Genomic DNA, 144,179 nt, shown 5'->3' on the forward strand with positions numbered 1-144,179 from the left:
GGGGCAGAGTAATTGTGCTTAGAAGCAAAGCCGCAAAATGCAAAATATCTAAGAGTACCGCCCAGCCAGCTGCCCTTCCTACGCATACCTTGCACGCCATAGCTTTGATCACAATGTCTTGTGCTTAGCTTGCTCACGGGAATTTTTTTTAAATAGCGTTGTCTGATCCATATTAAAGTGACGTAAGGGTTTTTCACACGACGATGGTAGTAGCGCCTACTACATGGTGACGAAGGGTGCACCGAGGCCACAATGTCTGTATCTCCCTTTCAATGCAGGCGAGGCTGTTTTGACTGGTGCACCCGATTATGCGCTGTTTTTTTTTTTTTTCATTATATTTCTTGGCCCTGACAGAAAAAAAATTGCCTCTTCAGGTTTCATTGTTGAGAGGCTTTGCGCTGCTTTGACTGAGTGTTATATAAGCCAGAAAGAGAAAATTTCCGGAAAATTTCATCGCTTCATCAAAAAAATAAAATAAAACGAATTAACTCTATGTTTTATATTAGTTCTATAATACCTACAATGTGTTTGCACAGCTGCTGCGTTAGTGATCTTGGTCGGCAATATACAATGAAGCTTTTTTTTTATTGGGCACGCTCAGCGTGAGGGCTTTACCAGTATTTAGATGACTTGCGACATGGGACATGGTAATGTCTCATATTACACCTTACTCAAACGTATTGACTTGGGAACGGTTATATTGCAACGCATTCAATGACATCAGTTTGGATCCATAGTGCTTGAGACCACGTTTCTTTAGAAGTTTAGCGTCACAAACATAAACACTTCATCGATAAATAAATGAAACACAGACGACCGTGATCATGAGTCAGTGCTTTGGGCTCCCAATTTTGTGACCAGCCGACAGCAGTAAATCCCTGAAATCTGAAAGTATTCGCTTCTTTAAAGTTGTCCAGTGTCCGTAGACGCCCAAAGATCACCGATGTTCCCTCAGAAACAGAAGGTAACTCTACAGGGTACAAATGATTATCTCTAAGTTCGAGAGAGTACCGCACTGACCTGAATTTGCATAACTGAAGCATGTCTTTTAACATCGATGAAACTGTCAATAGTATATCGCTTTCAATTTACAGGTGTCCCGGGTCAAACAGAGAGAAAGGGGTTGCACAGAGGAAAGAAATAGTGCCTCCTTCGTGTATGCAACATATCGCGTATTCCATTCCCTCTCTATCTCGGCTTGGACTACTCATAAGTGAAAACGATATAGCATTGATACATTCGTCGTCCAGGGTGTCTGGTGCGCTCTAACCGCTACATGTACGCTATATTCCCCTATCTTTGTACATAATGTATAAAGCTCTTCATTTCCACTTCGTCTGCTCCAAGAGTCCTTCTCTCGTCCTCCATGCCGATGTCACAACAGTGTGTGGGTGAATGTGTGTTTAACACCACGGCGAGAATTTGCTTGGAGGTTGTATTAGCAGCTATCGTATTAATTTCCCAGAGACGCTAAAGATTGTTTATGTGTTAGAATGCGAAAACATTATACCATTCGAAGACCACGCAACGGCATTAAAGCGCTCATGTTAAACACTCATGACGTGGCACCACATCCTCCCTATTGGCTGCTTCGTCACGCGCCCGATGAGACACACACTAGGCCACGATTTTGTGAGCCAGATGGCTGCGATGTAACGTGTGCGACGTGCCTACAACGTGATGTATTAGGCACACCCTTCGGTAGCCTGAAATGTGGAGCCATCATGGCGTCATGGAAGCGTGCTCATCTCGCAAAGCCGGAGCCCCGGGTTCGATTCTTTCCCAGACCGAATTTTACAGCGATTTCTTTTGAAAGCCATTAATTTACTTTCTTTACAAGAACCTCCCTGAGAAATTTGACGTCAAGGCGAGTATTTTTACGTGTTCTTACTCTTCTCGACGTCGCCGGTTTAAGCGACATCATTCGGTCACGCTGACGACGCCGACGGATTTTTGCTAATGGAGGCATATAATGCTTTCTCAATAATAAAAAGAAACGAAGGTGCTGCGTGTGACGGAAACAAGACGCATATGCCAACTGCGCTGTCGGAGAAGGCTTGGAAGGAATTTCGCCTGCGGATGCTGAGCAAGGCTAAAGAAGACAGTATCTATGTTGGCAGTGAAGCTTCATGGCTGCAAGAGGGAAAGCGATATTTTAATTTCGACGAATTTCTCTAATAATGAACCACTTCAAAAAGTATTCCAGTAAAACGTTTCTTTGACAGTGAGGCTAAATAGAGCGAAGAAAGAGCTCGCACATATAGAAACAGAAATGAATCGCGGTGGGCGAGAACGTATGGCATAGGTGATCTTCGGCTCCTTTCTGCAGGAAAGGGTAGAAGACGTTCTGCTCTGGGCTCTTCGCCTCGCCCATCGTTCCACGATAATGACCTTAGAGGCGCTTAACGAACTCCATTTTCAACGAAAATTTCCGATTGGCCCTAGTCAGGTACCCTTTAACACTTTGCTGATCCCTATAAGCATAATAATAATAATATTTGGGGTTTTACGTGCCAAAACCACTTTCTGATTATGAGGCACGCCGTAGTGGAGAACTCCGGAAATTTTGACCTCCTGGGGTTCTTTAACGTGCACCTAAATCTAAGCACACGGGTGTTTTCGCATTTCGCCCCCATCGAAATGCGGCCGCCGTGGCCGGGATTTGATCCCGCGACCTCGTGCTCAGCAGTCCAACACCATAGCCACTGAGCAACCACGGCGGGTGATCCCTATAGCAGGCGCGTCGTAATTGTGACCCATGCGCTATCGTGACGATTGTATTAGTTAACCACAGCGTACAAAACAAACCGCGTTTTCACTCACACATTATACGTCTATATTGCTTGTTTCTTTTTTAAAATATACTGCATGCGTTACTGCCTTTCGTCCTACATACCACTGTCCGCCATTCTGCTGTACATCCCTCTCAGCAAGGCTAGCCTTTTTGACATGGTTAGTTTTCGCTTTCCTAGCTATAGCTCTCTTCAATTAAGTCGCATATCCACTGAGTTCCTTAGATAATATGAAACTATAACTGGAGGAGGATATTCCTTACTGTTCAATTCCTATCCTATTTGTTTCTGCTCTTCGCATTCTACGAAGCACGTCGCCTTTATTTCTATTATCTTGTGAACAATTTAATCATTTTCTTCCTGTAGGATTCGCTGTTAAAGTGTGAGCCACAAGGCATATCCGAGACACGCTAAACATGTCATTTTTAGTTCTTTCATCTTGCCCACCAGTTTACTATTTTTTTCCTTTCCTATAGGATTTCGCTCTTAAAAGATGTCGCCGTTAAAGTGCGAATCACGACCTATATTTAGACTCGCTCAGCAATGGATGTGGTCTTTAGCACGTTTGTATGAAAATTGTCAAAATGAACGAAATCATCCAAGGTAACGTATTTTTGCAACAAATTTCTTCGACAATGGGCTCCAACCTCTCATCACCGGCTAAAATCGACCTTGCCAATACCTGCATAAAACTTATTGCCATATGCACATGTCAGTCTACAACGTTGTCCGTACTCAGGGCATCCTAGGGCTTGTCAATCCATCCTGAGGTCATGTCAGAAGAATGTAGAAGCTCTTCAAACAAGAAAAACGGCACCGAATTCAAATCTGCAATAACTGGCTGAAGCTGTTAGTGCAAGACGGCAACGACCCAAACAAAGACATGAGAAAGCTGAGCTACTACAAGGAGTTAGCAGGACAAACTGCCGAATTCATATGGCAACGTAAGAGGTTCCAGTTACCCAAGCAGCCGGCAAAATGTTGTGCAGCGAACATGGTCACCATTTTGGCATACTCTAGTCTTCCTGGCAGCGAAAATAAGAACCTCGACAAAGGCCCGAAATAAAGTTTCGAGCAGCATCTCAGCGGACAGCAGCTATTGGCTCTAGCAATAACTATAGAAAATAGAGCAGAACGACATCAGCGTGAACATGTCATCAGTGAAGTTGTGGTCTGCGTCTTGAAAAAAGTCGATCGTGGAACGGCGTTCCGACCTCCGCTCAAGAAGATTGTGGCATGCCTAAAGGACAACAATCTGAACATCATACAAGCAGATAAAGAAGGAGGATTTCTGGTGCTGCCAGAAAACCTGATGGAAGGGAAGACTAGTGAAACCATGAATAAGAGCTTCAAGGAGACCAATTTTAACCTGGAGCAACAAAAGAAAGTAGCACTAAAATTGTTGAACGGCGTACAGCTGGGCTCTAAAAAAGCGGCCCAAATCTGGTGAAAATGATCAGCTGAAAATCTTTACATGCAAGATACATAGGCCTGATTATCCTTTGCACGTGATCGTCTCAGAGAATGCGTCGTGGCAGCTCCAAGTAGCACTGTTCCTCCAAGGGCACCTGATGTGGCTAGCAGTTGAAGATCTCTTCATCGTGAGCAGCTCTGATGACGTTATCTTAACGCTAGAGGATGGTCTGGGCGCTGTAGCCACAGCCTTCTCACTAGACGTTAAAGATTTATGTTATTCTGTGACGCGGGAAAGTTTTCGAGTGCTGTTCATGAAAAAATTAATGAAATGAGCGAACAAAATTCAAGACATAGTATTCACGAACTGCGAATTTTTGAACTTCATTAAAGTGTTACTTGCATTCGACTGCCATTAGCAACAATGGATGTTATTATATTCACAGCACAGGAAACTGTATTGCTTCGTCAATAGCCCCCATATATATATGTGACATTTTTGTCGTGCTTTCAAACCGTGTTAAAGCGGAACTGACAGGAAAACCAATCGTTCGTATATTTAGGTATCTCGACGGCTATCTAATACCCCTCAGCAATTCATCAGATATGTGTATTCACGATGCCGGATCATGTTGTCTAAAAATATTCACTAAGCTTTCTAAGGGGCTAAAGTTTACTTTTGAACTACCCAATGGTAACCATATTCATTTTGTTGATCGTAAGATTTTCTTTTCGTCAGATGGACCAGGCGTACTCGAGATAGAACCCAAGGTCCAAAGAAGTATTCTAAATAACAATAGCGCACATTCGAACTTAACAAAGAGGGCCATAGCCACCCCATGATTTCATGGCGCTTTGCGAAAGTCATATGTTTATCACATTGAGCACAATGTCTCTTGCCATGTAGACTTCTTGAAACATGCAGAATTCAGAGTGGTTTTTATTTTCTCTGTCTGTGAGACATTACTTCAAAAATTAAAACGGTGAAGGAAATGCCCAACCAAAGAGTGTGACAAAATACCTGCGCATGCAATTCCGTACCTCCATAAAGTTTCGCATAATTTGAAAACGTCGCGAACCGACATATTGTCAATATAGTTCTGTCATCTCCTTGTAAATTGTCAGCAATGTGTACTATTCCATACAAAAAGCCCCAGAAAGCTATGCGGTGCTACACTAATCACCGAACCAATTACGCCATTTGTACTTGTTGTGTTTCAGATACCGTTAGATTCTGAACGCACTTATATAGGACAAACTGGCGAGTTCTTGAACGACAGTGCTAGACAGCACGATAATAACGTTAGAAAAGGATATGGTAGCCACTTGGCTGAACACTGCAAAAAGTGATCATGCACACCCACATCTGGCGACACAAATTTATCGAACAAAGAAAGCACAAAAAACAGAAGGCGAAATAGGTGAAGCGTATTTCATGAGGAAGGCAGGTCACACGTGTGACTGTCCGTCTTAGGCGTTGGAGGAAAAGGAAGTGATAGACATCTTCAGGTATCTTGGCACGTGAACTGATTGACCATATATTTTTTTCTATAGGCTGATTGACTTATACAATCTTTTGCATATTAATGCGTGCGCGATGTTCCTGATGTGCATTGGATAAAATATATTATTCTGTCAAATAAACGCTAGTTCGAAGTTAAGCGCCCATCCTGTTTGCATTCCATTCGCCTTCGTCTGTAGCACGTTTTTATGAAAACTGTCGTCTATTAATTTTTTTCTTCCTATATGATCGCCTTAGTGTAATGCGAACCACGAGACATATTCTAAACGCGCTAAACACGTAGTTTCTTTTCCTTTCATCTTGCCAACTAGTGGATTAAATTTCTTGCTTCCTATGGGATCTCGCTGCTAAAGTGCGAGCCATGAGGCATATTCGAGACAAGCTAAACACGTCGTTTTTTATTTATTTCATCTTGCTAACTACCTTTCTTTTTCTTCCTATAGGATTTCGCTGTTAAAGTGGGAGCCGGGACACACCTTCGAGACACGCTGAGCAATGGATGTATTCTGTCGTATGTATCCGCTCCCCTCAGTAATCCTATTTTACCCTGCCGCACTCCCCGCATAGTTCGTGTGGTCTACGATGCACTCAGCTTTGTTCGCCGCTGAGTCCACTCCTAAGAAGTTGAACCCACTTTCTCAGCACCTGCACTTTCGCTTATACTCCTTTGCTGGGCTGTATACAACATGTATCCATTTTCTGTCAGCGTGGTTGTGTGATGCAGATTCTTATATGCAAATCTTCAGCGTGTGCGGAAGCTATGTCGCATGTTCGGACAGACAGAGGAAGGCTTTCGATTGTCGCTTGTCTGTACTTGCTCACAGGAAGCTTTTCTATTGCGGGCTGTTTGTGCGTATGTGTGTGCTCATTCTTTTTTCTGGACACCCAACATGACTGTTCATGTCTTGACATTTGTTTTTTATTTCATGGTATTGCTCTAGCCACGAGATGAGAATACTAGTTCCTTCAATTTACTATTATAGTTATAGTGGGAACATAAATGTTTCTCGAGAATGTTTTCTTTCAGTATGTTGTTACAGAGTCAGTATGGTATGGTATGGAGAACTTTATTGGGTCCTGAAGGTCAACCATACGTTGACGCGGGCCGCTCCCACGTTGGGACTGTCAGGCCGAGCCCTTCAGCCACATCGCGGGCCTTCTGGACTGCCCGTAATTGGTCAGAGAGTGATTCACTGTGTAGCATTTGCCGCCACCATTCTTGTTCCTTGTCACGGTCTGTGAAGACCGCGGGGCACTGCCAAAGCATGTGGTCAAGAGTAATGATGCCATTGCACTTATTACAGTTGGTTTGAATTTCCCTCTTCGGATAGATCCTGTTAATAAAATATGGACTTGGGTATGTTCTTGTCTGTAGCAAACGTAATGTGACCGCTTGGGCTCTGCAAAGCTTACCGTGTGGCAATGGGTATTCCCTTCTGCTTAAATAATAATGCTTCGTGATTTCGTTATATGTTAATAATCGATCCCTGTGTTCCCCGGGTGAAGTGTAAGTTGCTCGGTCTTGAAGAGCACGGCTAGAAAGTCCTCGTGCTGCTTCATTTGCCACCTCATTGAGGTTTCTCCGAGCTCCGCCCACCACCCCCAGATGTGCAGGAAACCAGCGGATTTCGATCCTCTCACTCTTGACCTTCTCTAATAATTTTGTTGCTATCCGTGTCACATATCCGTTGGTAAAGTAGCGTATGGCTGTTCTAGAGTCGCTGTAAATATGTGTCCACCGATTAGCCCGGATGGCTAAGGCGATTGCTACTTGTTCTGCTACTGTGGGGTCCTTGGTATAGACGGTGATGGCATCCTGTATGTTACCTTGAGTGTCTACGACAACGGAGGTATACGAATCCTTATTTTTAACCCAGGCAGCGTCAACGAACACCGCCTGCTGCTAATGTTGATCTATGTCTTGAAGGAGTGCCTTCGCCCTTGCCTTCCGTCTCTCGAGGTTATGTGTCGGGTGCATGTTCCTAGGGAACGGGGTCGTCTTTATTGTTTCTCGTAGTCCCGCTTGCAATTGTGTTAATAATTCTCCTTCGTTGGTGTGGTTGTTAATTTCTACGCCAATTTCTTCAAGTAGCGCCCTCCCAGGGCGTGTCCCCATTAGTCTCTCCAGGTGGGCCACCTGTTGAGCCTCAGCTATCTCCTCTAGTGTGTTATGCAGCCCTAGGCGCTATAAGCTATCATTGGCCGTGCTGATGGGAAGTCCTAGTGCAGTCTTTATAAGTCGTCTGATTAAAGCGTTTAGCTTGTTCTTATCAGCCTGTGTCCATTGTAGCATGCCAGCCACGTACGAGAAGTGGCAAAAGGCGAATCCATGTACCAATCTTATGGCACTGTCTTCTCCTAGCCCCTTATGCTTGTTGGTAACTCTACGCAGAAGCCTAATGACTTCTTCTGACTTGTTAGAGATGTATTCTATCATCCTGCAATTAGATCCGTTCGCTTGCAGGAGAAGTCCTAAGACTCTAATAGTCTCCACCTGCCTGATTGGTTCTCCATTCTTGGCGCATATGTCAATGCGGGGTTCTTCCTCTGGGATATATCCGTTCGGCCTGCGCCCACGCTTACTGCTCCGTAATACCAATAGTTCTGATTTTTCAGCAGAGCAGTTCAGTCCCATACCCTCAAGTGTTGTTTCTACCACATAAATGCTTTCCTGTAGTTTTATCTCTGTTTGTCCCATATTACCTTCGGCACTCCAGATTGTTACATCATCTGCATATATAGCAAAGTGGATACCCTCAATCTGCGCGAGTCCTCGAGCCACTTTTGACATCGCCAAATTAAATAACATGGGAGATAGGACAGACCCTTGTGGTGTCCCACGATTCCCAAGTTCCAGGGTTGTCGATTGGAGTTCGCCTAACCTGAGACAAGCAGAACGGCCACCGAGGAAGGCTTTGACTATATTGTGCAATCGATTACCCAATCCCATCTCCGAGAGGATATCCAATATGGCCCTGTGCTTGATGCGATCAAAGGCCTTTCCTACATCTAGGCCTAGAAGAGCTCTCGTATGTAGCGGGCTAGCAAGAATAAGGTGATGCTTGATTAAAAGCATTGCATCTTGAGTCGAAAGTCCAGGACGGAAACCGATCAGGTTATGCGGAAGAACATTTCTGTTTTCTACATACTTAGTCAGTCTATTGAGTATGACATGCTCCATGGTTTTGCCCAGACATGATGTTAGTGATATGGGTCTTAGGTTATCTAGATTGAGTTGCTTGCCTGGTTTGGGAATAAGAATTGTGTTAGCAATTCTCCATTCCTTCGGATAATCACCGTTTTTCCAGAGTTCGTTGAAATACTCTGTTAAATATTTTACGGAATGATCGTCCAAATTTTTCAACAGCCTATTGGAAATGCCATCTGGACCGGCAGCAGATCTACTGTTGAGGTCGTACAGGGCTGCACGAACTTCGCTTTCTGTGAAGTCTTGATCCATAGGCTCACAGTCTTCCCCTGTATATTCAGGCAGGTCTGTACTCTCATCGCTATCCTTAAGTGGTAAATACTTAGCTGCGAGCCGATCCAGAATGGCCTCCTCCGTTGTGTCCTGACTCTCACGATGGACGAGTCGTGCTACTGCTGTTCTCCTATTAGATTTCGTGTCGTTCTCATGAAGCAAATGTCTAAGTAAGTTCCAATTCCCACCACGTCTGATTCGACCATCTATGGAATTACAAAGCTCATCCCATTGTTGTTTCTGTAAATTTCTGGAGTGTTCTTCAATCTCCCTATTCAACAATGCTATGCGCTTCCTGAGTCTCCTGTTAAGCCGTTGCGTTTTCCATCTATTTAACATAGATTGTTTCGCTTCAATCAAGTGCGCCAGCCTACTGTCCATGATTTCGATATCCTCCTCTGTGGTAATATCCTTCGTTGCCGCCTTTACATCTTCCCTGAGCGGAGTGGTCCAAGTTTGGAGTGTTTTCTTTTGTCCTTCCTCTGCCTCAGCTCTGCTTTTCCTTGCTTTCCGAAAAAAGATCCCAATCAATGTAGTTAAAGTGCTTTATCTCATTACTTGGTGTTTCCAATAGTATTTGTAATATGTAATGATCGCTACCCAGGTCAATATTGGAGTTATTCCAGCCAGCGTTCGCTAAGTTTGATACAAAAGTAAGGTCTGGGGTGGAGTCCCTGCATGTAGATGTACCACACCTAGTGGGATAAGCTGGGTCTGTGATGAGGGAGAGATTAGGACCTGTAGCTAGGTGCCAGAGTCCATCCCCTTTCTTAGTATTCCAGCGATATCCCCAGGTTTGATGTGGGGCGTTGAAATCCCCTCCAATAATGAGTGGAGCGTGCTTAGTAACAGCCATAGTCTTATTAAGAAGTGCCCTGAAACTCTGCTTCATGTCGCTAGGGCTGCTATAAACATTAAGACAAAAGAGGCTTTGCGGTTTGCTTCTATTCCTTTTCAAAATTATTTCCACTAGTAAGTATTCTAATTTGCTTAGTCCAAGGCGCAAATCATGTTCTATGTAAGGTATTTTCTTATCTACGAGCGTGGCTAGCCCCCTACCCGGCTCTTTGCCCCTGCATGTCGCTTTGTATCCGGATAGGCTGATCTCATCCGCCAAGGTTTCCTGCAGCATAATTATTTTCGGTTTGTCTGGAGAGGTTTTTATTAACTGCATAAGAGGTGCTTTTTTGTGATAAAATCCTCGGCAATTCCATTGCCACACAGTAAAGCTCCCCCTGCTAGCCATTGCTTATAGAACCCGCCTTACTGCTACCCGCTAGAGTACGCTTCGTAGAACCCCCCGACACGCCAGGGAGCGATCTGACGCTTTCTGCTTCTGAGGGTAGGTATTCGTCGTCATCGCCCTGTGCTTCTACTTTGGTGAGCCTCTTTTCAGCCGTCAGTCTCCATTTCCACAACTTATCAACTTTGAAGGTAGTTTTATCTATGGCATCTCTAAGTTGTTTAAGCGCCTCCTTGATCTCTTCCAAAGCAGAGCACACTGTCGTTTCTACTGGGCTTATTGCCCGCTTCTTTGGAGCTGGTGTGTTTTCTTCATCCTGGCTATTGTCATTATTCACCGGTTTGGCTATTGCTACTTTTGTGGAGTTAGTCTGCGAGTTCTTGCGAAGTTCTACAACCTGCTTAGTAAGTTCTTCATTTGCCTTTCTCAGATACGTTACTTCTTTAATTAGCTGTTCTACCCTGGCATCATTATCTCCGACCAGCCGCTCCGCACCGCTCTCCGCAGCCCTCACAGTACCTTTCACTTTGTCGGCCCAGGTTGTTCCAGATGTCGTCTTGTCGCCAGGCGTCTGCCCTCCTCCTTCGAAGCGCACCTGCACTTCGCGTGATCTGGAGCGGCTTCTGCCCTTCGACGGCGAGCGGCGTCTTGACCGTGTGGGGCTCCTTGAGCACGTGCGCCCCCTGGTGCCCGTTTGGGCATCCCATTGCAGCTGTGCTGATGTCGCCTCCGATGCAGATCTGTTGCGTTCTCGTCGTCGAACTCGTACCACGTATGGAATTTGGTACCGCTGTCGGCAAGTCTTGTCCCCAGTTGGGTGGTCCCCTCCACAGAATTTGCACTTAGGCACACACATGTGATTGTCCTCCGGGTTTTGAGTTCCACATCCTCTGCACTGTACCACGTCCGGTGTTGCACATACATCTGATCGATGTCCAATCTTTCCGCAGGCATAGCAGACATCAAACTGCTTCCTATACAGGTTGCACTTGACAAGGGTCGACCCGTATCTTACATAATTGGGTACCTTGAGCCCATCAAACAGAACAATAACCGAACCCGTGGATTTAATACGTTTGGCTGCCAATGCCAGTGGGTTAATGTCATGCGTTATTTTGTATTCTCTCTACTACCGGCAATCGCAGACTGCGTGGTAGCGACATATTCCAATGCACATATTCTAAACGACCATATCCGAATACGATACGAAAATTATTAAACCCACCGTAAGAGGCTTTCCGCGAAGATACATGGTCTGAATAAGATTTCATTATCAGTAACACAAAATCTGGAATACATGTCCATCAGGAGAACTGACGCACGTGTGTACTAGCACATTCTTGAACTATCAGGAATCTCTAAAATAATAAACGTCACTACTCTACCTTGATCACATCATAATGATTAGTTGTAAAGTAATTAATACATGTTGCCCACTTTATTCATATTTGTCTTTGCGTAATTTTTGGTTACCGTATTGTTACGGTGAGTGCTGGCTGTGTTTGGATTACGCAACACTGAGGAGCGTCATTTTTACTTCGACAAAAGTATCTATATTTTGCCAAACGCTCAGGAACACTAGGACTTCTGTGCTTATGTTTTTTGTGTCTCCGTGATTTTTACAATTGTTGCCATAATAGTATTTTTCTAGCCTTTGTTTCAAACACATAAATAATAATAAGACTACTAGCCTCTGTTGTCTAGGAGCACTCACTTCTTCACTAAAGATAATACACGCACACGCGGAAATAACAATCTAGACGATATCCTCCTTGCTGTTTTCTTTTATTTCTTCCTAAGTGATCTCCCCTAATCAAAATGTCTGCCGCACATATGCCGATGAGCTTATAGAGAACGATTCCGTGTGGGCATACCCTTAGATTATGAAAAATTTCATAAGTGAGTCCGCTGACTGTATTTCTGTGCTTTATTCAGTGGCCCCATTATAAATGCTTTTCTGCCATTTTTTACCACTAAGGTAAAGCGCTTTGATTACCCAAATATATCTTATACTGCAATTCTATAACTACAATTTTCTAGCGAATGTGTCCGTATGGTGATCTTGATGTTATCTCGTTCCGCTAAATTTGATTGTTGAGAGACTGACGTAGTTACGCCCTTGGCCACTTCATTTATTTTTCACAGAAGAAACAATGTGTATAGGTGATACAAGTACATAAATACGCAAGTGAAAACATGTTCCATATGTCAAGTCCTTCTAGTATACAGTGATCATCTTCGTAATTTTTGTGGTGGTGGGGTGATGACAATAAATTAGTATACTCATGAGGGTGCCTGGCTAATGAGAACGTCAAACATAACACGCTCATCCATAACCAAGTAACACACACAAGCAAGCAAACAAACAACCAAAATATATTGGGTTGCCCTTTCACAGTATCATGACGTATTATAGTAGAATAACTGAAAGTGTTTCACTGGGATAATAACACAGGGCCTCTAGAGTCTAACCTTATTAACGCGAATATGAATCCTTTCAGCACAAATAATAAAACCATGGCTTACAGAGAAGTGCTGGGTAGACTTAAATGAATAAAGTTTTGAAAAAGTCAGAGGTGATTTAGTGATTAATGCGAGAGAAATGCGTTAGAATTGTGCCATACTTCTTTGAGTTCCCGAATCGTTGATTTTAACCGCGTATACTACGCTGCAAAGTGTTGTTCGAGAGCTCACTTGACACACGTCCTGCGTCGCCGACTAGCGAAGTGCAACTTACGGTAGTCCGGAGCAGGTCACAATGGAAAATCCGTCAGAAAGATTGCTTTCCATCTTCCCTAGCCTCTTCTTGTTTGCATCCACAGAGTTCGTGTTCTCATTCTGTTGAGCTTTATTTTCGCCATACGTTTTCTGAGTACTTATTGGAAATTTATTTTTCTTTCAGGCTGCATCGATTCTTTCTTCCATCTGGGTCAATTGAGTCCTTAGAAGGGAAATGGGGAAGACGAATCACTCGCGGTGTATAGGAAACCGGAAACGAAGCAATTTTTTTTTTGTGACGTCAGCAATGCTGTTCAGTGGACTTCCGTTGTTAGATAGCATCGAAGGTGAGTAAGGTCGTAGGGGCAGAAAGGTTATCAGTGCTAGCCTCGAAGATCAGTGACAAAGTAGTTGTGTGATTTGCATTTACTACAGTTTCATCTTCGGTTTTCTTTGTAGAACAGTCAATGACGGTTCGCTTCTGGCTCGCGTTTGCGCAGTGACCAATGACACAAAGACAAATAAACTTTGCTTCTGTACGTGTCTTCGTGTAAGTTGTTGCTGTCGCATTTGAGATCTTTCTCCGCTCATACGTGAGCTTTCACCCTGCTGACGTCATGCAAAGGCCAATGTGGGCGCAACGGCGTGCGAAGAAAAGGCATGAAAAGCCAGGACAGACGTACGGCATTGCTTTCAAATCGAAGCTTCATTTGACTACTTTCTCATCTGCGGGGTGGTTACCCAGTTGCGGCAACTGGAGCCTATTTAGGTGAATATATTTGTGGATATATATTGCAGCGGTATCCCGCACGCCAAAAGCAAGAACCAACGAAAGGGCTTATAAATAACCCGTGCATGCAGGCCAAGTATGCGAACCCCTGTTCTGCGTAACCAAAAAATCTGTACAAAAGATGTACGCTCAAAGATACCTCAAGAGCCCTCCAATCTGTCAATAAAATTGTGAATTATATTTCGCCAATTCATCGATTTAGTTCATTTTCTTCTATTTAGCTATATGGTACGTTTACCGGCGGTGGTTGCAGAGGGGCTATTGCGTTGGGCTGATAAGCACGAAGTTGCGGGGTCGAATCTCGGCCACGCGGTCGTTTTTCCATGGCGGCGAAATGCGAAATCACCCGTGGACATATATTTAGGTGCACATTAAAGGACCCCAGGTGGTCCAAAATATGCTGGAGTCCTCCACTACGGCATGCCTCCTGATGAGAGCGTCGTGTTGGCAGGTAAAACCCAACAATTGTTATTTTATGTTTGTTATTTGCAACTCGGACTGTGCCCGCTCTGGACCATTTCTCCAGAACGGTTATATTCAAGTGTGAGACGAGAAGTGCAGGATACCTAAATGCTGCTTGATAAGTGTCGTACTTTTCTGTGCATTTACCTGTCATCACCGCTCTTCCTTCGACAAGTACTATACATAGCGTCGATACTTTAGAAATTGCTGTGTATAGTGTCACGCTACATGCGCCTCAATCTAAGTTTGCATTTCAACACAGTTTCTTAAAGATGCACTGCGTAATGCATAAGCATAAGAATGTCCAGAGAATAAGGAAGTCACCTTTGTGGCAATAAGCGCGTACACATTTATTGAAGTCCGCATTTTGCATGTTACCAGTGCGCATACGCTGCAGCCTAGCGGCGAGCGCCGAAAACGCTTTATACGGCACTGGTGGTTGCCTGTAGCAGACGACACGCGCCTACGCTGTAGCGTGGGTAGCCTGTTGTATAGTCAGTGCGCACGCGAACTCGTATGGTCAATCCAGTGCCGACGACGCGGTATTTGCGTGTGTTTCGGTATAAACTCCTTCTGTTCAAAACGATACCCGGTTAAAGTTCGGTACGTCACACTATACAACGACATGACACTGATGCAGACAAGAAGGTGACATAACGCCGATGCGGACATTCGGCCATTGGTTGGCGGACTCTGTCAATGGGAGACATAGAGGGTGTCTTCTGTATAGCTGCACCAAATTTTCTAAAGATGGCCTATGGCATACATCACACTTCTGACCCTTGATCGAAATTACTGAATGGGGCAGTCGTTACTTCTAAGGAAAATCTAAATGTTCAATTGAGAAATTATAGGAATTACGCGAATTAAAATTTCAATTATTACTTTACACCACATATTTCAATCTGAGAATTATAGCCGCTGAGTTCGCACGGCGTACCCACTCCGAACGAATTCTCTGGAAAGCACTACTTCCGAGATAATTTTCAATGTGTCTGCCGAAATGCATTGATGCTCCAGTTTTAAGCTTGAATGCGTAAAGCAGCGGTCTCTGAAAAAAGTAACTTGAACACCTATGCATTTCGTGGGGTACATTTAAAATTATTATTTGGGAAGTGATCCTGTCCAGAGAACTCGTTCCAAGTGGGCACGCCATGAGAACAAAGCGTACATAATTCGTCGACTAAAATATGCGGCTTAAAGTAAATAATTATGAAGTTATTTCATACAAATATGTTATTTATTCAATTGAAATGATTCCTTGTAGAAATATGGCTGCCTCATCAAGTAATTTAGTGCAAGGGTTAGAATTGTGCTATCGGCCATAGGCAATCTTTAAAAATTTTGGCGCAGCCAAACAAAAAAAAACACCCTGTATATTGTCACACTAGTGTGACGATGACGCCACTGAAGGCATAATGTGACAGTAAGTCGTCGTAATATGAGAGGCTTCCATGCCGACGACGCCAACAGAATGAGTCTGTTGATGGCCGTGCGATCGAGCGCCATGTGAGAACATCGCGCGGACAACTCTAATGTCATAGCAACTGCGAATGTGTATGTATTTATTGACGCCCAAATTGAGTCGAAACCTACTTTCTAAGTTGAAATGCATGATTTCCAGTCCTTGCCAGCCAACCACATAGAGGTTGAGGCGGTGTCGACCTTGTTCAGCACAACTTTGTTAGACCAATAGCACAGCCTGCGAGTTCGTCCCCTACGAACGGACCTCAATTGTAGGATAAGCAAGTAGGACGAAGGAAGCTGCTTTTATATTCAGTGCTGGCCATACCAACTTGAAGTTAAGACCACTTTTAGCATAGCACGATGCACGCACGAGAAGTGGGAAGCAGCGACACGGTGCGGTGTCACTGCTTCCCGGTACATCACCATTCTTAATTGAAGGGTTATGGAAGGGTTGTGGGCAGCCTTCCTTCACATGGAAGGCTGTCGGTCACACTCGCCAGCTCTTTCACGGACGAAGTGCGACTATACAGAGTGGTAGATATGTGTGTATCGTTATGCTGACAAAGTTATGAGTTATCGAAAAATAGTTTGCCAGTTATGCCAAACAGGCAACAAGTGACGGCCCTTTCAATACTTCTCTGTAAAGAACAACGTCCCTCAGTTACCACGCCAGTACGGCAGGCGTCCGTGTTTTCGAATCATAGCTACGCGCTCTCTAAGTGAGCGTTCATATGCACAGAGTTGACTCTAGCAGCACGCTATCGAAAACACAGAATATACGAGTGATTAGGACCACGAGAACTGAGGACCACCTATCAAAATCAGCAGTCACCAGTCTCTCCATAATATAATCGACCACCTACAGTCACCGTTTTTGAAGTGCCCAGGACGCTCATGCCTTCCCGTGTCAATGTGATGCAACGCTTCGCAAGCGAAGCGTTCATATGTTTTGTACATTTAGTCCTCATTTCGTGTCAGTGGTGCACTATTTCCGCTGTACTTAAAGCGAACAGCAAGCAGTGGTCATACACTTGCCGATGTAAACAAATGCGCTGTTCAAGTTTTGTGTAAATACGCTGCACGCAATAAGACCATTGAAGCCACAGAGAGAGGGATCTAAGGAAAGCAGGGACAGTAACCAGTGAAGAGTAGCTGGCTGCCCTACGCTTGGTGAAGGTAGAAGGCGAAGAGAGAGAAGGGAGAGAGAGGGTATAGGGATGTGCACAGACAGTCATTGAGTCAAAGTTGCTCCTGCAAACCAGACGTTCTTAGAAAGCACGAAAGTGCCTTCGCTGCTTTCTGAGCCGATGATCGGTGGGGACGGTGCTCTAGTACTGCCTCTTCACTCAGATGACGATCATATAGTTTCCTGAATGTGTTGGACAAACATTGTGTTTGTCCAACACATGTTTCAAGCCCAAACTTTGCGCTTGAAATTCAGGACAATGGCACAATAAATGGTCAATGTTCTCCTCGCATCGGCAAACATCACACGCAGGACTATCAGCTATTCCAATTAGTGCTGAGTAAGCTTTCGCGAAGGCAACTCCCAGCCACAACCGACACAGAAGACCCGATTCACGTCGGTGCAGTGTAGTCGGTGGTCTGAGTAGCAGTGAAGGGTTCGGTCTGTGCAGCCGTGTGCCTCTTGTGTGTGCTAAGCAGAGTGTGTGTGCTAGAACGCGAAGTTGTCTCGCAGCGTCGGTCCTTGAGAAAGGAATGGGGACGCAGTGGTCTACTTTGTTTGACGTCCGAGCTGCCTTATCTGAGTCATCATTTCCAATGATACCGCAATTACCCAGTATTCATTGAAATAAGACATCATGGCCTTTTTTTCTCGAGTAGTGGACAACTTCCACGATTTCACACCTGAGCTGATTGTCAGTTCCATGTCGGAGAAACGACCGCACACTTTGCAAGGCCGGCCTTGAATCGCAGAAGACTGCCCGTTTTCGAGGATTTTCAGCACTTATAACATGAAACGTGTTGCAGAAAGCCGCGGGCTCAAGCCGTAGCCGTAGTGATATGGGAAGTCTTGAACCGCTGGGTTATTTACATTGTTGGTATAACTACAGCGCCACCGGAACTGGTTGATGTAGCAGAAGCATCAGTATAGACCTGTATGCAGTCGCTGTATTTCTGTTACAAGAGGAGGAAAGCAAGTTGCTTCAGTGTTGATGCTGGCAAGTCCGACTTTCTCTGAAGTCCTGGGATTGTCAGGTTTGCTTGAGTACGGCTCGCACACCATCGAAGAATCGGCGGTCTTGCCACATGTGAGTAACCTGATCTGAGAGAGGTACGGTGCGCGAACATGGTTGCACCGAATATAGTGCGAGACCTTTCTACTCAGAGACGTGCGAGGTAGTGGGTAGGTGTCAGGGCGAAGTTTCTTATGTGCACACGCATTCTATTAATAGTAATGTGCGTTGTAATGGTGTAATCTTGAGTGACTGCAATAACTTCAGTCATTGACGCACTCCGCGGTACACCAAGGCATATATCTTCAGAGCTTTGTCTGGTATGCTTTGGATTGTATCCAGGTTAGTTCTGCAGGTGTTGCAGATGACCGGTATGGCAGGAATCCAATAGAGATGACCGCGTAAGTTGCAGCATAGATTGTAATGACACTCCCCAGGTCTTTCCTGCTGAAAACTTAGAGATGTGGCAAAATCACGTCAAGCGTTTCCGCACATAATTCACATTAGGGGTTCAGGAGAGATTTCTGTCAATGACCACCCCCAATATCTCGGACTTGTGCCCTACGAGATCAGCTGCCTGGCGACAAATATAACATATGGAGACATTGGATTTTTGGTAAGTGCCACCACTGCACACTTTTCACATGATAATTGAAGGTCTGGTTCTCGAAGGTATGATGATTAAGTGGCTACCTTCTGATGCCGCGCGCGAAGCTGCAATTGCGCTGCACCCGACGTCCAAATACAAATGTAAATTGGCATAGACGGAGACCTTAGCCTAAGGGTACACGGCAGGGTGTCGGCGTGTCCAATGAGTCTAAGGTTGAAGAGCGTTGGGCTCTGTAGTCCACGCTGAGGCGCCTCACGTTTACTGCAATGCTGGCAGGTTGGCCAATCATCGGTAAGTACGAAAAAGGATCTCTTATGTAGATAGTTACTAATCCGGAAATAGATCTTGCCTCCAAGTCCCACTGCCTCTAACGCATTGGAAATCGCTTCGTGCGTTACGTTATCATATGCTCCTGTAACATCCAGAAACAGGGCAGCAGATAATCTTTTGCAGAACATCTGATGCCAAGTCGACAACGTTATCCACGAGAACACGAACAGTTCTCCACATGTGAGACAAAGGTTTTCGTAGATCTAAATACTCGTAGAATGACATCCATCTTTTCGATGCAAGTTTGTCCATGCGATGCTGAATTTTCTTTTGAGTTCGTCTGGCCAACTTCAAGTCATGTACAGACGTTGTACGCCTGTATCTTCGCTCTGCACGTCGACGAATTGCACGAAACTCAATGTTGTATTCAGCGCGTGTTAACATTCTTTGAAGCGAATGCGTGGCACCCTCTAGGGCACCCATTGTGGAGTCCTCTAGGCTAGAGGACAAGCCATCACGACATTCGTCTTCGACAATTGATTTAAACATAGGCCAGTCGATACATTGAGTGACGCCGGCTAGCTTGGAGCCCGTATACCCTTCAATCCTAAGCAGTAGGAGGTCACTTCGCCGCGTTTCAATATCTGGAAACCACTTGACCTTTCTAGTGAAGGAGCATAAAACAAAGGTGAGGTCCAGGCAGCTACAATAGAAAGTTCCACGCAGAAAGGTGGGGCTTCCATTATTTAGCAAGCACAGTACTTGTACGGAGGCAAATGACACTAATCTTCTGCCGCTGGAGTTTATCTTAGAACTTCCCCAGAGATTGTGGTGCGCATTAAAATCTCTAGTCATCACGAAAGGCAGCGTAGTCGCTCTCATGATTCGCCGTAACCGCTCTCAGTCATGCCTACTTGAGGGCGATATGTGAGCTCTAACTAGATACTGTGAAAGTGAGCTTGGCTTTCTTCACTGTCAGACATACGCACTGGTTTTCTTGGTCAGGTGTCACTGGATGGACATACGTAAGACGACGTCGTTCGAAAACCATGATCTTGCTGCATTCTTCGTGGGTGGTGGACATGAAACACTCATACCCGTACAGTCTAATGTTAGCTTATAGGGGCTCGCAGATGACGATGAACGGGAACTGAATTATGAGCACAAACTGTCAGAAGTCTGACGTGCAATGTAAGTCCTCTGGCGTTCCACTGAAACGTCCACGCGTTCCGGACCTCGTCACGAAGCAACGGCTTCTGGAGAACCATGATTTCAACCAAGAGCTGCAAGTACTGGACCCAAATCGTCCAGCACAAGTAGCGCGCATTGCGCCGACGAAGATTTCATGTTGGTAATTATGACGCGAATGCCATTCATGAGCGACCGCAGAATGTTGACGACCTGGAGGTCATCAGCCAGCGTCGCTTCAGCAGTTGCCGAAGCCATCGAGGTCTATACGTTTGAGGTAACCTAGCACGGTGTTGTGCCCTCGGTAGCTCAGGCCATTCTTCAGGACGGGTGAGCCTTTCCGCTTTGTTTGCTTTCCTTGCATCTCTCTTGGTGGTGCTATGCGTTGATGTGGCAGTCCTTCTGACGGAAGATTGCGTGTCACTATCTGCAGCAGCAGTATTTCGTGTACATCTTTGGTGTCGATGCCGACGTCGCCAAAGAGCGGCAGCAGCCTCTCGATGCTTTGAATTGTCCCGCACCTTTCGTTTGAGGACCACGAATTCCTTCCGCATCCGCGGGCGATCCTTTGATGACGCTGTGTGAGCACCACTGCAGTTAAACATCTGTGCTGCAGGCATCTTTTGAATGGGAGTCAGATCACTGCCGATACACGACGTTGTTCACACCGACACCATTTAGGCGGCCAATCTTGCAACACTTGAAACACTGGAGGGACCTCGGTGCGAGTGGTCGTACTGGATGGCGGACATGTTATACGTAGACGTGGCAAGGAAGGATGCCTTCTTCAAACAAAATCTTCACACAGCGCGTGTTTCCCAGGCTGAAAATCCTCGTAATGAAAGTGCCTTCTGACGTTTGCTTGATCAGTACTGGCAAGTCGTCGTTGGGGATGGCAACGTAGACATCATAAATGACGCCTGCAGTACCATCGCCGCCTGTACCAATCCTTGATCACACCTTCACGTTGTCAATATCAGTTATATTACCTAGGCCTTGTAGGGTACTGCGATGTAACACTTCAACTGCCAGGACATTTTTGCGCGAGTTTATTCTCCCTTCTTTAATCTCATTTGGTGCGATTTTCTCCAGCAACAAAGAACGGACAAGCCTCCTTAGGAGCCGCAAATTAGTCGTCGGGTCCACGCGCATAAAGAGCATAGCATGCGGCCAGCGCTGAGGTACACTTTTTACGGTAGAAGCACTCGGGAACGAAGATGCCTGCAGCAGTCTCCTTTTTGCTGATCTACTCATCACGACTTTGGAGTTATCGCGCGATGAGTCGTAGCTGTCCGAGCATAACTCGATGGCCTCGCTGTCTATATCGCTTGACGTAATTCCACGTTTCCTGGACCGTATCCGTACTGGCCGCTGCGCATCAGGAAGGTGCTCGGAGATCTCTTCATCCATTGCAGCAAGGAGGGAGCACCATCTCCCAAAAATGCAGGGAAACAATGTGCAAGAGCATAGACAAAGTACAAGCTTTCTTTCAAAAATGGCTGCGTCTTCGTCCACATCGTAAGACCATTGAAGGACCTAAGGTTACTATATATGGTCAAAACTGAACTATAAAAGCAGGAGTATTTATGCTCCTATTGGGCATGTTCTGTAGAGGTCTGGCAGTGTTAAATGCATGAACTAGGTTGCTACGATAATCAAACGTGGCTGAGCGGAATGGACCGTGGCTCAAGTTTGATATGGACGGCTGACGAGCGCTCAAGTTCGTGCATTTCAAGCTGTGAAGCATGTTTGGATTCACATTTATGGCGACTAAGCAGGAATGATAGGAAAACAAGCGTAGCTGTGGCAATCATCTTAGTTGCTGCGTTCGTTCAGCGGCCCATCGCCCGGTGACTGTTTTTTTTTGCGTTAGCTACGCGGAAGCCCGCCATCACATTTCGATGATTTGCGGTTGTCAGTCACATCATAGTACTCGGCATCGGCGTCTGCCCAGAAAGTGTCCAGTCACACAACACGAAAGTTACGACTAAAGAACGCACGAAAACGTTTCAGGTCGCTTCATGCATCCTGCCTCTCAGTGTCCCGCGATACCCGGACGCCGTACATTTTGTTCCTGGTGGAGCCCGCTAAGGTGGCGCGACAGCGCTATGAAAAAGAGAAATTACAGGTTGCATAAGATGAAAGTAGACAAAATTGTGCGCATAACCATTAGTTGTCAGAAACGTAGGCCACTAACTGCTCTACTATAGCAGCAGAAGCTTTATGTGGGCGAGTTGGTTGAGCATACTTAATGAAAAAAGAGAGCGCTACGAAGACAAGGACGAAAGAACAACGAGTACGACAGACAAGGCGCTACTTTTAACTAAATGTTTTTTGGAGAAACAGGACTTTAAATAGATGCAACCAAGAATGGCCCATCGTGACATCACGACCTCCCTATCTCTTCAGAAAAGCTATCTCCTTTTCGGTAAGCGTCACTGAAGGGCAACTAATGCACGTGCCCTCGGCCTTTGCAATGTAAAAAGCTTCCAATATCTCCCGTTCTAGTCTATCTGTAGACCATGCCAGAAACCTGGTGTCACGAAGATACGGACGGCAATTGTGACGTTTACAGTGTTCTGCCAGATGGCCCCTCGCATTGTTATTTACGGCCCAATTGTGCTCACGCGCCCTTTCATTAAAACACCGTCCGGTTTGACCGATATAAACCTGTTGGCAACTTAGGGGTATCTCGTATACGACATTACTTTTGCAAGCAGTGTACTGCGCTGCGTGTTTCTTAGAGCATGGTTCGCGTTTTGCTTTTGTCATCATAGGGCATATCTTGGCCAGCTTACATGGTGCACTGAACAGAAGATTGATACTGTGCCTTTGTGCCACCTTCTTGAGGTTGTGGGATACCCTGTGCCAATAAGGAATCACATGTAATATCTTCCTATCAAATGGCTTTTTTGTGTTAGTGCCTTCTCTTGCCTGTTTGATCTTTTGAAGAAGCTTGTCGCAAACGCTAGAGATCAATAGTGAAGGTAAACCGGCTAGACGTAGCCTTGAAACTTGGTTATTGAAACTGATTTCTATTTTGTGGCTGCAAGATTTGTTTAGCGCTTCTTTTAGACAAGTCATTGCAACTCCTCGTTTTACTAGCTTGGAGTGCGCAGTGTCGTATGAGATTAGCTGCTTGTTCAACCTCGGCTGGTATTCGAAACAGACATGCGTGTTCATCAAAGTGAGATTGAGGTCCAGAAAGCGAATGCTGTTATTACAAGGCCTTTCGCACGTGAAGTTTAGAGCCTCCGATGCATTTCTAAATGTGTTAATTATCGATTCTACAGTGTCATCTAGCCTAGACCCTGGAACTTCGTTAAGAACCACGAGGTAGTCATCGACATACCTCATTATAGAAGGAGCACATGACTGATTCAGACTGATGTTTACACACTTGTCAAAGGCGCTGAGAAAGATGTCTGAAAGAATGGGAGCGAGCGACGATCCAATGCAAATGCCCTTGCGTTGTACATAGTGTTGGTTTTTGAAACTAACGACAGTGGAATGAAGATAAAAGCTTAACAGTTCTAAAAACTGGCCGCTATTCACTCCAGTTGCGCAACTGAACCTAACTTCACCAAAATCTTCGATTTTGTCCCTAATGGCACTGAGCACTCCGTCATGAGGGATCGCATAATACAGGTCTTCAACGTCCAGTGAAAACGCGTACACATTGCTCCAAGTTCCTTGTTCTAAAGTCAGCACGACTTCTCTAGAGCTCCGCACAAGGAAAGGGTCATCTAGGGGTAACTGGCATAAATGGCGCTTCAGGTAGTGCCCTACTTGCATCTGCCACGTCTTCTTCTCAGAAACAATAGCCCTAAAGGGGCAGTCAGGTTTGTGGGTCTTGCCGGAGAAAAATACTTCCAAGACGCCTACCTCAGCCCGGTTCGTCGCCTTCCGAAGAGCTTCCAGGTTGAAGTTATCAAGCAGCTTGACCGCTTTGGCTTGTTGCTTTTTGTGGTTGAATTCCACGGCCTTGAAATTCTTCTCGATCGCGCTGATGGCCCTTTCTCCGTAGGCGCCCTTGGAAAGGATGACGAAGCCATCCTCCTTGTCCGCCTGTACAGCGACGAGGTCATTTTGCCGTAAGAAGCCCGTTAACTTCTTGAAGGGTGGGTTAGGGGTGGTTTTCGAACGCACGGTCCGAAGAAGGGTATCCACTGCATCACTGGTGGCTCGATCCCGCTCTGCCTCGCCAGCGCAGTTTCCTATTCGCCGGGCCGTAGCGAGCAGCTGGTGCTTCTTGGACGGTGGCTCAAAGCTGTATTTCGTTCCTTTTTGAAGTAGGCTCCTAACGTCGTCTGGGAGCACAACATCACCGAGTAGTGTCACTTTAGTTGGCTGAATGTTTCGCCGACTTCGCTTAGTAAGGCCTATTCTTGACCTTTGCCAAAGGAATTCAGTCACTTGTTTGGCAATCCTTTTGGACTGGGCGAATTCCCGGCCGCCTACAACCTGATCCTTGCTTTCGTTGCACAGGACCCAAAGCCAGTCGTTGTACCTGCGTACCTGCCGCCCTTTCTCAGACTTCATTATCCTGTACATCCTTTTGACGTGTCCCCAAGAAGGTTCCAGGCCACCCAGGAAGACTTGAACTTCGGGAGCAACAATTCCCTGTTTGAGGTAGTGTGTCACTATCCGAGACTGACAGGAGTTGATTGCGATGAGGTTGATGCACGTGGCGATGGGACATGGTTGAACTTGTGAAGACAGGAAAGAGCCCAATGTAGAAGAAATCTGAAGCAGCAGAAGCTTTATGTGGGCGAGTTGGTTGAGCATACTTAATGAAAAAAGAGAGCGCTACGAAGACAAGGACGAAAGAACAACGAGTACGACAGACAAGGCGCTACTTCCAACTAAATGTTTTTTGAAGAAACAGAACTTTAAATAGATGCAACCAAGGACGGCCCATCGTGACATCACGACCTCCCTATCTCTTCAGAAAAGCTATCTCCTTTTCGGTAAGCGTCACTGAAGGGCAACTAATGCACGTGCCCTCGGCCTTTGCAATGTAAAAAGCTTCCAATATCTCCCGTTCTAGTCTATCTGTAGACCATGCCAGAAACCTGGTGTCACGAAGATACGGACGGCAATTGTGACGTTTACAGTGTTCTGCCAGATGGCCCCCCGCATTGTTATTTACGGCCCAATTGTGCTCACGCGCCCTTTCATTAAAACACCGTCCGGTTTGACCGATATAAACCTGTTGGCAACTTAGGGGTATCTCGTATACGACATTACTTTTGCAAGCAGTGTACTGCGCTGCGTGTTTCTTAGAGCATGGTTCGCGTTTTGCTTTTGTCATCATAGGGCATATCTTGGCCAGCTTACATGGTGCACTGAACAGAAGATTGATACTGTGCCTTTGTGCCACCTTCTTGAGGTTGTGGGATACCCTGTGCCAATAAGGAATCACATGTAATATCTTCCTATCAAATGGCTTTTTTGTGTTAGTGCCTTCTCTTGCCTGTTTGATCTTTTGAAGAAGCTTGTCGCAAACGCTAGAGATCAATAGTGAAGGGAAACCGGCTAGACGTAGCCTTGAAACTTGGTTATTGAAACTGATTTCTATTTTGTGGCTGCAAGATTTGTTTAGCGCTTCTTTTAGACAAGTCATTGCAACTCCTCGTTTTACTAGCTTGGAGTGCGCAGTGTCGTATGAGATTAGCTGCTTATTCAACCTCGGCTGGTATTCGAAACAGACATGCGTGTTCATCAAAGTGAGATTGAGGTCCAGAAAGCGAATGCTGTTATTACAAGGCCTTTCGCACGTGAAGTTTAGAGCCTCCGATGCATTTCTAAATGTGTTAATTATCGATTCTACAGTGTCATCTAGCCTAGACCCTGGAACTTCGTTAAGAACCACGAGGTAGTCATCGACATACCTCATTATAGAAGGAGCACATGACTGATTCAGACTGATGTTTACACACTTGTCAAAGGCGCTGAGAAAGATGTCTGAAAGAATGGGAGCGAGCGACGATCCAATGCAAATGCCCTTGCGTTGTACATAGTGTTGGTTTTTGAAACTAACGACAGTGGAATGAAGATAAAAGCTTAACAGTTCTAAAAACTGGCCGCTATTCACTCCAGTTGCGCAACTGAACCTAACTTCACCAAAACTTCGATTTTGTCCCTAATGGCACTGAGCACTCCGTCATGAGGGATCGCATAATACAGGTCTTCAACGTCCAGTGAAAACGCGTACACATTGCTCCAAGTTCCTTGTTCTAAAGTCAGCACGACTTCTCTAGAGCTCCGCACAAGGAAAGGGTCATCTAGGGGTAACTGGCATAAATGGCGCTTCAGGTAGTGCCCTACTTGCATCTGCCACGTCTTCTTCTCAGAAACAATAGCCCTAAAGGGGCAGTCAGGTTTGTGGGTCTTGCCGGAGAAAAATACTTCCAAGACGCCTACCTCAGCCCGGTTCGTCGCCTTCCGAAGAGCTTCCAGGTTGAAGTTATCAAGCAGCTTGACCGCTTTGGCTTGTTGCTTTTTGTGGTTGAATTCCACGGCCTTGAAATTCTTCTCGATCGCGCTGATGGCCCTTTCTCCGTAGGCGCCCTTGGAAAGGATGACGAAGCCATCCTCCTTGTCCGCCTGTACAGCGACGAGTATTTTTCTCCGGCAAGACCCACAAACCTGACTGCCCCTTTAGGGCTATTGTTTCTGAGAAGAAGACGTGGCAGATGCAAGTAGGGCACTACCTGAAGCGCCATTTATGCCAGTTACCCCTAGATGACCCTTTCCTTGTGCGGAGCTCTAGAGAAGTCGTGCTGACTTTAGAACAAGGAACTTGGAGCAATGTGTACGCGTTTTCACTGGACGTTGAAGACCTGTATTATGCGATCCCTCATGATGGAGTGCTCAGTGCCATTAGGGACAAAATCGAAGTTTTGGTGAAGTTAGGTTCAGTTGCGCAACTGGAGTGAATAGCGGCCAGTTTTTAGAACTGTTAAGCTTTTATCTTCATTCCACTGTCGTTAGTTTCAAAAACCAACACTATGTACAACGCAAGGGCATTTGCATTGGATCGTCGCTCGCTCCCATTCTTTCAGACATCTTTCTCAGCGCCTTTGACAAGTGTGTAAACATCAGTCTGAATCAGTCATGTGCTCCTTCTATAATGAGGTATGTTGATGACTACCTCGTGGTTCTTAACGAAGTTCCAGGGTCTAGGCTAGATGACACTGTAGAATCGATAATTAACACATTTAGAAATGCATCGGAGGCTCTAAACTTCACGTGCGAAAGACCTTGTAATAACAGCATTCGCTTTCTGGACCTCAATCTCACTTTGATGAACACGCATGTCTGTTTCGAATACCAGCCGAGGTTGAACAAGCAGCTAATCTCATACGACACTGCGCACTCCAAGCTAGTAAAACGAGGAGTTGCAATGACTTGTCTAAAAGAAGCGCTAAACAAATCTTGCAGCCACAAAATAGAAATCAGTTTCAATAACCAAGTTTCAAGGCTACGTCTAGCCGGTTTCCCTTCACTATTGATCTCTAGCGTTTGCGACAAGCTTCTTCAAAAGATCAAACAGGCAAGAGAAGGCACTAACACAAAAAAGCCATTTGATAGGAAGATATTACATGTGATTCCTTATTGGCACAGGGTATCCCACAACCTCAAGAAGGTGGCACAAAGGCACAGTATCAATCTTCTGTTCAGTGCACCATGTAAGCTGGCCAAGATATGCCCTATGATGACAAAAGCAAAACGCGAACCATGCTCTAAGAAACACGCAGCGCAGTACACTGCTTGCAAAAGTAATGTCGTATACGAGATACCCCTAAGTTGCCAACAGGTTTATATCGGTCAAACCGGACGGTGTTTTAATGAAAGGGCGCGTGAGCACAATTGGGCCGTAAATAACAATGCGGGGGGCCATCTGGCAGAACACTGTAAACGTCACAATTGCCGTCCGTATCTTCGTGACACCAGGTTTCTGGCATGGTCTACAGATAGACTAGAACGGGAGATATTGGAAGCTTTTTACATTGCAAAGGCCGAGGGCACGTGCATTAGTTGCCCTTCAGTGACGCTTACCGAAAAGGAGATAGCTTTTCTGAAGAGATAGGGAGGTCGTGATGTCACGATGGGCCGTCCTTGGTTGCATCTATTTAAAGTTCTGTTTCTTCAAAAAACATTTAGTTGGAAGTAGCGCCTTGTCTGTCGTACTCGTTGTTCTTTCGTCCTTGTCTTCGTAGCGCTCTCTTTTTTCATTAAGTATGCTCTACTATAGCTTTGCTTCAGAAAAATTTCAACATGGGTGTTATATTTCATATTTGATTCGCCAAAGATGGTCGCAGCAATATTCTATGCAACAAGCGCGTTCATTTTGAAAAAAAAAAGGTGCTGAAAGTGGGGAGGGGGGTCACAGGTTGTTTAGCGGTCCTTGAATAGTAGCTCTGTCGTATTTTCGGGAATGCAGCTGATGTAGGGCATCTGGCTTCCGGCCTGCGTTATTATGACGGCGCAAATTGCTTGATAGAGCTCAAGATGTGCTGAAACGCTTCGCTTTGGTTGCTGGGGCATTATTGTTCAGTGATGCTTAATGCGCAATAATTTTGAATATGTTTGTCGCCATCTGGACAGCGGTTATTGTTTAGGGCAGCTTTCCAGATGTTCCCCTGAGTGGCCACTGCATATTTCCTACCCCGTTCGCAGGACGTTGCGACGAAGCAATTCTAACTTTCTGCTTCTAAGAATGACACGATATCGTTCCGCGTAATTTCAACTGTGTAAGTGAAACAGATATGGAAAGTTGTTTCACTTCTAAGTGGAACCTACATAGAACGAATATCCTTGAGAGCCAACTCTTCCTATCGTCGAGATTCTGGCCACTCTATCTCTAGGTAATTCTTATTATCGTTCGGCACAAGTCTCAACACATTAGTGTAACATCGTAACGTATTTCGCAAAAGTGTTCGACTTATCTAGTGGAACTTATGAGGAACAAAATTAAGAGCGCCGATGTGCGTGCAGCAATTTCGACTCTCGATAACACTGTGGTGACTCGCTCTAAATTACATGATGCAGTAATTTCAAGCAAGCCCCATATTCAGGCTCTGGCATTTGACTCTTGTGATCCTGAGGCTCTAAGAGTAAAAAATGCTACGGGATAGACAAAAGAAGCTATATAAAAAAAGAAACAGAAAAAGAGAGAGAGAGCGCCGTGTGCTCGTTCTGGGTTGGTCTTGCTTTTCGCCCGGCTCTCCTTAACCTAATATGGTTCTTTAAGGCCTCACATAACTGTTCGATCAGAGACGCGTTCACGAGGAAAAGTGCCTGTCGAGGCAGCCCTTTTACTCACAGCGTATGCCACCCTACCCGTCGTGGTCGCTCAGTGGCTATGGTGTTGGGATGCTTAACACGAGGTCGCGGGATCTAATCCCGGCCATGGCGGCCGCCTTTCGATGGAGGCGAAATGCGAAAACACCCGTGTACTGAGATTTAGGTGCACGTTAAAGAACCCCACGTGATAGAAATTTCCGGAGTCCACCACTACGGCGTGCCTCATAATCAGAAAGTGGTTTTGGCACGTGAAACCTCACCATTTAATTTAATTTACTATGCCACCCTAAAGAACAAAGGTACATTTTTCTATCGCCAATAAAAAAGAAAGGAGTCATCGTAAACTCAAATAAAGCAGCGTTAATGAAGCGTAGTTACACGTAGAGATACGTACATTAACAGCGCTTGGCTTGCAGGGAAAGACGTATTACTTAAACTGCAGAAAACAACTGTTCGCGTCAGGGAGTTTCTCTTCGAGCGTTCTCAAGCAGCAGAACTGATCATCAGGGAACGCAACCAGTCCTTGAAGCTGCGCCATGTAGCTAAAGGTGCACTAACGAGAAGGTGTCCTTAAAGTCTCTTAGCAATTCACGCTCCCAAAATAAAACAAATAAAGCTTGCCTTGGCGAACGCCTAGGTAAACCAGAAAACGGAATAGTGAAAGACGTATGCTGGCACCGCGTTGAAGTTCTCGCCCGAGCGCGCTTGACATAACGGATTCTGAGATCCTCTGATCGAGCCTAGTTAGTCTTTCATTGGTAAATATGAACAACACTGCATCCTCAGATCCCATAGAATTACCTAAGCAATATGTGGGAAATTTTATTGCACCATGATGCCCAAAATGCCAGAAGATACGTTGTAATCAGTAACGTCGCCTTCACTTAGCTACGCTTGCGTTTTAGCCTGAAATACGAAATAAAAAGAAAACGAAGCTTTCACCTCCACTTTTATTCCAAATACTGTACCTATTATTCCGAAATAAACAAAAAAACACAGTGCTGATAGATTGTTTTATCGGTTTAAGCGAATATATTATTCCTCCCGTGCATTCCTGTAACTCCTCGACCTAGACGTTAGCAAGCAATCGTAAAATGTCTAAAAACGCGCCGCAGGCAATAACCTGTTCAACAAAAGCACAAAGTAAACCGATATAATGACGCGGCACCAGCTGGGCACTTAACGCAGCATGCATCCCAGTTTACTCTAAGCACCTCGATCAGAGCTATACAGTGCACTACTAGGCGGCGGAAGAACGCTTTTCTGCACGCAAATTGCGTGGGCCCTCATAAGGGCTATAACATAATTTGCGTGGCGTGGCCAACATAGCGCTCCGCTAGCCCGCACAAAAATCGCTTCCACGTGCCAGCGCGAGAGCGCTATACATCGCAGGTTCGTCGTTGCCATTCGGCATAAACACCCCGCATGGTACACATGGCCTTCAGACTGCCGCAGATTGTGCTCTGGCACGTAAAGTGCGTTTGGCCTCTACTGGGTTAAATTTATGGCTACTGCAACCCAGCAGGCGCTGTTATCAAGAAGCGATTGAGACTAAACTAATGTACCGAGACAATATATACATATATATTTACATATATGCTAGGAAGCAATTATTCTGAAAAACAAATACATATGTAGAAACTTCCCAACAGTTTGCCCATGTGTTTGCCATCATGCGTGCGATTTATATTTAGGCTTAGCAGTTCTGAAGAAAGCGGGGCCATTTGGGGTAGAACGTTGAAGTGGGTAACGTTCACAGAATTCAGCACTGTTTATTTGCCACATAAAGCAAATACTCCCAGATTAACGTCTTACATTAGTGCCGCAACGTGCTGTCTTTGGCGAAGAACTCATTTTACGAGGCTATCATACTTCTTTTGCCTCTAAACTAAGCGTTCACTACATAGTACTTTACATTTGCCAAGCTCAGCACGAACGTCGACGCCATGACGTTGTGGTTAGCGCGAGAGTGCTCGTTTGCGCTGAAAGAACGGAATGTCCTGATTTTGTTACTATTAGTCTACCCTAGTTTCGCTAACTTACCCGTAAAAAAAGTGCAATCATACAGTTGGTAACAGTTTCTTTATGCACCTTGTTCTCTCTGAGTGTATATTAATAGGTTCCCTCGAAAATGATGGTAGATATAATTAAAATACGTTGTATTCTTAGAAGCCGGCTCACAAGAAAAGCAATAATTTTGAACCTACGTAAATAATGTTTAGCAATTATCCACCATAACAGCCAGAAGCCCTCGTTATAGATTAGGCACACTCACTGAGGTTCTGAGCGGTGGTGGGGAGGGGGGATTTAAGGCGATGTCGTTATTCGTTTCACCGTGAGTGCTCTACGACAGTCGTTTATAGTGAGCGTATATGGCCGTCGTTATCGAACCACGAGCAGCTTGCTTGAATGCACGAATACAGTGCGGACCAAATGACGCTGAGTGGCTTGCTTCATTTCCCTCCAATAGGCTGCCCAGGGAGAAGGCTTTGAAGTGAATGGTGTTACTCTGTTACCTTTATGGCGATTCTCTCACGACGGGACTGTTTATTGAGAACGCGTTAAAAATATCTGACTGGAAATTGAAGCAGCAGGGATTAAGTTTATATACAACAAATTGAAGCTCTCTGTGTCGAAACAACGGACCGCACAGCTAAGGGCACAGCTGAAGATGGCGCCCTCTTCAGGAATAATTCTTCACGGTCATAGAAAAGAAAGAGACCGATCTTCGCTCGTTGGTGTTGGAGTTAATATATCGCAGCCCTCGAAAAAAAAAGCACACACCTCACTTTCTAGAACTGCTCGTGACAGCAAATACTTCGCAATATTGTAATTTCCATTAGTGAAAATAGTACAAAGACATCAACCACAAGGGAAAGCATTGCTTTGTGCGCTTATTTAATTCGATTCTTATTTGCAGCATTCAGCAATAATATTTGATGTCACGTTCAATTTGACTCACCGAATTATATTCTGCTGCACGCGAGTGGCATTATACGTTTTTTTTTTTTTTCACTCGCCCAACGCGATGATGTGGATACTCGCCTATACTTGATGTTGTGGATACCGGGTTTTGGTGCCGCCTGAACATTTCTTACCCAGCGGAAAAGTTCTCGTAAAGATAGGTAAACACTGAAGATTTTTGCTCGCGCCCAACATATAAGCTTAACAAGCATAAGCGCAGTTGTGGGCGTCTGTGGCGTCTCTTTCAGTTTAGACGCGTCGCCTACTCCCTGTTTCACTGTTTTAAATACGAAGCTTTTATTTGCGAAACTCGCCGGGTTTCGTTGCCCTGCTGCGGCCTAATTGTTCCCTTGGTGAATGGGCGAACCAATCACAGCGAGGCAGGCGAGCGACGCGCGCCAATGACCTCCTTTCAGCACCACCAGATGGCGCTCGTCTCCGCGCAGCTTGCCGCTATTTCCAGGCCCAGGCGCACCCCGAGTATAACCTGAGCGTCAAAGTGTCGTGCAATGTCCCACCCGTTCCCGGCCCGGTAAATTCAATCTTATACCCCTGTCACACGGGAAGATGTAAATTATTCGAATCGAATGGCATTCGCATATAATCCCACTAATCGGAATTTACACGGGAAAATTTAATGTAATTTTAATGGAAGGAAATGTGCCATCGAATGAGTTACGGGAACTCATTCGCATTCGATGTCGGACCGAACGTATACTCTTGACCCCAGATAGACAACAGCGACACGCAACACGAAAAAATAATGCGTGCATCAGCAAATTCAGAAGATATTTTTTTTAGACTTATTTTTGCCGCGATGATATTTTCACCATGGCCTATGCTCAAGCGCCATTACTCTTTGCATCAGGAGTCTGTCGCGGCGGTCGGCCATATTGGATGTGTTTGTTTAGAAACGGCAGATGTGTTGTTTTGAGGGTACACAACACCACTCCTGGCATCCGTCGAATGGCATTCGGTACATCGAATGCCATTCGATTCGAATGACATTAAATCTTCCCCTGTGACAGGGGTACTAACTTGCATCGCGAGTTCTCGGTTACTGTGCAGATGTTGGCATGTGATGACTGGGCGCTGGGTGGTCTTCAAGCTGCATCAAGCATTCTTTTGCCCTGAGTCGCCTCTGCTGGGTTACTCTGTATCTGTGAAAGAAATAAATGATTTATTTAATTTCATTACAGCCGAACACTGAGAGTATTGGTCTATATGAAAACACACATATACTGTGGGCTCAGAGGAGAATTGGCACGAATCAGTCTGGCAGCCGCCATTGAGAGTGGCACGACGTATGCGCACTTTTTAGGAAGGAGGCTACAGAAAAAAAGAATCGAATATTATGTGAAAGATGCATGTTTCCGTGTGTCAGGTTCTCTGCTAAGCGACGGATAAAGAAAGAACTGGAGCGTCAAAATTTGATAGGAAAAACAATACCAATAGTTGTGTGGTATTATATAGTGAAGATATAGACGAAAGCTCCATTACACACCACTAGCCATTTCATCTCACTTTAGATTCTCAAATAATCATGGCGGAGTACAGCAAGGAAACTCAAGCCACTAAACTTGTCACGAATGTAAATTTAACTAGGCATGTGTATTGATTTTCAGGAATACCATTTTATGCGGACTCTTGAAGTATTACCTTATAAAATAGTAATTGGCCACCCGCAAGGGTAAGGCTCATGTGCAATAGCATTTTCGCACGGAACATGCTTTCTTTTTATTGATGTATTCGACTTGATTATATTGGTGTCAATATTGAACTCGACAATCTAGGCATCATTTTTCTCGCAATATCGCCAAACTTACACTCTGCCTACTGTTGTTTCATCATCAAGAGTGTTAAGCACAGTGCAGGTACAGCGTTGCCAACATCGGTTTTGCCACAGTAACATCGGGATGTGATAAGCTTGTTTGTTCACGTGAATTCGCGGAGAACCCGCCATGTGCTAGAAAAAGATATACAATGAAGTGAGCACGATGGTTCAGCAACTTAGCGTGTAAAAAGAAGTGTCAACAGAGAAAATCCAATGACAAAATAAAATTTTCTGCCTGCTGTTTTTTTTTCACCCCTGTTGCAATGTTTCGCAGCCGCCGCGTAGGCTTAAAGCATATATCTGAGAAGAATGGACACTTAAAAATATAAATTGAATCAGTTGCACTAATGGTGCGACAAACTACGGCAGAAAATTCAACTCAAACAAATAGTGAAGAACAATACCAGAAAATATTAGGGGGTATTACTTTGCCTTAACACAGATAATGTTTGTGGATTAGGTTTCCCGATTTTATTTGCAACCTTATTAATTCAATACTCTAAGCACTTGCTTAAAATTTATGTGATTTTTGTATTTTGGTTAGAACGATCACGCAAAAGGCAGCGCAAAGAAGGCACATCAATGGGTCCTGCCGAAAATCAACATGTTTTGTGTAGCAACAAAACGTTGTAAATGGCTCTGGCTTTAGGCATATTTTCTGCTCTTGAAACATGCAAGAAGCCGTACTGAAGCTCATTGTATTGGTTCCACTTGTGGTTAATTAACGAAGGATACTTTGATACTTTGTGCAACTGAAGACAGTCTAGGAATTTTTTTTTTTTGCATTGAGTCTCCAACCATTCTTGCAGTTTACCATATCTTTAACGCCAGTGTAATGCATATATCTTTCTAACTCGTCCTTTTGATCCGGCTCCACGAAGCCGCGCCACTCTTGAAATTCATCCTTCGTCGCGACTCCCAACCCCGGTAATGTGCTCTAGGAATACGAGGTCATACTAACAGGGGCATACTAACAGCGGTTAGTATGCCCCTACCCAGGAATATAAATTTCTAGGTAGGGGCACGTGTCCGGTGTGCTCCCACCCTGGCTACGCCACCGTAAACTAAATGCTTCACAGGCACGCTCATCTAAAGGGAACAGGCGTCGCAATAACGAATATAACTTCGGTATCCATAGTCAATACCTTCGCTTTGTTGATGAAGTCAGTCATGTCGCAGACGTAAGTCTATACCTTTCCAGCCAGTGTAGGGGTTACCCTTTGTAGCTTATGCGACACTAAGAGAAACGGTCACTAGTGAAGTAGACAATAGGTTGCAGGAGCGGTTCGCTCTAGTGAATCTTGTGTAAGTCATAGATGATCGGCGCAGAAACGTTACTCCTAAGGAGTTCATAATAAAGACTCTTGACGAATTTGGAGAGCAACTTTTGTAGGACCGTCTGTATTTTTGAATGTTCTATTTGCTCAGCTTTTGGCATGCAGCATCACTTATAAGTAAGACGTCATGCTGCCTTTATAAGCGTTCTGGTCAAGGACGTAATTTATTAGAATAACTAAGTTCTACTGCTGGAATAGGCACGCCTCCTTACTGATTAGGAAACAGAAATACCATTTCCATGGCCGGTATCGAAATAAAGCTTTACATCTCTTTTCCCCACTTACATAGTACTGCTACAATGTCCTGAAACAACCGCCCGAATATGCCATATATCTGTTCTCCGCCCGGTATAACTCCAACTTGACCCCATAGCGTCCGTGTGGTTGTATGATAAATAAATAGGCAAATGAATGCAAGAGTGCAGCGTTGAGAAAAATAAATAGAAACTACATTCCTCACTGGCGAGCCAAACGCTTTTCTCAACAGCATCTATGAACGGCCGAAAAGTTAAGACCTGTGCTCGGAGAAAGGCGAGCCGGGGCCTGGTCGAATTTCGGCAGCCTTGTTCGCTGGATGAGACAATCCCATCAGCGAGGCCACATGAGTGCATTTGTTGTTGGAGATTAATGGCGCTTGTTTGGGAAAAAGTTCGGCAGAATGTCACACTCCTGAAACAAGTGAAAACGAAAGCTTGTGGCACACTTGGTTATGCGGCGTCTCACACCGTCGTGCTGCTAATTTCGCACTTCCGATTCTTCGGCACGTTTTAGACGCTTAGCTGCACCTTTGCGCGCTCGTATAATGAGGTCAGACTCGCGTCAACGGCGTTTCTCTTCGACTTTAGTTGCATCCTCTCAGCAGGGGACTGGCAGGTATGCTATTCTGTCTGTTATATGGATGATTTCAATGAATCTATGCAATGTTCGCTTCGCTTTGTTGAGCGTATGTAGCCTCAGGCTTACGAGGGTATGAGTCATTGCATTTTTTTCTTGCTTACGGGGGTATGAGCCAATGAGAAGGTCGCAATTCTTCTTATTTTTTTGTAAACTCGACTAGACGCCACGTGTCTGTACGCTGTAGGCCTGATTCCATGAACGTATGCAATGTACGCTTCACTTTGCAGAGTGCTTGGAGCCTCTTGATTACGAGAAGTATGAGCTATCGCGTTTTCTGCTTGCTTAATGAGATATGAGCCATGATAGTTTTTGTACCAGCAGACCAGACGACGCGTTTCTTCTTCATTGCCATCAGGGGTATGAGCCATTCATTTCGCCTTAAAATGGGGCCTTGACAAGTTCGTGACCTGAAGTGGTCTAGGTTAAGGTGCAGAACATGCTTCCACCGTGGGAACGTTAGCGGCACAACACAGACGCGCAAGGAGAAATAAAAAGTGCGGTAAGGTCGACGCATGATAGATGAGGACTTTTCCTTAATGAATATTTATTTATTTATTTGTAGAGGAACTAGAGCTCACGGAACGGTATCAAGATGAGTGAGGACCCAAAGAATTAGTTCCGTAAATACATGAAATAAATAATCATGAGCAAGCAGTAGAACATAAACAAGCAAGAAATGCTACTCCCCTGCGTGGCCTAATTGTGGCAAAACTAAATTCTTATGCTTTCTGAAGCTCACTTATGGGATTTTGAGCGAATAGCGAATTTTACAGAGAAATTACGTTGGCTATTTCAATGCACATATCATCAAATGAAGTAAGAGGTCAACCGCTATGGCTTGGTGCCGAAACTACTTCCGGTAACTGACTTGTATCTCTCTTCTCTCATTACAGCAGACGAAACGCTAGCTCCTGTAGCATGCGGTAAGCATTTATCGGCTTAGTCATTCGGTGCTGCCGATCTTGTTCTACGAGTCGTGACCTCCGCTGGCTTCGTTGAGACAATATTGCTCTATTCGTTCAGTGTTCACTCCTTCACATTGAAAGGTTCATTAACACAGAAAATAAATGTATATTACGCAAAGTAATACTGACTTCCCCTTCTTTATTTGCAATGACTCAAACTTGACATCGCATGGTTCGTGATTTCTGGTAGTGCACTTGCTGAACATATTGCTCGAGGAAGCACATTTGTTGGAATGCGTTTATTATTAAGGGCTCGCAGCCCGTAGCCTGCACTTAAGAAAAATTCTTCGTCAGCACTCACCAAAATAATAAAGAAAGCTCACCAAAACGTATTGCTGCTGAAACTTGTAATCAGCTTATTGACTGCTATTACAACGTAGTAGCTGTAGACGTACGCCGAACACGCACGTATTTATACTGATGGATCGGCAACTCTCCAGTGTTCCTCTGGAGCCGTGGTCTTCCCAGCGAAAGCCACCACCATCAGTTTCAAGACATGTCACCCAACAACACCGATGGCCGCGGAACTTGCAGCCTTTCGCGATGCACTTCGTCTCGTCGGCCAAGAACAACCTCGAAGATGGTCAATATTCAGTGACTCGAAGGCTGCACTGCAATCTTTGCTATCGGCCCTGCGGTGTGGACCACACGAACAACTGGTATTTGAGATTAGAGAACTCATTCATACCTTAACTGAGAAAGGACACCACGTGACATTTCGGTGGCTTCCAAGTCACTGCGGAGTCATAGGGAACGAACACGCTGACAACGCTGCTCGGTCGGCTCTTCAAGGGGACGAAGATAAGCCGATACCGTTATGAAGGACAGATGCCGCTCGAAAACTTCGAATGATCAGCCGTGACATCACGTTCTCCTTGTGGAACGCTGGAAGTTTTCACGACTACCGACTCCACAATCTTGACTACCCTCTACGCCTTTGTATTCCAGCTGGACTCTGCCGTCGCGAAGCTACCCTGCTTTGTCGACTATGGCTAGGGGTGGCTTTCACCAAGTCTTTCGCTTACCGAATTGGATGGGCCGACGACGCCACGTGTGAGGACTGTGGTAACGAGGAGACTTTTCAACACCTTCTTTGTGACTGTTCTCGATATAATTTACACAGACAATCACCCGCAACCTCGATAGCACGCTTTGACCAAAGACCTCTCACAGAGGAACTTATTTTAAAATACCGCCATCACAAGCCATCGCAGCAGAGGGCGACGAGAGCACTGTTGCGGTTTTTGAGGGCGACAGAATCGGACAGGCGGCTGTAGCCTGAACAGATGTTGATAGTGCGGCAAGTGTCACTGTGCTATGCGATGACAGTATTCGGTGCCAGTGACCGATTGTGATCGTGTGTCTACGCTCCTTCCTTTCCTTATCTCTACTTTGTTACCACTTTACCTCCCCCTCCCCTCTCTCCCCAGTGTAGGGTAGCCAACCGGATCTTTTTCTCTAGTTAACCTCCCTGCCTTTCCCCTTTCCTCTCTCACTCTCTCTCTAGTAGCTGTATTACTTGTAAAAAATACAAAAATCTCTTCTAGGAGCATGTGTCACATTGCCACTTGCTTTCATCCCATCAGACATCATATGATAAAAAGAAACAAGAACTGAAACGCGCACTATATGCATTGTGTAAAAAATATTGCAGGCATAGCACAAATATTTGTGATGTTTCTTGGAGAAACCTTCCTTGTCACTGGTGATATGGCATGTTGCAGAGTGAAAAATTGATTGATATATTTTCCCGTTTCGCGCTGCCACCTCAGCAAAATACATTGGTTAGATACCTAGCTGTCTCTTGAGTCGTTCACCGCTTGCGTCTTTTTTTCTTCTTTTTATATCATTCAAATGTATAAAATATTCCTATGTATTGCCTGTTGATTTTGTTATCATTAGACTTGATGCTTTACAACATTCTCATGCCATCAACCCACTCTCCATTTCCCAATAAACTCTGACAACAAGGAACATTTATCCGTGCGGCGCCCCCACGTCTTTGATGGAGTGTTCATTCATTCAATATCTTTCAAAAATTTTGATATCTCGTGTTTTACTTCTTAGTTCAACAAAACGCCGTTGACTACCTCACTTGGAGGTGTCCAAGACTTAAGTGCGGATCGCTGTTTTTCGCTTGTTTTGGACGGATTTCGCAGCCAAACATATTTTGCCTGTGTTTGGATGCATTAAGAATCCACGCTGGCTGGTAGGCGTTTCAAGACTTACGTCTCAAGAACATGATCTCGGGACTTCATTCAGTGAGTTAGTTTCTGAACTTCTTGCAAATAACCGCTATAACACGTAGAGAAAATTTGAAACCTGTTCCACGTAACGTATCCAGAGACCATGAAAATGTGTTATAATATATATAAATTTAAATAAATGAAATATTAAATAATATATTAATTTTACTCGTCACTGCCCCTTATAGCGGTTCCTACAAATGTGAGCACGCTTTTGATAGTGATCCCCTAAAAAGCCATTCAGTGAAATTTTGTCATCAGCATACTAAAATATAAAGAACACTGGACCTTACAAATGTTCCCTGTACTAGCAGATGCCCTCTCTACTCGCTTACAACAATCTATAGAGTCAGTGGGGGCCGGCTTAAACAAAGTGTCGAAATCTTGCAGCCAGATAGGCACTTGTTTCATGTTATAGCAATAACTACCTTTATACCACGACTGCAGAATACTCCTAAAAGAATATTCAGTGCTATTGCTGAATCTGCTTAGCAATAATCAGTTATTTTGCCTTTTTTGTTTCTTCTTGACGGCAATGTGGCGGCAAAGGCAGGGAGGGTGGGAGATAACCAGTCACACACTGCTGTTGGCGGTAGAATTCCGTATTAGAACACTGATGCGTTGCGTACAGATGCATTCTCAAATTCCTGTGCTCCCGGTAAATTCTTATTTTCCAAACTTCATGTACACGCATTCACATTCGCATCAGAATTAAAGTCAATAATCCGGTTAATAACATAAAACAAAATCTGTCACTAATACCACACAGATTTATTAGGAAAATTCACCAGCACCATAAATAACCTCAATTTTAATAGAACATGTATTTCAAGTACTCATGGCGAGCGACTGTTGCAGTTTTCTTGAGCGAATAGCTTGAAGTCTGCATCACTCAAAGACGGCCACAAATCTGTTCAATGATGTTAGTTCTCCAAACAGTAGAGAAGTTACACTTTCTCATGTTACTGAGAGACCAGTTTCTATAATGTGTACTTGATAACATTTTCCTCTATGCTCTCTTGAAATTGCATCTGTGTACCTGTATTCTATATATGCGAGAATGTTGGTAAACAGGTTGGTTAAATCTGTTTTAAGGTTTAAAAATTAAAATTACATACATAGATCATGGGGTTTTACGTACCAAAACCGCTTTCTGATTATGAGGCATGCTGTAGTGGAGGACTCCGGAAATTTCGACCACCTGAGGTTCTTTAACATGCACCTATATCTAAGTACACAGGTATTTCCGCATTTCGTCCCCATCGAAGTGTGGCCGCCGTAGCCAGGATGCATGCCCGTGACCTAGGGCTCAGGAGCCCAGCATTATATTCAATGATCATCCAGGAGGTGGAAAGTTTCTACATGTGCTATTTTGTTCCCTTACTACCAATATATTTTATGTGACTCCGCACCTTCTCCTCTTGAACCAGCAATGGTCGTACAACAACGTGTTCTGTTACATAGAAATAATAAAACGTACTGCTCGTTATCTTTGTTGGTAACATTTCCGTAGTGCCTTCCGGATTCCCAACAGAAAGTGTGAAAAGCCCAGCCCACATATCTCTCTAAAGCGCGTAGTACATTACAAAAAAAGAAATGTTCAACTCGCCAAGGTAAGCATGAAGAGCTTCACCGGTGCTTCAAACGGCATCTTTAGAAACAATGTTCAGTTTGCTCGCATATACTTGCGGCGTTTACCAGACCCTTTTATTTCTTCTCTGGAAACATTGTGTCGTTGTTTCATTTGCAATATTCGACTATGATAACACTGACGCCTACATTTATAAAAACCTTTTCAATCCATACTTATCATGCGTGTATCAGCCAGCGCAGTAGTAAAGGAAATACGCGTAGGAGGTAGTTATAACGTTCTGATGTGCTGTCAGTTAACTTTCAGTGTAAAAATCCCCTCAGGAACATGCATTCTCTTTTATTACGGCGGAACGTTTCTGGCTCTTTTCCGATTTTGGCGTTCTTTGTTATTTCCTCGCCGGATGTATTAGTGGACATGTATCGACAAGTTGGGCTACCGGGTGTGTACTGGCTGCACTCTTTACGAGTGGACAACTTAGGTTGCTGGCTATGTGCCCGGATTGACAACTTGCTGCTTGCTGTCTGGCAGGGCGCTAGGGACACTTGGTATTGTTGTGACACTAGGGCACTGCTGACTATCGAGGGTATTCACACAGCACCTGAATTGTTTCGGTGCTGTTTTCTGCACCTATAATTCACTGTTTAAGATGACGTACGGTTTACTGACAGGAAGCGAGGTGCAGAGCATCATGCATTATTTTTATTCTTTGCCGTTCAGGTAGCCCTGGCTGCACGTGCTCGTGCACAGGGGCTGCCTCCAGGCAGGAGGCGCTTCTTCTTCTTCGATTCGATACTGTACCGAGAATAATTGAACACCACTAATGACTAACATGTTTACTTTAATGTTGTCATTTGAACCGTTTTGTGTATTGCGCATATGATTGACGACGGAACGGGCATCAGAATGGACTAATAAAATGATATACAACTTATTTCGTGCTGACTTTATGCTCCGAAATGTGGTCGATTCTCAACGAAACAGTTCTATAAGCAATGGCACAAGTTATATTTAGTTTTCGTCAAACTGAAATTTGGTCGATCTCTTTCAGACTGGAATTGCTAAATAAATGTTGTTTTTCCCTGCACTACACAAAACACTGTTTGCGGATGCTTGCATCATCGTACAACAACGGGAGAAGGCGAAGCTGAAGCTAAGAAACTGAAAGATTGCTCCAACACAAAATCAAGGAGCATTCCGTCGCTCACGCGCTTTAGGCCAGAAAGAGAGGAAGAAAGAGTGCAGACAGTGAGATAGAGAGAGAGAGCGTGCAGAAAAAAAAAACAAGAACAAAGAAAACGGCATACTAGCAAGTTTCAGGAGGTACTCCAGGCTCGCCGTAAAACACGCCTTATCAAATCGCATGGAGGCAGGGCGTTTTATTGGTACTTCGCGGCTAGCCACATAAAATTATGGGAGTTGTTCTGAAAGACCAGTTTATGTCGGTAGAGTCGTAAGAGATACCATGGCTGGTCAATGCAGAAGTGTGTCTTGTAAAGCCGAAGCAGGACACATTTAGGAAGGCACAAACACCATCGTAGTCAGTGTTCTAGGGGCTCTGCTTCTCTTCAGTAACGTTTATCGCCTTTTATTCTTATTCCTAACTTTATGGTATTTCTATAATTATTTGTTATCAATTTATTTTTCCAGATGAACCGCAAGGGTTGACGACGAGAACAACACAACCTTGGTGTCTGCGCCCAAAACTAACAACAGACGAAGAGCGCCTCCAACCCCATTGCTTAAGATTGCTTATCTTGATCGGCAAGAAACGTTAGGTATGCTTGCAATTACTGTTATTATACAAGCGTAACGCCAGAAATATAAAGAAAAAACAGACATGAACCTAGTGCTAAAACTACCGTCTTTCAGTGCCTTTCAGTGTGAAACCAGTACCTTATTCGACACTGGATCGCACAGGGGACGCTGCCGCTCGCTGGGAGTCACTGGAACACGAACTGAGCCACACTTGCCGAGACGGCGGTTTCACTGCTATGAAGCTGGGGCGCACTGGCTTGTGCTAGTTCCCGCTGCAGTTTGCTGGCTCATAGTGAAAACTGCGCTGGTTGCGATGGTTCCGCACTAGTTTCAGCAAGCAAATAGTATGGACGCTATTGAATACTTAATGCCCTATACGATTTCGGCACTAGATACTAGTCTTTTTTCCTAAATCACACCACATCTTGGGGTCATCAAAGCCTATTTCGTATCGCAGCTTGGAAAAAAGGTGGGTGAGCTGCCCTTATTATGCACGCATACGTTACACTGGCGATCACGTTTGTTTTTTACATTTTCCTTTTGACTTGGCGGATAACTATATTCTTGAACGAAATCATGCAAACGCAGATGACGCCTCGTTTTTTAGTAGTTTGTACGCAACAAATAACTGTGAGTTATCGCCGTTGTTGCAGTGTTGTGAAGTGGACACGAAACCCAGAAGTTGTGCAGACGCGTTCAACTGTACTCCCAGGAAGCCTGCCGCTGATTAATATTGTCGCACTGATAACAATGCTGTGGCGAATCCTGTGCTTCCACTTTCCCTATTGTACTACAAATAATATATAAATAGTTTTGAGGCTCAAATACACACATTTTAGCATTCATCCTGCACCCGTGCCAAGATTGTTCCCTTCCAGAAAGGCTTAAGCTTAGCGTACTCGCCGAGTCCGTCAATTCTCTATCGACCCGTCCGCGCTCAGGAATCAACCAGTCCAACAAGGATAAATCACTCTATATTTCAGGTTTCACATAGGTGTTCTTAACTGAACAAAAGGAGTAATTATTCGCGTACAGTGTGAGCACAAGAAGCGATGAGCACGGATGTGACACGTCATAAGCATGTGTACATGTGCTGTCGCCGAAGGCTGCCAGCACCAGTCGACGCTTCTCTGACGAAGATATGTGACTACACAGACCTATCGATTGAAACGGATCGTTGAACTATGAAAATATTGCATATCCCATGCGCAAAGAACAAGAAATCGCCATAAAAATCGGCAATAGCGGCTCATACAGCGTCCGGGGTCGGCGGTTCATTTAAGACTTTCTTGGAAGTTAAAATACCAGTCTCCAAAGCAAATCAAAGTTGTGGTGCTTCCACGCATACTAATGAATACTCACAACTTTTTCTTTCGGATACGGGCGTAAGCTTTAGTTGTGGAGTGACAGCGCATCTACCATGTCTGTGCGAAACAAACTGCCACTAAACCTTGATGTAGCAAATTTTTCACACTGCGCCGAGTACTGGCGTGGCGTAGTGGCAAACTTCCGTACTTGGGATCTACAGGTCAGACGACAGAATCCTTGGGGTTGCATTTCAATTTTTACTTTCTTTCTTAGCTTTTTTTTGCACTAAAACGCGCTCTGTTGCTTTCTGTATTCAAAAAATATATATATACGTGTTGTCCAGGCACGGCTTATTTCTCGCTCTAGAGCAGCTTTTCGCGCCGTTACCCAAAGCCTGCCAGTATGTCGCGCCTGCCCAGCGCCCCAGTCTCCAGCGCGCGATACTGGGCCCATACCCCGCCATGGCAATGGACACTGGGTTTTGTAATAGGGGAAATATCCCAATTACGCAGTATTAGCTCTCAAAGGCATGTCGTATAGGCTTGCTTCACTTTGGGATAAAATAAGCTTCAAAAGTCCCAATTTTGTTGTTTTTCAATCTTCGAGAGAAATACAGGCAACCGAGAAGCTCTAATTCGACCTACTTCGAGAACACAATCGACCTACTTGCCCTTCCACGATAAAAAATAGACTATTTGCGACGTTTTGAGATACCTATACGCAGCTATAACTAGCTATACTTAGGTGGTCACGTGACAACGGCAGGAATAATGCAGCTGATCGCAAAACTTTACTTTACCTTACTGGGCATATTCTAGCTGTTCATCTGTTTTTCAACAGTTGCTACCCAGTGTCACAACCAAGTCGGAATCAACGTCACTCTGGCATGGAATCTGCTGACGAGGGATTACGCGCTTCGCTGACGTCGACAGCAGTCACCCATATAGAAAAGGCACGTGGCGAGATTTCGCTCCTTTCTGGTTTGTGCGATCCTGCGCCTCGGCGCTAGAATGTTTTGCTGTCGTGTGCTGCGAATTTTTTGGGTATATTTAAGGTCGCTCTTTGTGACATTTCGGTAATGTCAGTTCATGAATCACCGAAGGGGAATCGCTGCGTAGCCGCTCGGTACAGCAGAAGCTACAATATTCAGCACTTTTTCTTGAATGCGCAAACAAGCAACGTGCATCATCACCAGCGTTGCGTGCATGTGTTATGGACTATTTTTGCTGTAACGGTTTTTACTCGAGAAAGAGAACCGGTGCCTGTGAATCGCCAGCGTGAATTCGAATATGTTCTCACAATCTGATCGCTTGGTGTGGGAACTGAAGCATAAAAGACACAATCGTGTGCGGGCAACCCCATGCAACCCTTCAACATCAAAGCACTAGTTAAAAAATCTTTACGTCAGCCACCGGCATCATTCTCACGAATCTAAGATTCTGGAAGACTTGAAATCACTGTTCTGCGTGTATGGTATCCTCCTGTACGAGGCAGATGGCGTTACTCAACACATGGGCCATAGTAGTAGGTAAACTAACATGACCCGCCGTGGTTGCTCAGTGGCTATGGTGTTGGGCTGCTGAGCACGAGGTCGCGGGATCGAATCCCGGCCACGGCGGCCGCATTTCGCTGGGGGCGAAATGCGAAAACACCCGTGTGCTTAGATTTAGGTGCACATTAAAGAACCCCAGGTGGTCAAAATTTCCGGAGTCCTCCACTACGGCGTGCCTCATAATCAGAAAGTGGTTTTGGCACGTAAAACCCCAAATATTATTATTATTAAACTAACATGAAACATATAAGCTTCTTGCTTAAGTGTTCCCTTTTTCCCCTGTAAAGCAGTAATGTCCTAAAGGGATCGCCTAACAACTATCCGGCTGCTATTTGTGAGGAAAAAAAAATCCTTAAGACGGGTGAGTGCGTCGTGCATGACGAGAGACACAAGACCGTCAAGAAAATAGGTTCTTTTCCTCTTACTTGGCGAGAAAGAGAAAGAATACGTGCTAACGCCGCAATAGGAATTCAAATCGTCATGGCATATGTGAAAGAGAAATGTTTAATGATGCGAAATGCAGAGAGGTCAGCCTGAGGTACATTCATTTAGCCGGCTACACTGCGTCGGGGGAAGGGGAAGAAGGTAAGAAAGAGTGAAGAAAAAGGTGCATGATGGGTGTCGACGATGTGAACAGGAAGATGTAAAGCGTATAGTTAGCAATTCGGTCTACTCAAAGCCTACAGTGCAGGCTCGCACTTCTTTAAACAAAATAAAGTAAGGCCTGGAAGACCTTAACACCAGACTTAACATCTGGCCAAGGGCCTAACATAACGTCCTCCACCAGTGGGTAGCTTCCGAGGAGCGTAAAGTCAGTGGTCAAATTCTCGCGCCCTTCCACGTACTGAGGGAAGTCACACAGCACATGACCTATAGTTTCATTCACATTGCACAGCTCACAATATAGAGACTCGGTGCCTCACATGAGGCGCACGTACCCGCTAGTAAGCGCCATCCCCAGCCTAAGTACGAGCACAAGACTGGCACTGCATGCAGCGTTGAATTTTGGGTGGCAGCCATAATTTCATTGTTGCGTGCAATCTTTGGAGTCGTCTGTGGCGACTACCCGGATTGTCCCAGTGCTTTTCTGCCACTTTTGGGATGACACATGAGAGAAGGCACTCACACGAGGTCGCGGGATCGAATATCGGCCACGGCGGCCGCATTTGAATAGAGACGAAAGGCGAAAACACCCGTGTACTTAGACTTAGGTGCACGATAAAGAACCCTAGTTGGTACAAATTTCCGAAGCACCCCACTACGGCGTGCCTCATAATCAGAAAGTTGTTTTGGCAAGTACATCCCCGTATTTTTTTTTATTTTTAAAAGAGGACAGGTAGTGTGCACTCTTACAAAAAATCGCAAGCAGTGACTCCGGTTCTTCCAGCGCCTTCTTCGCTTCGGCATCGGCCATTTCGTTGCCGTGTACACCACCATGACTAGGAACCCACTGAAATGTAATCTATTCCGCTAGAGTGTATAGCTCGGCAGTATTAAGAAAGCTCTGTGAGAGCTTTCTTTCATTACGACTCTAAGTAGCCGCACAGCTGATTTTGCGTGACCAAAGATTTTTCATACTTCAGGAGGCTGCCCCAATTATAGTGAATTGCCTCTCTGATTGCCACTAGTTCCATGGATGTTGGTGTTTTGTTTCGCAGGCGAAACCGTCGAATGACTTAATGCGTAGGCAAGAAAAAAGCCGCACCTGACGCGTACGGCGAGGCCAAGCCGTCTGTATATATATTCACCGTTGAACCATATTCTTTTTACACACACTCAAGTTTTTGATGTCTGAGGCCCCCGGTAGGTATGCACGATTTTTTTACAAATTCCGGGAATTGAGAGACGTACCCATATTTTGGACATTACCAATGGTCGCATACGTGTAAGGTCAGCAGAGGCAAAGTTTCATGGTATGGCGGATTGTTGACATTTAATGGCCCTCGAAAAGGTGTAGTCCGGTCATATGTCGGCAACTATTGATAAGGGTAGACATCGGTGGCGGCAGAGCAGCCGCAGGAATAGTCGATGAGATTGGCATCGTTGAAAGACAGGTACAGAAGTGATGCGAGCTTCCTCAATTGTACCATAAGTTGGAGTGCAACGTGGAACCCCAAGACGTCTTCTCAGCATCTGTGCCTGAGGAATTGACGTGCTCAAAGGTAACGGGCTCATACTTGATCTACAAATGTAGCCGACATAGAGAGCCTGATAGAGCTGGAGTAGCGAATGCTCAGATGGGCGCCACTTCATACCAGCCAGAAAGCAAAAACTTGACCAAGTGCATGAGAACCATTTTGAAATACAGCGCAACGCGCCGGCCTAACAGAAATGAAGACGAGCACAGGCGCAAGTGCAGTTAACTTATTCTGTAACATTGCCACATGCTTCGACTATGAAACACCGCTGTCAATGACAACGCCCTGGTAACTATGGTGGGTCACATATGGAATGATTTTGCCGTTGATAATAATAGCCTACCGGCACATGAGTTTTCGTGTAAATGCTATCGCAGCCCACTTAACTGTGGCCAGTTGCAGTCGTTCGCACTGCAGGTACCGAGACGCTAAGAGCTCGCCGCAATCTTGCACGAATATTCAGTCGCGTGAAGCCGGACATCCATATGCATAGGTCGTCGGCTTAAGTATTGATGCGTGCTGTATCAGGAATTACTTCTGCAAGGCCAATAAGGGTAACATTGAAAATGATTCGGCAGAGCACTCCTCCTTGGCGCACTCCACGGATGTCAACGTGCCTTCTCGTTTCGCCATCATTCGTGCACATGAAGACTGTGTGACCACCTAGGTAATTTACAATCCACACCTAAAGACGGCTGTCAATGCCTGAATTGATGAAGAAATCAAGCTTGGCTTCACGTAGCACATTGTCATAGGCACCTTTTGTGTCTAGGAAAACTGCTCCTGCAAGTCGGCGCCTCCTTCTTTTCGTGTTCGATCGTGGACACGAGATCCATCTCCCCATCTATAGCAGACCGTCCACGTCTGAATCCATTCATCATTTCAGGATAAAGCTCATTCTTTTCCATGAACCACTCTAGACTAGCTAGCACCATCCGTGCCTTCACCTTACCAACACAGCCAGCTAAAGCCACTGGCGACATTTCGTAAGGCAATTTTCCGGGCTTTAGGAAGGCCACCAAACGGCTGGTTTGCCGCTGCTTCGGAACTGTATGCCACAACAACGTTGCGCTATAGTACGACAGCAGGACTTTCTGTCCTTCTACGACAAGGTAGCACGAAGCAGAATATGAAATACCGTCAAGTCCAGGTGCGGAGAATCGTCTCGAAGCACCAAGTGCAGCGTTCAACTCTGGCATCGGGAAAGTCAAGACAAGTATATTTAGTAGGTTGTGCGGGTTGATCCCATTTCAGACATGTTAAAGTATCTCTACTGGGAACTCTCTTACAGAAGTTCTCGGCGACCTGCACTTCCGTTAGAGTGGAGGGAAATGCTAGAGCACGGAAAGTATTTTTTTTTGCCGAGGAGGGGCACGAAGAGTTCTTACTATCTGCCAGATCCTATACAGTCGCTTTCGAGGATTCGAGAACAAACAGAAGGTCCTCCATTGTTGCTTTCCCATTTTTTGAAGATGACGCCGTATTTTTCGTTGAGCTCGTCGATATAAGACAAGGTGTAAAGAAGATGTAGTTCCTCTGTTCCTCTACACATCCTTTCCGCTTGACGACTTGTTGCGCAGATCCGTTAATACTCGATATTAATTGTAATTCATGTAAGTGCACTGATAAAGGTTCTACACCAACGATACAATGTCTCCTGTATAAAATGGTGAAATGATGTCTCCACAATACTCTTCGACACATGTAGAGAACACGGATCAATCAGTGCAGGGTACAGCAGGCACAGTTGATTGCAAAAAGCACTTCAACAGCACATATGTTGGTATATGATCGCTCCCATGCGTTTCTATGTCGGAGCACCAAGTGACAGATGGCAGGAGACTCTGAAATAATAGTGAGGTCTCAGCAGCTGCCGAAGGAAGTGCCGCGGATGTAGGTGTGGGACCCATCGTCGATGACAGTCACATCTTCAGTGTCGATGAGATGGCTCCTGAGTGCTGGGCTTGGCTTGGCATATCGACTGGTTTTAAACATGATACACTACCTGAGCATCCTGCGACCAGGGTGCATTATTAATCACTGCGTTCTTTGTTAACGACATGAGCGTGTTCGCCACCTCTGCATCACGTACGAACTACTCCCAATGATAGCCGCACAGTCTTAACGAGATGCGTAGCTACTTTTAGTACGTGGTAGAACAAGATCCTCAATTCCAGCTATTTCTTTTCTGAATCTGGGGCGTGTGGGGCTGAACCGACAATAGCGCCGAATCAATGTATCTGTAATTATTCAATCTGGCACTTTTCAGGACTAACTCTCAGTCCAATATTTTCTGCGACCGGAAGAATACAGTCAAATGGCATATTCCTGAGTCGGCAATAGGAATTTGTTCACCATTCTCTAAAAGGTTGTGGCTGAATTCTATAGCCCAAATGACATCACTCTCCAAGCGTCCTGACCCTCATGCCTCACAAACGGAGGGAAATCGCGACTCTTCTCTTCAACTGGCGCATGTTATCACTCACGCTAAGGTGTCTTTCCATAATGAACGTTGCTATTCCCACTATAAAAATCAATTTTTGAGGCTTCATTATGTTGAACGCATCTGCTCTTTTAATGGTATTTGACCCTTTGTAATCTGCAAACACGCGGACCGTCGCACCCTTCTTTCTGACACGTACTACAAGGTGTGCAAACACGCCCTCAGTGTGAAAAAATTATTAGAAAGCGTAAAGTTCGCCAACCTTCCAGCTGACATCTTTCTTTCATAGCTCAGGTACCCAATAAGAACCATCGCCAATGATGGGGGGTGACGACTTGGCGCGTGCCCTTTATTTTATCGTAGGAGCTATCACTATCGCATTCGTGAGCTGGGGTCAACAGGGTATAATGCCTGTAATTGAACGCTTTGCGCGCGGCTTGCAGAGAGGGAGAGGGAGGCCAGAAGGTTCTTTTATATGTTGGTGCCCCACACCACTTATTCGGCATGCTTGAGAGATTAGCGCCTTAGCAGGGTCTGTCAACTATCACTCGGCCACAACGGCTCACAAGTTTGCTCTGTCTCTTGACAATGGGGCACAGACCAAGGCAATAGGTTTAGATTACAGTAAGGCGTTACACTTCGTTTTTCATACTGAACAATCTGTAAGCTCCAAAATATTGGCATTCCTAAAAATTATATCACGATGAAGGGAACGAAGAAGTCCAATTGGACTAGACGAAGGCGAAGTCTGGCAGTTGCCTGAACACCATATACGCCAGTTGTAAATATACGTTATATTACACTCGTGGGCCTACTTTCTTCCTGCAACATTTTGGTGGAGGTGCTGGGTAGTCAACGCAGAAGCGCCACGAGTTGTCTTTTTTCTTTACTAATGCAACCGGTGATTCCCAGGGGCTACTTACTGGAAGGTTCAATGATGTCCCTATCCATCATCCTGTCTACATCTTTCTGTATGATGGCCGTTTCTGTTGCGGAGACACGATATGGCCGCCTATGAATGGGGCTGGCGTAACCGGTGTTGATGCGGTGCGTGACAACAGATGTCTGGCCAAGTGGACGGTCGTCCAAATCAAAGATGTCCCGAAAAGATGACAGGAGGTGACGAAGAGCTGTTGTTTGCTCGGAAGGAAGGTCAGGGGCGATCATCTTAGAAACATCGTCCGCAGGCGTCGAGTACGGAGGAGTGGCTGAGAAAGGTCCGTTGGTACTGACGTAGGATTCAGAGGTCAAAGAAGAAATCTCAAATTCTTCCAAAGGAGTGATATGGGCTATGGCGGTACCGTGTGGCAGCACATGCGACGAAATTCCAAAATTGAGGATGGGCACGCGAGCGCAGTTCTCGCGCATCCTGATTAAGGTGCTCGGTAGGGCAATATCGCGCGACAAAACCACGTCAGTAAGCGGCGACACGACGTACTTGCCATCAGGTACGGGATGACAGGGCGTCAGGAGGACATTTGTAGCCGCCTGTGGAGACAATCTTGCAAACTCAGCTTTGCGTCGGCAGGAGGCGGCAGATCCAACTGTACAGCACCTGCGGAGCAGTCAATTTGGGCAGAGTTTTTAGAAAGGAAGACGAGGCCGAGAATTAGGTCATGTGGACAGTGTTCAAGGACGATAAATAGTACAACGGTTTAATGGCCCCCAACGGCCACACGTGCTGTGCACATTCCAAGGACAGGTGAAGTACTCCCATCGGAGACTCGCACAGTGCCCGGTACGGCTGTTGTCAGTACCTGTTTGAGCCTTCGGCGGAGAGCAGCACTCATAACTGAAAACTGCGCTCCTGTATCAACGAGGGATCTAACAGGAACGCCATCAACTTCAATGCAAAGTAGGTTTCCACATGTAGGCAGGGTCAACAGAGGATTTGTGGGCCGGGTTGGAGTTGCAGCTTCACTTCCGGGAGCTGCACCGCCTAGTTTCCCGAAGCGAAGCCGTCGGTTCCCGAAGGGGACTAAGAGTGGTGAACGAGAGGCGAACGGGACCTACGACCTTGCGGAGACGGGGAGCGGCTGGATCTTGGTGGAGCACTGTCGGCGTTGATGTTCCTTACGATTGTCTGGTACTTGGCGGTAGTGACTCGGAGACGACCACCGAGGAGGCGACGACCAATGGTTGCGGCAATGACGGGCGATGTGTCCAATACCGGAACAATTAAAACAGATAGGTTTATCGTCCGCTGTGCGCCAGTCAGCTGGGTTGCGACGAGGGGGCGGAAAGCTTTGCATCTGGGAGCGAGCGCCCGGAGAAATCTGGTAGGTGTTTGTATGGCGGACCGAGCAGAGAGATGGAATGCCCAAACTTGCTATTTCCTCTCGAACGACCGCTTGTATAAGGTAGACAGCGGGCACGCTTTCCCGACAGTCAGAATGAACTAAAGCCGAAACCATGGCCTCAAGATCAATTTAACTCGTTTTTACCTTTGCGATCAAAAGCAATTTGTTTAAATTAAAAACCACTTCTGTGAGGTACTACTTCCTGTTAATTCCGGAGAAGCTGAAGGAAGCGTCCTTGGTCCCATCTTGTTTCTAATCTCCACTAACTACAGTATCAATGGCGATAAACACTTCTTTTCTTTCCTTAAGGTTATTCGCTGATGATGGCAATATTTTAAACACTTTTGCTAAGTTTAATGATCCGAAATGTGTACCGGCTAATCTTTTTTTATATTAGCGATAATTTTGGCTATTTGTCTAACAGCCTAAAGACCGATAAATCCGTGTTATTGCAGATAACTGATTGAAACACCCTCTTGACATCACTTTTACATTTCCAGAACTCAAATACCTAGGTGGAACAATTGTTAACCGTGTAAAGTAGTGAAACAATCTCAGCAAAATTTGTTCTGCTGCATCCTGCAAGCTTGGGTCTCTCCGCTAGAAGGTAAATGAGGAGTTACGTCACGTAAAACTACTGGTCTATAATTGAGTTGTAAGATTTCAACTTGAGCAAGTGCACGTTCTTTGGGACCCCTTTTTTAAGGAAAGACTTGCAAAATGTTGAAGCTAAACAAAGAAACGCTGTGCGTGTCCTTTATGAAACGTACCTCTAATAGCTACGTTTCTGTTTCGGAAGTCATTGCACCAAATAGCATATCAGTCTTAGAAAATGTAGAACACTTGCGCTGCTAAAATTATTGCATTGACTTCACTCGCACATACTTAACATGGCTCCTAAGCCGTAAGTACAACCGATATTGTCTTGTTCAAGAAGAAACCACTACGCTTTTAATCGGGTTTCCTTCTAAACCTGAACGAATCTTCTCGGTTACAGGTATATTGGGCACAACGTTACACAGTGGAATGCTCTACATCTGCTTATTTATTTAATGAATCTGATGATTCTGATATTGAGTAATTTATGTTAGCTCATGTTGGACTGCAGCTGTTATATGCCATGTGTGCCATATTTCTTGGCCGCCTCACCTGAAGCTTGACTGCTGTCTTGACTTCTTCACTAACTCTGCATTTTTTTTACTGCTGGAACTTTGTCTTCTCTTTGCTGGTCGCCTTTTTTATGCTTGTATTTGTATCACTTTCCTGCCTGCTTCGGCGTCAGCCATGAACTGCAGAATGTTAAATTCTGGAGTTTTATGCGCGAAAACCAAGATATGATTACGAGGCACGCCATATTGGGGACACCAGATTAATTTTGACCACCTGCGATTCGTTAAGTCGCTGTATACCCTGGACCCTCGCTTGAGCCCCTGCACATGTTTGCAGGGGCGAAAGACATCATATTGTTTCCTAGAAGGTGCCCCCAAACGTGATGAATCGCCGTCAGAAGGGTGGTCTGGTTGCCTTCAGACGTTTGCGGGGCGAAAAGTTTCCTTATTTTCTTGAAATCGGCCGAAACGCGACCAGTCTTCCTTGAGATGGTCGTCGCTGGTTGTTGGGCACAATGCCCACGCCTTCTTTTGCTACTGCATTGACCCTCTCTGCAGCTTGCTTAAGCGGTGAACCGCGTGGTGCTTCGCTGTGTCTGTCTGTGGTGCTTCGCTGTGGCTGTGTGTCAGCTCACAGCCGAGTCTGTGAACTGACGTAACACAGACTCGGCTCCTTCACAAACTTACCCGCCGTGGTTGCTCAGTTGCTATGGTGTTAGGCTGCTGAGCACGAGGTAGCGGGATCAAATCCCGGCCACGGCGGCCGCATTTCGATCGGGGCGAAATGCCAAAACACCCATGTACTTAGATTTAGGTGCACGTTAAAGAACCCCAGGTGGTCGAAATTTCCGGATTCCTCCACTACGGCGTGCCTCATAATCAGAAAGTGGTTCTGGCACGTAAAATCCCATAATTTATTTTAATTTCTTCCTTCACAAACTTGGATTTCTTCACTCAACCTAGGCGTGCGTTTTCCTCGCCTACTATGTGCGCACATTCCAAAATCCCCGTAGCGGACGCAAGCAAAGCGAGCCAACTAAAGCTACCGCTTGCCTATCACTTGAGGGCCTATTTCCCATCATTACATTCCCCTAACATTTTTATAACTAGGCTTCAAGATTGTCACGTGACGCTCCCTCCTAGTATTTTCCTTCCTGCATGCCTAGAACACATTCCGTACCGCTATTCTGCAGCGACAGCCGATGCTCGCCTTTTTATCAATAGAGTTTAGTTTTCAGCCGGTAGATCAGCGGCCTTAATAGCCTCAGTCAAGCACCCGCGGTGAACAGCCATGCTGCGGCACTCTGTTGCCATTCCCTTAATAAAAGGATAATGGTCAGATTAGTGTCATGACTGAGCTTACTGAAAATAGCACTGCAGCGCCCCTGGCGACTCCTCAGCGTGTGAACTACCTCGTGCGTGCCATCGTGTAGAATGTATCCGCTTGTAAGCTTTCGCCTCACTATCACGACTCGTGGGAAAAAGTGCAAAATTTAATAATTCACTCAGTCTCCGTCTGTGATAAGAAATTTATAGCATTCAAAAGAAAAATCAGATGCCTTAAAAATGCTTTTTATATTAATCCATTAGATTGAGGGACAGTGTATGTGCCCTGTTCGCATTCGACGGTGGATAGAATGATAATGCTCGAAAGATGAGGCACGCCCTTGACGCGCCCGAGAAACGCCTGTCAAGCGGCTCACGTCAATTGTGCAGGTAGACAGCCGGACATTCACGGTATTGCTAAGTTGCGACAATACCTTGATAACAATACGTGGCGATGTCGCGCTTCGTTGCCCAGCCGTCTGTGTTTGAAACGCCGAAGCAGTGTGCCGCGCACGGTGCGTTCATGTTGTCAAACGCGCCTTTTGCTTGACATTTTATTTTTCGGCCTGCTGCTTTTCCGTGTTCCATGCTATCTCCGTTCCGTGACCGCCACCGAGCAAACACGGGTAAAACTCGTGCGAACGAGAAACTACGCGCATCCTGCATAGCACCACTGTTCGCGATAACTGTCGCTTCTCTCTGTACCTTGGCTCACGGAACACCCACCCTCTTAGTAATACCCCAAATCATTCGTTAGCATTCAAATTTTGTGTAAGTGTCATTTGCGATATTCGCTTTTTTTCAGGCCATGTTTTCACACAAAGTAGCCCAGCTAGCACTCTTGACGAAAACAAGCATGTCTTGTTCACCCATGATGGAACTTCTCCGGCATGATTAGGTGGCTGAACTCATTGTTCCTGTGAAGAAATAAGCAGTTCAAGGCGGCACACGTATAGCAGATTGGTTTGTCATTCAAATTTTCGTGAAGTCGCATTCTAGAAATGCATCATAGACACAGTATTTTTGTGAAAGCTGGAACAAAAAATAAGGTAAGCGAACGTTGCAAAAACAACTGTGTGCACAATTATATTCATTCGGGTAAACTTGCTGAACAAACAATATGTTATTCGTCACTCACTATATTGGTTTAAACATTCGTGAGCTTGAACGCCATGAATACGTCACGTCCAAGACATATTTTTAACGTAGTGGGGAAAAGTGAAATCCCAATAATAGGCAGTTCTACAAAATTTCGACATTTGCTGGTACAGTCCAGGTGGGGTTCTGGCCGTGGCACCAATTTCACTGGAACGCACGTGAAGGTTTTCTCGTTTTGCACGATTGAACAATTAACAAATGATATTACATGAATGATATATCGATAATGAGAGTAGAATTGAGCTCATAATGTCTGTTTTAACGAAGCTCAAAAATGCAAACTAGTAAGTAGGATAAGTAATATTCTCCTTGCTTCTTATATTATAAATAATCTGCGATAAAAGTTATTGTGAAACATAAATATGTAGAGTGACCAGCTGAAAAACAACTCTCTAAACTATCCTGCATGCTGTCGTAGCACACATCGACATCAATAGTCATGCGACCTATGCTCTATTTCTTTCAAGTATGAATGTTATTTTTTAATGCCTAGTCATTTGTAGTATTAACTTAGAACAATGCGTTTGATAAATGGACATTCAAGAAGTTCACGTAGGAGCAAAGAGCTAGCTTACCACCGGAAACAGTGACTTGATGTACTAGTATTAGCAAGCGCGTGATATGAAATGATAGACTTCGCTGCTTATTGCACATTCTGCTATACCTGATTTGACCCATTATCCATTCCAAGTACCTAAATGATCCGCTACGATATGTTACCGGTGGCAGCTCTTTCCTTTACTGTAGGTGCCTCTCTTGATTACCAGAGGTTCAACAAGACCCATATGCAGGTACACACACAATGGCAAATAACTCCACTCCATCGTCTCCCTCTTCACTCTCTTCGTTAGCCAAAAGCACCGACCGAATAAGTGTCATCGTCGTCCTAGTGAGTTCTTTGCCGCAGAAGAACGGCCTAACAAGCACGGTTGTCAGAAGCACGTCGGGAAGCTCACTTCCACGCCCCCTCGTGAAAGGTAAACCTAATTATGGCACGAGAGGCCATGGACGGGCCGGGCCATAAGGACATCGGACCAATGGTCTCAAAGCGCTATGTATTGCAGCCCCCTAGTTGTAACACTCTCCCTGTTCCCAGCCTTGAATGAGACTCTCTTTCCTCCCACTGGACCATCGGTGTCTATAACCGCATTATCTCTAGACACTACTGCGGTGTGCCACGGAAGCACGGAGAAAAACAGCAAGTTTTGCTCTATTTAGTTTAATTATGCAAAATCACCTGACTTCTCTTAATCCCGGAGGCGCCTATCGTGCTCTTTCATCAGGAAGCTAATTTGCTGTAGTTAAAGTAGCCCGATGTACCTACAAATTTAGATCACAATTCCTATTTTTCCCCCGACGAACGTCTCCAAATTGAGTTGAAGTCTGCCATACGCGGGCTACATATTTGATGTTTCATAACCGCTACGAAGCGATAGCGGTTATATGAAGACGGCGGGAATAAATGCCTGCCGAAAGAAAATACGCCTTAATATAATTTTCAAGTTTCTGCTGTTTGTCTCTGCTACATCACGTGCTTCTCTTGAGCAATCAATGAGTCAAATCTGCTCAGACAGAGACACTTATAAAAGCAATTGAGAAAAGCACTGGTATCTTCGTAACCGATTCCTGAGTTTTTGCTTAGATACACTCATGTTATAAGCTACAATATTTCCTTACTAATTAAAATTTAGTTAATGAGCACGTCATCTGGATGACATTCTGAGGACAGATGTCTTTCCATGAAATGAGCATGTATTCTCAAACTACCTTTTCACCTCAGGGATGGTGAAAAACTCTTTAAATCCGACGTTCACATGCATAAATACGTTTGCTAAAATAAGCTAGACTACAATGTTTTAGTGTAAAACTAACATCAAGGTTGTGATTTACGACGATGAATTTCAGATTTTGTGAGAGTGCTGTAAGAGATCCACCATTCTAACTCGAACTAAAATGCCTCTTATTCGAACACTCTATTGTCTTCCCCACTTTTCTCGAAACAGTGAAATTGTTCAATTCTAGGGTACATAAGCCAAGATCATGCTTTGTGAAAAGTCGAAAAAAGAAAGTCAGATCGCTGTTCCATGAATCAGAGCTTCCTTATTCGTACTTTGCGAAAGCATCGAAAATATGTGCGGCGCACAGGGTTGAAGCAATGCAGCTACTCTAATTAGATTCAAATTGTCAATTTAGAGGACCTTCTTAAAACCAGTGCAACGAGGCAGCTACTGCTTTTCATCTACATGGATTACACAAATCTTTGTTGTATCACAGCCTCCACAAATAACGTTAAACCATGGAGTGTGTTACCATGTAACAAGAACACGAATGTTGAAGCTAGCTTGAGTCTTATGAAAGCAAATCATGAATCAGAGACCCCGACGACGGACGAGAATCAGCGTGGTGTGGATCTAGACATTAAATGCGTACAAAGTTAATTTAGTGATTATTTTTTCACAATTACTGTCGCTTATAGAAGTAGTTGCAACTTGCTGCTTTTTTTTGTGGAAGCCCCGTAATTTGAAGGAACAGGATCTAAGAAATAAGAAGATGTATGTTCCTTTTTACGAAAGACGGACGAACAAATAGGGATTTCTTTAGCCTTGGTGTCCCACAAAGCGGAGCGTTATGTAGGATGCTTTTCAATCTTGTTTCAAAGAGGCTCACGTAAACGATACCGCAGACGGCTACTGCCTCATTGTACACCAATTATATCTGTTGCTGAGCCTGCGGCGTTACACAGCTAGAAGAGCACGCAAGAATACAAAAATACAAAAGAATACAGACATCTGCATACCTAGGCCGACAATATATGACAACATCTATAGAAAAAGCCGCAGTACTGGCACTAATACGTAAACCAATGTATTTCTACTTGGAATGTATTGTGGGTAAGTGATTTGCGTTTAAGAGGACTCATACATCTTTAGGCGTCACTTTGGATGGACATTTCACCTAGAGTCCACATGTTTCCTACCTGAAGAAAAAAAACTCATTTGTACTGGGAATAAGTTTTAATTCATACTTGAAAATCATGGGCAATATATGTGCGCTCCAAGTTACACTATACACGGCTCTTTTAGTATACCTGTGAAACGGTCGTCTTGTCATGTCCAGCGCATGCAAGACCAATACACTACAGCCCGCGTAAGCAGAAATACTTCAGGGATATAAAGGCCGCCCGAGGGGTTTTTCAACATCTGCCACAATGTTCAATGCCAAGTAGCTCCCGGTTACCACTCATATCGATCTTTAGAAGCAAAAAGTGCACATTCAGCACGTTTAACGGCTACGAACAGGTTTCGTTCTGTGGTATTGTGACGAGGCAACGTGGCTCTATACGCTCAAAATCAAAGCCTACGAAACGCCCAGCATTTACATTATATTGTCTCCGGGAACCTGGCGTGTGCCTCTAACCTCCTAGTATAGCTGAGAAGGCAGACTTGTCATCGCTAGCACTGAGGCAGGTGCCTCCGCTTCTCTTATACGAGTCCTAGTTTGACCACATACGTGATTGAACGGACAGTTCCAGCAATTAAAACACCCATATAAGAACAATGGTTGTTCGCCGAGATGGCAGCTTTTTTATGTTTAGCTTATCGCACATTAAGATACCGACAGTAGCGGAAGTTGCAGCTTCTCTAGGTGCAATCAGTTACATGTTTCAGCAGCCCCCTAAAGTGTGAACCATTTTGTACGACACGGAAGCCGTCCGGCAAACACCGCAGCTTTTCATACAACATGGTTTACAGGAGCAGTTAGCGTACAAAATAAGGTATGCTCACCACTAAGTAGTCGAGAAGAGACCCATTATTTCCTTTTGATGGTTGTCAAGCCAGTGCAGCGTTTTCGGCGACGAGAGCGCAGATGAAGCTGCACGTTCGGCTCTTCAGGATCTGCGGGAGCCTATATCGCTCGCATAAACGGATGCTGGCGGCAAATTGCAATCCATCCGCCACATAACACTTCTATAATGGCATTCATCGAGTTTCACCCAATAAGATTGTATTCTTACGATCTATGCTTGCAAATTTGCATGCCCCCCAGAGTATCACATCCCGAAATAACCTTATGATGCAGCATGCGAATGGGCGTCGCGCCTACGAATGCCTAACCTTTCTTAATAGCAATGAGCAACAGTGTGGCGTGCAATTTTGTAGCGTTTGACGATACAATAAAGCAACATCTGTGCCACTGCCAATCCTTCGACGCTAAACGATATGCTTTTCAGGGTAGAGTGAGCCACTTAGATGACAGACTGCTCTTGGAGAAAAGGATCCGTGCACTTTGGTCCAGCCAATCTTGGATGCACAAGGCCTCAACAGCCTTAAGGTATTTCTCAAAGGCGATTGGTCTGCGCGAACTGTTGTGACTGTTAGCGAATATCCCTCTGGCAGGGTGTTCATCAGGACCAATCTTTTATTGTTTTTATTTTTATCCAATATACTCCGTCCCTCCCCAAGTGCAGATCAGCCTACCGCAACGCCTTCTTGGTAAACGTCCCGGCCTACCCTTTTTTATTTCTTTTCACTCTCGACGTAAACTTTCAGGACTCCAGTATTTATCGTGCGCACACTTGTGCGACTCAGATTGTTGATATGTCTAACATGGAGAGTTGACAGAACATCATACGGATTACATTTTAGAGCAAAACAGTTCACGCGGCTAAAAGCGTCGAGAAAACTTTATATGCTGGCTCTAACGGTGTTCTTCTTTTATAACCCGCACCGTATCTTGAATCGGATCGGCAGGGGGCTCATTGTTCGCGTTGTGCTCACTCCTTTCTTGCACTGAAGCAATAGACGGCACGAAGGCCACTTCGCTCACTTCTGCTGGCGCACTTGTTCACACCAGCGCTTTGAAAGCGAATATCCGCGCTCAACGAGTGTGATGTGTTCATGTTAGCTTGTGCGCGCTGACCCCATGCTTGTTATTTCAGTTAGTAAGCTAATCTTTCCAAGTTTACACGGCCGACAGAGCCACTATCCTTTCTTCATAAAGCTGTCCACTAATTTGCTATCTCAACTGGTGCTTCGCCTTTCGCGCTGAACTGCGACTCCTTTCCGTAGCCGTAGCAGGAATTGCAGGAGAAATATAACAATAAATGCGCGAAAATACGTAGACGAGAAAGAGAGAAACTGCAAATATGGACGCCCGTGTGTGTCGTTCGTCTCTTTCTTTCTCGTTTCTTCTCGTCCTCTCCTGCGCACATTTTCGTTAAGATGGCACCACACCAACTGGCCCAGATCTCAGTTTTGATGCATACAAGGAGAACCTCAGCCCGTTCTCTTCGGACCATGGTTGCGAACGTCTTCAGGAAGTTACTGCGAAATAGGTCTCACGTTAATAGAGTGGACTCCAAAATCCATGTTCTCGCGAATTATTCCAATGAAAATTACACATGGCGAAGCTTGTTTTTATAGTTACGGTTGTTGTATACGTTCAAATTTATTCGAAAGTCTGCAGCCAAATTTGGGCGTCATCCGACAAACCTCCACGGAAGGCAGGTGGCTGCCTGATTTGTCGAAATACGATGGGTGCCGACAATGCTGAGTTCGTCACCGTGCTTTCTGACTTTGTCATAGCCTTCTCGGTCGCCTGGGAATGAAGCCCAGGCTCCGGGGCCGGTTATGTGAGCTTTTGTATAGCTCGATGTTTCGCGGCCACGTTGGCGTTCTCTTCAGGGTTTGAACTTGACGGGGGCGTCGGATACATGAAGGCAAAAGCATCTCCAGGAGAGGTCACGTATTAGTGATGGTGAACAACCAGAGCAGGACAACGCAAGTCACAGCACTAACTGTTAACTGAGTGATCCTGTAAACAGGAAAACAAGTAACACTTAGAACAAAGATAGCAGTCAGCACATTCGTCGATCGTCGAAATATGATCTACTAATCTTAAGCATCGACTATTAGCACCATGGCTCATTGGCATTTCCAGCAAAATCTCTGGAGCTCTGGAAAGTTCTAAAGTGCGCACTGGTATTCGTGTCTCGCAAGCAATCTGATGGCGAAGGATCTGGGAAAAAACATAGCGAACAGATAGAACCCACAGTAAGATTCGAGACGCTTCCGAAACAGGAATGCCGTCTTGCTCTGAACGATAACCTGCAACATTTGTTAGCGGCAAAAATACCGTCACTGAAAAAAACAAAAAATACGCTCGCAAATAACCTATTTTCCCCTGTAAAGAATTGAACGCACACTGTGATAGGAGCATATGACTAAGCCACGATTCCTAACTACCTTGGTTTTAAAGGAAAGCGTCAATGGCAAACCGTTATCCTAGCTATCATTTTCAAATGGCTTTTTGACCTGAAGAGACTCGGCGCTCACCATCTGTCGTTTTCGCAAGTACCCACATTTTCACTCTACCCGTTATTACCCCCACCAACGCCACCGGGATCTATATTCTCGCCACCACATCTTCTCTTTTACCAAGTGTCATGCTTCTGGTGTCCCTGATTATGTAAAAACACGAGAAAACTGCAGGTCTCAGCGCAACTACCAATATTACAGCGAAGCTGTTTATGCATTGTGCCGTCGTTGTCGGACTTCGCTATAAAGGGTCCACGTGACCTAGCGCGACAGGCAAAGAAGAGCCCAACAGGGGTAAAGGGGTTCGAGTGACCCCTTTTCCCCTGTGGGAATGCTATGTTATACGCGAATCTTATACGGTTGTCACACGGTACATTTTCGGCGATCAAGCCAGATCGGCACCGAATTTATAGACGACTGATTCCACCCTCCCGCGAAAAAGACAAATGTTGTGCTGGTGGGTTGCGGCGAGAGAACAGCGTCCAGGGATTGATGCGCGGTACTAGGAGCGCGTGGGTTGCCAGCACTTCTTGGTGGCTAAAGAAGTGCCAGCAGCCGTGACAATCGTCAAACCAATCCAACCAATTGTTAAAGCGTTGGCAGCGCCCCCATCTCCACTGGTGGGCCTTTCGCCCAATATCCGGAGCTTTAGATTAGTGCTTCCAGACATTCCGCCCCAGCTACAACTATGGAAAGACCACGGGTACTGCGTATTCCTTACGAAGGAGCTGCCTACCGCAAAATCAAAAATGAGGTGAAAGAATAGGGAAGCAAAATATTTGGTTTCCAAACAGTAGGTGGTTGTTATGGTGCGCCCGTGTTATCAGCTGTGGTTCCCTAGCTAGTTCGTGCTCCGTGGCTGTGAGCTGAAACACGGGAATCCCGATGTCGAGTGCGCAACAGGTCCGGTCTGTTATGTACCGCTGTCATGGGTCAGGCGCTTGAACAAGCGTTTGGCCGAGCATGCATCTACAGGAAAAAACAAGAGCGATTTAGCTTCTTTGGCCACGCAAATCCCTACTGTACAGTACTTCCCAAAGTCAGAGGAAACATTAGAGTTAGAAGCGATTAAGCGTGCGCTCACTAGATTGTTTATTGAGGCCTACAATATTATCAAAGGTGGTGATTCGGGTGCAAGCCAGGCTTCTATCCTGTTGTTGCTGAAGGAAGTGGCTATGCTGGATGATACATAACTTAGTGCTTTTCTTTTTGCTGTTATTTTTGTGCTGGCTATTGCATGTTGTTTCTGGAGCTTCTTTTCGGATTTCCGCAATATCCTGCATATGTATTACGTCACGCAAATCAAATTTCAATCTAATGGCAGCGCATTGCCCTGTTTCTTTCTTTTTCGTTCCCCGTGCGTTTCTCTTGTCCTGTTGAGCATTCACGAATGGCAGCATAGTTGCACTGATGGGGGTCATGCAAAGTATTCACAAACTCTCCTGCTGTATCTCATTAAACGGAGGGCAGCGCAAACTCACTACTGTGTGAAGGATATTCAGTATGCTTCACTAGAATTTCTCAGGTGAAAATAAATATGACAGCCGCTTAGCAAGTATCCATTGCAGCTACCCCACTACAAGACCAACGACCGTATTCTAGAATATTGGTCGTCTGTACACTCCAATTCGATTGAGGAAACCGGATGGTAGCATTGCAGGTACGGAAATGGGCACTTTTCTTCAATGAGGTTCCCCGGCAATTACCGAAAGAAGAATTTGTGACACTTCCTTTTGACCGCTTTCTCGAGTGCACTGGTACAATGGCTTGTTTCTCAAAGCAATCTTCATGCAAGAAATCAAACTAGGGCGTTTTAAAAATTAGGTGTGCACTTCTGTCGGGAGGCGGCGCTTATTTTACACATTAAACTACATGAAGAGCTTGATAAGGCCTTTTGTTCAGCCGTTTAGGTATGGCATACTAACAAGCATAGAGTGTTTGACAAGCTTGAGAGGAGGTGCGCTTGTGACTAAGGGGGAACTTTGAGCGATCACAGCAGGGATATTACTTGAGTACAGCGACTAGCTCAATGAAACGACAACGCTGCTTTCTCTTGTTACTGCGCATACAAGGCAGTGGTATCAGGTTGTGGCGAACGCTTTTGTGCTTTCTCGCCTTAAAATTCCCATCACGACTATACACTCTCGATGTGTGTCGCGCAAACGTTACGTAAGGAAAGAAGATAGGGGCAAAAAGACCTCCATTCTGGAATGTACAGGCTACCACATGAGCAAAAGTATTCAGATGTACGCAATTTGCGACTCCATCTTATACGAAAAAATACTGTTAGCTGGCTATGCTTCATTTTTTCGGTGTTCACCAAAGTGTTACCAGGCAAATCAACGTGCTTGAGCAAGCCAATAAGGGGGCATACGTGTGTCTGTAACTCGAGCGTATATGTGATGACAGAAATGGAGAAAGGTGGGTAGTGCGAAGCGGTACAAGGGCGACAAAAAGCATATGAACGCTAACTTTCAACTGAAAATCAGGTTAGAAGAATGGGGACGTGGAGCAGACCCCAAGAGGCAAAAAAATTGGATGGCACTACCGAGGCCTTAAGAAGCGCCGCGCACTTGCTTTGTGGGGACGACAGTGCACCAGTATGAGAATGCTATCATGATTTGCATATGTAAACCATTTTGTTATATCCGATAGAGATATATGGCATACAAGATTTATCCATTGATCAACAACACATAATAACAAACGAGGCAGGAGTTTACTTGACTGAACAGACGTTCAAATAATGCTAGAAATATAATAAATGGGTGGATGAAGGAGATAGAAGGGTGCGGGGATAGTTACGACGAATTTTATCCAAATTGACGAGTGAACAAAAAATAAGATCGACAGCTTTTGTGTAGCCTGCGTCCGTTACACAAAAGGCGGCGTCGAAAAAGCAAGACACAAAAGGCGCAAGTTGCCGAACCCGCACCGAGCGACAGCTGAGAAAAGTCCGCGGTACACTGCCGACATTGCGCTGAATGTGGGCAGCGAAAGTGGGTCAGGAGATGGACTCTGCCGAGCTTTGCTTTGTTCGCTAAACAATGCGCCAGCCGTCCCAGAGCGCTGTTATCTCTTCTGGCAGGAGGAGCTCGGTTACTGGGCGAGCAGTGACGCAAGTGCAGTGAAACGAGGCTGATTGAAAGTACAGGGACGGTGAAGCGGGCTAGTTGAAAGTTGTCCATTGTGATCGGCGTGCGAGGCAAGGAGGACAACAAGGCGTGCGCTGTCTATAAAGTAAAGAAAATATATTCGGCGAAAAAGAAATATCCTAGACGCACGCGCAAGCCTAGCTTTATAAGTTTGTTTACAGATTGTCATTTTTGTAGTGGTGCTGTTTCAGAATTCACTTGGTAGACAATACACTCTTGTGCTGCGCTTCCTATGTTGTATTGTTTCGTTTGGGCGCTGACAGCAACATAGGAGTAGCAGCAGAGCATGAGAACGGAGGAGAAACCGCGCCTGCAGTGCTTTCCTCCATTCATCCTGTTAATTACTGCTCCTGCACGGATTTTGGGAAAGACCGAGTGAATGGAGTAATAACATTAAAGCAACGCACTGCACACACACACACACCACTTGGTCTCTTTCCTCACACATGCCACTAATTAAAAGGGGTCTTCTCGCAAAAGTTGGTCGAACCTAGGAGGAATAACATTAGGATGTCCTACTTATTTGGTGAAACCTAAGTTGAACTTTGTTAAGCGTGACACCCCTTACCATTAGCAAGAATTTTGACCGAAGTGAATGCTGACACTCAAAAACATTAGTTCCACGTAGTTTCTACATAGTAAGTAGAACCTACTTAGAAATCATCATCAAAATCAGCCTATTTTATAACCACTGCAGGACGTCTATCCAGAGGTAATGACGGGTTTTCGACGTGGCCGCTCGTCAATAGAAAGCGTTATCGACCTGGTAACATACGTACAACACCAGAAACATCTGAAACGAATCACTGCGGCCCTATTCCTTGACGTTAAAGGTGCGTACGACAATGTAGATCACCATGCAATTCTGGAAGCCTTAGAAGGTGTAGGGATTGGTGGACGCACCTTTCGCTGGATATGCAAGTATTTGAATGAGAGATCTTTTTTTATTTTGACTGAAGACGGACCAACGCCATCTAGCTATACCAGTCGTGGTGTACCGCAAGGCGGAGTACTCAGCCCGACCCTTTTCAACCTGGTGCTCGTTGGTCTCGCTGATTCGTTACCGCAAACCGTACAGCTCTCCGTATATGCAGACGACATTTGCATATGGGCTTCAGGCGTGACACGTGTACAAGTCCGCGCACGACTTCAGAAAGCCTCAACGGCTGTGTCAAGATACCTAAGAAGACAAGGCTTGGAGCTTTCCGCTGAGAAATGTGCACTCGTTGCTTTCACTCGCAAATCGATGGCCCCGTACGCTTTGCGGATTAATGACCAAATTACACGATATCGACGAACGCACCGATTTCTTGGCGTCATCATTGATTGAGACTTGTCTTGGAGCCCTCACATCTCGTACATGACAAAGCGTTTGACTGCCATTGTGGACCTTCTTGCGTTTCTCGGCGGGAAGTCCTGGGGCACAACAGTACCGTCAATGTTGCAGCTATATAAAGCACTGTTTTTGGGCTTCCTGCGGTACAGCTTACCTGTAATAGGAAATACTTGCACTACGAATATTCGCAAACTCCAGAGCGTGCAAGCCCAAGCACTCAGGACTTGTCTCGGTCTTCTGAAAACAACGTCATCGATTGCGACAGTGGCCATAGCCAGAGACGCTCCTTTGACAGTATACATTGATACAGATGTCCTGAGAGCGCACATCCGACAACTGACTCGGATTCCCTCACACCATCTTGCTTTCTTGCCAGCACAAAGACCACTTTCAACTTTTGCTAAAACTATTGTAAGACATCAGTCGTACTTGCCATCAGAATTTACGCCCGCTACACGATTGTCAGATCCATTGTGGTGTCTGCACCAGCCGCAAGTTCAACTGACAATTCCAGGAATCAGAAAGAAAGCTGGAGCGCCATTGCAAGCTTTGAAACAAGCAACTTTGGAGCGCATTCACAACGTGCACAGATTCCGGCAACATGTATACACAGATGGTTCAGTAAAACTCTACAGCTCTGCTGCTGCAGTTATCATCCCGGCACAATCTGAGGAAATCAAAATAAGAACTTCATGTGTGACCACATCGACGGGTGCAGAACTCGCGGCGCTCCGTGCTGCACTTGATTTCATTAAGGAGAAGCCACCGCAACAATGGACAGTCTTTAGTGACTCCAAGGCAGCCCTTCAGGGCATACGAAGCCCAATGCGCCACGGACCGAATGAACAACTGGCCTCAGAAATTCGGTACATATATCATCAAAGCTATGACAAGGGACACGGCATAATCTTTCAGTGGCTTCCAGGACATTGTAACATCAGTGGGAATGACCACGCCGACGAAGCCGCCCGATCTGCACATGAAAGCGGTCAACGAGTCTTCATTCCGCTTTCGCGAACAGACGCTGCGGCTGAGCTGCGATTGATGCCCCGTGAGTGTACTTTGCCCCTGTGGGACTCAAATGTTTTCATCATGTGTCGGTTGCGTTCATTGTCTCCGGACATACGGATGCACCTCCCGCCTGGATTACCACGACGTGAACAGACCGTGCTCTACCGTCTGTGGCTAGGCGTTGCCTTTACAAACGCCTATGCTTTCCTCATAGGAATGGCCAACAGCCCCACGTGCGACACATGTAACATCGACGAGACGCTCGCACACATTATCTGTGTCTGCCCGCGATACAGTGCTGAGAGACAAGTGATGTGCAGAGTACTGGACCAGTTGGGCAATCGTCCACTTTCAGAACTAAAAGCTTTAGGCCAATGCTCCGAAAGAACATCCGCGTTGAAGGCCTTACTCGCGCTGTTAAGGTTCTTGCGGTCTACGGGGCTTCACGGCAGACTCTATGAATGCCGCCCCCTACCGCTCTGTAGTGTACGCGCTTTGTTCGTGCTTGTCTCCCTTTCTTTCTATCTCCCCCTTCTACTCTGTTTCTCTTTTTATCCCTCTTAACCCTTCCCCCTGCGCAGGGTAGCCAACCGGAACTACCTCTGGTTAACCTCCCTGACTTTCTCTGCATTATTTTCTCTCTCTGTCCCTGCCATGTCAAATTACCCCTGCCCTGTGCGAACTGTTTCCAGCTTGCGCCTGCGAATTTTTTAATTTCATCACCCCACCTAGTCTTCTGCCGCCCTCTGCTGCGCTGCCCTTCTCTGGGCAGCCATTCTGTAACTTCTGTCCACCGGTTATCTATCCTATGCATTACATGGCCTGCCCAGCTCCATTTTTTCTCTCTTAGTGTCAAATATAATATCGGCTTTCCCCACCTGCTCGCTGATCCGCCAGGGCCCTCTACCTGTCTCTTAACGTTACCTCTAACATTTTTAGTTACATCGCCCTGGTTGAATACAAAGCACGTGTGGTTGAGTTCTGGAGGATAAACACATTCTGTACCACTGCACCCCTTTGAAATTGTTTTCTGTCATCTGGGAAACACTATTGCACCTAACTGGTTGCCGCGAGTGAGGGAAGGTGCATGATAGATATCTGATTTCGCAACATCATTCTGATGAGTTCAAGCAGCATCACTGTAACATCATCGCATTCCACCAAAGTGACAGGATCTACAGCATTCCCGAACAAGGGCGAATAATAAAATTCGCTTTACCTACAGATGGCAGCGATATAAGCTAGGCTAGTACATGTGTAATTTTGTAAGTGCTTTTTTGACCACGCTGCGAAGTTTTGCCTAGCAGGGGAACATTCCTGCTGAATCTCCTACGAGAACGTAATGCGTGAAGTTGCACTGCTCCTGCGGAAGAAAGACAACGCATAAGAGCCATGTTCGCCCGCATGTTAGGCCGTAGCACGTGACAGACGACTTCTGAGCCTGCCCAGTCGAGAACGTTATAATGTAAAACACGCCTAACAAGCTCCCATTGCTTTGAATATCCCGTCATGCGCTCAGAAGCTTGAACTTGTGATACTCTGTTAAGGAGCTTGGTTGTCTGATGTAGGTTACCAAATCTGCGTTACCACTGCATAAGATACTGCTCGCTGATATTTTACGATCCACTGCGCTCCCTAAGATGAAGCCTAATTAATTCAAGAAAAAAAGAAACGCCCGTGTATCGTGTATTGGGTGCACGTTAAAGAACACCAGCTGGTCAAAATTAATCCTTCGCTTCCCACTACTACGTGCTTCATCAAGATATCTCGGTATTGCAGGTAAAACCCCAGAATTTATTTTATTTAACATGGAACTTATTATTCCACAAGATTTAAAGATTGCTCCTGACTAAACAGTACGCTCTGTGGGCTTTCTAAACGTGCTGCAATAAAATTATACAAAATGTAGAAGAAATGGGGTTTATTTTTAAGGGAATAGGTACGAGTTTCATCAACATGATTGCAGCAGAAACAACTGCTTCATATTCTTACTATCTTCAATTCATCGTCTTATAACAAGACGGAGAACATCACACTCACAGAAGCTGGTGGAGTTTCATTCCATGCTGCCTCACCACTACGTGATACATTAAATTTGCAGAAGCACCCGAAATCCGAACAACCACACGTATATTTTTCATCCCCTAAAGGAAAGCTTATTCTCTTGAAGCACAAAAAAAAATGACTAGCTAGTTTCGGCGCGTATATCGTTCTATGCATATATAACGCTTCCGTGTTATCTAGGAAGCCTTTGTATAGAGATGCAAGAGTGTCGGTGGTGTGTTCCACTCGCTTTCCTAAAGCTTGTCTAGAGCACGCAGCCAGCCATACGCCAAACTGCGGAGATTCTAAAAGCTGAGCTGTTGACATTCATTACAAAAAGTTCTCGCCCGAATGACGCCTGCGCTACTGTGGTGAAGAAAAGCGAAAAAAATGTAAACAACACTCTCCAGCTCGCCGCTTGCACTTGGCCTACTTCCTAGGCCGTAAAATATTCACATTAATGAGCTAGCTCAAAGAAACTAGCACATGCGAATACCATGAGCTCTCTTCCTGTTCAATCGACTGAAAGCAGTTCTCCACGTTATTATCCGTCTTGCATGTTTCAATGCACTTTAGTACTCACGTCGAGCGACTGCCGGCAGTTACAGCTTTCGCGTTTCTTTCGGGCTAGATACGGACATGTTAGGTCTATCACGGTGCATAAATCAACAAACCTTACCTACTCCCTCATATTTTCCTGATGGTGCCTGGTGGAAAAGGCAATTTTACATCACTCCGCATAAATTTTGACGGCAGTGCGAACGGAAGACTTTACTGGGAATGAAGATGAAGGACGTATTCGCTTTCTAACCACCTTGGTACGCAGTAACGTCATTATAACGGCCTTAACTGGTACTGTAACAACTACTCAGAATTAGTTAAACTGAATGGTAAAAATTTGGGTCTGAGTTTTCTTCGTGCTGCGATACACTGACGGTCATCAGACGAAAGCATGCGAAAAATTCGTCAGAATCGCACCCGATGCGCTCATAGACGACGTACTGCGGTAAATAGAACTTTCGTAACTTTGCATCACAGTTTATTGTGAACAGGGTGTACGCATTTCGCATCGCACACAAATGACGCTCAGTTTTTTTTTTCTATAGCTTAGCACGTATGTCTCAATCCCATTGCGCCATCAGGGATGTATTGGTCTCAACGTGGTCGTGCGACACGGAAGCAGTGCACAATGAACCCTCGCAACTGTATTGCATCTACGGCTGCAGTCATTGGTATTAGCCCTGAAAACTGTGGATCGATGAAAGCCCTAGAATGACGCTATTATTGCTTTTGTGGCAGTAACAAATATTGCCTGTAAAAAGTGATTTTTAACGCGATGACGTGAGAATTTGACCGCGCTTGTCGATCACGTTCTATATGAAAATTTGGGAGTGACTAGAGACGATTACACAACGGTCCATTGTTCTTCGCGCCTATTTTTATTAGCGTTGGTTATATATAATTTCAATTTAATTTCAAGCGTACGCTGCTTTAGATACGCGTGCGCATCGTGAAACCTCGGACCTGAAAATTGGGTGCGTTTAATATCCAACATGCTACAAAGTTCTTGCAGAAACACAATGAAAACGAAATTCATGTAGAAAACGCTGAAAAGGGTCAAGACCCCGAAGACTGAACACCGCAACCCCTGGCGAGTATCGAAAAAGGACGCACACCTTGCCGATTTCTTACAACTGCCTCATTACAAAATGACAGGCATATGTATAAGGCCGTTTGAAGTCGACAAGGTGTGCGTCCGTTTTCGCTCCTTGCCAGGGGTTGCGATGTTCAGTGTGCGAGATAATAACCATTTCTAGCTTTTTTGCAGACTGGTTTGGTTTGAACTTTATTTCTGGAAAAACTGTGTATTATTTTTCACAATAAACGTTTCGCTGAACTTTCAAGTCCGAGCTCTCACGATGTGCCCACAGATGTAAGGTAGGGTACATATGAAACTATAATAGAAATCATTGCGCGTTCAATGGGCTGGGTACTTTCAACTCCGAAAAGAAAACGCAGTAAACCTCTGGGCCTTAATTACTCGGGTAACCAATTTCTTGAATAACATTAAATGCACCAGCGTTACGGTGTCTACCCCAAATATTCGTGCATGTGCATTAAAAAAATAGCCTTTCAGAAGTTTTTAGGTAGACAAATGTGTTCACAGTACTCATTACTCCCCATTCGGCAAAACACACTACTCCCTACTCCTTGCATTGCTCTGATAACCTTTGGAGGTCTTCTTCTGCTACGCACGACAGCTGTGTTGTCATTTGCCTTTCAGCTGCTGTCAAAACTCCAAAATGTCGTTCTGGGGCACTGGTTTGCATTTGGGGAACAAAAAGTCATGCGGACCTCACGCACTGTGAAAAATGATGTAAGAGAAGCTCTCTGTGTTGTTTGCTTTGGTTCTCGATAATCAGCGGTGATATTGACAGTGAATGTTTTATTTACTCAGCGTTTAGCGCAATACTAGAGTGGTGAATTGATCGTAAACATTACCCTGTGTCCACCGATGTTGTTTGCCTGCGTTGTACACAGAGAACTAGGCGAGGCCTTCCTGCTAGAAACGTTGTGCGATACTCCGACAAGGTTAGCATTGCCATTGCCTCACATGGCACGTCGCATTGTTGAAGAAGAGTTAAAGTTTAAATAAATTATGGGGCTGCACGTGTCAGCGCCAAATCCGGGTCATGACGCATGCTGTACTTGGGGACTCAGGTTAATTTTGACCTGCTGTGACTCTTAACCATGCGCCCAAATCTAAAAGAAAAACGAGAGCTTTTGCATTTCCAGGGATAAAATCACTCAAGAAAGTCTTTGAGCAGCTCTGGAAGCAGCAATACTGTCACACTGAAGCAGGTTTGGAGCTTGAGGGGTCCGTTTTGGAGCAGTAAATACACGTTTTGGAGCAGCTTGGTAAAGGTGAAATACAGGCATACTAAGAAAAGGTGTTCCTTCTATGAATTTGCAGAACACCGTTAGATTATGGCTGATGAGTTCTCCGGAAGCCTGCAAAGCGACTCAAATTCACAACAGCGAAAAAATTGTCATCCACCCGATTTAGCATGAAGCTAAAAAGGACACCAGTAGAGGTTTCTCAGAAATACCCATTAAATTACATAGCGTCTATGCCAACTAACTGTGAGCAAGAAAAAAATGAGCTAGGGCTCTGCGTGAACAGCGCAAACTCAAATGTTTATAGGCTTATGTTAATGTTAGTCAAGTTTAAATTTTTCATTATGAACGAGCAACTAACATTCAATTTTAAGGGACTAAAATTTATTATCTGACACATTCAATGAGGCTACAATGCAAGGGTTGTGGAGTGCGTCGATAAATGACCGATAACAGCGCATATAGCGACCTTGGTTATGCGTGGTCTTTTTTCCCGTTAAAAGGACAAGAGAATAAAGCCAGCAATTTTTGTTTTTCAAAATCCATGCGAGAGCGCATCCACGCCGCAGTAATATAAGTGGTCTCAGACATAAGCGCCGTAATGAGTGCACTGTGTGTATCACAAACGTGCAAACCAAGGGCACTTTCTTGTCACGGTTCGGAAAGCGAACCGTTGGAAGAGCACGGAACCTTATGTTTGGTATAGGGACCGAAGATGCGCTCCAAAAACTGCTGACATGTCGATAAAAAAAAAAAAAGCTGCCACTCATTCTCAGTGCCCCTATTTGACGGTGTTTGCGTAAAGATTGGTGCAATATTTGCTGCACAGAAGCGTCGTCATGGTCAGGGCGGTTTTTTTTTCTTTCTATTTATTTCACGAAACTTTTTTCTCGTTAAAAAAAGAGGTTTTCACATGTCCTAGGTTGTTTTCAACGCTGTTATTGGTCATCTGGAACTGTCACAGAAATCTTTTTTCACTAACACCTCATGGATTAGGTAAACTTATAAATTTAGCTAATAAAACATATTCGTTCACAATGGACGAGAAATATTCACAGTGGCCACCATGAACAACACCCTTCAAGGTAAAGTGAATGCCGTTCGAGCAGTGGCCTCTGGTAATTTTTAATTCTTGGCAACTTGAAGTCAAGATAGCATGACCGAGTGCAAAGTCGAATGCTAAAATGCAGCACCAAACGTATGAGCTACACGCTGAACAGACTGTACGACCATATTAATTCGGCGCGGCTTTCCCTACCAACTGCCCCCATGATTTGAGCGCCAGTTCAAATAATATTTAGCTGTGGTCCGCATATGCGCAAAATCGTTGCACTTTTGTAAAGCTATCGTAATACATTCTACAGTAAAATACGGTTTTTATTTTCTTGTGACCCCGTTACGATTATGCCACCAAACACACCCACACACCCACACTCCAAAAAACACCCACGCTTAAAACGGATCACTTAGGCTTGGATTGCAGGGCTAAACAGAAATCAACGCATGTCTATGGCTGTGTGGTTGCCACTGAACAAGTACATGTATCCTATTAAATATTAAACTTCATTCGAAATTAGTGTTCTAGCGCAGATTGGCGCGACTTAGAGGTTTGGCGCAAGCTGGCGCAATTGGCGTAGCACATCCATCCCTGTATTAAGCGCCCATCGAAATGCAGCCACAGCGGTCGACATCGAACCTGCGACCTCAGCAACGCTAGAGCCGAATACTACGGCTATGGCATAACCGCTGCTGCTATGCACTGTCTGCACGCCCTGCGTCAGTTGCACGCTTGACAAATTTGCGCAGTACTTATTTTTCAGAAGTAGAAAAACGTACCGTACTCCTCTTGACCTTAAATTTATTCAATTTGTCCGCAACCCATGCCGTGGATAGTAGTAACCTTCCCTTGTTTTCTTGCGTCACCTTTTTCCTTTGCAGCGCTACCTCTGTGTATGGGAGCTGCGAGAAAAGAGTGGTAAGGTTGTTACGCTCAGTTTTTGTGACTGCATCGGTTCTGCCTATTATCTACATCCTCTGCCTACCTGCCTTCTACCATTCTGTCTACCTCCCCTCCGGACTTTTGCACGTTAGTACAAAGGTAAGTGCTGCAGTTACTGCAGGGTTGTTCCTGAGTGTCGCGGATAATATAGCGGTCGAGAGGGTTTTGAGGCGACCCCCAGAGAGCTCCAGAGGGCATTATGCACATGCGGTGCAACGGAAAGGCCCAAACGTGTTTCGCATATCGCCTTTCCTCTCTGCCATGCTCCTGTCATCTACGTGCATGCTTTGAAGCTCCTCCCAACGCGGGGTGCCATACATCAGCAGAAGCAGTGGCAGCAGTGAAAAACTGGAAGGAATGGGAAAAATAAGCGGCGCTTTTAAAGGAGACAGTCGTAGGTAGGGAGCTAAATACGACAAGTAGGAACGGTGTCCTAGTACACGGATGTAACTGTGGGCCAAAAAACGCGAGCATAACAATGCAGAGTGCGAAGGCACCCTGTAGTGCTGATGAATCCGGCGCCCCTCGTTCGGGAAGTTATGTCTCACGAGGCGCACAGGATCTCCCAGACGCTTCACGACATCCGGGTGGAAAGCTGCCTTGACAATTTCATTGTGAGGTACGCATTTACGGTGCTCAATTCTAGGGCAGTCAAAAAACACGATCGACATGACTGAAATATTTCTTTCGTTCTTCCGCGAGTTCTTCTTTTCAGCCTTGGCTCATCTAGATTTACCCGCTCCTTGCTGAATGACTTCTGCTAAATGTAGCATTTGTACAATTAGGCTTCGGCACCAGTAATGACTGCAAGATTATACCGGTGTCATCTTAGTTTTCTAATCAATTCAACATTCTTTACGTTCCATCTATTTCTCAAGAATCAAGAGTTCAAGCAACATATATGTGGGCACACTATTTTTTACCAGTTTACCAAAATACGTTAAACAAACGACTTTTCCACACTAAGTGTTTCGACATCATTCATACAGTCGTGCAATCGTCACTGAATCTAAGAGAGAACACACGATCGATGTTTTCATGTTCGCACGAAGTGGAGGAGCATCCTATTATGGGGCATTGTCCTTGGAGTCTTTACAGGCTTCCCGGAAACATTGGCCCCACTTGAATGCAGTTTTTTTTTACTTTAGAGCGTCCCTTCCATTGGAATCTTGCAACATTTAATAATTTTCTGAACCAGTTCTACCCAGTTTCTCACAAAATTTTATATTAATTTTTTCTTTTTTCTCTTCGCATATCGTTCTTTCATACAAAGGCTTGATTGCACAAAGTGCACGCGTGCAATTCTGCCTGTTCGTACAGCCGTCTGGCCCATGCTAGAGGTCAACAGGGTTTTTCCGCAAGGTGTGAGACAGGGCTATTTGGCAACCCATGATGTGCGCGTCGCGACACGAGACAAAGGACGGAAAATAACGACAGATACAGGCGCTGACTTCCAACTAAGCTTTATCTTCGTGAAACGCATATGTACATAGGCTCCCGTGATCCTTATCACAGCTGCCGAAATATGCTCGGCGAAAAAAACGAACATCTCTAATCAATACATAGATTAACACAGCATGGCTCACTTGCACGTTACGCGTATCCAAGTACCTTTTCAGATAAGATGGCAGAAGGGTTGCAGACATACTTGCCTTTAGCAATAACTGCAAGCTCAGCTATCAACCTGATGCAATCACCTGCGTGCTTAGCAATTACTGACACTTTTTTTTCCAACGGCGCCGCGCAGTCATATTCGCTACGACGTAACGTGAGTAATCTCGCTTTCCCTTTCGGCACTTTTATATGTTACTTCTCCAAGCTTGCTTTAAACCATCTGCCCGTCGGTTCCGCGTGCGTATCTTAGGCCAATGGTATGGATGATGTGCCATACGACATACCCAATTGGGCAATCAGGAAGTTTCTTTCTGCGCTCAGCATTACATGAGGGCGATTCATTACTAGCAGGGCATATCCTAACACAACTGAGAGAGTCTATGTGGACTAGAAAAAAAAAACTACAGAGAAGCCTGCTCGCTGTATAACATTTAACTTACGCAATGTGCCATGTTCGTACGGAATAATTGCCAACTTTTTTCGCGCTAGGTCTTGTGCTGCAGGAGCACTATCACTGTTATTTGACTTCTTAAGCAGCGCTTCTGGCACAGACACGACCAGATGACTCGGACAGCCTGCCGCCTTTCAGCGAGCAATCTGACTCTATATCACGAAAGTAGCGCTCCGACCAAAACTGGACGCAAATGCACTGCATCAACGAACGTGGGGGCATAAATCGAAGTGATGGCTCTAGCAGCGAACCGCAATAGACCCCAGTACTCTTTAGTGTGCAACTATCGAAAGCAAACAACGAAGTCGTAGGTTTTCGCTTTCACTTATTTCATGTAAGAGACGACGGTCAAGCGAGAGACCATTTTTATTTTTCAGATCAGTAGCCGAACTTGAGGCCGTTAGGCGTAATATAAACGCATCTCGTTGTTAGGTCGGCAGAGATTGATTTCAGGGCAATACATGACACTTTTTGTTATGAACACTGTGTGATAACATAGCGACTTGACTGAGCTGGCTATCTTGTGCGCATGTCTTCCGTGTTAAACCCATCGCACGTGTGACGATAAGCGATGCAACGTGCCTACATAAACCCTTGTTTTTGTGCAATAAAGCAATCTTGCAAAAGCTGCTGCTGCGTCCACATCGGTTATTACACTGACGACGAGGCACGGTTGTGCCCATGTGGGGAGGGCGTTCCCGGCAAGATGGCTTTCGGCGTTCGTATCGGCGAATTTTACCTAAATGGTAACTCTTAATGGGAGGACTACGTCGAGCGTATAGAGCTATGCTACACTGCAAACAAGCTCAAGGAAGACGCCGACAAGAGGGCAGTATTGCTGAGCTGCTGTGGGGAGCACACATACTCCCTGATAGCTACCCTCGTGAAGCTTCTCCGACCACCGAACGCTGACTACCAGTCCATCGTAAAAGCCGTGAAGAACCACATTAACCCGAAGCCATCCGAGCTATATTCAAGGTACGTGGTCTCGAAGCGAGATCAGCACGACGCCGAATCTGTCGCAGACTACGTTACAGCTTTACGTAAGCTAGCCGAGAACTGCGGTTTCAACGAAATTCAGCTTCCTCTTGACGTAATGCTAAGGGATCGGTTGGTTTTTGGAATCTCTGACAGCATTGTGCAGCAAAGTTGTCAGGCCGAGAAAGACCTAACTTTCAAGACTGCCTACGATCTAGCAGTGACGGCAGAGGCTGCTGCAAAACATCAAAGGGTTATGGGCGGCCTACGTCAGGACGTCCCAAATTTGACAGCTAAAGTGGACAGGCAACCCACGAAGCAGCATAAGAATGGGCAAGATGTAAAAATTTCAAGCGAACAGTTGAAACGGCAGTGTTTCCGGTGTTTGGGCAACCACGCTGCATACCGTTACAGGTTTAAAACCGCAGTATGCTTCAACTGTTCCGTGAAAGGGCGCATGGCCAAAGTGTGTCGGAAGAAACAAAGATACCAGGTCAACCACCAGCAGGAAAATAGGCCAAACTCGGTGCAAACTGAGTATGATGACATGCTAAATATTAGTGAAGTGACTAGCGGTTGTTCCAAGTTTATGGTGGCCGTAAGCATTGGCGGGGAAATAGTACCCATGGAAGTCGACTCAGCAGCAGCTAGATCGATCATCAGTCAAAATACGTTGAGCAAACTGTAAGTGGCAAGGCACATAAAGCTTGAAGAATAGGACACCAAGCTTGAACCTTGGACTAAGGAAGGATTGGACGTCGTCGGAAAAGCCACACTTCCGGTCAAATTCAAAGAACAGGACTTCGAGCTGCTGATACTCGTTGTAAGAAACGAAGGTAGCACGCTTTTTGGCTCGTGATTGGTTCAAGGTCTTGAACATTAATGTCAATGGGCTTCACAGCATCGAACAAAACGAAGAAGCCCTTATCAAAAAGTTTCCGGACGTTTTTGACGAAACATTTGCAGGCGCTGCTCTGCCACCACTACGCATCGAGCTGAAGGAAGACGCCCGGCCCAAGTTTCTAAAATGCCGCAGCATTCCTTTCGCGCTCAAGGATGAAGTCATCACAGAACTGGAAAAATTTGAACGTCAAGGTGTTCTGCAACAGACGCAGTACTCCGAGTGGGCCACCCCTGTGGTCATCGTCCGTAAAAAGGATGGGTCTTTAAGAATATGCCGCGACTATTGAAGTACAGTAAATCAAGCGGTAAGGAACAACGTTTATCCTTTACCTACTAGCGAGGAACTTTTCGCAAACTTGGGGAAAGTCCGTATTTTTTCTAAAGTTGACTTGACGCAAGCGTAACAGCAACTTGCAGTTGATGACGCTTGAACAGAAGTGCTCACGATAAATACAGTAAAGGGCCTGTACAAAGTATGACGTTTGCCGTTTGGTGTGTCGGTAGCACCCGGATTATTTCAAAGAGCAATTGATACAGTGCTTGCAGGTCTATGCCAGGTAGCGGCATACCTCGACGACATCCTTGTGGCCAGCGAAACTGCATAGGAGCACCACGAAGTCCTCATGGAGGTTCTCAACCGACTGTCGAAAGCGGGACTGCGTATACAAGGCGCCAAGTGTCAGTTCTTCAAAGAGAGCCAGGAGTATTTGGGACACTGTATAGACGCAACTGGTAACTACCCGTCAAAGGCTAAAGTCGAGGTGATTCGCAAAGCACCTGTACCAAAGAACAAGGAGCTCCAAGCTTTTCTAGGTATGGTGAATTTCTACAATAGTTTCCTAAAGGGTCGGTCTGAAGTTGCAAAAGTGCTCTACCGCCTACTGGACAGCGACAGTACGTGGAAATGGGGTGATGAGAAGCAACCAGCTTTCGAAAGACTAAAGACGTTGCTGACATCCGAGTCACTTTTAGTGCATTTCAACCCTGATGCACACGTAATATTGTGTTTTGATGCATCACCCGTCGGTGTGAGAGCTGTATTAGCTCACCGCAATGCTCAAGGGCTTTTCCCCGTTTTATCTCTTGTATGGCCGCGAACCGACGCTACCACTGGGCACTGTGCTTCCGTCCGCCATAGCTTCAACTAGCGCTTATGCCCGTGATGCTATCGCCCATGCTGACCATGCCTGCCAGCTTGAGCGTGCTTTGGTCACCATCGCGTAAAGTCGGCCTTTGTGAAAAACTGCTTTCCTGTTACACAGGCCCACATCGCGTGATACGCAAAGTGACCGATGTCACCTATGCAAACGTTCTAGCCACGCCCACTACCCCCTCCGTTGTGACAACCAGTGACATTGTCCACGTTGCCCGACTCAAGCCCTACCACTCGCCATGCACCTTGGATATTTAACAGCACCGTGACGGTGCTTTTGCCGCCGGGGGGTAATATTACGATATCATCGAGCGATGCTCAAGAGACGAGCCGAGTGTGTGTGTGTGTGTGTGTGTGTGTGTGTGTGTGTGTGTGTGTGTGTGTGTGTGTGTGTGTGTGTGTGTGTGTGTGTGTGTGTGTGTGTGTGTGTGTGTGTGTGTGTGTGTGTGTGTGTGTGTGTGTGTGTGTGTGTGTGTGTGTGTGTGTGTGTGTGTTTGTGTGTGTGTGTGTGTGTTTGTGTGTGTGTGTGTGTGTGTGTGTGTGTGTGTGTGTGTGTGTGTGTGTGTGTGTGTGTGTGTGTGTGTGTGTGTGTGTGTGTGTGTGTGTGTGTGTGTGTGTGTGTGTGTGTGTGTGTGTGTGTGTGTGTGTGTGTGTGTGTGTGTGTGTGTGTGTGTGTGTGTGTGTGTGTGTGTGTGTGTGTGTGTGTGTGTGTGTGTCCATACAACTGGCTGCGGCATGGCGGTTCACTTCAGTTTCGCTACACTGTCGGACCGCACCTCTATTTCTTTTTTTTTATTCCAGCAGCTATGATTGCACAAAGGAAGAAAATAAAGCTTTCATTTTACTTGTCTCCATTTCAAGAGAACCATAAGTTGACTTAGAGAAGACAGTAACAAGACCGAGCGTTCATTCAGTGCAGGAAATTCCACGGTATTTATTATGCACCCACACGATGGCAGCACGGAGTATAAGTAGACGAAAAGTTAGTTGCACAAGTAAGCCAGCAGTCTGATTCTTCCAAAGGAGTGGTTTAAATTTAAGACGCAAGTGCTTCTCGGTGATTCCGATCAGGTCTCCGGCACTGAGAAATATAGTTTGAGAGCAACTTCGAAAGCCCAACAAGATCACGTAAAAGCCTTGCGCACTCTGAAGCAGTTCCAGCCCCAGAAGATGAGGCAAGAGCAGCCATGAAAAGTAGAAATAATCATGACTCCGGTTACATTAAGATTTCACTGAGGTAGAAGCAAGCCAAGCCTTCATTTTGCAGAAAAGGCCGGAAGTTCCGCAAGAATGCACGTGTGGAGGTAAGAAAACCAAGCAGCAACAACGGAAGGCTATTTAACATAAACAAGCATGTCGTTTGTAAGGTCCAGAAGGATTTAACAAAACTTGTTGCTGAACTGGTTGGTTCATGACTTAAAAAAAAAACGTAAACGCCCGCATATGTCGTTTGTGTCTCCCTTTTTCCTCGTCTGCTTAGCGCCATAACATTTGTTTTTTAAGTCCCGAAGTATGTTTGGTTTGGTTGTCGCACGTTTAGAAGCTTGTGAAATCGAATTTCTGCAGCAGTGGCAGTTGACCAAGAAAAGGGTGCGAAGTATGAAAAAAAAAAGCTATGCTTCAATATGTGATTTTAAACTGCAGTAAATCCGCACGGGCTGGAAACTGTTTTGATTCCGCTCCATAAGCTGCCCTTCAAGGCCACAGACAGCTATTTGTTGTGTTTTGCGTAAATGTCTGGCCAATTCCACATCCCTAAGAGAGTAGTGACGTAATATTCACGACGTTTAAAATGAAGTCACCACAATTACTGGAGAGGTTTGGGCTAGTTACTGAGAATCCATCATTCAGACATACTTACCTAGTACTTAAAATCGCAGGGGAAAAAAAGACAAACCGTTGCTTCTTTGCATCTGCGTTCTGCACATACAATGAATTCTATTTCTCAGTGTATTATATATTCAGTTCTAGCCTTGTCTTGCATCCTGTGTGCTTATCGCTCTACGCCAAGGTCTTTTTAGCTGTAATTAAATATGCTTGACTTTTGATTAGAGCAAAATATTATTTGCCTTCGCTACCAGGCTCAACCTGGCTGTTGCTGCCTGAAACTTGGTTGGCGTAATATCTCAGCGAATATATTTGTGGATATGAATACATAATGTGTTTGTGTACACCGAATGCTAGTAATAGCAAAGGGGCCTATATAAACCCTGTATTATGCTGATCCATAACGCAGTGTCGAAAAGCACACCACACTTTTGTGTAATACAAGGAAAAAATTCCTACATAGATCCATAACAATATCGCTGGACCACAGGTATCTCTAAATTACGCCGACCGCTTAATGGAGTAGTGGATTGTATTCAATAAATTCTTTGATTTACCTAATTTTGTTTGATTTAGGCGTTTAGTATGTGGCACTGGTGGTGTGCCTACTATTGGCCAATCCTCCATAAGAGGTTTGTTCCGCCGTGACACAAGCGGCAAATTCTTAAATGCAACTACATATGTCACCTACTCCTCTGTACCTACACCTGCTATCAGCATTATTCCCACGACAAGCATCACACACAGCCTTCCGCCCCGTTATACGGCTGCGCAGACGCCTGATTTCGTCTTTGTACTTGGACACAGTTTGCGAGTCGTGTAGTGTACTAACTTCAAAATTGCCTGACAATAAAGCTGTGCCCTTTGCGGTGGACAAACATAAACGTTACGTGAGGTTGCAAGCAGAGTAGGATGAAATTTGCACGTGTGTGCATAGCCGGTAGATGCCTAAGGCTTGTTACACAACCACTGACTGTGTAACACAATGATTACAACCACAGCCACTGACTGGTTTGCAGCATGCGTTAAATGTTGATGTATTTTTAATAATAAGATTATTATTATTATTAATATTATTAAACATCTCACTTTCACAAACCTCCCAAGATTGGCTGCTGCTGCTGTCTCCTGGTTGCTGCTGCTCGGCAGAATATTTAAGAATATTCCGGTTACCGAATATTTCATTTGCTGACAACGGAAAACGAATTAATTGGCAGATCCAAACGAGCTAGCGTCGATGATACCATCAAAAGAAATTTCCCAAATGAGAACAATCAGATGATGTGCAATAAATTTAATTAAACTTTTATTGCTGCAGCAGAAAAGCTGAACAAAAAACAGAGAGGGACCAACATTTAGAATACGAGGTCTTCTGTCGGCGTATGTTTTGCTTCGAGGCTTCATTGGGATGGCGGCCCGTCGTTCCTACGTCGTCGAGATATATATTGAGGCGTCGTCGGCGGAGGGCCTTCGGCATTCCGACGCAGAGCAACCGTTCCTCCATCGGTTGCTGCTTTTAGTTTTCCAGATATGGGATTACGAACCGCCCACGGGCTAGTCCGGTGCACGGTCGGCACTGCGGTGACAATTATGCACTGGTGACGGTGAATACGAAGAATGTCGGCGTTTCCACTGTGATGTAGTCGGCCATATCACAAGGCCGTTCGTCAAGCTGTGGACGCGGCGCATTGACGGCGAAGCCTCGCAGTACGAAGTCGTGATACGGTTGCCGGTGCTAGACGCGGCCCGCTTCTCCGCCGTGGTAGCAGACCGGGCAGTGGCCTGGAGCGTGCCATACATTTGCCTTTTTTGCGTAGAAGCGTTAGGTCACGGGAGGGCGAGCTGGCGGCTGCGGCAGCGCAGGAACTGCGGCCTTACCGGGCTCTGGGGTGGCCTGGAGGGGAAGTGTTATGGCAGGATAGGGCGGCTGAGGCACCGGCGATTCGGGGACTTCAAGTGGATGCGGAATTTTGTCTCGGACGATGTCAGCAATGTATGCTATTTGAGGCTGCGTGGAAGGGAACACCCTGCGCAGTTCTTCGCGTACGATGGTTCTAATTGTCTGTCGGAACATGTAGGCGCCTGGTGCTTGAATTTCGCTCTTCGAAAGAACTTGGCGGTTGCATACGCGGGTGCGCATTTCGAGCCTCTTCTCAATCTTCGTTGCCTCTGTCAAAAACTCATGTAAAGTCTTCGGGTGGTTTCGGATCATTCGGGCGAAACGTCTTTGCTTTACGCCACGCATCAGGAAGTGGACATTTTTCTCCTCGGACATTTCCAGGCCGGCATGTGAGAAAAGACAGGTCATCTCTTCCGTGAAAAAGGCGATCGTCTCACTCGGCAGTTGCCCTCGGGTTTGCAGCAGAGCTTGCGCTCGCTCTTTGCACACGATGCTTGTGAGCGTCTGTAGGAATTCGTGGCGAAATAGGTCGCACGCTATATAAGGTGGTTTATCGATTCTCAAATCACGTCCTGGCGGCTTCTTCCAATGAGAAGAAGTCATCGCACAGCTTGTTGTCGCTATTTTATTTTTCAATGTAGCGACCCTTTCATACATTTCCAGCCAGTTTTCCGGATCTTCAAACAGAAATCCGTGGAAGGTCGCTGGCTCCCTGGGCTGTTGCAGCACGATAGGGGACGCTGGGGCTGACACTGTGGTTGTTGAGTGGGCCACAATCTTTCCGGTCATCTAAGGCAGAAGTCCGTATTCTGGGGGCAGGTTTTTCAGCCTGCGGCTTGCTAAATGGTTCGGGGCGATGCTGGTGTTGTCTTCGATGTGTGCAGTTGACGGGAGCGTCTCGTAAATGAACACAAAGGCATCTTCATCGGATGTCACACAATAGTCACGCGGAAGAAAACAGCAGCAAAACTGTAAATACCCTTTATTGGGTGAACCTATGCCCTCAAAAACAATTTACACTCATAGCACAACTACAGTGGAGAACACAGCCGGCGATCGTCATAAAACTCAAACGCGGCGCACGCGCATTGCCTTTTATACATGAGTCATCAAAGGCTCCAGAATAATCGCTGGTGCCTGCGTTTCTTTGAACATGTAATGCACAATTTGCGTTGCACATACAATCACATTAAACAAAGTCGGATGACAGACACAAACAACGCATAGAACCATCGATAAAATCCGAGAAACTTCCCATATAATCAGGCGCGTCCTGCGCTGCGCAATAAAATTTAACATTTGTTAGCCGGCGAGAAAGCGGTCACCCGAGAAATATAAACAATTACACGTGCGTGTGCGAGTGCGTGCGCGTGCAAATACAACTGCGTGCGTGCGTGCGTGCGTGTGCGTGTGCGTGCGTGCGTGCGTGCGTGCGTGCGTGCGTGTGTGTGTGTGTGTGTGTGTGTGTGTGTGTGTGTGTGTGTGTGTGTGTGTGTGTGTGTGTGCGCGCGCGCGTGCGTGTTTGTGTGCGCGCGCTTAGCGTTACATATTAGGTAGATATGCCTTCACTAATCGTTGAACTAATAATTCAAATGGCCTTGTATGACCTTGGCTCACTTGAAATGCTTATAATTATTCCATCATGTTGCTTTAAGTAGTCGGAGGGACGTTCATTCATTCAAATAAATTTATTCAGTGCCCGGCGATTTGGTGGGGTGGGCCTCCATCCCGCCTAGGTTTCAGTCAAGGGTTGTTGGCCCTTGGCAGCTTCGTCGGCTCGCTGGACGGCCCAGAGTTGGTGCTGCAGGTCCGAGCTGAGCACGGACGAACGTTGATATTTTTAAAATATTACTTAGCACTTTTACAGAGCGCGTGTACAAGACAGAAAGGGGATGCCAAGCAACATCACCTCAGGCTAACCAAATTATAAAGAAAGCGATCGGTTTTTATGTCGCTCGGCAAAATATTTGCAGAAAGTCTACATAAAGTTTATAGACACTTGCATACGAAGTCAATAGGCTTTCTATTGATTTTTCTTTAGACTAGTCTATAGAAAGTATAAAGACTAAAGGCTTAAACTTTTTGTACAGCAGCCTACGAAATGTTTGAGTCTTTAGATGCACTCTAGGTGTTCTATAGATTAACAAAAATTTCGTTTGTAGACAGACGCGCCGAGAATGTCTATAGGCAAAAGCTTATATAGTTCTATTTTCGTAAGCGGAATTTTAATATATGTCTATAGGAAAACGTCTGTAGATGATCTATAGACTATTGCTATATTCCAGTCTATAACGTGTAAATCAACTTATGGCCTTACACGTTGTGTAGGTTGTGGTCTACAGACTGCCTATAGGCAGTTCCTGCAGGCCAATGTATAGCTGATCTACCGACTTTAATCTTACAATTTTGTCGACTATTGCCAATACAACATGCCCCAGCTAACTTATATTCAGCGAAGCTGTTCAACGACAAGCTTTGGTAAAAGAGATGGTGAAATAAGATCAAATTTTAAGGCCTACGGTGTTCGGCCAACCGAGGTCTGACCTGTAGGTTTTTCTTTATTTGTGTACTTGCACCGTGTCTTTTCCATTTTTTTTTCATTGACCACCTTGGCTAATATTGCTGGGACACCGTATAGAATAGCTACATAGATCACATTTTTCCAAATATGTTTGGGCAAAGAATTTATTCTGCTTAGATATATACACTCGCTGCTGGGCGTTCTTAATAAACAGTCTATTGGAAATGTCTATAAAAATTATATGCATGCAGTATGCATATGGAAACATGCATAGAAAAGCATGCATGGAGATGGACGCAGTAAAAAAATTTGAAATGCATGTAGCCGGGAATTTTTGTGTAAGGCTTCATGACCATTTGTGCACATGTATGCTAAAGAAATATTAGAGTTGCATGCAATGTATCCGTTTGAATGAAATCTGCTAGTGATCTGCTACCGACAAGTTAGTTAACATTCTCATTAAATGTGGCAGCAAAAAATTTGAATGCATATTATGCGTCTGCACCTCTAGCTTCTCATCTGCACTTATGCATTAATGTTAACAAAAGTTGGTTGAGGTTTCCCTCTTGTGAACCTAGTAATCAGAAGAGAAAGGTATGTTTTGCTTGGTTTTGCGAAAAGTATGCGCGCAACGTTTCATTAAAGTTAGACCACATTCTTTGACACACGCTGCACACGCTGCCGTAGGGGTTGTCCGTGAGGTCACGAGGAAACTTGGCCGTTCCAGTCGAGCTTGCCGCCAGCCGAAGGGTTTGGTCAGTCAAACGTTCGTTCTGGGTGCCGTTGCTTGTATCCTCGTCTTGGCATGCTTCTCCTCGTTGTTATTTGTGCTGCTGAACGAGGGCGGCGGTTGCAGTAGCTTCGATCTTGGCACGCTTCCGTTCTTGGTAAGCATCTCTATAAAGCGATATTCTGGCCTCCCTTTGCTCAGGTGTTTCAGCAGGCAACTTTGCCTTTGCATGAGATGTCGCAGCCTACCGTGTAGCTGTATCTATTGGATGATTGGATTCAGCCTGTCGCTTGCGCTGGAGCGCACGCACAGAGGACCCAGCCGGGGCGCCATTCATGGCGAGAGTGAACGACCAAGCGTCAGTGAAGCAGCCTATAAAAGCCGCGTTTTTAGTGCGACATTATGGATGCCGGGCGAGCGCTGCTCGACGCGGGCCGCGTTGGCCTCGTCCGGTTACCCTGGTTGCGCCAGTGCGTAGAGCCATCGGTCCAACTACAGACGCTGTTGTTCTCGCCAACGTGACGTAACGTGCGCGCACGCTCACGGTACGTCGGACTATGTTAGCTAAAACCCGTTAAACTTCGTAGAGTAGCGACACTCTCCTCCTCCGCCATCCCTCCTCCTCATTTCTCCTCTCTTTCGCGCTCCCTCCTCGTCCTTGGCGTCGCCTACAGCGCTCGAGCGTAGCAGACGACCTTTCGCAGAGTGAATACACGCAAAACAAGGCGGTGCGCTTTAAGCGTTCGCTTTCTGGCTCCGAGTAAATTCGTGTACAGCGCAGAATTCTTACGCGGAGGATTTTACAAATTCAGTTACGGCAGCTTTTCTTTACTGTTTTATTAGTATATATTAAAGAAGTAAATAAACGAGCGCTAACGCCGTATTATGACGATTCCGAATGTAACGCTGGCGCTACAATTAGGTACGCGAATGATTGCATATACCACGTTTACGATCGAGTGCCAACATCCTGGCCTCCAACAAGCCCCCAGGAACCCAAATAATCCATGCCGTCGTTAACATGTGAATTTGCGGCGCGTATCTGCCATGACGCACACTGACCGGCAGAGGGCACGATCGCTGCTCTGAAGGTTCGATAGAGTATTACAAGCTATCGTACCGCGAACGTGAGTGCTTGCCAATGTTCTAAGCACATGCAAAGGCCCATGCATGGTGGGCGCCGGCGCTATTATGTTTCCCGCGTCACCAAATCTACCCAAATAAGCGCGGCCGATCAGCGAGTCGTGCACAGAAAATGGAATGTTTTTTTTTAGTATACGTTCACGAAGTGCGAGCGCGGTAACAGCGCTTCATTCAGGCCCAAACAAGAGCATAGTGAACTTACGTTGAGTAAATTATTTTTTCAGGTGACTGTCATCACGAATAACATTTCATCGTGCGTCCGCTCACAAAGTGCCGCACTTAAGACGTTCAAAGATACATGCATTGAGGACGCTTGGGCTAGCTCTGAAATAACATTTGCGAAATATAAATTTAGTGATGGTCATTCAAATAATTTCCGCGCGATGATGCGGTAAGTGTAATGGCATCAAAATGCTTAGGCACCATTTGTTGCCTCATTACGTAATCAAACGCACCAGCCGAAGTGCCCTACAACAACTGCGTCTCAAAGACATAATGGCCGTACGAACTAATGGTTCAACGAACGAGCCAGCGAACGACTGAACCACAGATCAAACACTGGCTAAACCAGCCAGTGAACAAGCGGGCGACCGCACCTTTTGTTTGCAAGTGCTGCCCTACTGCACCTCAACCCTCACGCACTTTAAAGCTCATGTGAATTAGCTTGTACGTCTCAAAGATCCATGATGCTGCCATTCGGCGACGAACGCGCTTTGTAACTCGCTTTCAGGATAGCACGCAAAGTTTTTCTTCGCATCGCAAATCCACAGGGCGACCGCCAACAACGCATACTAACAAAAAAGGCAAATAGATCTATAGGCTCTAAATAAGGCTAGTGAGTAACCACAAAAGGCAAGATAGTTGCTTTCCTAAGATGAGTTCTTACGCTCGAGCCTCATATTTTATGAAAAGGACAAGTCTGAACCTTAAAAGTTTCGTAATCACGTTTTCGACCGCAGCTTTGCGTGCCCTTGAATTCAAGCCTGTCCGCGTACAAAACGTCTAAGCGCACCAAGTACTACCACGTACTGCTTATATAAACAAGTAGATGTCGAGTAGGAATCGTGTCAAAGCGTGCATAAGCTTCCACCCAATTCGGTGAATGCATGCCTTTTTTAACACGTGCCGCTGAGAGACGGTATCGAGAAAAGCTTCTTGCTTTTGCCGAAACTATTTTGGCATATGCAGGCGCAGCAGATGGTGGTGATGGAAATGCCCTGAAGCGACGGCGCACTTGCGACAAAACTTAGTTCGAGGCCTTCGCAAACAAAAACAACAAGAAAGCGCAACGGCTCCGACACGTGATCCTCGCGTGTCGATATATGCTTCTCAAGCGAATATGGCAGTGGTGCGCGACTGTAAACCAACGAAGTTGGCGCGAGAGCCCACGTGATGCCTTTAGGCCAACGGCGACGTGGCGTCGACCTCAGCCAGGGCGCTCGAGGCGGAGGCGGCATTCTTCAAATCGTGTCGCTACTTTAGGAAGTTGGAAGGGCTTTTCACTTAACTCTTAAACCCTCACTTAGTCACGTGGTGCCACAGCGGCGAGGCTCCAAGCGAACGCAGCTGCGACGCCTCTCCGCAGCGGATCGCGTGGCAGCACGTCACACCTGCCACACTTGCGCTCCGGCGGCTCAAGGTCATTGCGACGAGGTGAATGACCTTGAGTGGCACGGCTTAGTAGAGCTTCCGCCCTAACAATAATGCTCCTGAACCAGCTGCACTCTGATATGCTGCATAAAATGAAACGCTCGAAGCTATTCCACTAGTGCTGAATAATGCATTGCGAAAAAGAAAAAAAGTACACCAATATTGAATTAACTGTTCTTATTGAACAATATATTAATTTATGAAAATACATGTCTGATGCTATCATCGAAATAGACTATTTACATATTTACCACTTCCCCTTTGCGACCATGCTCGTCAGGCTGACCTTGACATTCGTGCCGTTTGTTTGAAACATGCTGCAATTTGTTACCTCTCAGCACGGAAGAGCGCATTCCATAGCTGTTTCCCCGAGGCAACCCCCCCTCCATTCATCAGCGCTTATCCAGAAGACGACGCAGCGTTGACATCGACTGCTGACGGGTCAACAAAAGACAGTTCACAGTCCTTGCCCAATTCACCTGAACCTGAAACGGACCCTGAAAAGCTGAACTAATTGGTGAAAGGGGGCAACTTCGAATGCTGCCTTGGGTTCCGCTTCGACCTCGGATTCCCACAAAGCTACGGGCTTGCGCCATATGCGGGGGCGAAAGTTCAATATATGAGGCGGAGAACGGTAGTACAGCGCGTTATCATGGCAGCGATTTTGCGACTGATTCGACGATTGTGATTGGTCACGATACAGTTATCATATTCCCTTGTATACTCTCCTAGGGAAGAAAATGGTGTTAAAGGCGAAGACCTTAGGTGTAGTGAAGGAGATGACTTGACGTGGTCCTGATGTGAACTCGGACGTTTAATTTGCTCCTACATGGAGTGAGGTTCAGTATGTGGAGCTAATGATAATAATGTAAACTAAACCATTTTTTCTTCATTCCTACTACCGGACGATCTCTTTAATGGGTCTGGTGGATTCCTGGTCGAAACGCCACTTCGAGGCGCTGAAAGCAGGTTGGAAGTGGCGACATGAAGAAGGCAGTCTTAACACGATCTGTGATCGGCAGACCTGGCAACTTTTGCAAGCTCCAGGGAAGCTGCAGACTGAATAGCGACTTTTGTAGATTTGGGATCGGCAGAGCTCCTCTTCGTGGCTCAGCAAGACACAACCAACCATGGCAGTAAATGCGTGGAGCCTTGACGACTGCAGGAAACTTGAAGGAAGAGCAGCAGAAGGCAGTTCCAGGATCTCGGATCCCCGCACCTAGGAAAGTGACTCCGGGAGACTGACCTTCGCAAGCTCGAGGTTGGGTGAGTGCTCCAGCGACTACGTTTTGCCAGACTACGGACAGGGTTTTACTGGGCAATTAGCCGTGATTCATCGCCACTGGGTGTGCGGTCAATACAGGGGAAGTCAGGTTGGTTGGCTCTCGGGAAAGCATGACTATCACAGTGTTAAATAAAGGAAAGCTGCTGCTGTTGGCGGCAGAGCTCGGTATAGAGTTTAAGCATAAGTTGAGGAAGCCCAAAATTTGTACTGCGATTGACGAAGTGGGTTCCAATGAAGGCGAGCTCACGGACGCCTGGGAAAAGACAAGTCGGGAGAGGAAATCAAGGGAGGTAGAGAAGGAGCGTGAGAGGAAAGAAAGATCGGAAGAGAAGGAGCACGAGAAGGAAGAAATGGAGGGAACAAAACAGGCAGAATTGAGCTCAAGAAACGAAACTAGAGCGAGCGAGATTAGACCACGTTGCGGAAGCGGCGTCGCGGCAAACGGTAAGCGTGAAAATGACATGTTTGCTACAGCCTGACAAAACAGGTGATAACACCGGTCTCTACCTGATTAATCTTGAAAGGATTTCTGAGAAGCAATCATTTTACGAAGACACGTGGTTCTGCTTTACCAAGACACAGATCTGCTTGCGTTTCTGGCGGGTAAGTGTCGCAAGTAGTGGCCCTACTGAGCGCAGCCGAGGTAAGCGCGTTCAGTTCAGTGAACTAAAGTTTGCTCGAAAAATGCAAGCTTTCGACAGAAAAATTTCGGAGATGTCTACAGGAAAAAAGAACCCTAATGCAGGTTTTGTTGAGTTTGCACGTAGCCTGAAGGATAATTTTTATAAATGGGTGAAAGGAGGAGAGGCGGGGAACGTCAGCAAACTCCCAGAGGTAATCTGATTAGAGCAGTTTTACAAGACCTTGACGGATAGCGTTCGCCTTTGGTTGATGGATACGCAGAAAGGTGTGTGTGTAAAGAGCGCAGCTAAGCTAGCCGATGAGTATGTGGCAGCCCATGGCGTCAGGTCAGGAAGCAGTCGCCCACAGTACTATCGAAAGCTTTCCCCATGGCCAAAGCTTACCCTCGAGGGCAGTAAACCAGAAAAAAGACAAGACTTCAAAGTAGTCGCACGTTGGCGCGCATCTAAGGCACATCGATATGGCCTGAAACAAGTAGAAAGGAACCCAGACATCACTCTGAAGAGGTCGAATAGGTAGTTAATGTTAGGCATCTTATAGGCATGTTGCCACTTTAAGGAAACGGTTCACTTCGCACGAGACTGACCAAAATACTCGTCGAGCATCGAGCATCTGAACCATACATCACGGATCTAGAGGTAAATGGCAAAGAGTGCAGGGCACTCTGGGACTGCGCGGTCTCCATGGACGCCGTCCTTCCCAAATATGTGAAGAGTGAAGGCTACAAGGCAAGCCGTCAGTGAAAACTCAGTGGGCCTATCGGTGGCAAACGTACAGATTAAGGGACCTTTCGGAGATATCAATACAGTGGCAGCAGTCTCCCATGGGTTACAGGAATGCTACCCTTACCTTTTCTCGAACGGCTCAGAATCGCAGTAGAATAAAAGTCGGTGAACATTTCCTGAAGCGCAGGTCATGACTTTGACGAGGTCCAAAGAATGTGCACTTGCCAGCAGCTTGCCAGCAGCTGAGCTACGACGATGACAAAGGACCTAAAAAATAACATGAAACAGCTAAATCTGAAGACGTAGTTTTTTTATTTACTTATAAATACTGCGATCTTAAACAAGATCTTAGCAGCGTGGTACACGAATAAGTTCAGAAAACAAAATAAATACAAAAATGGGGAATTACACTAAAAAAATTCTTCACACAAACGCAAAACACACAGGCGCAAAAACAAGCTTTTCAACGTTACTTCAGCGATCTTTCCCAATCATACAGCCAAACAGTGCTATCACTAACAATCTCAGCAAGTGCAAAAAAAAGCTAAAGATATGTTTCAAAAAGTGATAATGAGTCCTGTGTTAGTTTTATCGGCCAGCTTTTTCCAATCTACTATAGTTCTCGGAAAAAAGGAATACTTGAAGCAGTTGACACGTGTTGTGAATGGAGTTACAGCTAGTGAGTGTCGCTGTCTGGTAGCGTAACCTATTGCATATGTGATAATGTGAGACGTGTCGATGTTATAGTGACCATTTATCATTTGGAAAAATAATTTTAGACGACATGCATGATTTCTGTCACTTATAGAAGACAAGCCGCTCCGAGATAAAAGGTTAGTATTAGAACTACGCCCATATGTATCGTAGATGAATCGAACTGCTTTTTTCTGTAAGCTTTCTAGCTTTCCAATATCGCTTATAGTGAGCGGGTCCCATATAACTATAGCATATTCTAAAACATGGCGGACTAGTGTTTTGTGTGCCAATAGACGTGCTGTTGGTGTGGAGGATTTTAATAGGCAGATTAGAAAAAAACAACTTGCGGCGACAATTTCATATTACTGTGTCAAGGTGCTTTGACCAGGAAAGATCCTTTGTTATGTAGAAGCCAAGGTACTTATATTGCGCTACCTCTGACAGAACAGCGTTTCCTGTGCCATAGCGATACACCAGTGGCCCCTTTTTTAAAGTTATCCGCATATATACTGTGTTTTCGAAATTAATGCACATTTGCCCTTGTCTACACCACTCAACTACCTTATAAAGTCCCTGTTTAACCTAAGTTGGTCTTCTTCCGTTGTTATTTCATCGCACAGAACGCAGTCTTCAGCGTAAAGCCTGATTTTAACAGAGAGGTTAGTGACGATATTGTTTATATATAACAAAACGAAAAGGGGGCCAAGAACGGATCCCTGTGGGACACCAGAATTGACAGCAGCTATATCAGAAGTTATTTTATTTACAGTAGCAAACTGATGGCGGTTTGTAAGGTAGGCTTTAATCCATGCTAATATTTTATCATTTTTAAGCACAACTCCTAGCTTATGAAGCAATTTAACATGAGAGACCCTATAAAATGCCTTGCTGAAATCCATGAATATCGCGTCTGTTTGTTTCCCTTTGTTTACAGTGTCAGCAAAGTCATGTATGATTTCAACTAGTTGAGTAGTCGTCGAAAGGCCACTTCTAAAACCATACTGCATGTTTGTGAAAACGTTATGTTCGTCTAGAAAACCAGTTATATGTTTATGAATTATTTGTTCTAAGAGCTTACAAGATGTTGATGTTAATGAAACCGGTCCGTAACTTTTGATGCGAGATGCATCCTCCGATTTATATTCGATCGATCTGATATTCAAGTTTCGGCCTTTGTTTAGACTGTACATTTGAGAAGCTCACTGACATTCTGAAAGAGATGACATGCGCGCGCATAAGTTTTGGAAACATTGTTTTCTCCATTGGTCGTTCTTTCTTTTTAAGCAGATAGTCTTCACTTCTTTGTCAGATACGCTTTCGAATCCAAGGCCAGGTAGCAGATAAGCTTTTTTTAGATAAGCTTGCAACGCCAAACTATTTTTAGAAGCCTGTAGTGGCGCGCTTCACTATCGGTTGACTTTTCGGAAGTGGTCGCGAGATTTTTCTTTCCAGCTAATCAGTTCATTTCCTAGTGTAACGCCAGCAATCGTGCTCTAGGCGTCGTCATTGCCCAACTTATCGAAATGAGTGACCTCCCTATTCTGTATCTCAGTTGAAAACTGATACCGAGGCATGAGACGTTCAGCAACTCTAAGAAATAGTGTTTGTACACAGTATGGGCCATTCAAGGCCCGAAATTTAAGGTGGAGAGCGACGACTGGCCTCTTGCATGGCTGAAGCAAATGTCGGGGAAAAAAAACGGGAGACTGCTTACACTCCAAAATCAAAGAGAGTTCCCGTCACTCTCATCGAGTGAGTATCTGTTTGTGGAATATTTCACTCTCTATTCGAGAGTAGATTGACCCGCTTTGAGAAAGAGTAGGTCAACCGACCCGCCATGGTTGCTCAGAGGCTATGGTGTTGGGCTACTGAGCACGAGGTCGCGGGATCGAATCCCGGCCACGGCGGCCGCATTTCGATGGGGGCGAAATGCGAAAGCACCCGTGTGCTTAGATTTAGGTGCACGTTAAAGAACCCCAGGTGGTCAAAATTTCCGGAGTCCTCCACTACGGCGTGTCTCATAATCAGAAAGTGGTTTTGGCACGTAAAACCCCAAATATTATTAGTAGGTCAACTCCTCCTGACACAGTTTTGTTACTCTGATGCAAGGGAGTACTAGAAATCTTTCGCAGAGTGCCAATAATCTCACCACAGGGGTAATAGTACTCCCCAGACCGAGTACTTGTACTCCTCCAAGCCGAGTGTTGCTACTCCCCCAAACAGAGTGCTTATGCTCCTTCAGAACAGAGTGCTAGTACTCTTCCCAATAGCGTGAAAGCACACTGCAGATCCATGGTCACGTTAGAAGGGATTCGCAATACTTACATCTGGCAATATTTGATTCCTTCATAAGCAGCTCCTGCACTTATGTTTGGTGAATGGGATGTAATCTGTTGTCGCCGAGTTACTCAAATGAAACATTTTCTCTCTTAAAAGGTCAAAATCTTTATTCATCAGTCACAAAACAAATTAAACAATAATTTGAGAAACACATTGACGAACACATAAAATCCGATTACAATGATGCCCATGAAATTTAGAGCACATCTTCTAATAAAACGTAAGTATATTCTCTAAAGTATCATCAGTATTACAGTGTAGAAATATCATTTAATTTCAATTAACTCCTTTTCAAAAATAAGGTATACATTAGAAAGTTAAACCTAGAACTAACGTGTGCAAATTCGCAAAGTATTGACACTATGATCGCAGAGAAATATGCGCCACATTACTGGCGAGCAAACGCATTTCTGGAACAAAACGTGTGAACTTATATGGCAGAGGTTAACCGATGAGCTGCTAAGCATAGGGCTGGTAATGTAGATAAATTCTGCAAGAACTTTTTTTTTGTTTGCAATATTCTAAGACAGCAGCTCATTTGATGACGTCCTGCACACCTTATGGATGTTCCTGACTCAGAGTACATTGCATTTAGAAATGTGTTGTATATTCTCAAGTGAGGCCGCAGGTCTCGCTAGCTTTGCTTATATTTCACATGGGTGTATGGGCTGCACCCCATTGTTTCTAAGTGTGTCTTGTCGTGGTTCTGCAGCAATATCCTGCCCGGTCTCAAAGATTGACAGAGGCGTATTGTCCTATTCCGTTGGCCTCACGAAAGTAGTTTCCTGGTGCTGCCGGGATTATTCCGTTGCACATTCTCACAAATAAATAAAATGAAATTTACAATGTTATCTCGTGTTGAGCAAATGATTATAGAAATACAAGAAGAATTGGCATTAAAATGTTGGGCATCAAATTTCTTGTCATATATCCTAGCGTTTCATTCCCATTAAGGCAAGAATGCTATACTTCTGAGGAGCAGCTTGCATAATTACATGATTAATTATCATGACTCGTTGAATATCCAATCTAACAAAGTATAGCGTGGCTTCAAATGTGAACCAAAAATCCGATGTGATGAATGTGATGCATCAAAGGCGACATAAGCATAAGTACAGGCAGGGAAGTTTATGACAAAGACAAAACAAAGAAGCAAAACATAAATTGAGAATGGCACGATCCTGTTTCACTTATCCCTTCCGTGTACGGCGGTCTTGCTTGCGACTATGCATATTCTGGCACATTGAACCAACTGTCTGACACCAAAGCTTTTTTCCTACTGAAGTGGTTAAGATGCACTAAAGTAACAAAAATTATGACATTTTACAGAATCTTCGTATCAAAGCAAGTACATCTGTGTCTGGGAAGATTAATACATCGCCTCACTGTGCACTCTATCTTAAGTCCAAAAATTTACCATGTGCAAAAGTGCTTTGATTTTATTTTGCCTTATAAAGATTATGTCTACAGAACCCATGAAACTAAGAGATTTTCGCTTAACACTATATGTTCACATCCGCCAATAGATGAAGGAGTGTTCTACTCAGATGCTCTCAGTTCTTTGCATTGAAGGCATTTCTACCTCCACTAGCATACTTGGTTGGTAAGTAGATAGAGTCACCCTAATCAAAATATCAGATACCTGCCAGAAGCTGTCATATGAATATATTAGAGGAGAAACCACAATTTTACATTTTTAATATAATTTTCAATTCCAAGTGGCTCTCCGGCTTCTAAGACGTAAGGCGTGCACCAGGGTGTACACAATTAAAGGCCTCAATTGCTCCTTGCTTTCGCTTCGGGAGGCACGAGTGGTTCCAGTGATCTAGTTTCGTGAGCATGCAGGTAAACGATAATGGCTTCTTAAACATGGAATTCTCTTCCCTCAATACTTCCCCTTTCTGGAACCTATAGGGAAGCCATACTTCTAAAATTAGGTGTAAAAAATAGGTAAAAGGAAAGACATGAAAAACTGCCTGCTTCATGTCAGCCTTTAATACACAGAATCACAGTGGTTTATATTTGTACCCTTGCATTCACATGCGGTTAAATGTAAGCTATTAAAGGTGTTAAATGATAAATGTATGTAAGCACCTAACTAGGAATCAGCTGTTGCTTTTTATAGTGAACACAGACATCATGCTTATTGCAAGTATGTATCATGTCACTAAGCAAATATGCAATTTCATTGTACCACCATTTTTTACCACATGGATATATCTGTTGAGAGGCAATACAGAAAGAAGTCACTTCTCACAAAACAAATCAGCTTTTTTTAAACACATTTCTAACTTTTCAATTATACTTGCTCCTGTGTGTTTGTCTCCAGAGGGCATACTTGACTTTGACTTTCCGATCAAAGACATTACATAAATATACCTTGTTAAAGTCACTGCCTAGAGCACGTGCGAATTTTCATTTTGGTGTGACCAATGGTATTTTGATTTCGTTCACATTTAGTCGAACGATACACCCAATATACCTACATTCTTATTATCTTGCACAAATTGCGTGGTAAAGTATCTTGATTCTTTGGTGTGCGCTAATCTGCACTACGTGAAGTCGCGCTTCACTGACTCTTTGACATCCTTGTGTCCTTTCAGCTGCCTTTTTGCGTTATATAAAGCGGGTGCCTGAAAAATATCGTGTGCAAAAGGGAACACGAGGAGATTGTGTAAGACAACATCAAGACAGTCAAGTTCATGGCACTAGAAGAAAGTCTTTGCTCTTAGTCTAACTACTGAAATACATGCAAAACATCTAAATGACTGCAACAGTCAACTGCTAAAATAACTTCTATTTTTAGATTTAAAGAAAAAAGAAATAACTGACAGTTCATCCTCGTACAGCACCATTGTTAAATACTCCTGCTAATAAATACAATGTTGTTCATTGTCATATGTCGTAAGTCTGTCATTGGTCGTTTGCGTCCGAAAAACCAATTATGACACATGCAAAGCACGTGCCCAGTGTGCCCCCCGCACCATCTACAGTTGTGCCACTGCTCAAGCCATAATTTGAGCATCACATTTGCAAACATGATGCTCAGTAGGGATAAAAATATGATTCTTCAGCTCAATGGATATGACTGGATATACCTATAAGAAATGGCAACAAGCCTGGTTATGGCAAGCTTACCCACATTTCAATAATAAGAAGAAGAAAGATCACTGCGGCCTGCATCTAACATTACTAAAAGGCATGAACTTATTTTCATTTATGAGGTGCGCAATGGAGTTCATTTTTACAGACTCGACTACTGCTGCAGTTTGAAATCTAGCATTTTACATTCATCGAGGCATGTAAAAGTTGCACTTTGACAGCAGTTATTAGTTTATTAAACCAACACTTTGTAACATGAATTGGGGCAAGGTTTTATTTTGATACTTTATTTTTCCACTAAAAGTATTAAAGCGATAAACACATTTTGATCTGCCATGCAATCGCAAGATGCACAGAACACGCTTGAAACCCCCAGAGGACGGGTGGTTTAGCTGTTCATATGACATAACTCTGAAACGCTAGCTCATATTAGCAAAATGCACAGGCATGTCCAAAACAATAAACGTATGCAAAGCGCTCTTGCAATTGTAATTGCACACAGCAACCTATATATTCGATGCCTATTCATAACTTTCTGCTTGTGAATTCACCGAGTTCGTAGATATACGCACCCTTTCAGAGTTGTGCCGTGCTCGAAAACCGCAACAGGAGACATAACATCAGACATACAATCACACCATTTCAGTACATGAGCAAAAACAGTCGTCTTAGGGCTAAACGCCATGAGAGCGATTTAGTGCGCGACGGCGACGAGCGACGGTTTCGAGCGACGCAACTGGCCGTCGCTTGAACAGATCGATGGGTTCTCTTAAGCGAGAAATCGTCGCTCGTGTCCCGGAAGTGCTACGAGCGACTAGCCAATAGCGCGAAGCCGGAACTGGATGTACATCGCTCAAATACAACCGATTGTCACGCGGAACGAGCAAATGATTGAATTGGTATACGTGCAAGGATAAGAACCTACAGTTGTTCAAAATCAAAAATAAAAAAATAGGTTACTTGAGGCGAACGCTAACCGGAACCCCTAAGGACACAAAGTTACTAATGTAAAGATCTCTAATCCGCCCTGTTCTTGATTATGCATCTGTAGTTTGGAGCCCGCATAAGCAGTTAGAGATTAATAAACTAGAAGCTATACAGAAAAATGTGCGATTTATATGTCATCGTTACGATCGCGACTTTTCGCCCTTTTCAACACTTTCTTCCTTGAACCTAAACACGCTCTCTTCTCGTCGCCGTGTCGAAGCATTAAAATTCTTGCATTACATTGTCAATTATTTAGTTAGGCTCTCAATTGATAAACACATTAACTTCGCACCGGGATCATCAAAGAGAAGACATCATGACCTAAACTTGATACCCTACTACGCACGTACTAACATGTTCAAATTCAGCTTTTTTCCCCGCTCAATCGAAGACTGGAATTCATTACCTTGGTCCATTCGCTCATGCTCATCCCAAATTTTTGCAACCGCCATCCCAAATGCATAACCGTGCTCACCCATGTCTGGCAGCATTTGTTTAACTTCTTGTATATTTTTCTTTCATTTTCTTTCATCAGTGCTCTTTTTGTAAAAGTGGTCACTTGTGTTTATTTCTGTATTTTCCTTTCATCAGTGCTCTTTAAAAGTGTTCACTTGTTTCTACCGCTGTATACTGCAATGTATTTTCTGTACCTTTTCTTAACCCACTCCTGCTATAGCGCAATTTGCGCGGCAGCATGTATAAATAAAATAAAATAATAAATAAACCTACACTCTAAAAATAGGCGGGGTATCGCAGGAGTGAAGCAGTCGATTTACTCTTCAACGCGTTCTCTTACGCACACAAAATGTCGAGGAGAATGAAATGCATTGTTAACTCCGTCACCAACGAGAGAGTGAAATGTGCGTTTCTCTGTCATTCTGAGACAGAGTAGAATGCCCGTTCTACTCTTGCGGCAATGGGAAACAAAACCTAGCGTAATGTTCAACTGTAGGAGGCTGGCCTGAACATTGCAGTGTATCACTCCCGCATGCTGAAGACACCGTTTTGCGTCAAATAGAACCGGTAGCCAAAGTTCAAAGGAAGCCGGAGCGAGCGCTCTACTTTTTCACTCGCAGTTGCTCCACTGCGCGCGCGCTCAACATCGCGGAACAGCACAGCACCCGAGAACGGTGGTCCGTCCAGCGGGCAGCAAAGCAGGCCATCCAAGGGAGATCGTGTGTCATCCATCTCGTGTTGCCGCGAAAACATGACAGTCGTTCGTCATTCGTTGAATAGAACAAATCCTCCACGGTAAGTGAATTCTAACTTAAGTGCACATTCTACGTATGGGACATGCTATCGCCAGGAACTCATCGCGGCGCTTAGCCGACGCGATTTACAACGGACAAGGCAAGCGCGCGGTGTCTCTCGATGTCAATCGAAACAGCCACTCGTCGCGATAACTGCATGTGAATTTATCACGTGCTGCTATCCGTAAGGCCTTTTAATATCGCAAACGCTTCCAGAACCATGGCATGTGTAATAAGACGTGAGGCGAGAAAACGCTTAAAATGGTTTGTTCACCAGCCCATGATTCCGAGCCTATGCGAAGCGTGCTTAGCGTGCGTTTTGTGTGTTTGAATTCATTCAGTTTGGCAGTCTACTGCGTATGGAACGCTGTTGAAATAAGGAGGCACATAACAGAAGGCGTCATTTCGCTGGCGGCAAGATTTCGTGATAAATAAGCCACGTGCTTGAGGGTGTCTCGCCCATGGGTAATCTGCGACCACTTAAGTTACGTGCAGCGCCCGTGTTATAAACTTTGTCGTGGCCATTCAGCTGCATTCTGCAAGAGGCCAATTGGGCGCGTTTGCTTGAACTTACTGAAAAAGCATGAGGAAGCCATGTTTCATGCTGAATAAAGTAAAAACCCCATATAAGCGATCTTGCGCGCGACAGCTGCAAGCGATGTGATAGAGATGGCTGTCGAGATCGCTCGTCGCCTACAAGTCGTAATCCGTGTCAATGCCTCCGTGCGAGTGACGATATTGAGCGACGTGTGCCCGGTGTCGCCCGGATGAGGGCTGCAAATACGCGTCAAAACAAGTGTGACGCGTGCTTTAGTAATTTAAGTTGATCTATTTTACTGTAAAAAGTAGCATAAAATATTTCTGAAGGTCTTGCAGTAGGTTCTTATCCTTGCACGTATAAAAATTCAATCATTTGCTTGTTCCGCGCGACAATCGGAAGTATTTGAGTGATGTACATCTAGCTCTGGCTTCGCGCTATTGGCTAATCGCCTATAACACTTCGCAGTGACGATCAGCTAAGTCAAGATTTCTGCAACCGAGCGATCTGTTGAAGCGACAGCCCGTTTGTCGCTCGAAGCCGTCGCTCGTCACCGTCGGGCGCTAAATCGCTCTCATGGGATTTAGCCCTAAGACTGAACTGTTTTTGCTCATGTATTGAAATGGTGAGATTATATGTCTGATTTTATGTCTCCTGTTGCTGTTTTCGAGCACGGTTCGAATCTGGAAAGGTGCTTATGTCTACGAACTCGGTGAATTGTCATGCGGCAAATGTCGTGAGTTATGCATCGGTATCGAGTATTACGGCTGCTCTGTGGAATTACAATTGCAAGGGCGCTTTGCATATGCTTGTTGTTTTGGACATGCCTGTGCATTTGTTAGTATGAGTTGGCGTTTCAAAGTTATCTCATATGAACAGCTAAATCACCCTTCCTCTGGGGGTTACAAACGTAATGTGTGAATCTTACTACTGCATGGCAGATCAATATGTGTTTATCGTTTTAATATTTTAGTAAAGAAATAAAGTACAAAAATAAAACGTTGCTTTACATCCGTGTTACCAGTAATCTGTCGCACACAAAACAAAGAGTTGGTCTAATAAACTAACAACTGCGGTCTAACTTCAACTTTTACATGCCTTCAGGAATGTAAAATGGCAGATTTCAAACTGCTGCACTAGTCGAGTTTGTCAAAATGAACTCCATTGCGCACCTCATAAATCAAAATAAGTTCACGCCTTTTCGTAAGCTCAGATGCAGGCCGCCGTGAACTTTCTTGTTATTATTGAAATGTGGGTAACCTTGCGATGTCAAGTCTTGTTGCACTTTCTTATAGGCTCATTGAGTCATATCTATTGAACTGAAGGACCATATTTTCATCCCTACTGAGCATCATGTTTGCAGATATGATCCTGAAATTATGGCTTGAGCAGTGGCACAAACAGAGATAGTGCGGGGGGCACACTGCGCACGTTCTCAGGGCGTGTCGCAAGTGCTGTTCGCGACACAGCAGACTAATGACAGACTTATGACATCTGATATTGAACAACAATCTATTTTAAAAGCAGAAGTGTTTAACATTGATGCTGAACGAGGATGAACTTTCGGTTATTCCTTTTTGTTTAAATCTAAAAATTGTTGTTAGTTCAGCAGTTGACTGTTTCAGTCATTCAGATGATTCGCACGCATTACAGAAGGAAGAGCTAAGACTTTCTTTTCGTGCAATGACCTTGACTGTCTTGATGTTGTTTACACTATGTGTTTGTGTTGACTTTTTCACACAATATTTTTTTCAGGCACCCGCTTTATATAACGCAAGAAGGCAGCTGCAAGGACACAAGGATGTCAAAGAGTCAGTGAAGCGCGACTTCACGTAGTGCAGATTAGCGCACACCAAAGAATCAAGATACGTTACCATGCAATTTGGGCAAGAAAATAAGTATGTAGGTATATTGGGTGTACCATTTGACTAAATGTGAACGAAATCAAAATACCATTGGTCACACCAAGATGAAAATTCTCACTTGCTCTAGGCAGTGATTTTAACAAGGTATATTTATGTAATGTCTCTGATCGGAAAGTCAAAGTCAAGTATGCCCTCTGGAGACAAACACACAGAAGCAAGTGTAATTTAAAAGTTAGAAATGTGTTTAAAAAAAGCTGATTAGGTTTGTGAGAAGTGACCGCTTTTTGTATTGCCTCTCAACAGATATATCCATGTGGTATAAAATAGTGGTACAATGAAATTGCATATTTGCTTAGAGACATGATACATACTTGCAATAAGCATGATGTGTGTGTTCACTATAAAAAGCAACAGCTCATGCCTGGTTAGGTGCTTACATACATTTATCATTTAACAGCTGTAATAGCTTACATTTTACCGCATGTGAATGCAAGGGTACAAATATAAACCACTGTGATTCTGTATTTTAAAGGGTGACATGAAGCAGGCAGATTTTCATGTCTTTCCTTTTATCTATTTTTACACCTAATTTTAGAAGTATGGCTTCCCTTTAGGTTTCAGAAAGGGGAAGCATTGAGGGAAGAGAATCCCATGTGTAAGAAGTCATTATCGTTTACGTGCATGCTCACGAAACCAGTTCATTGGAACCACTCGTGCCTCCCGAAGCGAAAGCAAGGAGCAATTAAGGCCTTTAATTGTGTACAGCCTGGTGCACGCCTTACGTATTAGAAGTCGGAGAGCCACTTGTAATTGAAAATTATTTTAAAAAGTTAAAGTTTTGGTTTCTCCGTCGGTAAAATAGTCATATAAAAGCATCTGGGAGGTATTTGATATGTTGATTAGGGTGACTCAATCTACCTGCCAACCAAGTATGCTAGTGGAGGTAGAGATGTGTTCAATGCAATGAACTGAGAGCATCTGGTAGAACACTTGTTCATTAATTGGCGAATGTGAACGTATTCAATTCAATTCAATTCACTTCATTTTCAATACCACAATGTTGAGGACCGCGAACAAAAAGCCTTTTATGGCTTGAAAAGGTCCGCAGCCCCTTTTAAAAAGCAGTGACAGAGCATAGGGTTATGTATTACATATTAAGGTTGAAATACCTAATTCCCAATAACACGAGTGACAGACATATAGTGCAAAGCAAAAGCCCCTTAGTTTCATGGCTTCTGTAGACATAATTTTTATAAGGCAAAATGTAATTAAAGAATTTTTGCACATGGTAAATTTCGGGACTTAAGATAGAGTGCACAGTGATGTGATCTATTAATCTTCCCAGAGACATACGTACTTGTTTTGAGACGATAATTGTATGAGGTGCGATAATTTTTTTAACCTTAGTGCATCTTAATCACTTCAGTCGGAAAAAAGCTTCGGTTTCAGATAGTTGGTTCATTGTGCAAGTACATGCATAGTCGCATGTAAGATACACGTACATGGAAGGGATATGGGAAACAGGATAGTGACATTTTCAATTTATGTGTGGCTTCTTTGTTTGTCTTTGTCATGCACTTCCGTTCCTGTACTTATGCTTATGTCGCCTTTGAAACATCATATTCATCACGTCTGAATTTTGATTCACATCTGAAGCCATGCTATACATTAGTCAGATTGCATACTCAAGGTGTCACAATAATTGAACATATAGTTATCGAAGCTGCTCCTGTGACGTAGATTATTCTGACCATAATGGGAATGAAAAGCTACCATATATGACAAGAAATATGATGCGGAAGATTTAATGCCAATGTTCCTTGCAGTTTTCTGCTCCTTTGCTACACACTACATGATATTGTAAATTTAGTTTTATTTATTTGTGAGAAAGTGTAACGGATCAATTCAAACAGCACCAAGAAACTACTTTTGTGAGGAGGCCAACCGAATAGGAGACATGGCACGCCTCTGCACCGCTTTGAGACCGGACAGGATATTGCTGAACAGCCACGACAAGCCACACTTACAAAGAAGGGTGTGCAGCCCATACATTAATAATATTATGGGAAATATAAGCAAAGCCAGCTAGACCTACGGCCTCAGATGAGAATATACAACACATTTATAAATGCACTGTACTCTCAGTCAGGAACATCCACAAGCTGTACAGGACGTTATCAAATATGAATGTCTTTATTTATGTCCCATAATATACGCAACACGGGAGTCCTGCAGTAAAAGCTGTCATGAATGACAGCTTGACAGAGCCGTAGGCCCCCTATACATGGGGCAGTTACATAACGAAAAAAAGGCATATAATACATGGTCACATTTGAACTTACACATTCCGAGAGTACAATGTAACGTACACAAATTGTGATGAAACAAGGCAAGATGGAAACGCAAATTACAAGTTCACTCATAATAAAGCAACACAATCAACGACGGAGGAGTCGCAAAAGAAATAACATAAGTGCAGTTTCGCTTATCCGCAAGAAATAACAGTAATACATATACAATGATGTTAAAGAGAAACAAAACAGATAAAGCACACACTGTAAATTGAAAGAAGGGAAAACTGAACCATTCCCTCACCAAGTACTCTGTTAGGCATAACTAGGTAAAGAAAAACTTGGTTTGCAGAAACGAAAATTTATGAAACGGCCTAGAATTTGTCAAAGTGCTGTCGAAGTTCTTTTGAATATTATATCTTCAAGTTTAGCGTGTTCATTATTTAATTTATTAAGTAACCTGTGTAATTTGTTCTGTAGACCCCACGTTGTTTTATAGGTTCTGACTTGCCAGGGCATAGCGTTACGTGTCAGGCGGGCAGAAGTGTTTTCCTGTAGGTTAGCTAAACGTTGTAAAAACGAACTATTTACTTTTTCGTTATTAAAAGTTTTGCCTAACATGTAGTCGACCAATTTGGCACTGGGATTACGTTGTACTTGTCAAAAAGATACTGTGTGTGACAGCAATAGGGCAACTTAAACAATTCTAAGGAACTTTTTCTGCAACCTATGAAGCCTGTTTAAGCTTCCTTGTGTTGTGTCAGAATAATATTGATGGCAGTAGTTTATTCTGCAGGAAAACAGTGAATTATAGATTAACATCATAGTTTGCGGTGCAAGTATATGGCGCATTATGTTTGTTAAACCTATTACTTGCGCGACTTTATTTGCCACGCTATCCACATGAGCCTCCCATTACATATGTTCATGAAAAGTGGCACCTAATGTTTTAATACTGGAAGTAATCTCAATAGGTGTTTCATTTATTGAGATAAGTTTGCTGAGTGATATATGTTTGTTTTTAATTAGAAATATTACAGCTTTTGTTTTATTCTCATTTATCAGGAGGCTATGCCTATGTATCCATTCATCTAATTTTGCTAACGTGAAATTAGTGTCTTCTACAAAGTCATCAATATATTTACTACCTATCAATATGCTGGTTCCGTCAGGGTACATGATACATTTCACACTTTCATTAATTTGAACAATGTTATTCACATACATATTAAATAAGAAAGGCCCTAGAATGCTACCCTGTGGTGCGCCTGAGGAGATAGGCAGTGGATCTGAGGATAGCCCTTTATGACAACTATTTGTTGGTTGTATTCTAGATAACAACGTATATGAGAAGCGACATTGCCACGAAAGCCATAGCGTTCAAGTTTTTGAATTAGAAGATTGTGATTAATGTAATCAAATGCCATTGACGGCTCAATGAAGATGCCCTGGACAAGTATGCCTTCCTCAAAATGCTATAGTAGGTGTTCTTTTTGTGCTAGCAAAGCGAGTTGAGCGCCCATCCCCTTACGAAAACCATACTGACTGTCGGTTAGGAAATTATGTTTTAGCTCAAATTCGGTTAGCCCCCTTAATATAAATGTTTCGAAAACGTTTGAAAGCACAGGAAGTATTGAAAGAAGTATCACCTTTTTTAAAAAGTGCAACGACGTGCGCTATCTGCATCCTATGAAGAAGGGTTCCTTCGTTTAAACAGAGGTTAAAGGCATAAGTAATTCACTGAGATATAAGCTACGCAACGAATTTTATAGGGTTAATTTGAAGGCCGTCAATATCCCTGGCACTACTGTTTCTTTTAGGCTGAGAATTGTAGTAGGTATTTCCCCCTCGTGTACTGGATAAAGAAATATAGAACTGGAATTTTGAGAAATGTATTCAAGGTCATTGATCGGTGCGCGGTTTGCTCAAATGTTAACAAAATGTTTGTTAAAAGCATCAGCAAGTGCTTTGTGCTTTACCTCAGTATCATTTTCAAACTAGGTATCTGTCCAGCAGGAACATTGTAATTTAACAGAGACTGCAGGTTTTTCCACGTACATCCGAAGATGATTCAGCACAATGCGTTGGCGGGCTAGTTGGGGCGGATGCCCCAACTAGCTCGCCAACGTTTAGTATTGCTTTTAATGCGTTTAGTATTGCGCTAAACAAAGTATTTATGGATCCGAAGATGAACTCAAAGAACTAAAGGCATTGAAACAATGCTCGCACCGCGCCTTTTTCATGCCTTTATCTATGCGATTCCGAATTTTCTCAAATCGGCGGAAATTTCTCCATGTTTGGTTTTTATGAATTCAGAATACAAAGCATTCTTCTTGCGTATTCGAACAGATAGCTCAGGGGTAATCCGGGGCTTACATATATTATTGTTCTGTTTTTCGCAAATGAGCTGCTGTCTCAGAATATGGCACACAAAAAAAGTTCTTGCAGAATTTATCTACTTTACCAGCCCTATGCTTAGCAGCTCATCGGTTAACCTCTGCCATATAAGTTCGCACGTTTTGTGCCAGAAATGCGTTTGCTCGCCAGTGATGTGGCGCATATTTCTCTGCGATCATAGTGTCAATACTTTGCGAGTTTGCACACGTTAGCTCTAGGTTTAACTTTCCATTGCATGCCTTATTTTTAAAAAGGAGTTAATTGAAATTTAAAGGATATTTCTACGCTGTAATACTGATGATACTTTAGAGAATATACTTATCATTTATTACAAGATGTGTTCTAAATTTCATGGCCATCATTGTAATCTGATTTTATATGTTTGTCAGTATGTTTCTCAAATTATTATTTAATTTGTCTTGTGACTGATGAATAAAGATTTAGATCTTTTAAGAGAGAAAATGTTTCATTTGAGTAACTCGGCGACAACAGATTATTACATCCCATTCACCAAGCATAACTGCAGGAGCTGCTTATGAAGGAATCAAATATTGCCAGATGTAAGTATTGCGAATCCCTTCTAACGTGACCATGGATCTACAGTGTGCTTTCACACTATTGGGAATAGTACTAGCACTCTGTTCTGAAGGAGTATAAGCACTCTGTTTGGGGGAGTAGTAAAACTCGGCTTGGAGGAGTAGAAGTACTCGGTTTGGAGGAGTAGAAGCACTCGGTCTGTTGGAGTACTATTAGGCCTGCGGGGAGAGTATTAGCACTGTCCGGAGGAGTACTAGCACTCACTTGCGGTGGAGTAACAAAACTCTGTCAGGAGGAGTTGTCCCACACTCTCGCAAAGAGGGTCGATCTACTCTCAAAAAGAGAGTGAAATATGGGACAAGCAGATGCTCTCTCAAAGAGAGTGCCTGGAACTCTGTTTTTAGAGTGTACTTCAATATCTTGGGTAATAGTTTATGCTACTTTTTACAGTAAAATATGTCAAATTACATTACTAAAGGACCCGTTACACTAGTTTCGGCGCGTATTTGCCGCCCTCATACTGGCAACACCGGGCACACGTCGCTCAAAATCGTCGCTCGTACGGAGTACGACTTGTAGGCGACGGGCGTACGCGATAGCCATCTCCATCGCATCACTTGTAGCTGTCACCCGCAATATCGCTTATATGAGTTTTATACCTTATTCAGCAAAAAACACGGATTCCTCGTGCGTTTTCTTTAAGGCCAAGATAACGCGCCCAATTTACCTCTTGCATCATGCAGCTAAATGCCTGCGGCAAAGTTCCTAACACTGGCGCTGCACGTAACTTAAGTGGTCGCAGATTACCCATGGGCGAGGCACCCTCAAGCACGTGGCTTATATATAACGAAAGCGTGCCGCCAGCAAAACGACGCCTTCTGTTATGTGCCTCTTACTTCAACAGCGTTCCATACACAGTAGACTGCCAAACTGAATGAATTCAAACACACAAAACGCGCGCTAAGCACGCTCCACATAGGCTAGGAATCATAGGCTGGTGAACAAACCATTTTAAACGTCCTCTCGCCTCGTGTCTTATTGAACATACATTGGTTCTCGCAGCGTTTTCGATTTTCAAAGCTCTTACGGTTGACGGGAAGTGATAAAACCGCCTGTAATTATCGCGAAGACTGGCTGTTTCGATTGACATCGAGAGACACCGCGCGCTTGCCTTGTCCGTTGTAAATCGCGTCGGCTAAGCGCCGCGACGTCTTCCTGGCGATAGCATCCCATAGACCCAGAATGTGCACCTAAGTTAGAATTCACTTAGCGTGGAGGATTTGTTGTTATATCCAACAAATGACGAACGACTGTCGTGTTTTCGCGGCGACGCGAGATGGCTGACACACGATCTTCCCTGGATGGCCTTCGTTGCTGATCGCTGGACGGATCACCTTTCTCCCGTGCTGTGCTGTACCGCGATGCTGAGCGCGCGGCCGGTGGAGCAACTCCGACTGAATAAGTGGAGCGCTTGCTCCGCGTTCCTTTGAACTGTGGCTGCCTGTTCTCTTAGAAGCAAGACGGTGTGTTCTTCGTTTAGCGTCCGTGAGTGAAACGTCGCCATGTTCGGGGCCAGTCTCGTACAGTTTAAGAAGATTACGCTACGTTATACTCTCGATTGCCGCAAGAGTAGAGTGGGCATTCTACTCTCTCTCTTAGAAATGCAGAGTGGAAATCACATTTCACTCTCTCCTTGGTGACGGAGTGAACAAGGCATTTCACTCCACTTGACATTTTGCGAGATCAAAACAATACTTTGAAGAGTAAATCGGCCGCTTCACTCCTGCGATACCCTCTCTAGTTTTTAGAGTGCAGATGCAGTCTCATTTTGCAAGAATACAACTCCGAGGCAGCATATAGGAAACGAAACCAGAATAAGAATCCAGGCGATATGAGCCCTGGATATTAAGCAACGAACTCAGGATATTCTTCCATTCTTTTTGAAGAAACATGTTCTGTACGTAGCGCTATCTATGCTATTGAGATGGGCAACTAATTTAACTACACAGACCGCGCAGCGTTTATGGCGGCCGCTCCAGCTTCACGAAACACGATCTAGCCACAATTACGCTGCTTAACACACAAAATCCGCTTTGTGACTGCTCAGTATCGAGGTGAAACATGGTGCATCCCGATTTTTTACGGCCACCAAGTATGGCGGCAAAATAAAGAAAGCTTGAGCGATCGCTTGCCGTAAACACTCATTTATTAGGTGCGAGAACAAAAGCGCGTTTTCAAAGCATGTGAACGACAAATCGACACTATGCCAGAGTCTCCTACACTACATGCAGCCTGTTCGCGCTACGAAATGTGCTCTGTTAATCATGATCCATTGGCGCGAAACAAATTTGATAAAACTTACCGTTAAGTGTGGTTGACGCGCGATACCACAAAGAAGACACGAATTCACAGACACCAAGGTAGAATCAGACACCACACACCGCTGCGACAAGCGGTGGCGTTCCTGGCGCTGTTGTTGAAAATCGAAACTGACGCGCAGAGACTGTGCGTCGCCGTCGCTGTCATTAGGGGCTTTAGCTGTCATTGGGCAGGCGCTCAATTGGACGAAAGCTGGCGTGCTCCGAAAAGTCCGAGCACCTCCCCCCCCTCCCCCCTTTTAAAGCGGCGCTTTTTATGTCTCAAAGATACGTCCGTGAGCGCTGAAAACGCAGTGCAGGAAAGCCAACTTACAGTTCTGCGTGGAACACTCCAGTTTACATTCGCAATACCGCGCCAGTCTCGACTGGCCAGCCGGTCAGTGCCTGATAACAGCCGAAAGCGACGAGCTCAGCAAGAGTAGCGCATGCGCACAAAGTTCGCTTGAAGCGCAAGTTGCGTCTTCTAGGCATGACACCACCCTGTCGCGATTAAGTAAGCTTCCCAGCCTATCGGAGACAACAAGTGCGTGTGAACACGGGCTCTGGACAAAAGAAATCAGAGCCCCCCTCTTAAACGAATACAGATAAAAAATCCAAGAATATTGCAAACGCACCACAATTGCATTCCTAAGACACGATTGCTCTTGTGTATAGTCATTATTCGGGTTATTTTTGATCGCGTGGCTTTATTTTTGACGCTCTGTGAGCGGCCACCGGATCACACTCAACGCGCTCCCGACAACAAGCTCGCGGATCTGGCGTCACGTTCACCTTCAGCAGCGACAGGGCGAACTGACCGGCTGTGCGCTGTTTTATTTTCCCCGCGTTGCTCTATGCACAATGCTAAGTTCTAGTGAGAGTGAAGGCGTGAGGGGAGACAATGACCCCGACTTCAATGAGTGGCTTACTGAACAACCGGCAACGACCGGAACGAGGGGCATTCCGGTGGTACTCCATCAAAGGTACCAACTGGTACTGGAAGCGCATGTTCTGGTTCTTCCGTACTTTCACCACTAAGTTGATCAATGTAAACACAGAGGAACAATTTTTTTTATGCACAGCCTGCCGAACTGGCAGCTACAGGAAACACAAGTGGCGAGCAGGTAACATATATATAACATACAACTCAGCCCATTCCTTCTGCGCTAGCACGCCCATTCAAGCACGCCCATTCCCCCGTTGTTTTATCGCAGCAGGGCGCTCGTTCCCTTGCCGGCAGCGAGGCAGCGGTGTCAGGCGAGCGAGGACGGGCGTTCTTCTCCAGCTGCTGCTAGGGAGCCTCGATGTCCTCCTCGCCGCCGCTCCGTACAGAGTGGATATAACCACGGCGTGTTCGAGGGTGTTGGCCACGCAAATCGTGGTGTCCGTAGTAGACGCCTTTGGCGGATGCCGTAGGGACGCGTTGCCGGCGCTCGTGTAAGACAAACAGCGCCGGCTGTGTGCCTCTACGTGTGCGATTGGTGTTACTTTACTGGCCTTCCTCCAGTTCCGCTGGTCTCTGGCGTTGGCAATAGGAGAGCCACGCATATTCTCCTTCTTTATTAAAACGCGCCTCTGATGTCTAGTTGCTTGCGCTTCGTCGAGAAAACGGACGGCACAGCGTCAGTCTTGAAACGCTGCCTTTTCAATCACAGCCCGTGGCTTTGCGATCGCTCGTCATATGCGGGAAGCAGTGAGGCAGGTAAGTGTGACGCGATATCCGGTTTTGTCGGAGCCTTCCGAGGACGCGGATAGGTGCGGCAATCTGAGAAATATTAATTGAAATAATTACTTGTCGCACATTTCTGCTCAAAAAGAGTTGTTTCGATCACTCTTGGTGCAATAGTTGTCATTGGATCCAGAAATATCGGCGACGTATTTTTTCTTTATTCTCTATCCCTTTAAAGAAAGATGGCTGATTGTCACGCTACCTAGACGAACTGCGTATATCTGCATTGCATCACGCAGTGCATTCGCGGCCATCACCATGGGTAGGACGCGGATGCAGCGCACGGCAGAAGAGGCTGTCGTGCGCTAACGTACCCATAAGGCCGATCCCATGTATCGGCAACGGCATGCAGAAGTCATGTGGGACGCGCTTGTGCAGTCGAGATGCCTACTGGTCTTGTGACCGTTAACGCGTGCGTCAAACCGAACATGTCCCGTTGTGATGCGGAAACGTTCCTGGCAAAAAACGATGAAAACATTAAAGCCACATAGTACGCCAATCTTCGTGGTCGGTGACTTTATCATCGATGCGACGAAAGAGCGCGGCAAATGCATTGAGAGCTTCGTAATATTGGGGGCGAGCTCCACCACTGGAAAAGCTTGGCGCCGCCGTTGACGTGGCGTGCTATGAGGGATCACGGGGACGCAGCGGCTGCGTCGGCTGCTTCGGAAGCGCTGGAGCGAACTGAAAACGAAAGTTCAAAGTCCCACCTGTGCTGCGGTTCTGATTAAGGGGGGAGGTTTTGCCCGCTTTGGGTGTGTGCCTGACAACGCTTGAAAGCACTATAATACGTAGCGGCTGCCTTTGAAGGCGTCCAAGGGGATAGGCTACTGCTTGGGGCCACAGTGCCGGACGTACCGAACGGAGCCCGCCGTCAGTCTTCACACTCACCTGCAGGAGAAGAAGCTGCCTGAAGTTTGGATCGCGAAACTTAGAACCGACAAGCAGCCATCGGCTACAACTCGGGTGCCCGAAGCAAGTAATTCCGTGAGGAAGATCTCTGATGCCGTGCCGGGGCTTGCTATGTTCCCGGTGAGTAGCAGAAAGCGCGCACTGACACGCTCGCCCGCACGCACTGCCCGGCTAAAGTCATGAAGCTTTGGTCTGGCGACTTGTTGATCCTAGATAGTGGCAAGTTCTCTGCAATGGAAAACGAACGGTAAGAAGCACATTACAAAAGGGCATAGGAAATGCTCATGTTTGTGCTCACCAAACAATGGCTGTACTGGATTGGGAAAAAAAGAAGCGGCTTGAAATTGCTCGCCGATAAGCCCGGTGAACATACAGTACATCATTTGAGAAATAATGATACTGAAACGTCCAAAAAGTTCGAAGAAAAAAAATAATTGAATCGTCCCGACGGCACATCAAGATTCTCCGTAGGTGTCGAAGTCGCTAGTTAAAGCGAAATTACTTTTGAACAGCTCTGGTAGTCCACACAACAATGATTGCTTGTGTACTGTTGACCAAACGATCACGGCACGACGCGAAACATTGCGCGCGGACATGCATGCAGACCCGCAGTCGGTCGCTGCGAACCAGTGCGATCGCTGCATTGAGACTTCATTCTTTATGCTCCGTTCGGCTATCCAAATAACCCACTATAAAGTTATTTTACATGATTTGCTCTCAGCGATTGTCTACCTTTCACGCATGAGGCAGGTTCGGAGGACTCCACCGCCGCGACCCTGCGCTGTGGGCGTACACTGTACTTTTCGGTAAAGAGATAGCGTCTGTAAACCATTCCGTGCTTTCTGTTTGCCAAAAATTATTATTTTGACAGTAAAAAACTTCGCTCGTTTCGAGAGTAGTTATAGAAATGTGCATAAGGGCTCCCGCGTGGTGTTTTTATTGAGCGCCGACAACTAAACATATGAGGAGTACGACGCGTTATCCCTCATAATACGCAAGTGAGGCGCTTCCGACGGATAGCGACTCCGTAAGTCCTCGCCCCCAATACTCGCGGATAACTTTCTGTGGCAATGAAAGGAAAGCTACGGAGGCGGAGTTTCTGCACATGTGTTATCGTGCCAAGCCGTCCACCAGCATTTGACAGTGCTTTTAGTGTCTCGGAACAGACGCTGAATTGACGCAGCTTCCGCGTGCAACGGCTTCACGTTTACCAAGACGCGGAAGGGAAACGCCTCAAAATAAGTAAACATTTACATTCACTGGTGTCTGTTAACTTATTTAACTATTGCTAATAAAGTGGTTATGTTTTCTCTTGTCCAGCTTAAACTAACGTGGATAAAAATACGGGGCGCTTTGAGAAGCGTTCTTACTAGTGTGCGCTTTTCCTCAGTAGCTTTTCCTTCATTGCCACAGAAAGTTGCCCGCGAGTGTAGATTGCTATTCGTACTTGTTGAAACTGATGACGCTACAGAGACCCCCGACACAACACCGTTCCTGCATTCATCTCACCTTTGCAAGCAGGCTGTGTCACGTTACGATGCTCTGACCGTCTACAACAGCGATCACAAGGCAATACTGTGCATGTGTATAGTCGTCCTTGAAAGTGGGAGTGTGTGCGTGTAATCAACGATTACAGGATTTAAAATGAAGACTATGGAACTTGACGAAATGTGTCTTCATGCAACTTCGACGTTCAAAAAATACAATCCTAATTACACAACCAAATGTGATGTGCATAGCATTGGGTCGCTCAGCATTTCTTGGGTTCTTTGCCTGGTTGTTGCCTTTGGACTTTGAGTTTTGCATTGGGGGAAAGCTTCGCGTTCAGCCATCTTTCGTTAACAAAGGAGCTTCTGATTTTTTTTTCTCTCTCTCTATCAGCGTCCCATGCGCACGTAACGGGTTGATTTTCCCTTCCATTTTTCAGATTTTTCCATGGAGGAAAGAAATGCGTTGACGCGCTATATTAGAAACGCTGTGAGCTTTCGTAAGGAGCCGGAGCGCACACTTGGATGAATGCACTGCTTGCAAAATGTGCGTGTAGACATCTCAGGCGCTTGCATTGTCGACCAGGGAGATGAGTAATACAGTGCATTTCTAGCGTATCTTATAGCGTACCCCCAAATGAAACACCTGCACACATGTTAGTGAATATTTGCCGATTGCGGTGATTTGTCAAAGCAATCAATACAGTAATGGCGTACGCATGTGTTCGGCTACACAGGCATACCGCTTGTGAAGGACTAGGTGGGCTCAGAGGATTTGGCTCGTATTTTAAGTGAACGAGAACCTTTGATGAGTTTATTGCGCAGGATATCAGTCTACGAAAAACGAACCGATGTCGGTGATGCAGCCGACATATGGGGACAACGTGAAAGGTATCTGAAAATCGGACGACACACAGCGCGCACACCACATGCGCGACACTGGTTCATCTCACACCCACAAAGTCTGCGTTGTCGGCTACAAACATTGCGAGTATCTGTGCTGTTAGCTTCATGCCTGTTTTGAGTCCGCTTGTCAATAAAGTTGGCATTCGTAACATCTTATATCACGACTGGATCGGCATTTTGTTCTGTTTATTCTACTCTGGCAAAAGGCATCCTATAACAATTGTGAAAGCTGTCTTGGGATTGCCGAGAGTGACTACAGAGGTAATATAATGTGGTCAACAAATGCGGAGGTGTACATGATGCCCCAACTATCATGCACAAAGATATATAACTATTCAAACGCCACGTAGCTGAAGAGAACCAAAGTAACGGTTACCGTCGCTTGGAGATACTCAGATATATTTTGCATTCCGCCTAATTACATAAGCAGTCTTAAATAATCCGCCAACTTGTCAAATATCGCATTTAAATGGAAATTGTCAATGAAAAATTGTAGAACAACGTGAAAAACTCCCGATACAGCTTTCTGTTGATCAATACGTGCTACATAAAAGTGTTTTACCGAGCGTGAAAGAAGCCCGCCAATGCACCAGAGGTTGCGGCGCCCCTGGCCTCTCTAGGCACTTTGCAAGTATTCGGGGGCTTATTTCACGCTCCGAAAATCACTGTTATATAGTACGTATTCAGTAACAGAAAGCTGCATTGGCAGCTTTCATGTTGCTCTACAACTTCGTCACTGACACTTTTCATGCACTTATTCGAAGAGTTGAAATAATAATTATGACTAATTATGTACTTAGGCATAACGCAAAAAAATATAATTTGAGTATCTCCAAGCGACGGCAAACATCATTACTTTGGCTCTATCCAGCTACGTGGAATTTGTATACTTTTAAGTCTTGGTGCACGATAGTTTGTATACTGTACATTTAGGTCTACAAAAAAGGTTTCAAGCAATCTCAGCAGTATGCAGTCTCAATGGCTTACATCTAACGTAGCTCCGTAATATCCAGCGGTACCACCGCTTGAGTACAGTGTGCATGGGTTGGGCCAAGATTGACGACTATTGTCTACAGTCAATCTTTAGACGGCGTGTAAACCTGTAGCAATAACACTTTTACAGTATCGGCTGATTTTTAGTTCATCTCACTCCTTACCACAGTCGGTATGCGGGCATTTCGCTGAAGTTAACAAGACCTTTCGTGATGTCCCACCTCCTAGCGTTTATCGCGGGTGATATAGGAAGTAGCGGCGAATAGTTCCAATTGCATATTATGTACTGCGCGGTTTTGTGCGGCTGGAAAGTAAATATCACCGTCGGGGATGCATCCCTCACTATTACCCCAGTTACCCCAGATGTTACATGTTGAAAACCAGTACAATGCAGAATGAAACTCTGCGAGCAGACGCTTAAACACCTAATTATGTGGTAAAATAATAATTATTGACTGCGTAAATCAATGACAAGGATGAAATTGTGACCTTTATAGCTTTTCTTTGCAGACATATCATAAGCTGCCTATTTTAGCGGCTAAAAAAGCAGGCAACCAAAAAAGTGGTGTACAGGCTGCATATAGACCGAAAGTAGAAACAAGGGAGATAATTTAACGACTTCTGTCAAGAAGTAATTCATATAGTGGGAATAGGCGAATATAAATATATACCGTATCAAATTTTCTGTATAAACAATCCATACACCGGGAGTAGAAAAAAAGAATCACCTTATCGACATTCGCCTATAGACAGTCTTGAGACAAAGAATTTAAAGTATAAACAGAGATGGTATTGACATTTATCTATATGTAGTTTATCGAGTGGGAGGTAAACGCAGAAACAAACATCTTGTCTACTTTCTTCTGTACACATTCTATAAATCAGGCGTAGACAAAAAGAATCATCCCTCTATGGCTTCTCGTTTTTACAGGGTCTATAGACAAAGAATGAACAAGAATAGAGCCTCTATAGTCTTTGGTCGATAGGTAGTCTATAGAGCAGAATTGGAAAAAAAAGAAACAAAGATCTTATCGACTTTTTTCTATTGACCGGCTTTAGAATGGTAGTAGAAAAATGGAAATAGAACCACTATCACCTTTTGTCAACCGACAGTGTAGATTTCGTATCGACAAAAGGATGAATCTATAGAAAGGCACCGTCCTTTACAAGAAGTCTACAGACGCTGTATCGGCCTTCTAATGTCATTTTTGCAGGGGCAGAACTTCTAATTTTTCACTCTAGTCTACGTATCGCGCATTACAAGAATTTGGTCTTTTTTTTTCAATACAACAATTCTGCAGATGTGGCAGCCGCACTCTGTTATAGGCTTAAATATTGTTCTCTAAGACAGCAGTTTAACCGGCACACAATGGAACACTGTATGTAAAAGCATAAATAAGCATACTTGTCAGCGTGAAACAATTATAAGCAAAAAATCGCTGAAATCATAGCCACACGTCGATAAAGATGCTATTCGTGACTGTAGTTTCAGTATTTTCTCATTTAATACGGTCGACTGCAGCAAGAAATGAGTTTGCCAGTGTAAACGGCCACTCGTGGAACAGAGTGCACTCCATCATAGTGCTACCTTGTCACTGCGTGGTTTGGATTCTACAGGTTTGTGCGAGTATAATATTTTCAGCAACTTCGTTTTCTGGGAACTTTATTACCGTGTTGCGTATCTGCGAGGGCGCAACCACGGCTTGAACGAGAAAATAGATGGTAGCAAGCGTCGCACACCTGCACCTCTTGTCCTCGCGGAACCTTTCTGTGTCCATGCAGGGAAAGCTGTGAGAGCAGAGCTTCTGCGCATGCGTCATAGAGCCAAATAGTGAGTTGTAGCTCGACAGTGCTTTTGATTTCTTGTAACAAATGCACAATGGCCTTAGCTTCCACGCACGACGATTTTGCATTAACCAACGCGAGCGGAAGAGAAAGTTAGGAAAACAACTCAAATCGGTTTATTTGACCTTTGCGGCTGCAGTAAACAAATTTTATTTATTCTCACCGCCAGCTTACACAAGTGCGGCTAAGAATGTAGGACTATTTTCAGAAGGCGCTCTCACTTATGTGCATTTTCCCTTCGATTTCGCAGAAAGTTGGCCGCGAGAATAGTATTTTTTTTTTTTGCATGCTAGGATTGACAACTATGCATGCACAAGGAATGATGGAGAGCCTGAATACCAGAAAAAGCATCAACGTAAAAAAAAGTAAATGAACCGGCGAGCAGCGGCTCCTTTCGTGCTAGGACCCGCCCTCAAGGAATGATCAGCGGGAGGTCACGCTTTGATTTTTTTTCGGCACCTCCTAATGCTTCTGTACGCACAGGCCAGCCAAGGCAGCCGGCAAGCCTAGCGGCAGTTTGTGAGCGGGGTGATACAGAGTTATGGAAAGATGTACAAAAGAGAAAACAAAAGCCGGGCAAAGTGCTCCGCGCCAGTTCTAACAAGATTGCCGCCTTCCTGCTTCTCGTCAACCCCGGAGGTCAGGGAGAAACCGCGGCGCTCCTCCCTGGATTAGAAGCCACAACAAGCCTAACGACTACGTGCCAGCGGCTTGGGTGGCCAGCGTACACAAATAGAATAAGCACGCAGTGGCACACACAAAACAAAAGAAATAAGTGCCCGAGCGGCCCGGCGAATGGCCGGCGTCATTCACGATCGTGGCCCTCCTGTTCTTTTCGTTCTTTCTCATAGGCTGGAGATCTTATCGCTTTCTCGTTCCTAGTTCGCTCTTTTCGTCATTGACAAGTCCCGCCCCTCTTCTCCTCAGTAGTCTCACAAAAGCAGAGGGATCACTGGAAACGCTGAAGTTGCTTGCTCCAGGGCGCGTGGGTAGCCGCTTTGTCGTGGCAATTTTATTTTCCGCTAACATATGTTTCGTCCATCCTATATGTAGAAGAGGTCCTTCTTTTTCTTTCAGTTTTCTTTTTCTTGTTTTGAGTTTGAAGGGTTGGTACCTTCGCCGCAGCGCTGGATCGCAGATTCCTTTCCACATAAGAGCGGGCCTCGTAGTTGGCAGGGAATGCTGAGTCAGTTCTAAGTAAATAAACATCGCGTGAGAAAGAGGACGCACATTTTATCTTTTTAACACGCAATATGTGGCTTTTGAGGTTGCTTATTATAGACCAATCGAACCGCCACACAATGAATTAAATGCAGGGAAAGCATTCCAATGGTTTTGTTCCTATTTCTGAGATACAGATCGTTGTTCTTTCAAAGATAAATAATTTTCCAAATTAATAAAAATAAATAAATTTGTCTAATTCAGAGATAAATAAAAAGGGACAAACAAGAAAAGCCACGTGCAACGTAATTACGTATGTTTATTTATTAGTTGCGACTTCATAATAATTACCTTTTCTTTTTTTCGCTGATGGGATTTGAGGGCGGTTTCTGTAAATTATTCCGTAGGGACGGCTGATTGAGGACGGCTACCGTAGGGGTCATCATGTGCGCATGCGTAAATATGCCAGTTCTTTGTCTAAAAGCGCGGTGGAGGCCATGCTGACACATCCCTTCCCATGTCAACAAAACCGTTTGGATTCGGCTATTTCCCGTGTCACAAGCTTTTTACTCTTCTTGATAACGGAACAAGGGCTGTTCGCTCCACGTTGTAAGCACTGCCGTTGTAAAGGTGGGGCAAACCACGACGCTCAGAAGCTGAATATCTTGCCCGCTAAGCTAAGCCAACGCCTCCTTGACTGCAGGCCGACACACTCTGCTTTGTGACGTTGTGCTAAGCGGACCGAAATTTTCATTGCCAAGCCAGACGTCACGAAAGCTGTGACGTAAAAATCACGCTGCTAACTTGGGAACGTCCATATTAGATTCTATGGCAGTTGGACAAGGTAGCATGGCGTTGTTTTTCCGGAGTTCTACTTTCTGTATTCATTCATCACAGGATGGTCAATATCTTGTGATGCTACATACTGCAGATCAATAAAGGTCCATAGATGTTCGGATGAATACTAATCGATCGAACTAAACAAATATGATTTCCAAAAATTTTCAGCGCTTTCAGCTAAAACCAGCAGATCAGATACCCAGATTTAGTGTATATATTTAAATACAATGTGCGGATCTCTCTCCTTGTTTACGCACTACAAGTGCTGCATACAGAATCTTATTAAATCATGGAAACTTCGGAAAGAAAAGTGTTGTATGACTGTGATCTCTTTTTGAATTAAATAGTACGACTTTGTCGTCACAGAACTGTGCCCGCATCAGGCTCTCGTGAATCTTGATCGGGCAGCTAAATATCGAACAAGAAATAGAGAGCGAAATTAGGTAGGAAATTTCAGGGGGGTAACCAGAGGAGCTGCTGGTTTGCTACCCTAGCGTAGGGGAAGTGTCAGAGAAAAAGAAAAATAGAAACAATAGACTAGAAATAATGCGAAGTAGAGGTAGTGCGAAACGCATTTGACAATTATTGTCCCTCCAATATGATAGTGCAACACAAAACTGCAAATGTACATCGACCAACTTGTGCTGTGTCGACTGCATAAGCCGGCGTTCCAGGACTCGGCTCCGAGAGTGGTGGATCTTCAATACAGGCCGGCGTGGTTGCGAGTGGCTACCTGCGTGCAATGCACCGCAGACAAAAGCTAAGAAAGTATTCAATAGTTTCTCGCAGCCCTATCTTCGATTTGGATGCGGAAACCAAAGTATTGTGGGAATGTGACTCCAAGGCACAGCCCGCAAAGTACTGTTGCCTCGGTTCGTTACAGTACAGGTGGAAAAGGAAGTTGAAGACAGCGATCAGGTCAATGAAGACGTATGTGCTGGAAAATAGTCGTGTTCCGCAAGGATTGTTTAGAATCATTTGCAAAGCACTCGAAATTTTGCTACTGCATTTGTCCTTTACAGCGAATCGGTTCCTGCTCACCCTGTTCATAAGAAGCGAGCAGTTTCACCGACATGTTAGCAACCATTGCCACTCTATCCATGACACATGACATCATGTTCTTCAGCAATGTGGCAATGAAGGAGCTCTAGAATTTCTAGAAATAGTAGTCCATAGGGTCTGTGGCGTAAGGCGGAAAGCAAGCAATCTATAACACATCTGGAGTCACTGAACCCCCCCTCTCCCCATTTGGGGTGGTGCCTCACGAATAATTCAAAATGCGGAATGTTACTCATTTCTCTATCGCACGCATCGGCTAAACTGGTCGGTGTGTCAATGATCGCGTTAGAGAACACAAGGCTACCCGTTCCGCAACGGACGGCACTCCTTTCTGACACCATTATCCACAGTGTGGGTGAACACCTGTGTTTGCGCAACACAGGTATCTGAGGCGGAGTGAAAACGGGAAATAAACACTATATTCTGGAGGCATCCCACATAATTCGGAAAAAAGCAACTCGCGTTATTGACACGTCTCTGCACCTCACTAATACAGACATTTATTTCCTGCGTGACAATATTCAATAAAGATATACCATAAAATTGGTGATGGCAGTTAGCGCATGCGCCACGTGGCCTGCCGAGAGATATGTTTCGTCATTCAGGCGTCAGTTTTTCAGTTGTGTAAGTTCCTGCTAGTCCCGTCGCATTCTTCATATGGTCTTTCGTCTTTTCCTGCTAGCTTTTTGTCCAATTTAATAAGTATGAACTAGTCCGCTTCACTGTTTCGCTGGAGTAGCTTTTGAAGGTATTTACAAGGTTATGTGAGAGTGCGGTAACACTGGGCAATTTATACAACTTAACATTGCTTTAGCGCGATTAGCATTCTTAGGTTACTTTAGGCACGTCCCCGGACATTTCTATATTTGTTTCTATGGCTGTAACCGTTCTCGCGCCATCATTTCTCACTGCCTATCACAATGCCTCTGACTACGCTTGTGAGAAAAAAGGGAGCAAACTGGATATGGAGGTAAGTTCTTTCGTGGGGTGATTGACCTGCCACAACCACTCGTTATTTCGTGCAGTAACTGCAAAAGGATGAATTGTTACTCCCCGTGTGGTTACTCCTTAAAAGACTAGCAGACGATCTTTTGCGACGCTCCACAAAGAAGCAGCGGTTACTCTTTCAGAAGATCATCAGAGGCAAGTAATGACGATAGTCATTTAAACGGACATGTTGAATTAAAATTTGCCTCAGAGTAGGATTAGAACCTATGTCCTCTTGTTCGCGAGTCGGATGCTTCATCAGCTACATCATGGTGGCACCGTTGAAGAAATCAAATAGAGGGAGCATGTCTAGGAGCTCAACTCAGGCGCGACTAAGCATTACTTTGCGCATGCTATGCGGTGACAGCATAACGTGTAGTTACAATCACAGTTGACTGTAAAAAAAAACACTCCCTGATTCTTCGCAGGATAAATAAACCTGAAAAACATTTCCTGATGCAAATGGGTCAGGCAAGACTACACTGAAGAAAAACCTCTCCGTAGTTTTCCGTGCAGTGTTGCACATCGCTTCACTTCGGTTTGTATCCTGCTTGGAATGGAAGCAGCTTATGTATTATTGATTGCGAAGTTTTGCCATTCCATGATTCCCTTCAAGGGTGAAGGCCTTGCCCAGCGGTCTCCAATATCCCTTGTCTTGCACAAGCTGTTTGCAACTTGCACCTCAGAATTTCCTAATTTCATCACCCTAGCTACTATTGGGCCGTCCTTGATTGCACTACCCTACCCTTGCCATTCATTTTGTAACGCTAATGATCAACCCGTTTTCTACCTTACGCAATAAGTGGCCTGACCAGTTCCATTTTTTTCTTCTAATGTCAACTAGAATACCGGCTATCTACATTTGCTCTATGATTCACACCGCTCTCATCCTGTCTCTTAAGTTACGCCAAACATTTTTCGTTCCATCGCTGTTTGCGCGGTCCCTAATTGTTCTCGAGCTTCTTTGTTAACCTCCATGTTTCTGCCCCAAATACTAGGACAGATAGAATGCAATGATTGTACGCTTTTGTTTTTATCGATAGTGGTGAGCTTCCAGTCAGGATTTGGTAAGGACTACTGTAAGCATTCTAACCCATTTTTATCCTTCTGTAAGTTTCCTGACAATCACAGCGCCCTGTGAGTAATTGTCCTGGATAAGCGTAATCCTGTGCAGGTATTAGAGGCTCACAGGCGATCATGAATTGTGGTTTCATTACCAGGCTATTGAAGAGACCTTTGCCTTCTGTATATTGATCTTCGATTTGACTCTTACACTTTTTTTAGCTTAAGGTCCTCAATCGTTTGCTGCAAGTCATTCCAAGTGTTTCTGAACATGATACTGTCATCTGGAAGCCCAAGGTTGCTCAGATATTCGTAATTGATCCTCCGTCCTAAGCCTTCCAAGTCTAATAGCTTTAATAATTGTAAGTATGTAGTTAATAGCATTAAAGAGATTGTTTCTCCTTGTATGACCCCTTTCGTGATGGCAATCTTCTAGTTTTCTAGAAGAGGAGCAAGAAAGCAGTAAAATCGTCATAGATATTTCCCAAGATGTTCACGTATGCCTCCCCTACTCCTTAGATGCGGAATTTCTCAATGACTTCTCGTATCTATACTTAATGAAATGTCTTCTTACAATGTATGAAAGCCAAACAGAGAGGTTGACTGTACTGCCTAGATTTCCTAGCTGATGATATGGGCCTGGTTAATTTGGCAATATCCCTTTCTTAAGCGAGGCTGTTTTGATGACCGATGGAAGTCAAGTGTATCCAAGATTATACTTGAAACTATCTTGGTGAATATAGTATACAATAGGGAAATTATAGCCTAATGGGCCTAGAATTTTTGAATTCTTTACCGTCTCCCCTTTTGTGAGTTATTATAATATTGGAATTCTTCCAGTTCTCTGATACACTTGAAGTTATGAGGCATTGCGTATGAAGGGCCACAAGATTTTCAAGCGTAATAGCTGCTTCATATTTGATTAGATCGAATGCTATTCCATCTTCTCCTGCTGTTTTTTCCCTGCGACATATCTTGCAAGATCTTTCTGACTTCAACGCTACATATATAAGGAGCCTGTGTAACCTATTCATCACTGCTTCAAATGAAGGTAGCACGGCTGTTTTGGGTAGTGTGCAGGTCAGCATAGGCCAAATTGCTGACGACATTACCCTACTTTTCTTTGAGTGCATGCAACTTGCCTTCTCCTACTCCAAATTTTAATTAGGGATTTCTTTAAACTGAAAACTAAAATTACCAGTTAGGTGCTGTACTATTTAGATTTTTTCTTTATTTATTTCTAGATTTATTCCCTATAATAATAAAGAGGATTGTAGGACACAGAGCTAAAGGCAAACATTTGCCCGTCTGGGCCATGTCACTAGTACAGCAGCAGTATGGCAAAGTGTCAGGAAGAATTGAACACACTAAGCATAAAACACGTCTCTGTGTGGTTGGATACCTAATTCACGGAAAAAGAAGCTAAAATGGCAAAAGAACAACTTGCCTTATAAGTTTGGTAAGAACTTCGAACTCCATTAAACATATATGAAACATTTCATGCTCGTACGCTATCACTTGCGTCCGCTTTCCAATTACAAGAATTCTAATATAGTTTTTTATTATTTTACTTACAGAACTCCACAATTTAAGAGGTGTGATACTATTTGGCTAGGGGTCATATATTTGTAGGTTAGGAAGTTCTCCTAACCATATATCTGTAGGTTAGGATCTCCGTCTGTTGTACAGCGTGGTTTATCTCTTAAGATTTTCTTTCAGTCAAGCAAATCATTTTACTCTGTTACGTGTTTCGAAAAGAATATTAGTCTGCCCAGAACTACAGTGATATTTCGACAAGTAGCTGATAAGTTTGAAGCAAAAATTTAGTCTTTATTTTAATTTTGCTATAGCGTGCCTTAGCAGTAGCGGGCGCGCTGCGAGGTTTCGAAGTGTTTGAAAAGACCTCAAGTTCTATTGTGTTTGTCCTTGTCGACACTTTTTTTTTATTCAGCCTAGCAGGTCATACCAGTAAATGTTACCGATTCGACGCGTTGCGTGTAAATTGTAGGTAGCGTAGTGCATCCAACACGTACGCGTCCTAGGTTCTCCCTTCCTACGGTAATGACGCTAACGTTAAACCACTTTACACGGATGGTCAAAGGCAAAGGTAGCACTTCCGACGGCTAATAAAGGTGGTTATTAATTCGAGTCAGTTGGAACAGGAGCTTATATTGAAAGGAAGGGTATCACTGCAATTTGATCTAATAGCAAAATCCGGTCTACGTTTGATCTCGCATTGCGCACCGGTAATATCAACGCGTACGTACTGTGATTTGATCCTGAATCGGAGGTATTGAATGCACATGTTATCTTTTTTTCTTGCCGACACAAAATGCTGCTTCTCCATTTTTATAGATTGTGTTAAAACCTCGCAGTAATACGTCTGTGGTATTTTTTTTGTTCTCAGTTGTGGGTTTTCTACGCTTCGTATTTTCTGCTTCGAAAGTGTTCCGAACGATATCGCTCTTGCCTTTCTTACGCATACACCCAAACTTTCTACGCAAAGCTTTCTCTCCACCCTCGCCTGGTATCGCTTGTCGAATCTGGCTTAACATTCTACATGTACTTTCTCTCTGTTTTATGAATCGGCCATTCACCGGCCTGTTTTTTATTTGCGAAACCATATTGATGTATGATTTGCGCCAGAGTGCGTGCTTAGTATGCCTGCTACGATGGAAATTCTTCTCGCTACGGGAGAGCAAGAAACGAAGCAGTAACTGTAGCGTGCCGTAGGAGCATGCGCTACTGTAATGCTACATGTGCATGTTTATAACGCATGCGGCAAAAATACGAGTGACCTAAGTTGAAAACATGCAGTCAGTTTGTGTGCCATTGTCATCGGGCAAATTTCTACCGCATGAATAAAAAAATATTACAGCAGATAACGAATGAAATGTGGCTACGAATATTTAACTTCACGTTCCAGAAACATTCGTTTCCGATTTATCTTTCATTCGCGCGACGACGGAACCAAGATTTTATTGCTTCATATTAATACAGAGTGTGCACTTCTATTGTGCAATCACTTTGTATTTCTACTATACTGCTTTAAATATTTTCCAACCGAAGCGAGTGTGATAAAAAGAAGACATGCTGAAACACAAAGAGTCAGTGCCCTTCCACTCTTTGAAGATGTGTGTGAGCCCCTTAATGGTGAACTGAACCTCCGCAGCGGGTCGCCCCGGTATTGCGCGATCTTCGGGATCGGTCCACGTATGGTGAGTGCTTCACGCCTGCTTCACCTGCGCCGCGGGTGCGGCCCGGCATTGATGTACCTTTGGGATCGGTGCCCGTGTGGGGAGTTCTTAACACCTGCATCTTAACCCGCCATGGTTGCTCAGTGGCTATGGGGTTGGGCTGCTGAGCACGAGGTCGCGGGATCGAATCCCGGCCACGGCGGCCGCATTTCGATGGGGGCGAAATGCGAAAACACCCGTGTGCTTAGATTTAGGAGCACGTTAAAGAACCCCAGGTGGTCAAAATTTCCGGAGTCCTCCACTACGGCGTGCCTCATAATCAGAAAGTGGTTTTGGCACGTAAAACCCCAAATATTATTATTAACGCCTGAATCTTCTCACAGATAAGATCACTTCAGAGTTACCGCACGTCCTGTCGTCTTTCTTGCCCGTGTGAATCCGGCGCTATAGCCACAATTAATGCAACGTACCAACTAGCCCAAAAATCTGCAGTCCTATTACAATGCTTTTTATTATATGACAAATAGTGTTCAGTGAATATTTTAAGTTATACAGACGATTATTCACTACGAACTCTCCTTTTTAGTGTTCGGGAACACAAAATAATGTTCAGGATCAGGCGCCTAGGGTAGCCTGGGTTATAGTTCCATGCGCTCCCGCTGCTTATTTTGGAACCAGGGTGGAAGCTATAGTTTCCCTTTTCTGGGTTTGTATTGTTCTCATTAATCGTACATCACGGCAATGTTAAATCTGGCCGGGAAGCAGCGATCTGGCTCAAATTTTTCGCAGCATCCCTACGCGCAAGATCATTTCTAATGTTCGCACTGCGAGTCTATTTCTGTGATCGTGGTTATTCACGGAGACCAGGCTAAAAACCCGCCCTGCAACACCGTTCCGCACAGGCAAGCGCAAAGGTATGCAAAAAACCTATTTTGACAGGTTTAGAAAGAAAGGCTAAACGGAAGCATTCTTTTGTTTTCTCAATGGTACGCCAGAATTCCACCATCATTTCCGAGTCGAAGGCGAGGGAGTTACGAGGGATTTTCTTTTATCAATTCCACTAACATTCGCGCTACCCGGACACCTTGTCATCGTTGAATAATAAATAATTTTTCGTTACAACACTTTCGGGAATTAATTGCAGCTATAGACTGGCAGGCGGTCTACAATGAAAGTGATGTTAACGCAGCTTTCAACATTTTTCTTTCCAGCATACAAACTTTTTATGAATCCGCTTTCCCGATACGATATGAACGTACCAGAAATAAGAAAGTACGAAAACCTTGGATAAACCGTCATTTGTATGATGAGATAAAGAAGAAAAATGCGATGTACCACCTTTTCATAAAAGCACGTGACCAAGAACAGTTGGGGACATTGAAAAAGTTCAGAAATCATCTACAAAGCAAACTGAAGAAATCTAAACAAGATTACCATCTACAACTGTTTTCTAGCATACGTAACGAACCGAAACTGATATGGAACCCAGTGAATAATATAACAAGTAGAAAGTCGAGTATCGCGTCCCAGACACCATTACTGCACAAAAGTCAAATGACGAGCATGAACGAACATTTCGTTCAGGCTGGTTCAAGTTCATCGAGGGGAGGCGAAAGAATAGTGGTTCATGCAATCGACATCCCACTGGTGACCAGCTCCATTTTTCTACAACCCACAGATAGCGTTGAGATGCAATCTCTGATACACAAATTGAAGAGCACAGCCTCGGCCGGACCCGACGGAATTCAACCGAAGCCGATAAAATATGTCTCAAGCGAAATAAGTGTCATTCTAGCTTATATTGTTAATTTGTCAATATCTTCAGGGATCTTTCCAGATGCTCTAAAAACCGCTCGCATAACACCAATACATAAAGGTGGTGCGAAAGATCAAGTCTCAAATTACAGACCAATTTTGGTCTTAAATAAATTTTCAAAGCTTTTCGAAAGTGTCGTAGTTGACAGGCTGTGGTCTTTCTTGACTAAACACAGTGTAATCTCAAAGTACCAATATGGTTTCCAAAAGAATAAGTCAGCAGAGCAAGCCCTTTTAAATATCAAGGATAAAATAATTGAGAACATTGAAAAACAGAAGGTTACACTTGGTCTTTTTCTAGATTTACGGAAGGCTTTCGACTCGATCGATCATAAAATATTATTCCATAAACTAGAAATCTACGGAATACGCGGCGTCCCTAATGATTTAATAAGAAGTTACCTAACGAATCGAAGCCAATTTGTTCAGATAAATTCTAGTACCTCTGACATTTTGCCTATAAAACAGGGTGTACCTCAGGGCTCAAAACTTGGCCCACTATTGTTCTTAATTTATGTAAATGATATTGTACGAATACCCTACTCCCCTGACCTGGAAATGTATGCCGATGATACCAACGTGTTTTTTACTTCCAGTAACACTTCTGAACATTCTGTCAGTGTTAATGCGTATCTAAATCGCTTATCAGTGTGGTTGAGTGCAAATACTCTTGAATTAAATACTGCAAAAACAACATACAATTTATTCAGGGCTCGTAACAAGACCATACCTAATGACATTAACATTAATTACAATGGTATAGCAATTAATCATGTCCAAGAACAAAAATTCTTAGGCGTTTGGTTTGACGAACATTTATCTTGGAGTTCGCATATAAGGATGCTATGCAATGACCTTTCTAAATCTGTCGGTATCATTAACAGGATAACCCCGCTGATTCCGCTTTGGCTCAAACAACAGTTATACAATACTCTCATTTACTCTAAACTTTGCTACGGGGTCCTGGTTCGGGGTACTACTTCAAAAACAAACTACAACAAATTATTTCTCTTACAGAAACGAATCCTTCGTATATACTGCAATTACCATGGCCGTTTTGTAGACCTTGAAACAGCTCCACTATTTCAACGCTACTCCCTTCTTCGAGCAGACAGAATATATTATAAGAAGCTTCTGATGACCATACACAAGCAAAAATAATCACCAAAATAGACAACGATGAAATAACTCGTTATGCACTGCACCGGAATACCAGACACTTACCGAAAACAAGAACATATTATGGTAAACAAGCTTTCATATATCAGTCGACAGAAATAGTAAACAAGGTAGGAGAATCGTTAAACTTCAGTGCTTCAGAAAGTACCTATAAAAAACAGCTTAATGCACTATTACGCGCCGATGATATTGCTTTCACTAATTAACATTTTTTTCATTTTATTGCCTCTGTGTGTAGACATGTATGATCTAACAAAGAGCGCATACTGTGCTAATCTTTATGAGGCTTACTGGTTCTAACGAACAAATATTGTAATCATTTTTGTTCATGAATTTATGATCTCTTGTGCAAAATATATATGTACGTTATATATGTATTCATCTGTACTGATTTTATCCGCTGTTGTAACCGTGGGGTCTGGGACCTCTGTCAGGCCTGCGTGCCTTTAGTCCCAGTCTCCCCTCGCCCGGACGAGAAATAAAGTACATATGATGATGATGATGATGATGATGATTTGCGAGGCACTGCGAGGGGAGCGGAGTTGCGAGTAGTGTTGGGAAAGAAGCGGATTTGCTTTTCCGCCCGCCTGATGGATGGTGCTAACGACCTAGGGTGCCTCGATGCCGTGCTTCTTCGTGGGAGGGGGCGCTGACATCGAGGCACCCTACTGCCACCGAAGCGGTGGAGTTACCGAGGTCGGCTTTAAGTGCATCGAACAACAAAGCCACCGGCTGAGACAACAGCGCAGAGAGGGGAGGGCAGGGAGGCATTTCGCGCACGCATACACGCACAGCTGCGCTGCCGGCTCAGCCAGCTAAAACATAGCCTTCCAGATTTGTTTCTACTAGGTGAGAGCCACCTCCCGAGCGTGGATTAAGGCGCCACTTATAGCCCAAACAAATCCAAGTCGCAGATTTTCAGTAGCCCAAATAAAGCCACATAGCCAACTCGCCCAAGACGACGCCAAAGCCTCTTTTCAGTAGCCCAATTCGGATATGTAAAGCTAAACTTGGCAACACTGGAAGTTTGGTGGTACGCTGAGGCAGCGTCTTCTGGGGCGCTCAAGAGAGGAAGGCGAGAAGAGCGTGCGACGCGCGAGTGGGGCAGCGGAGAGGTGTGTGCGCTCTGGGAGGAGGGTCATGGGGGGGGGGGCAGGGACGCACGTATCGTGGTTCTACTCCGGCCATGGTGGCTCACACGACGCGGCCTCGAGCGCCTATCTTGGGGGTAAACCGCGGTTGGTTTGAGGGCTAGCCGAGAGACCCGAGATACCTAATGGCTTCGTGCACGCTGTGTCTCAGAGCACCTGCTTCGGGTTTTAGCTACAGGTAGCAGGAAGGCAAATTCGCTCGCCTACGCCTCCACTCGCCATCAGGCCAGCCTTCTGACAGTGGGTGTCCGCGGTCATCGAGTGCTACGTGTCTATGTATGCGTGTGCGTGCATAAAACCGTGCTCGTTAATTTAGTTAAATAACTACGGCAGTTTATACCGCTATAGCGGTAAAGTTAGTACTTTGACTATAGTCAAAGTACTAACTCTGCGGCGTATAGCTGTCAAATAATTTTCTATCCCAATGAATGCTGCGCCTTTCGGGCGAAACTGCGACATTCTTTTTTGATCGGCATCCACTTCACCTATTTAATAAAGTCTGTTTATTTATGATGCAGCCGCGGTAGCCCAATGGTTATGGCGTTGCGCTGTTGAGCACAAGATCACGTGTTCACCATTGACCGTGGCAGCCGCATTTCTAGGAAAGCCAAATGGAATAACGCTAATGTCCTTAGGTTTTGACGTATGGTAACAAAACTCAGGTAGTCAAAATTAATCACGAGTCCCCACTGATGGCTTTGCTTATAATTAGAACGTGATTTTCACACGTAATGGATCATACTTTATTTGTGTAATTTCATTTAAAATAAACATTTCTAATGTATCAAGTTTAATAAGCAGATTTTCAGTGTACGCTTTTAAAATTTTACAAGTTCGAATAAAATAAAATAAGATGAGTAAAATTTCCTAACTGGGTGCTGAAACTATCGCAGTTTTGTAAACTATATGGTGTGATTGATGCATACGAAAATGTTTTTATTAGGTTATTTCTATTCATTTGTTTATTATATTCACAAGCCTTCAGTGCATGGATAAGCTCACCTTCAATATATATTCCTTTAGATAAAATACCATGTCACTTCTTCCTCCATTACGGAAAGTACCCTTGGCAGTCAACTTCTGGTAAGCGCCTCTGCAGCAAGGTAGTTTAAAACAATTTAAATATTTATGGGGATTTACGCACCAAAATTACGATCTGAGTTTGAGGCACGCCGTAGTAGGGGACTCCGGGAATACGGACCACCTCAAGTTCTTTAACGTGCACCTAAATCTAAGTACACAGGGTCGTTAGAATTGCGGTAACATCGAAATGCCGCTGCAATAACATACATCTCCTTTCGGCAAAAAAAAAAAAAAGATGTCTTGGAGGACTAAATACAGCCCGTAGAGAGGGCGCTCCCGCACAGTGTTGACATCGTCTGCATTGATAGTGAGTCAGTTTTCGGCAGACGGTGAAGGGGCATTATCGGGGTGCCGAATATAGAGCACCTCTTTTTGCAAAATTGATCACACGCACCACACTCAATCTCTCAGATGCTACAGTACTTCCACGTACGAAGCAGCACTGGCAGCTCGAGCATCAAGTAGGAATTGGGGGCGCACAATTTCATGCTAGAAAAAAAATATCAAGACGACTTCATTCTTTTTCCTTTTTTCCACACATTTTGGCTGTGGCTGATCTTTCTATTTCTATTACGAGGGCGGATCAGAAAGTTTTGCCACCATTTTTTATTAGGCAAAACAACGTACGTACAGGTAATTACAAATATAAGTACTATTCTACGTCATAATCATCACCATAAGCCTATTTTATGTCTACTGCAGGACGAAGGCCTGTCCCTGCGTCCTCCAATTACCACTGCCCTGTGCCAACCAATTCCAACTGGCGCCTGCAAATTTCTTAATGTCATCACCCCCCCGCCCCCTAGTCTTCTGCCGTCCTCAACTGTGCTTCTATTGTCTTGGTACCCATTTGTAACCCTAATCTTCCGCCTGTTATCTAAGCTAAGCATTACGTGACCTGCCCAGCTCCATTTTTTTCTCTTAATGCCAATTAGAATATCAGCTATCCCCCTTGGCGCTCTCATCCACACCGCCCTCATCCTGTCTCTTAGTGTTACGCCCAATGTTCCTCGTTCCGTAGGTCTTTGCGCGGTCCTTAACTTGGTCTCGAGCTTCTTTGTCAGTCTCCAAGTTTCTGCCACATATGCTAGCACCGGTAGAATGCACTAATTTTACACCATCCTCTTTAATGCTTATTGTAATCTTCCAGTCAGGGCTTGACAATGCCGTACGCACTCCAACTCATCTTTATTGTTCTGTAAATTTTCTTTCCATGGTCAGGGTCCCCTGTGTGTAATTAACCCAGGTAAACGTACTCCTTCACAGGCTAGAGGCTCACTGGCGAACCTGAACTCTTCTTCGCTTGCCAGGTTATTGATCATTGATCATTATCTTTGTTTCTGCATATTAATCTTGAAGCCCACTCTTGCACTCTCTCTGTTAAGGTACTCAATCATTAGTTGTAACTCATAAAGAGGACAATGTCATCTGCAAACTGTACGTTGCTGATATATTCAGCGTTGATTCTTACAACTAGGCCTTCCCAGGTTAAAAGCTTCGATACTTATTTCAGGCATTCAGTGAATAACATTGGAGAGAATGTGTCTCGTTGTTGGACCCGTTTCTTTAAAGGTATGGTTCTACTTTTCTTGTGGAGAATTAGGTCAGCTGTGAAATCTATATTCACAGTTTCCAAGATATTTACGTAAGCCTCGTGTACTTTTTGATTACGTAATGCCTCTATGACTGCTAGTATTTCTACAAAATGAAATACATTTGTGTAATCTTTGAAAGCTATATAGAGAAGCTCATTATACTCTGCGGATTTCTTGATTACTTTATTGCTGACATAGATATGATCCATTCTAGAGTATCCCTTGCTGAAGCCAGCCTCTTCGCTTGGTTGACTCAATTCCAGGGTTGGCCTTGATCTATTGGAAATCATACCTTGCAATATTTTTCCACATAGTCGCCACGCTAGTTCAGATATTTGTTCCATCGCAGCTCCAAATTTTAGATGCCCCTGTGGTGCAATTTTACCGACTGACTGTGGAACCACTGTCGGACTGCTGTCTTGGCTTCATTGTTGCACATGAATCGCTGCTCTGCCAGAAACTTCTTCAGGGGACCGAAAACGTGGAAATCGCTAGGGGTGAGTTCCGCATTCCATGGTAGATGGTTCAGAATGTCCCAGTGAAATGACCGAAGCTTGTCAGTGGTTTTGATTGCCACACTTCGTTGGTTGTACGCCATGGACGTGTGAAGCACAACGACCATCTTTGACAACTAAAAGTAGCTTCGTGCAGATAAGGCCGGGCTGAACCAAGAAAGCTCCACCGCTGGAAATAGATATGTTCACTTCTCATTTACAGGCGCAATTCCACTAAAAAAATGGGACAAAAGGGTGTCTGATTCGCCCTCGTATTCGAGGAACTACTTCAGGTTGATGTCGTGTTCTAAAGTCCAAGTGTTGTCGGTTATGACAACTCATGAAGTTTTCCAATCAATGCATCATTCTAGAAAAGCATACGCATTTGAGCTAGTTGGCTCACGTCTTGTGCGAAAACAGTGCAAATAGCCGTACTTGACAAAGGGACCGTCTTTTTTTTCAATTCCGCTTCCTTTGTGGTGTTTCCGCACAACCGACATTCTCCTCGTTGCCTGTTTTTTTTTTTTGAGTCGCCAGCTATTTTAGCAGCATCTTGATGCTAACGTTTATTTCCGAATTCTCCGTCAAAATCTGGCGAGCGGAGCACTTTCCCAAACAAGGTGCTCCATGTCAAAATATTTATTTAAAAAATCGCAGTTTCGGCCGAAAGGCACAGCATCGTTTGCGATAGCAAATTAGTGCACAGCTATACGGAGGATAGTGACAGCTATAAGGATAGTAATTTTATCGGCCGTACTAGCTTAGAAACATTCGCTTAATTACTAACTCAATTAACAAGTATGGTGTCAGCGCGCACAATCAAGGGTGAACACATCACACATAATGAATGCGCGCAATCGCTGTCAAAACGCTGGTGTGAGCAAGCGCAGCAGCAGCAGCGAGCGAAGTCACCTTCGTGCGGTCTGTCGTTTAAACACAAGAGCAGCGCGAACAAAAAAGTATGAGCCGTTTGCAGATCCCTTTCCAGATACGGTGCGGGTGACCACGTGCAGCCCTAAAATATGGTTGGCGGAGTCGTAGTCACCCCGCCCCTCCCTCGCTCCCGCACTGCCTATACGGTTTCCTCCATATATGGCGCGCGAGATTGAGCGGCGATCGTCAGTACCACTTGCGCCCGGCCGACTCTGCACAAGTCACAGATGGCTTTCAAGACACAGCGACCCCGAGCAGAGCGCGCCATCACCTCCTTCTTGCTCACGACGGACCTTGTCGCTGTCACAGATGACGTTGAAGATACATTCATAGAGAAATGATTCAGCAAGAGCGGACACTTCCATAGAGCCCAGCGGCCGGATTGACTACAGCGCACCAAGCCGTATTCTGAAGGCTAGCCGGAACGCGTTGCGCTAGCTGCGCTGGTCGCCGCGGAATTTTTTTCCCGTCTATGGTGCTCATCCGTACGCGGTCTTGGTGCGATATTGTTTTATTATTAAGTAAAAATGATTGCGAATCATTTTTACAAGCCTCCATGGAATATGTGCCAGGTGCAATTTCATAAAGAAGACGAAAGACACCTTGTGAAATCAGGAAATGTTTATTTTACTATCTGTATAAATGCTCGTTTCGGCCTTTTTATGCAATCATCCAACATTTTGGCACCAGGTCATCATCATCATCATCAGCCTAGTTACGCCCACTGCAGGGCAAAGGCCTCTCCCATACTTCTCCAACTACCCCGGTCATGGACTAATTGTGCCCATGTTGTCCCTGCAAACATCTTAATTTCATCCGCCCACCTAACTTTCTGCCGCCCCCTGCTACGCTTCCCTTCCCTTGGAATCCAGTCCGTAACCCTTAATGACCATCGGTTATCTTCCCTCCTCAATACATGTCCTGCCCATGCCCATTTCTTTTTCTTGATTTCAACTAAGATGTCGTTTACCCGCGTTTGTTGCCTCACCCAATCTGCTCTTTTCTTATCCCTTAACGTTACACCCATCATTCTTCTTTCCATAGCTCGTTGCGTCGTCCTCAATTTCAGCAGAACCCTTTTCGTAAGCCTCCAGGTTTCTGCCCCATATGTGAGTACTGGTTACACACAGCTGTTATACACTTTCGTTTTGAGGGATAGTGGCAACCTGCTGTTCATGATTTGAGAATGCCTGCCAAACGCACCCCAGCCCATTCTTATTCTTCTGGTTATTTCAGTCTCATGATCCGGATCCGTGGTCACTACCTGCCCTAAGTAGATGTATTCCATTACCACTTCCAGTGCTTCGCTACCTATCGTAAACTGCTGTTCTCTTCCGAGACTGTTAAACAATACTTTAGTTTTCTGCAGATTAATTTTCAGACCCACCCTTCTGCTTTGCCTCTCCAGGTCAGTGAGCATGCATTGCAATTGGTCTCCTGAGTTACTAAGCAAGGCAATATCATCAGTGAATCGCAAGTTGCTAAGGTATTCTCCATCAACTTTTATCCCCAATTCTTCCCACTCCAGGTCTCTGAATACCTCCTGTAAACATGCTGTGAATAGCATTGGAGATATCGTATCTCCCTGTCTGACGCCTTTCTTTATAGGGATTTTGTTACTTTCTTTGTGGAGGACTACGGTGGCTGTGGAGCCGCTATAGATATCTTCCAGTATTTTTACATATGGCTCATCTACACCCTGATTCCGTAATTCCTCCATGACTGCTGAGGTTTCGACTGAATCAAACGCTTTCTCGTAATCAATGAAAGCTATATATAAGGGTTGGTTATATTCTGCACATTTCTCTATCACTTGATTGACAGTGTGAATATGGTCTATTGTTGAGTAGCCTTTACGGAATCCTGCCTGGTCCTTTGGTTCACAGAAGTCTAAGGTGTTCCTGATTCTATTTGCGATTACCTTAGTAAATACTTTGTAGGCAACGGACAGTAAGCTGATCGGTCTATAATTTTTCAAGTCTTTGGCGTCCCCTTTCTTATGGATTAGGAATATGTTAGCGTTCTTCCAAGATTCCGGTACGCTCGAGGTTATGAGGCATTGCGTATACAGGGTGGCCAGTTTCTCTAGAACAATCTGACCACCATCCTTCAACAAATCTGCTGTTACCTGATCCTCCTCAGCTGCCTTCCCCCTTTGCATAGCTCCTAAGGCTTTCTTTACTTCTTCTTCTTTCTTCTTCTGGCACCAGGTAAGCACCCGTAGATCCCGTACAAAGCTCCACCGGACGACGTCAGCTGAAAAGGTAAATAGCAAGCATGTGTCATTTTGGTATTACCACCTTACAGGAATAATGAGTATAGAGGAGAAACGTGCGAAAGTGGTGAATCGGTGGCATTACAAACAACAGCAATTTGCTTATAGAAAGATGGCGTAGAAAATACCCGATTCATACCAAACAATACCGTCGTCAGTGGGTTCGGAATCCCAGCTAGTTGGCGAGGAAACAACCTTAAAAGAAACTGTGCAAAAGACGTGAAAAGGCATGTGACGAAGAAACGTACAGACCGAATTCTCTAAATAACAATTTTCTCCCTTGTGTAGATTGTTCACAAATATTGCTTCAAGAACCAAGCGACCCGTATTGTGTTAGTGTAGACACAAGCAAACAAAAATAAAACAGAACGGGCACCATAGGAGTTCCCGTGCTATAACTTGATGGTAGGTGCTTATCTCTGAGTGGTACTCTCGTTTCGGTCAAATTTTAGCTCATAATATCGCTGTTTGTTTTCTTTTCGTCTTGTGGGCAGATTTGACCGCCGCTGTAGCCAGCGACCAATGCCTTATTTAGCTGAAGACTTCGTACTTTATTGATCTTACTGCGAACGTTTTGGTGCTAATGAACTTTCGAAAGCATTGTTTCTGTTACCCGGAAGTCTTCCTACCAGAGTCAATAGAGGTGCAACAACTTGGCACTCCTCAAGATTTCCCCAGCGACTTGTCAGACTCAAGATAGTCCCTGCCATACCAGCCGTCATTGCTATCTTCCAAGCAGTAACTTTGCCAACGAGGCCTGGCACTTCAATTACCGCGAGAATTCGATTGATGCTGCCACGAAAAAAAATTTTCTTTTTCCCTCCGTCAACCATACTTCTATTTTGTATTTTAGTCTCGTTGCAACGTTTGCTAAAGGCAATTCTCTTTGCCAAATCATCACTGAAATGTGCAACGACCATGCCTCTGTATGATGTTCTAGGATATCTTCATGTTTCTGCAAAATAGAACCAATGACATTTTCTTGAAGACCATCTGTTCAGGAATATGTGCATGAATATGAATTTTGTATTGATACCACCGATACAAGTTTCTGTCTTCAGAACTAGCAATCGTATGCGATTGTATATATATATATATATATATATATATATATATATATGTGTGTGTGTGTGTGTGTGTGTGTGTGTGTGTGTGTGTGTGTGTAGTGTGTGTGTGTGTGTGCCGCGCCCACTGGTCGACTGCCACTCTTGAGTTGCTTTTATACTCTAATATATATATATATATATATATATATATATATATTAAGAATGGAGCAATAGCGAGTAACGTTTGCAGTCCCATTTACATTCCTATTGAAGCAAACAAGGTCGACGTAGCTATATTTGGTCAAACGCTGCAGTTGACATTCAGGACGCCGGCTGTGTTCTCCACGTCTCCTTTCACTTGGTGGCGTTGCTGATGTTACGATGTACACCTGTTTAAGTGTAAGAGAAACACCTCGGTGTTTATCCCACCTCAGCGAACAAACACGAGAACGCCTTTTTTTATTCATTCGGCAGCGTTTAGCGCGAAAATGAAGATTAAGATAACTCCCAGAAATGCAAGGCACTCACATGAGGGTTTCATGCAAAACTGCTTCCTATGCGTAAGGCACACATGCGACTCCTGAAAATATATGACCATTTGCAGCCTAGACACTTAGTAAATAGATAAATGGAAAAGTTTACAACGCTGAATAACGTAGTGATTTTTTAGGAAGATTGAGCATTTATTCTCATTTCCTATTCAATGTTATTGCCACCATCCAAACAAGAAAGCCGCCATCGAAACAAGACGTAGCAGATGGCGCTTTTAAATGTTTAGCAGTAGTCGAAAAATAATGTCACATAAACCAACGTTTCTACATGGGGACTCGTTCGTCCTTATGAAACATTGGCTTCAACGACGTTCCTTGAACAACGCCGTTATGCGACTGCAGGTGTTCTAAAACATTACACGCAGGTAATTCTTGGCTCCTGAATCAACTAGTTAGTATGGCAAACATACGTCTGGAAGAAAAGGGGGACATGCCAAGGGTGATTTGCGACAACAGATTGAGTGTGTGGTTTATTGAAATTCAAATAAAAAGTATTAGAACTTCTTATTCTGTCTGTTAAAAGTGTTCTATAGAACATGAGGAAACTTCACCTGGTGTACTCGTAGGAGCAAGCGTAGCATAAACTTAGTATATTGGATAACGATTATGATATCGTTAATGGACAGCAAATGTTAAAGATGTCAGGTTTGTTTACAGGCTATGCAGACTATCACTAAATACTTATGCGTACATGAATTTGTGGCATACTAATATTGATGTGAGATCGAAGTTTTAAACAACTATTTTAGAAAAGCACTTATACGCTCGTTCAAGTGATTGAGAAGTATTTTTTTTACAAATCCTTAGCCGGTAAAGGAAAACTTGGGCTGGCAAACTGGAAAAATGAACGTTGCATAAAGCTTACATTTAGAAGGTTAGAGGTGGCTGCTACGATGATGTGCGGGAAAAATGAAAAAAACTGCTCGCAGGATGTTTCTTTCACTCTTATTAAATTAATATTACTTGGATGTATGGTAAAGAAAGATTCTGGACCTCAAAGCCTCCCCCCGCCCATGCCAAAAAAAGAAAACTCAGTTACTAGCAAGCCTCGAGAGACCTAAACTATATCCTATAATCGTTTTTGTAACCAGTTTTGTTTGCCAGAAGATGCATACGTTGTGACGTCATGACACAGTAGGCGGTCATGTGGGACAAGAACACGGCGGCATTTGGGCACTCCTCACCCCTCGCTCGGTGATCGTTTAGGATTGCTACATCGAGCAGTGCCATAAGTACCAGCAGACAACCGAGTGAAAATAAAGCGAACACAAAATTTGCGTAATACTAAACATCCTGCAAATGGTGCAAACGCCTTCCCGTGAGAATATTTATCAAAGTACGTCGCTGTATCTAAGAAACAAAGAAAGCATCTGGAGAGACAGCATTGAGAAAGCAACCATAGAGCGTTATTTTTCAGACTACATTTCCCGAACCCAGAGATATTTCCTCAGTGACGGCTACTGTCACAGGGAGGATGAGAACCCATCTATCGTCATTAGGGGTCAAAAGACAGGCTGCCCGAATATAGCTGACAGTTGTTTGAGCACCACGGAGCAAAGTCATTCATTAACGATGAGCTTCCCGTCGAGGCAGGGGAACGGTCATTAGCTGCCTTTCGCTAGGCTTAGCTCGTCGATGTGCATGACGGAGCAGTGGATGCGTCGTCAAATATTATTTATAATTTAGTATTATCCCTTTCAATTTAAAGTTTTAAAATTTCGAGCACTTGAAACTTCTGTACTTCTCGAGTATAGGTGCACAATTTAATTCACTCAGATCAAGCACATACTAAGCTCATTCAGGAAGTCGTTGCTCTGACAGGATTGTCTGTACAAAAAAAAATTTTTACTTCGCGTGCTAATAAGTTTTTTTCTTGTTTGCATCGCATATGATTTATTTATTTATTTATTTTTATTTATCTATTTATTTGAATACCTAGAAGGCCCACAGGGCGTTACAGAAGGGAGTGGGAACAATAAATAGGGAATAAAAAACACAAAGCAAATGTTAGGTAACATATTCAAGCGCATTTTTAATATCACTGGCGTCTGTAATAGATACAATGGAGGTGGGCAAGTGGTTCCAATCATTACAAGTTCGAGGGATTAAAGAATGAAAGTGTTGGTTAGTGCGACAACGAGGAACAAGCACTATATAACGATGGTCAATACGAGTTTATATGAAGGAAGGGTGGGAAGGTAATTCCTGCTTAAGACGAGGGTTATGGTAGTAAAGCTTATGAAATAAGGAGAGACGTGCTATTTTCCTGCGTGAGGAAAGGGATGGAAGCTGTAACGCTGTTTTCATAGATGAAACACTGGAAAGACGGGAGTAGTTGGAAAAAATGAAGCGTGCGCTATGATTCTGCACAGCTTCAAGGTGAATAATAAGACTTAAGACTTCAGTAAATGGATCCCACACAGATGATGCATATTCCAGTTTGGAATGAGCAAAATTTTTATAAAGAAGGAGTTTAGGAGACGAAGGGGCCAATGTAAAATTACGGCGCAGGTACCCAAGCATGCGGTTAGCATTACTGACCATATAACTAACGTGTGGTTGCCAAGACAGGTTAGAATGAATGTGGACCCCTAAGTATTTCTAAGTGGTCACTTCTTCGAGAGGGGAACCATTTATGTTATACCCACAAGCGTTAAGGGAAAGTTTACGAGAAAATTTCATCAGTTTGCACTTCCTTGCGTTGAGTTTCATCTTCCAAGTGTTACACCAATGAGAAATATTGTTAAGGTCAGCCTGCAGTAGGGATGTGTCATTGATGTATGGTATGGTATGAAGAACTTTATTGAGGTCCTGAGGGATCAGTCTGGGACTGATGCGGGCCGCTCCCACGTCGGTACAGAGAGGCCGAGCCCCTCTGCCATCACACGGGCCCTCTGGACAGCCCTGAGTTGGTCCGCTAGCACTTCACTGTGCAGCATTCGCTGCCACCACTGTTCACCTCGAGAACCATCACCGGCCAACGCCAAGCAGCGCCACAGCATGTGTTGTAAATCGAGCAAACCCCCACACTTACTACAATAGACTGAAACCCCGCAGTCCGGATTAATTTTATTCATGATGACCGGGTTAGGGTACGTCCGTGTCTGCAGAAGCCTTAATGTAACCGCCTGCGGCCTACTTAATTTAGGATGTGGCAACGGGAATGCCCTGCGCCCTAAGTAATAGTGCTTGGTGATTTCGTTGTAGGTTAACAGTTGGTCCCTGTACTCAGGAGCGGGAGATCCAGCCCCTTCAGGGAGTACACGGCACACTAATCCTCGTGCCTCCCTGTGCGCCACCTCGTTGAGGATACGCGGGGCTCCCTCCACTGTCCCCATGTGCGCCGGGAACCAAGTAACGGTATGCGAAGTGATATCCCTACCCTGCAGCAGTCTGTTAGCCGGTTCCGCAACAAGTCCTCTCGAGAAGGCTGTAATCGCAGATCGCGAGTCGCTAAACACCAAAACTCTTCTAGAATCAAGTAGTGCTAGAGCAATAGCCACCTGTTCAGCAACCCCCGGGTCTTTGGTATAAATGGAAGCAGCATTTCTAACGCTCCCTTTGCCATCTACTACCACCACCGAATAAGCATTTTTACCATTAATCCATGCGGCGTCAACAAACGCAGACTCCTCCTCCTGATCCTTTGCCTCTCGCAACAAAGCCCTAGCTCTCGCGACCCGCCTCCCTACATTGTGCACGGGGTGCACATTCCGCGGAAATGGACGAACCATGATATTTGCCCTAAGGTTCACGTTCAACTCGTGTAGAGGCGCCCTATCGTGCGACACAGCCACCGATTCTTCAATTGACTGTAATATATACCTACCCGCTGGTGTACCTAGCAACCGCTCCCTCTGTGCGGTACGTTGAGCCTCAGCAATTTCATCTAAAGTATTATGCAAACCCAGTCGTAACAACATATCGTTTGACGTAGTCATAGGCAGACCAAGCGCAGCCTTGATGGCTTTTCTGATTAATGCTTCCAATTTATTTTTCTCCCCCCTATTCCAATTTAGCATAGCTGCCACATACGAGAAATGACACATAATAAATGCGTGAACTAAGCGCATCGCACCTTCTTCTCCTAAACCCCTATGCCTATTAGAGATCCGTCTTATAAGTCTTATGGCCTCCTCCGTTTTCTTGGTAATACGCTGAATGGTTCTAATGTTCGATCCGTTCGCCTCAAGTACAAAACCCAGGACCCTGATTGCTTCAACTTTGGGTATCACCGACCCTTCCCTAGTATGAATTCTAATGCAAGGCTCAACTTCCGGTACCCAACCCCTCGGCCTACGACCTAGCTTCTTAGATTTGAAGATCAACAACTCCGACTTTTTAGTGGAGCACTTGAGCCCCATGAGACCCAGGTACTCCTCCGTAAGCGTTACCACCTGCTGCAGCCTAGCCTCAAGCTCTCCATCACTACCACCGACACTCCATATAGTAATGTCATCCGCGTAGATAGAATAGCCAATATCCTGGACAGTGTCCAGTCTATTAGCCAACTTCGACATCGCCAGATTGAATAACATAGGCGAGAGTACGGATCCCTGCGGAGTACCACAGCAACCCAATTTAACGACTTCCGATTTTATCTCCCCAAACCTGAGACATGTCTTTCTATCCGTAAGGAAAGCCTTGACAAAATTGAAAAGCCGCTGCCCCATATTCAAGTCCGATAGCACCCGTAGAATGAAAGAATGTCGGATTTTATCGAAAGCTTTTTCCACATCAAGTCCAATTAGTGCCTTAGTATCCCTTGTTCGCCGGTCAAGGATCTGATGCTTAATCCTGATCATAGCATCCTGAGTCGAGAGGCCGGGCCGAAATCCTATCATCG

Source organism: Dermacentor variabilis, chromosome 6, assembly GCF_050947875.1.
Source record: "Dermacentor variabilis isolate Ectoservices chromosome 6, ASM5094787v1, whole genome shotgun sequence".
Classification (NCBI taxonomy): domain Eukaryota; kingdom Metazoa; phylum Arthropoda; class Arachnida; order Ixodida; family Ixodidae; genus Dermacentor; species Dermacentor variabilis.